The sequence below is a fragment of the Tursiops truncatus genome, chromosome 7, assembly GCF_011762595.2.
Source record: "Tursiops truncatus isolate mTurTru1 chromosome 7, mTurTru1.mat.Y, whole genome shotgun sequence".
NCBI classification, from domain to species: domain Eukaryota; kingdom Metazoa; phylum Chordata; class Mammalia; order Artiodactyla; family Delphinidae; genus Tursiops; species Tursiops truncatus.
In genome coordinates, this window is record NC_047040.1 from 70,011,440 (window position 1) to 70,129,713 (window position 118,274).

At 37.5% G+C, this 118,274-nt stretch overlaps 3 protein-coding genes across 3 annotated transcripts; 1 reads left to right on the forward strand and 2 right to left on the reverse strand.

The window, feature by feature from the left end:
- Nucleotides 1–2,464: 2,464 nt before the first annotated feature.
- Nucleotides 2,465–13,002, reverse strand: TBR1 (T-box brain transcription factor 1). Its single transcript, XM_019922285.3, has 6 exons — nucleotides 11,032–13,002; nucleotides 10,316–10,470; nucleotides 9,840–9,961; nucleotides 9,067–9,225; nucleotides 8,047–8,108; nucleotides 2,465–4,987 (listed from the first exon to the last, which is right to left on the reverse strand). The coding sequence occupies exons 1-6, from the start codon at nucleotides 11,721–11,723 to the stop codon at nucleotides 4,132–4,134; spliced, it is 2,046 nt and encodes a 681-aa protein (XP_019777844.1). The 5' UTR covers nucleotides 11,724–13,002; the 3' UTR covers nucleotides 2,465–4,131.
- Nucleotides 13,003–16,596: 3,594 nt separating this feature from the next.
- Nucleotides 16,597–112,264, reverse strand: PSMD14 (proteasome 26S subunit, non-ATPase 14). The gene is made up of 12 exons (XM_019922764.3): nucleotides 111,980–112,264; nucleotides 105,337–105,465; nucleotides 103,014–103,065; nucleotides 57,387–57,458; nucleotides 57,040–57,159; nucleotides 54,417–54,487; nucleotides 53,273–53,423; nucleotides 39,354–39,461; nucleotides 32,612–32,686; nucleotides 29,305–29,430; nucleotides 19,448–19,510; nucleotides 16,597–17,010 (listed from the first exon to the last, which is right to left on the reverse strand). The coding sequence occupies exons 3-12, from the start codon at nucleotides 103,059–103,061 to the stop codon at nucleotides 16,912–16,914; spliced, it is 933 nt and encodes a 310-aa protein (XP_019778323.1). The 5' UTR covers nucleotides 103,062–103,065; nucleotides 105,337–105,465; nucleotides 111,980–112,264; the 3' UTR covers nucleotides 16,597–16,911.
- LOC109547868 (AP-3 complex subunit sigma-1) lies at nucleotides 100,392–101,214 on the forward strand. Its single transcript, XM_033860094.2, has one exon. It carries the CDS (start codon nucleotides 100,445–100,447, stop codon nucleotides 101,024–101,026), a length of 582 nt encoding a protein of 193 aa, XP_033715985.1. The 5' UTR covers nucleotides 100,392–100,444; the 3' UTR covers nucleotides 101,027–101,214.
- Nucleotides 112,265–118,274: the final 6,010 nt, after the last annotated feature.

Genomic DNA, 118,274 nt, shown 5'->3' on the forward strand with positions numbered 1-118,274 from the left:
TCAAGGCCGCGAGCCACGCTGGACCGGACTCTTGAAGGGACAGGAGAACCGCCTGGACTCCAGGTCTGAACCTACGCTGGGCCCCCTGTCTAGACGCGCGGCCTGAATCCCTGCCTGCGTTCCTCGCCTGGACTCCCGGCCTGGATCCACGGCGGGGACAGCCAGGACGCAGCCGCCCCCCACCGCCACCCAACGGCGAAGCCAGAGAGCCTGGGCCCAGGCTCAGCGGCACAGACCAGGCCTTCGGAGCCGCCCCACTGCCGGCCGAACTCGTGCGGATGTCCGTCCCCGCCGGCCTGGGCTCCCGGACGCCCTCGACCGCAGCGCGCTCTGTGCCCGCCCGTCGGCCACCCTGACCCGCGGCACCAGCTCGAAGGTGAAGAACGCAGGGCGCAGCGTCTCTGGGCTCGAGCGGCGCCTGCCCGCCGCGCTCGGCCCCAAGCGGCTGGTGGGCAAGGAGCTAAGATGGCGAGGGATGCGAGTGGCGGGAAGGCTGGAGCCAGAATAGAATGCTAGCCGCACGCTCGCCTTTTTTTTCTTTCTTTCTCTTTTTGAAAAGACACTTTGGAAAACTGGGGAAATCTGCAGTTTACGGGGAGGATTCGTCATCCTTCTCCGTCCCTCCCCTGACTCCTACCCTCACGGAGGTAAAAAGGCAACTCGAAATCTAACCCGGGACGCGAACTCTGGTTCCCGCAGGCCCTCCCAAAACGAACTCTGATTTCCTTGGAATAGCAGCAGCTTCTCCGACACATTGACAGTGTCACTTCACTAGACACCCAAGACTCCTTGGAAGCCAGGAGAAATGATCATGCTTGCAAAGGACAGGAAAGCACACTGCCTCCGAGAGGAGCGCGGAGCTGCAAATTTACCTCACGCTGACTCAGTCCACACAGCAGATGGTGCAAAGCTGCAAGGGAAACGACCTCCCCAATTTTTTTAAGTACTTCCTAATAGCAGCTAAGTGCGTCTTTCAGTACCGGGCACTACGTTCCTGTGAAATCTATCCTCGGCTTCTAAGAGCTTCGTTTCCGCACATGACACCGACTCCTTTGTTCGCGGTGACTCTGACCCGAGGGCGGCAGGTCTGGCCGGGCGCCGCGCTCCGACCGCCAGGCTCACTCCCGGAAGCCCAGCGCGGCCCCCGCTACCCCTCGCCCTCGGCCTGGGCGTCCCCGGGCCTCCCGGCTGCACGTGCGCCTCCTGCTCGGCGGCAGCGAGGTCGCAAGAGCGCAGGGCCAGTGGGTGATTGCAGGAACACACTGCTCCACTTCACTCGCCACGCAGGCCCCCTGTTTTGTGCTTTTTGTCCTCTTGTTTAGTTCTTAGGTGTGGGAACGGAGAAACACAAAGGAAAATCAGTCTTCGCTGTTCTATGTGGCAGACAAAACTCCGCGGAACGCCGTCTAGTGGCGAAATCGCCCAGGGAAGGCAAATCGGTCTTGTTCCCCCCACCAATTTTCACTTTAATTGGAACTTTGAAGCCTCTTTGCATCTGTCAAATTGCAAAGGGGATACACGACCGTCTCTGGGTGGTGGTAAATTTCGTCCCATAACCTGAGACTGGCCCAGACTAAGCAAGAAAGTTGAACCATTCTCCACCTCTTTCTTGGATCTCGTTTCTCTGGACACAAAAGTACAAAAATCGCTTCTCCAGGAGGTAAAGGCAGAGCTCTGCGGACACCTTGACTAAGACGCAGCGACCCCCCAGCTGGAATATCCACATTTCTGTATTTTTTTTCTCAAGGGATGGGGATCTGGCTTGGGCAGGACTGGCACAGGAGTTCCGTTGTAGAAAAGACGGGAGTGGTGCCCCCCAGATACCTCCTAAAGCAAGTTTTAAGCTCAGTGGTTAAATACCGACCTTTCACGAGTTTGCTCTATGAGTCCTTCCCCCCCTCCAACCCCTCCCAAATCCCCCCAAAACAATCCACTCAAGAAATGTAGGCCATCCTGTGTATTCATTTACGGATTCACCACTCAACTCCAAGGCCTCGTATTTAAGGACCGGAATTTTCGACATCTGCCTAGAGCTGCGGTCAACAGCCTATTTTGACAAGCATTTAAATCACACCCTTTTCTTGCCCAAAGCCTCCCTCCTGACTTTGTGAAATTTAAAGAAATTCTAAATTTCGTATTAAAGACCCTCCTTTTCCTGCTCACGTTATTTCCTACTTAAAGATATAAGGAAGTGTCTACATTTTCCTGAAAAAAAGAAAAAGTGCAACAAAGTAAAACGACTCACAGGGAACTAAGTAGTTGTAAATAAGAGGAAAAAAAGTAATTACTGGTAGTGCTATAAAACAAATTTAAGAAGAAAACGGGAGGCAGTTTCCACTAAACAGACTGCCCCATATTGGAGTAGGGACAGGCTATTCTTCCTTAACCCTTAAAAATAATCATCTACAATTAAATTATTTTCAAACTGTAAACTGCTTTCAAACACCATAGCATTTTACCAGATTTATTTTACTTGTTATACACAGACGATACAAACGAGCAAAAAACAAAACGTTTCTCAATGGAGTGTGTACTTGTATAAATTATTCAGTTCACAGACAAAACGAAACAAATATAAAAATCACAACATTAGATTTACAGAAGAGCCAAAATATACACACGTTTAGACCCTGAATTCCTATCAGGAAAAAAAATCCCCCCAATGGACTGAATCTAGATTGAATATTGTGTATGATGCATATTTCACATTAATTTTAAAATACAAAAAAAAGTATAGGTTTGCTACACAACATTAGAAATCCTACTAATCTATTTTCAGGGGGATTAGTGCTCCTTATCAAATATAACAAGACTTAGTGGGAGGGGGAAAAACAGTCTTACTTGCATTAATGCTAGTGTTTTCCCAAGGAAGTCAAATTGCAGCTGTTTCTAGGTGTCGGGGAAATCATTTTCAAAACTAAAATGCAGTAAAATATACAACTCACACAATTCATCTTCACTAGACTACACTATAGTTACCAACAATTCAGTCATCTATATCATTAGTAGAATATTCATTACAAAGATTTACAGCATATAAAGGTGGAGGGGGGAACTGAAAAGATACTCAGAAACAGTTTGTCAGCATATGTGGCACCTGCACAGACCAGTAATGGATTTGGCACTTGGGGAAAAACAAATAAGGCAAAATAATATTGCTGATGTCGAGCTATTCTATTTAGAAGTAAGGGGTAAAAAACATATAATTCCAGTTAGCTTTGCTTTGCAGGCATCATGCCACTTAATCGACTTGCCTATGAAAAGACACCTATCCTTTACAGGTGTTTGGTCAGATTCTCCTTAGCTATTTGTGTGCAGTAGGGCAGAGTAATTATTTCATGCAAACGGATTGAGGAGAAGTGAGAAACCCATCATTATCTAGTTTTTCAAGTTTCAAGTTTTCAGAGCCTCTTAGAATATTGTTAATTATCCCACCAGAAAAAATGTTAAAGGGGAGGGGGGTGGAGAAAAAGGCAAAGAAAGGAAAAGAAATGAACGAGAAGGTTAAGCATGAACTGGTTTTGTGCCTTGACGATGAGAATAAAAACTAGCCATTCGTTACAGTAAATTAACACTATATACAGTCATTTCACAGGCTTTGCTCCACTAAAATTATTAACATCCCTACCATCCATCCATCCATCCACTCGGGGATAAGAAAGGACGCGCTGGGGGGTCCAGGTTCTAGAGTCAACATCCTACGGTTAATGGGGAGGCCGAGATTTGGCGGGTCGGAATAGCTGCTGCCTGACAGGACTGCCCAGGTCTCCTAAAGGTGAAGAGTTTCATTACCAGAAAGGGAAGGAGAGGGTGAGAAAAAGACGAGGGGAAGGGGAATTGTTGGGAGGATAACTTCACAGAAGGTTCGGAAGTAGGAAAACCAAAAGGTTTACAGCCAAGTTGAAGGTCGGTGCGCTAATTGCGGAAACTGCTGTGCAAAAAAAAAAAAAAGAAAAGGTTAAAATTACACTCGGAGACCTGTACTAATCCGCTGCAGACGGTGTTCGAGGGTCAAACAAACTGAGGGGGCGCGCGAGTGGGGCGTGGGCAGGAGGCGCAGGGGGAGAGGCGCGAGGGGCTGGCGGGGGCCCGGCCGCGGCGGGGCGCGGGGCCGAGGCGGGCAGGGGCGGCCTAGCTGTGCGAGTAGAAGCCGTAGTAGCCGCCTATGTCCTTGGCGCAGTTCTTCTCGCAGTCCCGCTGGGCCAGCACCTCGCTCTTGAGCGGGGACGAGCTCTCGGACACGGGCGTGTCAGCGGGCGAGATCCGCCTCCGTTTGGCCTGCTCGTAAATCCCCGAGTCGCTCGAGTCGATGGACTTGATGGAGGAGGGCGTCTCGATCCAGCTGGAGTCGGACAGGTCCTTGGGCTTGGCGTCCTCGGCGCCGGGCGGCAGCGGCGAGCGCTCGGCGGCCAAGCCCTCGGCCTCCTCGCCCAGGTAGGGGTTGGCGCCGGCCATACGCGCGGCGGCCGCGGCGCTGTTGGGCCAGCAGGGCAGCACCGAGCCCGACTTGGCGCCGCAGTACTGCGGGGGGCTGCGCGCGCCCCAGCCCGACGGGTCGGCGTAGTAGCCGAGCGGGCGGCCCGTGCAGCCGGCCGCCTGCAGCGGCAGCGCCTTCACGCCGGCCGCCGCGTACGAGAGCAGCGTGGCCGCGTTGCCCGCGAAGTCCGTGGCCGTGTCGTAGGCCGAGGCGGCGAAGTCCAGCCGGTTGTTGGCCGGCGTCACAAACCAGCGCTGCGGCGACGGCGCGCCCGGGTCCTCGGCCTGCTGCGGCGACAGCAGCCCGTTGGTGTGCGGCACGCTGCGGTCCGTGCCCGGCCCGGGGCCCGCGCCCGCGCCCGGGTGGAAGCGGGCCTTGGCGTAGTTGCTCACGAACTGGTCCTGCAGGAAAGAGCCGGCCATGGCGTAGCGGGCCCCGGGCACGATCTGCGAGCGCGGGGAGTCGTTGGGCGAGGGGGTCAGGCGGTCCATGTCGCAGCCAGTGTAGATCCTGCGAGGGAGGGAGAGAGAGAGAACCGAAGGGTGGCGCCAGGTCCCTTCGGGGGGCAAAAGGGAAGGCCACCCCTGGTTGCCCACCCACACCATCTCCACGTGTAACCTGCCGCCGTCCAGGATGGAGACAGACAAAAGGTCACAGACCTGCATCCTCTCCAAAATAAATCGTGAAATTATAAAGGAATCAATCTGTCTATTCAGGGACCTAAAAATGATACAGGTGAAGAAGAAGGCTTCCCTCCTCTCTTGCGTTCTCTCACCAGGTGCACAGGGGGCCCGAGAGAGGAGCACAGCAAGGGATTCTCATCCCCCTTCTCCACTGTATGTGTACACATTATGGCAGATTTACCCAGGAACTAAGGTGTTATTTGCCCAGTGGGCCTTTCTTCATCGGTGAGAGTTTCTGAGCGAAATTTCTAAACAAGTCACCCACTTCCACCCTTTTAAGACCGCTTTCCTCCATTTGACACACGCGCGGGCCCCCCAGGTACTGACAAGCATCGGACTGGTTTTCGCCAGTCTGCTGAGACCCGGGAGGGTTACTGCTGCAAGCCTCCGCAGGACTTACTGTCTTGTTTTCCCCGTGTGATCTTTCAACCCCCAGCTCCCGACCACTAATACAAACAAGAATTACTACTTGGAAACAAAGTCATCAATCAGTAAAATTCTTTTGCAGAGAAAAAGCATTCTTTACTCTGACCTTCTTTCCCCAGCTTTTGATCTGTTACTGGTTAAAAACAACAGCAACAACAACTTGGGGGGCAAACTCTTGAAGTACAGTTATCAACCTCCCCCAAGCAGTCTCCCACTAATAATAGCTCATCCTTATACAACTTGATTATGTGTACCAGGCACCCTTGTCTAGGACTGTACAGACAGTAATTTATTTAACCAGCACAACAATTTTCCAAGTTAGGTACCATTATTATCCCACTTTACAGGTGAAGAAACTGAGGCAAAGGGAAGTTAAATAACTTGCCCAACCCCATACAGTAATTGTGTTACTAAGAATTACCTTAAAGAAAATAGTCAAAGATTAGCTCTAGGCCCTGGGCCTAGAAAATCCCATTCGAATTGAGAAGGAACCAGAGATTGGATCAAGATTGGTCGAAGTATTTTCTCATACACATACACACATGCCTCCCTTTTTATTTAGCTCACACATAAATGTTTTAATCTTTAATCAACAGACTGTTTTGAAAGAGAGCCTCAGTCTTGTCAGACCTCAATCCTTTGGGGAGGAGATTCCCTGGTGAGTGGCCAAGCAAACCCCCTGGCCCCCCTGAACTCTTCATTGCTCTCCCTGTTTCTCCAAAAGTGAGCCAGGCCCAAATAACCGACATTAACAGTGGAAAGGGAGTGTCATAAACCATTCTACTCTTCTCTAACCCATAAATGTCTAAGATAACCACTTGTACAGTTAAAGAAGCTTTTTATGAGAAATATATAGTGATTTAAGAACCAAATGGAGTGTTTTTTTCCAACAGAAGTCAGCCAGAAGAGGGGCAAGTGAGTGTCATGCTGTGGCTGCTCAGGTGCAGTTTGCTTACTGCACAAAATTTCCCTCCTGAAATTTAAGTCCAGCCTCAAATAAGAACAAGTAGAGGGAGGCAGGAAGGGAACATAACCAGCAAGGTGCAAATACCTTCTCTGTTTACCACCACAATATTTTAAAAAGAAAAAAAAAAACAACAATCTGCAAAAGATACAGTTTATATGCCCATCCAGGTCCCAACCCACTTGGGATTACTGAATTGATTTGTGCAAAATAAATGCTTTGGAACAGATGTTCACAGCAGAATTAAAAGCTCAAAATCTACAAGACCCCCTAGTACAGAGACCAATATCTCTGGTCTCATGGGCCACACACTTTCCACTGTGCTGAGCCCACCTTTTTTAGATTGTGAGGAAGGACTAGAGTAGCCAAGTTTGTTTTCCTGGGGAATCATACTGATGAGGCTTGCTTCCTTTGGACCACTTTTGAGGGATGCACATGGCAGTTACAGGCAGTACCATCCATGACTGTCTTTTCAATTTGTTATAAAAATATCAGGAGGGAAGTTCGGTATCTGCCTGGAGATAGCCACTTGTCTCCTCCACAAATTTAATCTATTCCTAGTCAAAGACAGATTCAACTTTGTAGTTCTATCCCAAGCACTTAATGCAAGCCATGAAATTAAAATGTATGTATTCTTCCCTTCTATGGTAAGAAAAAAGTGAAGGGATCACCATAATCCAGATTTAGATTTTGCTATATAACTCTATCTGAACTCCTAGGCACTATACCTGGGCTCTGAGGAAGAACGCTAGAACAAGCCCAGGAAGTATTCAGTTTACACCTACTGTTGCCCCCAGAGGACAGCATTTTGATAGAAAAGACATGGAGTAGGTAAGTGATGCCTAGAGAAAAGGGAACCAACACATGTAATTAAAACGCACCTAGATAAAAACGATAACAGGAAATATTTTTCTTTCGAAGCATAAATAATACACAGCAACAGAACCTGGGTCCTTCCCAAAGCCTGAAGTGACTGCAATATCGGCTGTGCTCGTGAACTTGCCTGTAGTGGGTGCACATTTTTATTCAGTCCATAGTAAACTTGCACAGGAAAAGCTATTACACAAAACTTGGAAATGGGTAAATAAAAGTCACATATGCCAAGGAGACTGTAACAACTGCCAGAGCCACATGCACTTTCAGGCAGACTCGGGTGGTTTCAGACACAGACAATCTGAGCTGAGCATCTGCAGTGCCACATACAACTCGCGCACCCGGGAACCAGGGCGGCTTCCCCAGCCAGCCAGTCCCCGAGCCCCGCCAACAACTTTGTAATTCACGCAAAAGCTAAAAATAGGCAGAGGAAACCTTTCACCAAAACCACAGAAGTACTAAGCCAGGTCACCAGAGAGAAGGGGAGCCGACAAAAAGGAAAGGAAAACCTCGAAAACAACCCTGTCTTCACACTTTCTAGCTTCCAAAAGCCTTGTACAAAGCAATGCACCTTTGACCTAAAGCCCAATTCCACAAATTTGAGAAAGTGCAAAACTACTTACGTGTCATAATTATCCCGAAATCCTTTTGCAAAGGGGTTGTGATCTATTTTCAGTTGTGTAATCTGGAAAAGAGAAAAAAAGATTAATACGATTTTACATTCTATACAGAGGATTGGGTGTTTAAGGATATGTCATCTGCCGCTTTTTACAGGGGCTTACGGCCCACAATTTCATTAAATAGCAAAGTTTCCCTAATTGAAAAATTTGAGGGAATGGGTGGAAAGGAAAAAAAAGAAAGTATGATGAAAGTTATGAGGAACATGTTTAAATTAATGGTGACTAAAACTAAAGAATTGCTTTCAATTAGCTCTCCCATGTGTTCTAAATTGGTTCAAATGCTCATTTTTTTAAAATGCTTGTTACATAATGCCCTTACTCAGGCAAAAATCTTTAAGGGGCACTTGAATTCATCACTAAAAAATGTTGCGTATCTTAAATGTTTCATCATATTTTTTAAAATTGGTCGCTTTTGATACACAACTTGAAGAACCCACAAGCTGCATCTTAAAATCAGTTTTGATTTAAAATAAACGCATATTTTTAACTTCTAATATTTTCATTTAAGTTTTTAAAAAACACCATCAATTCTAGTAGTCAAATCAACAGTAGTAAAATAAGTTTCTGCAAACTTGCAAATGCTTAAGTTCAAACTGCTAGAAAACTCACTTCGTAGCCCCCAGTAATTTATTGTAGGTTTTAAATATATGAATGTGGGTTTCTTTTGATCACCCAGAAAGTGATACTTGAAAACTAAATAAAAATTCCCAAGAGGCCCGAGAAATTCTGGTCACCTTAAAGGTGGCCCGGGTGACCCGCGACGGAGACGAATAGGAAGCGTTTTCCCACCGGCTAGGTGTTTAGGGAAGGTGCCCAGCAGGCCCCTAGCCCTACGCCTAAAAGGCGCAGCAGAGCCAGCTGCGGCTGACGTTAGTGCCAGAGCGGGGGATGGCCGAGGGTAGCGGCGCGGGCCTGGAGAAGCCGGTGCCGACCGCCGCGCGCCCAGCCCCCAGGCCTCCTTACATCGGTGTTCTGGTAGGCGGTGACGGCGATGAACTGAGTCTCGGGAAAAGTGAATGTCTGCACGCGGCCGGGCTGGCTGGTGTCCTCCGTGCCGTCCTCGTTCACTTCCACCACATGCAGGCGGGGCTGGTACTTGTGCAAGGACTGCAAAACCACCATCTGTCCGGCGGAGAGAAAGGGGAGCGCCGGGCGGCGCGTTAACGCAGCCGGCGTGCGCGGGGCTCTGCGCCGCCCGCCGCGCGGAGGCTGCAAGGAGCCCGCCGCCCCTAGTAACTGATAGCGGGCCTCGCCCGGCTGGTGACTGGCTGGCGGGGGCAGACCAGCCCTCGCTGCCCGGGAGCACGGATCGCCCGAGCACGGGAGGAAAACCAAACCCGACCGCCCGATCCTCAGGGCCCTTCTCCCTGTCCTCCTTTAAGGAGAAACAAAGATTTTCACAACCTGCAGATCCTGCGCGTTTCCTTCTCAAAATCAACCAAGTATTTGTACTTGGGAAGGTTGGGAACTCGGGAATTGGGCGAGAGGCGGGGAGAAGAACAACTTTGTAGATTGTTTAATATAATTTCGGAGGATGGAAATAGAATTTTTTAGAAGTCTTTTTAATGAAGCAAAGAAACGTGTCCAGTTTCTCATGTTGGTTTAAAGTGATGAACTGGATCTTAGGGAGGGACGAGTATGTATAAGTGAGTGTGTGTGTGTGTGTGTGTGTGTGAGAGAGAGAGAGAGAGAGAGAAAGAGAGGGAGAGAGAGAAATGAGCGCTTGAGCCACTGACCTGCCCATTGTTGTTTGAAGCTCCTTTGTTGTTTGTAAGTTTTAATTTTCCAAAAGAGATTTCTTGACGCATCCAGTGAGCCCCCGTGTTGGGGGAATCCGGATGCATATAGACCCGATTTCCTAGAGAAAGAAACAAGTTGTTTACATGTGCCCCGGGCACTGCCCAGTCTTAACTCCTCACCACGTAGGACACACACACATATACACATACGCACACCCCTTATTCCACTGTGAGGCCCATTAGCTGGGGCTTTTTAGGCCGTGCTTTCTTCCTATTAACTGGGATGATTAAAATTGCTTTTGCATAATCCTCCCCCTTCTCGCGGCTCAGTCTGTCCCCCTATCCCCCTTGTTTGCTTTTAGAAGTCATTGGCCGATCGTTTTAAAAGTCGCTCGAGCCAGTCCACAAAGGCTTTAATTAATCATTCTCACCTAAATAAGTGTCAGGAAAACGTGTTAATTGGAAGGACTTGCCTTGCACATTGGTGTCCGCTTTGCCGCAAGGAACCCATTTGCCTCCTTGAAACCTCCAGTGATTGGGATCCGCCAAAATCACATCCACAAAAATATTGTAATGAGCCGTGGGATCGAGACCAGAAATGTTAAAACTTAAAAAAGGAAACATGCGCCTATTTAAATTAGGAAGGGGGGAGAAAACAAGGGGGAAAAACATAAATGTTAAAGATTAAATGCAAGAAGCGAGGCGCCAGATAGCAAAGCAAAACTTGTTCTCTCAGCGTCAATGAGCGAATGTTTGCTGGGTTGGAAAAGGGGTGGTGGCGGAGGAAAAGAAGTGGGGCTGAAGTCGGGGAGTCGGCAGGTAGCACTGCCCAGCTGAAAAGCGAGATTGGCGACCCGAATCTCCACCTGTCGGTGCATCGGGCGTTGATGCGTCCCTCCCATCTCCCGGCCACCGGCCAGGGCTCTCCCCCTCTCTCTCGCTCTCCTTTCTCCGGCCACTGACTGGCTCTCCGACCACCTTTCTAGAGCGGGACCCCCCTCCCCGACATCACCGCGGTGGCTAGACCTTCCACTTTCCGTTTTTCCAACACCAGCCAACTCTAGGACGCGCCAGAGCGCCTTCCACTCTGCTCCCGACCCCGAATCTTCGCTGCCGCGGCGGTCACAAGCCGGGTGCACTTGCCCCCGGACCGCGCCTGGAGCAGCGGCAGCCAAGAACGTAGCATTACCTGCCCTGTTTGGTGATGATCATCTCCGTTTGGTGCCGGTGAAATTTCAGCCAAAGGGGCCTGTTGCACAGGTACACCTGCGCTTTGCCGGGCACCAGCCCGGGCTGCGTGGAGGAGAACTGGTAGAACGGGGCTCCTTGGTAGGAGTGGCCGTACTGCTGTGGGTAGGGGTAGCCGGCGGTGGGGTAGCCCTGCGGTGAGGAGTTGGACAGGAGGCTGTTGTAGGCTCCGTTGGTGATGACCGGGTGGTGGGCCATGTAGCGGCTTGGGCTGCCGATGGAGAAGGCGGGGTGCGCAGGTCCGTGCTGCCCGGCGTACGGGAACATGGCACTGGGAGCAGTGGCCGCGGACTGTGGCTGGCTGGACTGAGAGAGGAGGTAGCGATCTGCAGCAGAGCCATCGAAACTGTGACGAAGCTCAGAGACCCCGTCCAAGACAGGAGAGAGTTTACTTCTCTGGACGTCCCCTGGTGAGTCCTTGGAGTCAGGAAAATTGTCTGTATCTGACTGATTCGTCATCCCCCTGGTAATTTTTTTCAGAGGTGAACTTCTCTCCAGGTTGTCAGTGGTCGAGATAATGGGATGATCGTGCAAGACGAGCTCAGATCCGCCTGAATGTGGGTAGCTGCTGCTCACATTGAGAAATTTCTTGGAGAGCATGATAGAAGGAGAAAGGCAGTGCTCCAGCTGCATAGCTCTGGAACCTGAACACTCACCCTCCTGTCCCTGGTTTTTAAAGTCCTATTTATCATAAACTAGAAATCCACAGACCCCCTCACTAGACAGAAAGCACTTCAACCAGCAAATGCTTCTCAAAGGTTTGATTTACTTTTTTTTTCCCTGGGAGAAGAGATTGGCCAATTGACACTATGCAGCAATCAGAAAAGGCTCACTTTTGATCTTGCTGCTTGTGCAGCCGATGAAACGGCTCCTGCCATTGGTTAACTGCTGACAGTAATTTAATTAGATAGACATTAATTAGGATAATCACCTGGCTCCTGGTCGCTGCGATCATGGCAAACTGAAGGGGATGATTTTATTGTTGGCTTGGGGGTGGGATGGGGAACGTGTGTTAGTTTTACGTGAGCACTGTTGTGTCACCTTTAAGCTTTGTGACCACTGCTTTAGGAAGATTCAAAGATGTGCAATTTACTAAACATTTTCCTACCTTCTCCCCCCACCTCCCTCCTTTGGAGCTGAGGGGCGGAGGAGGGAATTCAACGATGCTAGGAGATTTTTCGGATCTGAATGAGCCAAATATTCAGTTGAATGTAACGATTTCAAGTGCAAAGTATACAAAGCGCGAGCCGGTGGCCTCTTCTCGCCCTGTAAAAGTTCCAGAGTCTGTCTTTTCCAGTTAATACAGAAGCACAAGACACCTGACCCAGTCCTTTGTGAGCAGGTCCTGTGTGTCCTCCACGAACACCCCCACCAACGCACACCTTTTAAACTACATACATACATAAATAAATCACTGCTGCTGAGAGCCACCTCCATGAGAGAGAGCGGGAAGGGGGAGTAGTGGGGGAGAAAGGCAAGCAACTCAGCCCCCCCATCCACCCACCTCGGGAAGGTTCGGTTTCTTGGTTGAGCACAGAAACAGTGACAATCAATGATCTCCTTTTTAAGTTTTGAAATAATCATAAGCTGTCGGGCTGAAGTGCCTTAATGTAGTTGCTGTGATGTTTACGAGGTCTTCCCTAAATATTTTATCAGCGAGCTTGGTTGCAGATTATCTGAAGAGCATCTAACTGGGGGCAGGCGCCATGCATGCCTCGCATGCCACTGCACTTCCTTCTCTCTGAGGTACGGCCTTGGCGACAGGTTCAAAAGCCTCGCCAGGAAAAGAGAGGGCCGGGTCCTCGCGCAAATGGGTTCCCTAGAAGCGTTGATCTGGGGAGACAGAGTGGAAGTGGTGTCAACGCAGTGATCGTTACGGAAGACTGTGTGTGTGTGTGTGTGTGTGTGTGTGTGTGTGTGTGTGTGTGTGTGTGTGTGTGTGTGTGTTTAATGTTTTTATAATCTGGAGGGGAGAAAAAGAATCCATGCCAGTAATTTTAAAATGAGAAAGAATCTAAAGAGGAATAGAGAAAAGAACCAGTTTAAAAGGATGTTGGCACAAATCAATAGCACGAGGCCCAAAGCAGCACCGAGGTGTAGGAAGAAATCTCCCAGTACTGGGTCTACAGAGGAGCCCAGCCCTCCGCCCGAACCAGAGGGCCAAGAGGCTTCACCGCTCTACGCTGCTTCCCGTGGCCGGCACCCGCCAACCTGCCCTCCTGTGGCTTTCCCGGGACGCCGAGCCGCGCGGGAACTAGGGGGAGGAGCGCAGCGCCGGAGCTCAGCTCGGCCCCGCGAGCTGGCTGACTGGCGGGCCGGCTCCACGCGGGGCACTGCGGGGGCAGGCGGCGAGAGAAGCCACCCCCGCGCCCGGCGCTCGGCCCCAGGCCAGCCGCCCCGCTCTGGCTCCATTGTCTAAGGTGCCCGTAGGCTCCCCAGCACCCTGGCGGTCCCGAGAGGGAGCCGCCCACAGACCCGGGGAGCGCGGGGCGAGCGGCCGCTGGTGCGGACCCCGGGGGCACACACTCTTTCCCTGCCGGAGGCTCGGCCTGGGCGCCTCCGCCCGGTGGAGCTCGTACCTTCCTCCGAGAGAGTGCATCTGCCTTCCTCGGGCCCGGCCGCTCCCTGAGGGAGAGCGGCGCCGGGGACATTGGGTGGGTCTGGCGCTTTGCAGAGAGGGTCTAACCCGACTCGACCTGCGCCTAGGCGGGCGCATTTTGAGAGCGCCGCCTCTGGGGGCTGAGCGGCCAGCGCTGAGCCCGGACTGCGCCCCCGAGGCGGGCGGGCGCCTTGGCCGCAGAGGGCACCAGGCGTGGCAAGGCCCGGCGAGCGCGGCCCAGGGCCGGAAGGGTTGGTGCCCAGATGTCCCGGACTGGGAAAAAAAAAATACAGCCAGACCCCATTTTCCTTTCGAAAGCAAATCTCAGCTCGTGGCCAGGAAGCTTCACTAACAAGCAGGGCCTTAACTGTTGAGGCGTTGGGGTGTGGGGGGAGGGGACAGCAGCTATGACATTATTGGACGCTTGGTTTTCTTTGCCTTTTACCTTTCACCACCATTTCTCCCGAGAGCCTTTGGCCTGGTTTTGGCTACTCTCGCTTTCCCCTTTTTCGATCATTCACTTCTTTGTCCCCGAATGCCTCTCCACCCCCTCCTCGGTGGGACAGAGCCTTCAGTGTGTCGCAGAAAGGAGAGACTCTACCTGGACTCTTTTTCGGGTTTTGTTATTCCCGGTACCCTGAACTGGCTTTTTAAAAAATGAAGAATGCTAAAAATGACTGTTAAAGTAGAGGAAAGGGAGAGTGCCTCCTCCTCAGAGTTTCTAAGGAATTGGATTAGGAGATAAATGTGCATTCTCACTTAGATTACCAGTACTGAATTCAGTGATTCCTCACATACAGGCTACGTCTTTAACATATATGCTCAAGAAGGAAAACAGGCTTTTCTCAGAATCAGCACATCAGCTCTTGGATCATACTTCCATAGAGCTGGTCTTCTCAAACTTTAGAAGTGCTTATGCACCACACCAGGATTCTTGATTCGGATTCAGCAGGCCTGTATTTCTAATGAGCTCCCGGAAGACTCAGGTGCTCCTGGTACAGGCAGATGGCACTGAATAGTGAGGCTGGAGCTTTTGATGCCCCCATACTAGGCTAAGTGGAAAGCGGGAACATCTCTGTATTAGAGGCAAGAGTTTTGGTTCTAGTGCTGCTTTAGTGCTGCAGAGACCGGTAAAGATGCTCACATAAACACACACACACACACACACACACACACACACACACCCTGAAGTGGCTTATTGAGCTTGTGATTAAATAAGTTGTTTCAGTGCCTGCCTCGGCCTGGGTTATCAGGCTGCTGCTAAAATAGCTGTGCATTCCAAGAGAAAGGTGTTCACTGAGCCTTCTTAAGACATCCTCATTCTGATTGACTCCAAATCCACAAAACTGTAGGTTTTTGCTAGGAGGGATTCTGGTAAGGTTTTGAAATTGGGAACGTCTCCAACATGAACCAAGTGGGAGAACATGGTATGTGACTGTGGGAAGTCCCGGAAGATGAGGTGATCAAACAAGAAGAGCAAAAGGCAGGCCTTGTGTAAGCCTTCTCAGTCACTTTACTCACTCAGGAGCTATTTTTCAGGGGACTAAAGTGAAAGAAAGAAAAAAAAAAAAAGAAGTAGTTTCCAATGCAATGTTGAGAATAACCCTTGTATTACTGAGGCCTTCTTCTTTGGACATATTGTACAAAAATAATCCTGACTAGCTTTTCACACTATATGTGAAGAAGTCACAGAACCTGATTTATGTAAAGGGGAAAATCATGTATTAAAAAAACCCGGAACACTTGCACACAAGTTTAAATCAGGCAAAAGGAAAATTTCTACAAACTTCAACTCATATTTTAATTGTAAATGGTTAGCTGTTATAATCCCAACAATTAATACATATTACAAGTCCTATATAAAATATACCATCACTATATTTAAAAGAAGAAACCACAGGACAATCAAGAAATGCTCAGAATACCTTATTCCACCAAAAACAGAGACTGTGAAACATAGTGGGAATTTAAGCCACTTCCACTTTTAGTTTCTGGTAACTTTTCATTAGGCAACCAAGAACAGCCTAGAATTATTCAAATAGGAGAGTAATTTGGTTCACCACATTATTCATACTACTCTATCAGAGGCTGAAGCTCAATTCTAAATCCCCAAGTAAATTCCCTCTTTAATGAAGCCTTAGAAACATTCTTACCATTTTTCACAAAGAGAGAGACAATTAAATCTTTGTCTCCATGCGTTTTGCACATTCTTTGGTGTACCCAGTATGGTGCTGTACCATGTGTGAGTACTTATGTACATCAGGTTAGAAACAGGTTGAGGGACGAGGTCATCTATGAAAACTGCCATTAGTCAAATTTTTGTCTTTATCAGAAAACTGGGTACTTCTAAGTTAATTTAAGAAAGATGAGAGAAAACAGTAACAAAATTACTGCTTATGTGCTCATGATATTCAATTCACATTATGGCTACGTTTCTCGTTTTGCTTTGAGGACACTGCACACCTTCTATGGCTGTTTCAGCTGGAAGTCTAGTGAAGTTTTGCAGCAGGCAATTCCCAGACAATCGCAACACTGTTGGTGGAATGTACTCTTTAAAAAAAAAAAAAATCATCAAAGTCTAAATTTAAACTGCCTCCCTTTTCTCCTTATATGTACCCCTCTGAAATACTGAAAGTATAATCTGTTAACAAGATATTGAGTATTCAATATTAACTTGTGACAAATATTTTTAATAAAATATGTCAACATTTTTCTGGGTTACTCACTAATGAGGTAGCCACTCTTTAATGGCAGTCATTTTACATTTGTGAAGTTTTGTTATCACACTGATGTTTTATGTGTTATCTTAAATTACAAAGGAAAACATATCTTTGTGTGAGATTTCCAGTGCACTGTCAAATGTTATTCTGTCAATTCCACCCAGTGCCAAAAAGACCTCAGGAGACATAGACTGTAAATGTATTTTATTTTGTAAGCAACAATCAAAATATATTTGTGTTACTGATTTCTTCAAATATTAAATGGGATCTTAACAAAATTTGTCCACTTTGATGTATTCTTATACAACTTTGGAATCTGCAAAGACCCTGACTAAAGAAACAGAAGTAATTGCACAACGGAGACTGAAGGTGTTACAGTGCTGCAAATGATGCCAGATGTCTTACATTTAACCAAATACACCTTCAGAGGTCCCTTGATTTTGAGCATTAGGAACAAGAGGACTATACACTGAAAGTATCACTAAGAGCTTTTTGCATTGCTTTATTTAAATACAACAGTATCCAACATAGCTGCTAAACACTGGACAATATTTGAAGTCATAAGTACATCCACATGTTCCTCCAAATGACGTTTGGGGTCCTAAAAGAAAAAAGGAATAAGGAAAGAAAAAGAAAAAAGAACCATATTACTGGTAGATGAATTATTTAGATTTTTTTTCAGTAGCTGATGAAATTGGTAAAGAAAGCCAAAACTAAATTTATATATATTTTACAATTTAACTTTCCCTATATATTGTTACATTTTCAGGATTTCTAAATCTGTTAAAATGTTAAGGAGCTGATAAAATAAAGACCGATTTACACAATCGATGTTATGACTCTGCAGCAGAAATGATAGTCACAAGGAATTCTATACAAATCCGAAATCATCTGATTTTTTTAAAAAAGCATAAGCATTTTATCTGTGTGTATAAGCCTGATTATGTGTGTATACTTTCTGCCATTCATATATACTGAATGTCTGAGGGGGTACTTTACTCAAAGCAGACATACCAAAAGGAAAGAGTTCAATGTGAATTCTCATCACTTCCTCTGTAATTTTAATTTAATTCCTATGTAATTTTAATATTTCAGGAATAGTGCTTTAAATGATTCAGGAAATATTCTTGGATCAAAAGTCACTGTTAGTAATTTAAAAATTTAAATACAATTTGGATCAATTCTAAAATGTTAAGGATATTTCGTGTAGCTATTTTGAAAAAATGTATCACAGAAAAGAATATAGGTACAATCCATTAATTTAAACCTGATCAAATCTGTATTTGAAACATCTGAGTTAAAAACAAGACTTAAAATTGCATTGTAATAAAGGAGGTTAAGTTTAAATGCTTAATATACATTTATGTTTAAGGCTGAGCTGATTGAAATAGTTCAGCTAAATTTGAAAGCTTTGAAATAAAGGATAGATACTGCACACAATAAAAAACTTTCAACTAAACCATTATTTTCTTATATGTATTTTGCTAAAATACCAAGACTCCTAACTTTAAACAAATGTTCACCACTGAAATTACTTCTTGGCTGTTCTTTTCTAAACTACAATTTCAATACGCTTGATTTCTTTAAAATACCCAGAGATACAACACGCTACAAATAATTTCAAATAACTAGACCACAACACTAAATTTTCTTTATTTCAGAAATAAGCCTTAGGACATTTTAGGTGACAGAGACTAAGAAAGACCGGCAGGAGAAAAAGATATTGGTCTGATTCCATCATAGGCAGTTTTGCTTTTGCCACAAAGGAGGCCAAACTAGTGAAGTACTATATTTTTAAAAAATGATTCTGATGATTATTAAACTTTGCCAATTATATATATTTTCAGTTTCACTTTTAATTTCTTTGCTGCTAACTGTTAAATAGAATCTACATCAAGAAACTATAGCATCAGAGTCATTTATTCAAAAAATAGTTACTGAATGCTAGGCTCCAAGTTGGTGATCTAATATTACATATTAGACTAAAATAAGTAGTGGGAAAAGACAACAAGGGTGACTGTATCACACAGGATGAGAGAATAAGATGAATTATACCTCATTTTCGGTTTTGGAGGGTTCCTCTTGTTAATGAAACTGTAATATTCAGAATGCAGTGAGATTTGACTTCACCAATTATGATACTTAAGTCAGACCCTTGCCCCTACTGCTCTATTGGAATAACTGGTTTTGCGGTGAATTGGTAACACACTTCCCTCAGTTATCTACATTACTTCTTGTGGCAGCTGGGTGATTCTTAGAGATTTCCCATCCAAGAATGGTCCTGGCCCAAACCTACATAGCTTGTGAGATGTGATGGGATCAGAGCATATGGTAGGATGGCTGAAAGCAAAGACAGCTTAGTGTCTTGCATCTGAAATATCAAGATTCTGCCAACATCAGCAATATGATAACCATGTTCCATGAAATGAAAAAATGTAATCAACATTCTTTAAAAAACAGTCTAATTAATCTGTAGATTCTTTTAATTGGTTGCTGTGTTCCCCCAACCTTCAGAAAAATAGGAACTAAAATATATATTTCATCTTGGGAAAAGTGAAAGAGCAAATACTTAAAACCCTTTCCCTTCACTCAGTAGAATCCAACAGGGCTCTAAGCTTTCTCAGGAATATTACCTATATATTGAAGCCTACATATTGATAAACTATATCATTTTTAAAACTGTTACATATGAAATAAACCTATCATTCTATTATCTTCATGGACAATATTATTTCAAGTAAAAATAGTGCTTGGAAAATCAACTCAGGACACAAGTTTCCTACTTTATTTCTACAAAATTGTTTTCACTAAAGATAGTATCTCACAGGTATATTTGTGATTTACTTCTCTATAGATGGCAAAAAGAATCTGACATCAAATAATTCAGGGACCTTTAAAATTAGCATCACATTTACATGACAGAAGAAAAATGTACAGTGAACAGACAGGGAAAAAAAATCACACAGGCTCCAAAATACTTTTAACTCTACAAGAGCATGTTATTATGTGAATGCATAACCTATTACAGTACACCTCACCTGCTTGCCAACATTCTTTATTGCCAGCTGTTCAGGTGTCATCTTATCTTCTTCTTCTACAGCCTGTGAATGAAACACAAAGGACAGAGTTTCAAATTCTAAATGTACTTTTCCCACTGCTGAATAATCATCAGATAATGATGATCATAATTTTCATTCACAGAACCTTTTATTCAAGTAATTTATTGCACAAAAAAGTAATTCTGCTAATCTTCAGAACAGCCTTCAGGGTAATAAAAACTATAACCACCATCATTTTGAAAACAGACTTAAGAAATTTGTAAAAGACATTGAAAATATCCAATTGGACCACCAAATGGAAGTGGTAACCATTTGAAAACTGTTACGGAATTATCTGAGGGATGGCCAAACTGGAGGATGGAAGACCCTAAGGGAGCTGCTTGTGGCACTGGGGTACTAACTACTCCCATTCTGTCTCCTTTTTCTTTTCCTACTTTCACTATGGCTCTCCCCCAACTTCCTATTATCTTTGTCACCTTTTTCTTGTCAACCAAACTGTGCATACCCAGTATCTAACTATCAGTAACACTTAGGATCAAAGGACCTGCTACTGACTTTTGATCCACAGCTAACAAATCATATAGTGTAATCCCTTAATACCTTCACATATTTAAATCTGTAAAAGTAATAGATATACTCAGAAAAAATTCTCAGTTCTCCACATGAATGATCTTTAATAATCATGAAGAAATAGAGTAATCTGAAGTTTTCAACATCAAAAAAATTACTTGAAACAAATGCCAAATCAAATAAAAATTAATTCAACCAAACCATATACACAAACCACTTTCTACTATTTTCAAAGCCAGCTACAAACTTTTATGCGTATGACCATAAATTTTCTAGCAGAATAATTTTGAAGTAATTACAGCATTTAGATTAGCTACCAATATTGCCCTCTACCCTAATAATGCACCACTGTGTAACCTCTTTATTGAGAATTCTAAGTTTAAGCAACCTCCTTCGTAACAGTTTTGGGTATGGTACTGCCTGAAGCTAGGGCCCTGCATCAGGTGAACTCCTGGTCTATGATTTATCCACAGCATTTGATAAATGGAAAATGAAGAAAATTTAAGTATCACCAATCTTAAGAAGTAATACCATAGCACTTAATATGGTTACAAAGGGAGTGAGAAAACAGGGGCAGAAAGCAGGAAACCAAAATCCCAGTGAGGGTTAGATTTGGATACTCTAAACTTAATCATCTCGCAGCTGCCAAATTTCTTCATGTGTGAACAATGAACACGTAGGAAATGCAATCATCAGACATTTCCCATAAACTGGGAAGTTTGGCTACATTTCACACCTTCTTAATAGTTTTGTAAACAGAGAACTTGAAAATGAGCAAAGATGGCAAGTATCTAATTTTATAAACGGACAAACTATCTGGAGAATTTTCCGCAGTAGAATCTGCCTAAAGAGAAAAGACAGTGAATAAGTATTGCATCTACTGATTATTATAGGATACTTATTTACAACACATCATTAGGAAATACATTTATGACTCATAAAACTAAAAAGGGGAAAATAAGTTAATAACACTCCAAATCTAGAATTCCCTAGACAGAGAATATATTCATTTTCAGAGTCAGATGTCACTCCTATTATTCGCAGCTAGTTAAAAAAAGTATCTTCTAACTGGAAAATTGCTTCTCCTACTATCTCAGTGTTTTACATATACAGAAACACTGGCAACGCATAAAAAGTTTGTCTTTCTAAATTACTTTTACAAATCATGACACTATACCTTACCAACCTGAAAACATATTAGATAAATGGAACAATTCACGTTAAGTCTGTACTCTATATCCATTCAGTGTTAGTTCTATGCACACGCCAACAATAGTACTTTACGGTACTGGAAGGAGGTAAGGGTTTTGGAATTTGGCTCAAAATACCAATCCATGTACAAAATAGTTATTATGGAGTATTTTGGAGTGTTGCAAATATCAAAGATGGCAGACATGCAAAGATGAAAGTAAAAAAGCACTTAAAGCATTGATCTTATTTGAAAGGTTAAACAGAATATAAAAAGCTCTAACTCAATTTAAAAAATCTTTTATATCATTTAACCACTTTACCAATTAGTTTTTCCATTTCCTATAATTAAAAGAGAGAGTTCACAAACTCTTTGAGAAGTGCAGATGGTAAAAAGTACTCCCAGCCATAGATGCCATCTGGAAAATGAGGAGCAGCTGTAGATTTAGGCATATACTAAGGTTGCAAACCCCCATGACAAAAGAGTAAGCACATCTCTCACACTCTGAGATAGACCAGATCATCACATTAAACCCCTAAATATTTTCTCCAGCTACCTAAGTTACCTTTATCTCATCTATCATCTGAGCAAGACCAGTTTGCCTTCATTCATAGCTCTAATCTGGCTAGTCACCAGGAAAAATTAAGAAATGGTAGCAGCAGAAACAAATGAAATTCAGGCACAGGCAGTGTCCTTACTAGGGGAACTTCTGTGTTTATGGCAACTTCTGTGATTTGGCATCAAATTTTGCTTTTGCATTCGTGCTCTTCGGTTTACTCAACCAACAAAAAAGCACTGAAAATGTTTGTGGCTATTCACACTAGAAACGTTTTTAACAGTTTATCAACAAAGACCCCCAGATGGCTATCCCATCATGCACGGTCTGCACAGTTCTAAGAAATTCCTGGAATTTGGTCTGTTGTGTTATCATAATCCCCTCAGATGTACCCCCCATCTTAAAGAGGCTTTTACTAAAGCCATTAACCTCATTATCTTTTTCCTGGTAAGAGTCAAATTTCTCAAATGGAAAATCTGTGTTTCAAATTCTACCATTTTATTTACCTTCTAACAAACATGGATTGGACCCTTAGCACTTCATGAGTACTCTTTTAAGGATCTCCACCTGGCAAATTCCAATGGACTCAGTTTACTTGAACTTTCTGAACACCTTTTCCAATACCCCTTTTCTCTTCTAATCCTTTAACCTCTGCTTTCATGACACCATGTCTCTTATTTCACTTTATATGTCATATCTATTCCATTCCTTGGGCTTCTTTTTTTCCCTTTGATATGTCTGCAGTGTTCACTCTCAACATGCCATGCTTCCATTTAAGCACATGCTTTGTAAAATCACCTATATGGTATATTTTTTCACCATTAAACAATCTCTGCATAAACTGCTAGTGAACGTAATATAGGCATTTTAGTTCTTTCTTGATTTTCATAAAAAGTCAATGCATTGACTATATAACTGAAAATCACATTATGGGTTATGGGGATAGAGAATAAGTTTAAAGAAATGGCTTTTATAAAACATACTTGGGAAAGCAAAATTAACGAACATGAAACAATTAGAAAACTATATGAGAAAGTATTACAGGTGTGAATATGGAGAACAAAAAAGTGGGTTCCCTACAACCATTAGTAATTAAACATTAACATGTACATATTAATTTACTGAATCCTTAAAACATCCCAGTGAAGTAATCTACATTTTACATAAAGAAATTAGGCACTATCTCCTATATGTTAATTCCAGCAATACTTTTACTATAAATTTTTTTTCTAACTCTCCTTTTGAAAGTGCTTATAACGCTCTAGTACATTCTATGTATGTCCTCAACAGTAGAATTTTCCTCATTTTATACATTCAGTAAATAACTATTAAGTACTCACTATGAGTAAGACAGTTCTTGCTCTTCAAGAAGCTTGCATTTGGGTTTTACTTTACCTGCCTGTAAATCTCAAATTATAATGCAATATGAAATATACAAAAAAGGACTGTGCCCAACTGATGGGGACAATATAGCCACACAGCCAATAAGCAATGAAACTGTGACTTAAATACAGTCTTATCTATCTCCAAAGACCTCAAAGCAACATTCATGGCAATTCGGGAAATCATTACTTTTTAATGACACATCCTGAATAAAGCCAAACCCATGATTTATTAAGTGACCCAGAATACGTAAATTCCTTCTAAAAATATTATAAGGAATCCAATTTTAAAATATAATTATATAAAATAGAGATATAAAATAAACATCATGTGTGTGCCCATACAAGTGTGTGTATGTATAATAGAAACTGCAGTTTAGACTGTTGAAAAAACTTTCTATGGCAGAGTCTACTGCTAGTTGCCTACCTAATACACATCTTCTTTTATAATATAGCTCTAATTTTATTAAAGGCAGTAATGCTCACAGGTAAAAGACTATATAGCCTTTCTCAAAGCAAAGTATGTCCACGTGATTAAGTTCTGCCAATGAGATATAATCAGAAGTGCTGGGTGGGACTTATAGGAAGGATCCTGAACAGGAATTGATTTAGTTGAGAGGTCTCTCTCTTTTGCTCTTGCATTTCTTCCTGTTGCCTGGAACTCAGATGGGATGGCTAAAGCTTTAGCAATCACCATGAATCATGAGGAGATCTAAACGATGGAAGCCAATACAAGGAAAGTGGAGCAAAAGATGGAGATATCTGGGTATGTAAATGTAATAACTTCAAAGTTTCACATGGACTTGAACTGCAAGAGATGTACATTCCTATCCTCTTTAAGCCATTGCTACCTCAAGCTAACACAATAGATATAAATAACACCTGCTTAGTGCAAAAACTAAAAAGAATCCAGGATTTACATAAAGTATAAAATTCCCCTACCTTCCACCTGAGAGGTGACACTGTTAACAGCATAATACGTTGAGATATATGTGAGACAGAGAGGTATCATTGAAAAATGGAGGGAAGGTAACATAGTAGGGACTTTTCATATTGTTACACAATTTCATTTTATACACATAACATCAAGTTTTAAATATTTCTCTAAGTTGGTACTTGTAGAATTTCATTCTTCATAATAAATCCTTAAAAGAGAACACGTTGGCTTAAAGAGTTATATGCACTTAAAATTTAAAGATAAAATGGGAGATGGCCTTCAAAAATGTCATATATCACTTTTTTATTTTCCTACTAGTGGCGCATTCTCCCAAACCATTTTTTTTTAATTTGAAAAGAAAAAAAAAAATCTTATACTTTTAACTTTTTTCTTTGAATACTTAATAAGATTGAATTCTTTTTCATGTTTATATGCCATTCATCTTCAGTGAATTTTCCAGCTCTGTTGTCCAATTTATTATCCTTTCTTTATATTTTATAGGAATTCTTTGTCTGTTATGTACTTTTTGGATACTAGCCTTTTCTGTGTTATAGGTACAAATATTTTCTGCCAGTCTGACTCCTAATAAGCATTTAATAAATGTTATTTTTATTGCAGGTAAACTTTACTGTCAAGTTATCAAAATTTAAAAGCTCACTGATATTCTTACTAGCACTAAAGTAACCTTTGGGAAGCTTGACCACAGCTTTACAAATACTAAGTCTTACTTTTGGAAATGGGAATTTATTCACAATGTTTTTAGCATTTTTCAAAGAAGTCATATATACATATTTATGCATTTACATTTTTTATGGTAGTTATTCCTAAATACTTTGTAATTTTGGATGCTTCTGTAAACTGATTTGCCTTTTATATATATATATATATATATATATATATATACACACACATATATATATATATATATATATATACATATATATTTTTTTTTTTGTGGTACGCGGGCCTCTCACTGTTGTGGCCTCTCCTGTCGTGGAGCACAGGCTCCGGACGCGCAGGCTCAGCGGCCATGGCTCGTGGGCCCAGCCGCTCCACGGCATGTGGGATCTTCCAGGACTGGGGCATGAACCCGCGTCCCCTGCATCGGCAGGCGGACTCTCAACCACTGTGCCACCAGGGAAGCCCTGCCTTTTATATTTTTCAACTGGTTTCAGCCTATGTAACTGCATGGCTACATAATTCTCAATCATAATAGTTCTAATAGTATTCTAGTTTAGTTTCATGTATTTCTATGCTTGATTGCAAACATACCCTATCATACTTAAATAATGATAATCTGGCCTGGTTTCCCAATATTTATATCTTATTTTGTTTTTCTTATCTTATTGCACTAGCACAAAACAAGACCTTCTTATTTAATACAGCTACTTTGATAAACCAAATGTAATCATATAATTACATATTTTGTATGTAATTACATAAAAGTTGCATCCAAACCTTCTTTCAGGTTCCTAAGTAGGCAGTTTTTCTACCTGAAAAGTAAACTGTCAGATCTCTGAATTTATAGGGCTACATGCTTGAAAACAAAGCAAACTTTTATGTGTCTATGCTATTCTTAAAAAAGTCTTTTACAATTCATTTTTTCACTGGCAGATTCATTTACAAATATCCAATCAAATGTTATCAATATTAAAATACTGATACATCTTGGCACGAATAAACTAGGAGATTTGGAATAAAAGAGTTGTGGGTGCTAAAGTTCAGTAACTAGAGAAATCAATGACTAATAATCAAGCAGAACGTCTGCGTGGACTTCAGACTTGAAATCAAAAAGTTGGTACAAAGGAATTTAATTATTTTCTAACCTTCTTTCACTTTAGGAGCTAACTGGCACGTAACAGTAATTACCTTAGTTTAAAACACCAACCAATTAAAAAGAATACTATGAAGAACTGGTTGTATGGGCCTTTCTTTTTATATTTTAAGTGTTACTAAAAACTCCACCACATTCTCTTTCAATCACAGAGGGAATTACAGCCCCAAATTTGGACTCCTTCATATCACAGCTTATACATTGTTTTCACTTTATAACCAAACCTTACAAATTTTTGAGTACTTCAGAGATTTTTTAAAACTGTAAAATAGCAAAAACTTCTGTGGATGGGCAGCAGTAACCATAAATAGGTTATTTCCTGGCAGTAGTACCAATAAGAATTTACTTAAACTTGTAATGTTACAGAGAAATGAAAACCATTCCTACAGTCCACTGAATAATAACTTAAATTTCTTTAAAGGTTAATTTATAAAAGGTTAACTGTTTTAAATAGGATGAACTATTGTTTTCTCTTTAATCTCCACAGCATGAAAACATACACTAGAAAGATTAAATATATATATATATTTTCCCTACAATCTAGAAGCAATGGGAATTTCCAGCTGGAACACTACATATAAATCAGGGCATGCTCTTCAAAGCCAAACCTAATTCTGCTGGAATTTAGCTTGTATGGGCCCATCAACATTTTTTCAAAGCTCAATTCTCTCAAAAGGCTTGTTGTTAACACTTGGCAAATCTTATACACCGTCCCTTGGTTAATATTTATTTTGTAAGATGTGTTTAATTTAAAAAGTAAAATATTACTTTTTTGGTGTGTGCCAACCAATATCAACTTTAACCGTCTCCAAAAGCTCTAGCCCCCACCATTAATTTTTAGTCCCACATAGTAAACTGCTTGTTTAAACTTTTTTTTTTTTTTTTTTGGTCGAGCCATGATTTGTGGGATCTTAGTACCCTGACCAGGGGTTGAACCTGCACCCTCGGCAGTGCAAGTGCAGAGTCCTAACCACTGGACCGCCAGGGAATTCCCTGCTTGTTTAATCTCTTTATCTTCTTTCTCAATCTTTCTACTTCTACTTAAATTGGAAATGTTAATGGTACCAACATACTTCTGGTCACCTAGGCAGGAGACATTTAACTCATCTTTGATTCCTTCTTCTTTTACTTTATCTATCCAACTGGCACCATGTTTTATTTTATTAGTCTATTGATACCTCCCTTCCCACTGCCACTACAGTAATTCACACACTTAGTACCTTTTGTTTGGGTAATAGCAAGCTCCTCCTAAATATAGAATCTCCATTTCAAATCTCCTCTTACAACACTCTTTCTTCTATAGCCTTGTCAAATTATGTTTCTAAAGTCAGGTTCTGGGTATACCATGCCCCTGATCAAAAATAACTCTATCATGATTCTCCAAACTCTGTTACTTGACTTCAGTAACTTTAAAAATCTTTATTCCCCACTATTCACCCTTTTATGTACACCCTTCTCATGTACTCTAGCCAAACACAGTTTCCTAAAGATGCCCTTGCTTTTCTGTCTCCTAGTCTTGCTCATGATGTTCAGTTGGCCTAGGGTAACATTCCTTTGTACGTCCAAATCTTATTCATGCTTTAAGGTCCAGTTCAAATGTTATTCTCTAAAGACATCATCCTGGGTCTGTACCAGCTGAAAGCAAAAGCCTTTGAACTTCTACAGGACTTCACATGGACTTCTCTATGGCAGTGTTCTCTAACTTCTAACTTGAATGAGTATACAAATCTCTTGGAAATCTTGTTAAAATGTTGATTCTGATTTAGCAGGTCAAACACCTGCATTTCTAACAAGATCCCAAGTGATACTGATGCAGCTGGTCTGTGGACAATCTGAATACTAAGGTGTTATCAAACACACGAATTTTGGTCAAGTACTCTGGTTATGAACTTTTCTTAATGCCCCTGTTTTCCTAAAACTGAAGGAAGGATCCCTGTTTTCCACTGCAAATTGTACAGAAGATATTTGATAAGTATCTGTAAGCATAACACTGTATAGTATGTATATGTTTTACAAATTGCAGGTTTTCAACCCATTAATAGGTTGCAAACTATATGTCGATGTATATAATATGTATGTATATAACTGAAACAGTATGAAATTGAGTCAAATGAGAAAGAAAATAGAATATAACCACTTGTAATAAGGGTAAATATTGCTTCATAAAACTTTTGTTGCAATATATATACACACATACATATACATTTGCAGGTACTGGGTCAAATGTAAAATCTATTCTTTATATGGGTTTTGGTCAAAAAAGTTGAAAAATACATGTTATGAGTTGAATCATGTCCCCCCTAAAAGGATACATTGAAGTCATAACCCTGGTTAGAGATTAGAGTTATGCTGCCACAAGCCAAGGAATGCCTGGGGACCAAGAGAAGCTAGAAAAAAAAAGAAGGATGCTCCCCACTAGAAGCTTCACAGGGGGCATGGCCCTATCAGTACCTTGACTTTGGACTTCTAGCTTCAGAATTGTGAGGGAATAAATTTGTTGTTTTAAGTCACCCATTATATGGTAGTTTGTGATTGCAATGCTAGGAAACTGATACAATACAGAAGATACATTTTAGTCTTGGTCAAGTATTCTCTTAATTTCAGAATTGTAAAAGAACATAAATCTATAAACAAAATGTTATCATGGCCACATATACTTTAGCATACAATAAATATTTTCAGGAGATTGTGAAAAATGTAACTTTTTTACATCCTCAATATGAAGTGGTCTCTCTTTGCTACTCTTTACATCATCCTGTTTATTGTCTTCACAGCACTAATTACAATGTATTATGTTGTGTTTATTTGTTTACTTTCTGTTTCCCCTACCAGAAAATAAATTCCATGAGGATAGGTCTTATTTTTTTACCATATCGCCAGCACCTGGCACATAGCAGGTTTTCAATAAATACGTATTAAATGAAAAACAGAGAAGTTCATAAAATAAGTTATATGTTATCAAGTATTAAATGCTGTTGTTGTTCACATCTCCTTGTTCCTCCTTCCCTTCCAAGAAAAAGTCCTCTGAATAATGAAGAGATTTCAATTGTAAAGCTATTTACAACAGGGGTTGGCAAACTATAAGCCACGGGTCAAATCTAGCCAACTGCCTGTTTTAGTAAATAATGTTTTACTAGGACATAGCCTCACTCATCCCTTTACGTAGTGTCTGTGGCTACTTTTACACTGTAACAGCAGGGTTGAGTAGTTGCAACAGACTGGATGGCTTATAAAGCCTAAAATATTTACTATCTGGTCTACAAAATAGGCCATTCTACTCTTAACTATTTATATTTATACAATGCCTGATATCTAATCATATATATTCTAAAGATTACAAGAAATAAATGTTGAAAGTAAGTTTTTACCTTATTGTAATTTTTGGCTAATTCCAACATCTCTTTTACCACTGATTCATTGTGTTTACAGTGTTCACTGTAGTCCTGAAGTGTCAAACCTTCCATCCAACTCTTCTTATGCAAATTTAACAACATCTAAAAAATATAAAGAAAAATTAATTATTTTCCTGTATTGAGAAAATTTCCTTTATTTGTCTTGAGAAACAACTTTACAAACAACTTTTGGAATTAGTGAATTTAAGTTTAATTTTATTAATTTAAATAAACTCTAATAAGTATCCTTCTAAATTTATATTAATAAAATCTAAGGAATACTCCAACTCATGGCCTTTGCATTTGCTGTCCCTTTGCCTCAAAGGCTATTTTTCTTATCTTTCTATGGCTTACACTTCTCACTTCCTTAGATATAGCTGCCATTCCTCACCACTATATAATAAAGCCACCCCATACCATCTAAACATCTTTCTTTCCTTAACTTGCTTTATTATTTTTATAACACTATAAACAGCTGAAATTTTTGTTTTCTTGTTTAGTGCATTTCTCTCCCATTAAAGAGAAATCAAGGCAAGGACTCTGCTCTGTTTATTTCAAGATTACCAAGGTCTAGATTCTAGAATCTAGATCATAATCTAATCATAGCAAATACTAAATAAGCATATGTTGAATGAATGAAACTACTATGTTACACACAGGATTTCTAATAGTTTATATAGCCCTGCTCTCAAATGCCGAGATAAGGAGGTAAATGCCTCCATTTACTGAATGACTGTGTCAATCTTTCTGAGTCCCTGTTTACATATCTATGAACTGAAGGCTTGTATTAGATAATCTTTAAATTTTCTTCAAATTCTAATATTCCATCTATAATTTAAAATTTTTGAACTTCTTTATACCAGAATGAAAAGTCGTAAAACTGGGAAGGAAATCACAGATCCATCCACTTTGCAATCACATCAGCAAACTGGGATCAGACCCTATTAGTAGTGATCATGGAACTAAACACTTTAGTTCATTATTTCTCAAACTGGACTCCTAATTCTGAATACGTATTCTTCGAAGTTCGTAAGTTTTCAAGTTCAGAGTCTTAAGACAGTTTTTCTTAAAAGTCCTACTCTATAATGTCCTTCAGTTGAGGATAATCATTGAATAAGAAGAGTTTTCTAAACAATTGATAAAATTATGCAATGTGAAAAAAAAAACGGTACCTACAGAATGACTATTGTTCTTTTGCTATGAGAACCAGTATACTTTAAGTAAGATCCACAAGCTATGAGGATCTAAAGACATAGTCGGAAGTGTATGAGTTTAGTTTAGAACAATTATTTGTTTAGAGGTTTGCAGCTAAAAGTGGTACAAAGTTTTCCTTATGCTGGAGAATAAGCTGCATGTCAAAATCACCTATGAGAATTTTCAAGACACAAAAGATCCGTATTCCTCCATGCCCCTCCTAGGGCCCATGGAAGCAAGAGTAGTTTGGAAAAAAACTGGAAAATTCCTGCACATGTAACCCGAATTTCTTGGATTGCTTCCCATCTTCGCCAGTGACAGTGTTTTAGAAAATACATCCTCAAGAAATTTTGGTGCAGCTGCAACTACCTATGCTATAAAACTACCTATAATTAAGTGTTGAGAATTCGATTTTTCTACACTTCAGAAGCAAACAAAGAAAGTTCCCACAGAGCAGGAGAATAATTCTACCATGCCTGGACAAAGATTGGATTGGGCCCCTCAGGTAACACTTGGAGTTAAGTATACAGGTTGGTGAGATAAGAGTAAAGGCAGGGCTTTGAGTATCAAGAAAGCACCTGAACTGAGCTATACTAGGAACATAAACAAAATATTAATTAATTTATGTAAGTATTTATATGTGTGTTTTTTATACCAAGGATGGTGGCTAAGTTTATGGGGTACCATAAAGGAAAAAAAGAAAAAGAAAATTTGATGTAATTAGATGGATATTTCCAAATAGCTGGGTGTCGGACTGATAAAATATTTATATATCTGAATGAATTTTTCAGTTTATGTCTGAGTGGTACCCTTTTATCCCACAGCCTGTACCTATTCTACATAAAATTAAAATAAGTGTTGAAAATGTACTTCAAGCTATCAACTAAATCTACCACAGGTGATATGAACTTTGGGACAAAAGCAAGCAGAAGGAAGAACTATGGCTCTGTGTCTCCCCTCAGGTCAAGGAAGAACTGGTCCCCTGCAGCCCCTCACTCAAAGTCATGCTCAAGCACCTAGGACCTTTGAGTGAGTTTACTGGTGGCTTTGAACTTTTAAAACAATTGTTTATCAAACTTCAGAAAATCTTATACAGCACATTCTGCCCACAATATATAAATAAGACCGAAAAGGGAGATGATCTGGTTGAAAGAGGGAGTAGTATGGAGAGCCCTCTAACTCCACTCCCATACACCATCACTAGAATCCCTTCTAGGGTGACTTTGTGGGGAACACTTTCAACTAGTAAGAAAGGTCTTGTTTACTACTGATTACTTATGTTTGGACTTCAGCGTGCATGTAGAAATCAAAACTTAGGGGCTGTCAACAGTACTCATGTTCTTTCAAATTTTTTAAGTCTTTCTCAGAGAGAAATACAAGAAGCTTATTTGGAGGATGACTAATTGTAATAATAAAGAAAAAAAGCAGTTCAGATTGTAATTTCAAAAAGCAGTAGGCAGACTTAAATATTTCCAATTAGTTGAGAGAAAAACTGTTCTTGAGGTAATCCTAAAACAGTAGAAATTAAAGAATGCTAATCTACCAAGACGCTAGGTAATTTTTAAAGTCATCAAATTTGATTACTATAAAAAGGTATAAAAATTTAGATCTAAATATCTGAAAACCCTTAAAATGCATTTCCCTTTTGACTCACCTTTAGTTTATCCTAAGTAACCATGGTACTTTTTTAAAAAGCACTACACAATTACAATCTAATTTATTCCTTTCAAATCTGGAAAGCTATTTATTTAGCAATTTAGTAACAAAAGGCCATTTTATTGGAGAAGATAAATTAATCAGAAAAATCGCAGAACTAGAAGAAAGATTTTTATAATTCATCATAAAACCAAACTGGAATGTTTGTTTCCTACTTCCTCTCCTGTTTTAGCGCCTACCAATAAGGTAAAATGTCTCTCAATTTGTCCAATAAAATATTCCTTTATTTTATGCTACAGTTCATCAGGAATGAAAAAATATTTGAACGCATCAATGAAAGAGGTCAACAATTTAAATTCAAATATACCAGGTAATAGTTTAAATTGTTTGAAATAGATTTTTTTCCGCCTCTAAGATAAAAATTTAAGCTTACCTTCTGTTCCAGTTCATTTTTCCGATAGTTAATAGTAATGGAGTAATAATGTCTGTTTAGTCCATGAATTAACGCCTATATAGATAAATGATTAGAAGGACAAATTAGTATTTTTCATCTAATAAAATAAATACAACTGTTTGAAACTGTTGACATATCCTGTAGACAATACCTTTACCATCTTCTAAAAATAGCTTTTTATCCTAAGTAAATATTAAACTTTTTCTCTCAGCTACGAGTTTAGAAGTGAGGTTTAGAGGTACAGGGCACACATTCTTTAAAACATGACATAGAGCCGCACAAATTCAACAGTTTTAGTAGCCTTGCTCAGAGTCAGAGATATGATTTGACCTCATCATAATCTAACCTATAATTATTCATAATTTATAAATAATACATAATTTATTAAGTCTGATTTTATGATTATCTACATAGGGGGATCTTTCTTATTTCAAAAGAAAAGCCTAAAGAGACATAATAATATAATTATTCCTTCACCCACAACATTAATCTGGAGTTTCCATTTTTCTTAATTCAGTTCTAACATATTAAAAATAACTGTGTCTGGGCTTCCCCAGTGGCGCAGTGGTTGAGGGTCCGCCTGCCGATGCAGGGGACACGGGTTTGTGCCCTGGTCTGGGAGGATCCCACATGCCGCAGAGCGGCTGGGCCCGTGGGCCATGGCCGCTGAGCCTGCGCATCCGGAGCCTGTGCTCCGCAACCGGAGAGGCCACAACAGTGAGAGGTCTGCATACCGCAAAAAAAAAATAAAATAAAAAAATAACTGTGTCTGCATATGTCTCCAAATTAACGAAATGGAGTTTGTTTTTTAGTGGGTCCAGTCTCAGGCAACCTCACTAAGCAGAAATTTTTCCACTGTACTTGATCACCAAGACAAACACTCAAATCATCATAAAAACTGAAGCTAATGGCATGGCTTTATTAAGAAACAATAATCCTGCATGTGCTGTAATCCATTCACAGCTGCACAAATGTCTAACTCTAGCTACATAGGTTCAAATGAGGTCCAAAACAGTTTCTGTGGACCCCTCTGTCAGCCTTCTAAGACATTAAAGTACAGAAATACACCCTGGACATATCTTCAAGTACAAAAACAAAAAGGGCTTTGGGGTTAACTCTCAGGAATCTAAAGATAAAGCTAACTAAAACAACCACCACACTAATAACTGGATTTTTACAATGTAGTCTTAAGGTGTTGAGGTAGAAGAAGGGGTGGAAAGGAAACATTTGATGAGCACCTGCACCTGCTTTACACAATAAGTCTTCTAATCTTCACAACAACCCAGTAAGGTAGGCTGGTTCCATTTGTATTTTGACAGATGAGGAAATAAGACACAAATCTCAATTTGTCCTAGTTTATACCTAATAAAATGCAAAGCTGGGATTTGAACCCAAGTTTTTCTGACTCCAAAGCCCATGTTTTTTTCTATCATACTATGCTACAATGTATCTTAGGAAATTCTTAAATTAAGTCTTTGTACTTCAGGGATCAGAATGAAAACAAAGCATAGTCTTATTTTTAAACTTTGCTAGCAAAAATCGCCCTACCAAATACTAACCCGTTTTAGGTATGTACTATAACAATCCATTCTTTTTAGTTTAGTTTTGTTTTTGGTTTTTTTGGTGTGGTACACGGGCCTCTCACTGCTGTTGCCTCTCCTGTTGCGGAGCACAGGCCCCACGGCCATGGCTCACGGGCCTAGCTGCTCCGCGGCATGTGGGATCTTCCCGGATTGGGGAACGAACCCGTGTCCCCTGCATCGGCAGGCGGACTCTCAACCACTGCGCCACCAGGGAAGCCCAACAATCCATTCTTATATTCCTAACATCTGCTATAATAAAATGGTTGCTATATGAAATTAAAGTACTAGGAGTATCTATTAAATCCTTATTCATTTCAATAATAATCAGGAATAGTGAATTCAATTTCAGTGCCTAGATATGCTGTACTGTGTGAATCAAAAAGTGGAGCTAATCAGTGCCTCCCTTAATCTGTACTCACCTTTATGCAAATTAGGAAGTGCATCCTCTGGGTGGAAGAATTAGAAAAAGGTGCCCAGTGCTCCAAGCAAACTCAGCCTGGCTGGAGAGCAAAGTTTAGGCTAGATTTCAGGTGCCAACTGCCCTCTCATCCAATCACCTTTATGCAGTGCTTCAACTATATAATTCTATATAGTGGCCATAAAGCTAATAACAGGTATGGCCAAGAGATGCAGAAGTCAGACAAATGGGCACACAGATAGGTCCACATTTTGGAGATTAACTGTACTGCTGAAATATACAGTTTGGAACTTGAAGGCACTACCTACTTGATTTTCAATTACATTATTTAGATGGAAGTAGTACAACTAACAGGCAGCATGAAAGATTAGCAGGGACAATAATAAAACAAATATAAATTTAAATCAAATGATATCCTCAAGCCATTTCCCAATTTCACTTACTCACTTGCTGTGTGCCCCCAAGTACATTCATCCCAAATCACAGGTAAACTGGCCATGTACAGTCCTCCTTCCATATAAACCCAAAGGCACAGGCTCTTTTATTTAGCTCAGTGAAAAACAAATTCTCTCAAATTCCCCATTCTAGTTGACATTGAATTACAAGTTGTGACAGCATACACCAAATATAAGATTAGCTTTACCAAGGGGGAGACTAGCCTTTTGACAGGGTCAAATTGCAAATTAAACATAACATACTAGCAAATGCCATAGTATGTCAGGCAGACAAAGAAGTTACATAATCAGGAAATTTCTCAAAACATCAATACTTAACTTTTAAATTTACACCTAACAAACATATGATGAATTTAGGAAAATTTAGGCAATTCTTCATTAAAACAGGATATTGTCCTGAAGCTCATTCATTAATTATTTGAAATCTGCAACAGTTTCTCATAGAAGCACTGTTAAAAAGCATGGTTCTATTCTATAGTGTTTATATTGTGGGCTAAATAATATTTCAGTGACTGACCTGGAAAGCTAGCCACCTTTTAGAGCACTGTTTCTGGGACAATACTTTTTGGAATTACTAACAGGACTTAGCTTATTTGCTTCTTGGATATCCTGACCCTTGTTTTCTTTGCTCAAAGGCTGCCAACCTTTCAAAGTAGGAAGTTCTTCCTAGGTTGGTACTATCAGTCTAAGATGCTATTTATTCTAGACAAAGAGTGGCTTGGAGGAGGAACTAGACAAAGCAGAGTTTTGAGATCCCACTGATTAACTTCCAGGTTATTTCTATGTTTCTTTAAGCTAATCTTTAGAGTAGAGCTTTATAATTTTGTTGGTATGACAAATTCAAAGAAAAGCACACAAATAATCATTACGGTGAAATAATACTTCACTGGCATTGTCCAGACTACTGAGAAGAGGTTAGAAGTTATAACTCCATTTGCTCACTGCTGTGGAAAAGCAGGCATATTATAAAATACACAGCTTATGAACTATGTAATAACCTATTTATAGGTTCTTGATAGGTTAAAAAAGTTTCATGCTCTTAAAAAAGGCATATTTACTTAGATCTAAAGATATATGTTTGCCTTAAATTATTTTACATTGATAAACTGAAAATGTGGTACTAAATATAATCCAGTAAATCATACTTTAAAATGAATCTTTCTTTATATAAATATAATAGCTCTGGAAAGAAACAAAACATGTGCTTTGTTCCCTTTAGGGTGGAGAACTGGGTCACAAATGGCAAAAGAAGACAAGAATTTTTGCTAAATACCTTTTCATACCCTTTGAATTTTGAGCTGTATATATACATTATCTATGCCAAAATTAATGAATTAATGAAACTTCCAAATATAGTATAAAAGAATGAGGAGCTCTGGTTATGTACTAGTTCCTACAGTAACTCAGTGGATAAGCTAGGCAAATCACAAACTTGCTGGGCCTCAGTTTCCTCACCTACAAAATCATCACAATGGTTCCTTCTAGTACAACTATTTTATAGCTGTTTAACAACTACCGAAAACAATGTTTTTCAAATAGTTTAACTGTGTTAGACAATGCAGTTGTACTCAGGGCTACACTTAGAGGTTCATAACCCTAGTATAATGCATCTATGCATCAACAGCTACTAAATTTCCATTCAGTTGACAACCTGTCTTCATATACACTGTGGCCCTTAAGCATCTGAAATGTTGTTGAACAATTTTTAGTGGAATAGTTTTACATTTTTAGTTACTAAAATAAATGCTTGCTAACTCTCAATTCTATAAATTTGACAATAATGGTCAAATGTTCCAAGAACAAAATAATACAAAGTCACATATATTAATAGAAAAGTCTACAGTACAGGCATTATACTCTTCCCTCTCTATCAGGATTATTAATGACCTCTCATTTAAAACATGAAAGTTCACATAAACGTTGTCTATTAGCTTTGTCTTGTGGCAGATACTTCAATATTGCTATTAGTGCTTTAAAAATAACATTTTCTAAAAGCAGTATTTGTTTCATTGTAGAAAGTTTAAGAAATATAGAGAAGGAAAAACAAGAAAAAAAATTCAATAACCCTACAACCTAAAGGTAATCAATACTAATATCATATTGTAAATATATAGGCACAGTTTATAAAATATATATTTTCAAAAAGGAGAACTTGCATATGTGATTTTATAATCTTTTTCTTAACATATTTTGAACTTTCCTCAATATATTAAATAGTAGTCTACAGTATAACCCTAATATTCCCCCCCCTACTTTAAGTATGATAGTAAAAAAAAATCAGTGTTAGAAAAGCATTAGTAACCACCCACATGAGTGCTGATGGTACCTGTTAGGTTCCTATTCCTACCAGTAATAAGCTGGTTTAGGAATAAGATCCCTCTAAATACAAACTAACTTTCCTTCAAAATAAAAGGCACGGCCTTTCTGAAAGGCTTCTGATCCCTGAGGTAAAGATTCTGCTAACACATCTTAAAACTCTATTATGAATATCACCATTCACTTCCAGTTCTTCTGGGATGCTTTCTTTCTAGCTTGTCTTAGAAAACTAAGAAATTGTTTTAAGGTGTGCCTTTGTTCCGTCACTTTTTGGCTTGATCCCATTTGAGTGTTTCAGTATTGGAATTGTCTCAAAACTGTAAAGCACCCAGATAGATGTTTTCCTGATGGACGCTATAAAAACTGTGAAATAAATATATATACATTTTAATTGGAAGCCAAAACAAACTAAAATGAAATGGAAAACAATGACGCTGTAGCTGTTATATACACAGGTCCTTTTAACTTTGGTTTGGAACCTGCTTCATAAGGTTCACCTTAAATTACAGACTATAAGGTAAAAATACAAACTGGACTGATGTAGAAAGAAACAGATTTTAATTATTTAATTAACTCAAATTTTAAGGTTAAAAACCAGTGTTTAAATTTAAAAGATGAAATCTGCAACAGGTGGCTGTTGACTTGCAATTAGTAAAAACTTCTGGCAGAAACACACCATGCAGTAATCACAATGATCTTAGACTGTGAGATGCTACTTAACAAAAAAAATAATATTTGCAAAAAAATAATGAAGCAGTATGATGCTATGGGGGTTATAAGAAAGGTCATTATCACAGGCTAAACAGGTCCAATAATATATTCTCTTGGAACATGCAAGTATGGGCTTGTCTGTACCCAATCAAAAACACTAGTAGCTTATTTCATCGTACTCACTATACTTTGCAGTTTTCCCTGGCTTCTAAGTAATTTTTTCAAAAGGAACACACCTCAATCCTTTGAAAGAACTTTTTCACTTTGATGAAGATTTCAGATGAGTGACTGCTGAAAAAGTAAGCATCTAAAAGTATAAAGTTATCAAAGTATAACCAAGCTTAGTTTAACTGTCAAAGCCACAACTCCCCAGAGACAATCATATGACAGAGCAAGGTTTCAGAAGGGGAGCAGCAATAGCTACTATAATGTCTCTGTCCTATGTGTTCTATTTAACCAAACACGGTATTTCTGTCCTTTTAATTAATCTTCAGAGAAGCAATTAACTATATAGACACAGGTTGTGGTGCATTTAAAAACACATTTAAAATAATTTTTGCAGACAATAAAGATCTGTGTAAAAACAATGAAGCATGTGGATGATACAAAGAAAACATTAATCACTCAGGAGGATATTAAGTGTCTGAATAACTGTAATAATGGTGGTTGACATCACTAGAAAGAACAAGATATAAACTCTAATCAAAAGAAATATGTAGTTGTGTTTTATATGATTTGTTTTAAAAGTAGGGATTAAGGCAAAAAAAGAAAAAAGAAAAAGGTAAAAATATTTAAGTACTATTTAGGAACTGCTTCTGGGGACCTCTTAAAGTATACAAGAATTTACCATTATTTACTACTATAAGAAATGTCTACTAACCAAACCAATAATGATACCATGATACCTAACGCACTCCACCTAAAACCCCTATCAGTCCTTTACTACAGTGTTAACCGTGCAAAGCTGTAAGGTACTCTCAAGATTAAGGCTCTACTATGCCCCCCAAAAGGGTGTCCTCAAACTATGTTAGGAAAGTTTAAAGACTTCACTGAAAGCAGACTCATATGTGAGCAAATCTAACTTTTGCAACACTATTTCCATAATCTCCTTTTAAAGCACAAGAAAAATTAATTGCAAAACAAATTAAAATGCTAAGTACTGGATCTTAAAATGGTCATTTATAACAGGCTTTTAAAATGTAAAACAGTTTTAACACATTATCAAATACAGGTATTACCTGGATAGATGGCTTGTTTAGGTGACCCAGATTTGAGGTTGTTTGTCTTGGTTCATGTCCTAAGACCATCATATTAGCATTGATCAATCTGAAGGCATCAATAACAACCTGTAAAAACAAGGTGTCAGGTCATCTCTTTTTTAAAAAGCAAGTGATGGTGCCAAGCAACACTGGACAAGGCATGATCAACTTGCATCTGTTTCTGGCCTATTTCCAGAAAATCATTTAATTATAATATTAATAAAAAAGAACCTCCTGCTGACTGCACCATCAGCACACCACCCTCTATCTTGTAATGTAAGGTGACACCAATTATTGCAATTTTCATGAAGCAGTAAAGGAAAATATTAACTTTGCATCTTTATTATTGAAATACGTCATTACTAAACTTACACTAAACAGCCTTCATTGGTGCGCATATGTCTGTCACCTAAATTTTACCTAATCAAAATGAATGGCAAAGAGAAACTAAAACTGAAAGTGAGCACAAGCTAAGGGACCACATCTAAAGCCCAGCCCTGTCACATCAATTATACTACCACAGTACTTGAAATGACAACAAAATTACAACCAGCAAGGCACTTGCTCCACGTATTCTCTTCTAGTCAGATACCTTTTACTTCTTGTGACTATAAAAGACTTTGTACCTTGTCTGATGGCCTTAAATGTCCAAGCCACTGTCAAGAATACGAGGCACAATACAAGAAAACCAAGGTCATCCGTGCTTTAAGCCAGGAACATGGTATAGAATGATACAGCCCTAAGTTCATAGTAAAGAAATAACAATAGGTATCCTCTTTTTCCTAGGTGTACTCAATATTTCTGTAGAGAAACACTTCAAATTCTTACATGATACAAATCATCTTTTAGCTCATATATTAAGAGATTGAACAAGAACCACATACTATCCGAATGCTTTTCTCTGTTCATTATCATGGATTTGAAAGAACTTGTTAAAGCTTTTAAATGTTGTTAAGTTTTATGTAAAGAACTGGGGATCTTAAGACAGATGCCTCTTCCAGGGAATGTAAATCAATTACCTAGAGAATAAACTCAATACATTCTTCACATAAAAATATCTTAAAGCAGGGTAATACAGTTATTTCTAGATTTGCCTTTAAAAGTGCTAAACAACTGAGATTTATCAAAGTTTTAAAATCTATTGTCTACTAGACTGTTTCTCATTTGTATAATTATAGTTTGAGGATACTAAGGGATTAAAAAAATTTATTTCCAAAATAAACCAACTGGAATCTAATCAAGTCTGAAAAATCTGTAGTAAGTATTACTAAATGCTATATGCTAAAGAATAAGATTTAAAGAAAGAAAGAAAGGAAAAATCACCCTTTCTAAAAAGCTGCCATGAAGGGTCAACGGTACTAATGAATACAAACTTACACCAAAGCACTATGACAAGTGACTCAATCTAAGGCCTCCATCTACTCCGGCAATTCCCCGCCCCCCCCCGCCGCCCCAAAACTTTGAATTTTGCTTTTATTTCTAACAGTTTGAATTTCCCCAAAGATTCCTCTTGCCTTAAAATAAAACCAAGTATCCCCAGAACATGCATGATTTAATAGTTTGTGAAAACTTTTTTCTTTTTGTACAGTAACTATAATCCAGACTTAACTTTCACAATTATGTATAAATAAATATGGCCTAGGTTTATACCTCTTGCTTATACTTAAACTTTTTTCTAATCATTTTCATAAAGTAATAAGTACTACTATCAAACATGCTTTAATCAGATATTATCATAAATAATTTCAAACAACTGTTTAAAAACATATAGAAGTAAAATTTTCTACTAAAAAGCACATAAAAATAAGATAAAATGTAGGCTAAAGAAGGGAAAAGAGACCATTTTGATAGACAGATGTACAACTTAAATAAATACAAAATTAAGAATTGCTTCCCTAACCAATAGCAGTAAATATTTAAGAGCAAAGCATCATTTTGGTCCAGTTGTTTTTAGAATACTTGGATTCCATTTAAAGATTTCTGTATCATTTGTAGAAAAAGAACACTTCTACAAAACTATGAAAATTCCACAATATATCACAAAATATCTTTTTTATACTGAATGCTTCCAAACTAGAACAGGAGACCAGCTATTTTACACAAGAAAAAAATCTCTGTAATATTTCTCTGGAATATTATAAACAGGTGTGAAACTTCATAAAAGGGAAATAAAAATACCAGCTAAAGAGATATCATGATCAATTAAAAACAGTCTGAAATTTAGAAATTTTAATTCTATTTAAAATTAAGAGAAAAATTCAAGAATTTAATATACTGTTCAACTAGTAAATGATGGCCTAAATGAAATGAAATGTTTAGAATGACGATTTCTGAGTAGCAATATGAAAGCCAATAGAAAATGAACACTTTACACCAAGATTAAAGGAATTTGCTGCCATCACTATAGCAACTGTCTTAAGGAAACTAACATGTTCAACAACCTGCAGACCAAAATTAGATTTAGTACACAATAAAAATATAAATATGGCAATACAGTCTACATTTTAATTTCTATACGATTTTATAATTGCTTTTTGTGCTGTGAGAATAAGTGGGTTTCTCCTTTAGAGCAACCTATCAAAATAGACTCCTTAATGTCCAGTGCACTAATGAGCAATGGGTGAAGAAGGTGTTAATTATGCCATAGTAAGATTCAAGAAAAAGCCTTGGTGAGCACTTGGAGGTGTGTATAGGCTGATGGCGTTTCTCCATGTTTATGTATTTACAGCACGATGCAACAGAATGACAGCAAAGTGGTCACTCCATGGATGAGAACAGAAATCTTAGGTACAATAGACTGAACAAAGAACCCCCAAGGATTAATTAAGTTATGGGAGGGGGGCAGGGGAAAAATTCATTTTTGGGGGCTATATGAATTTTCTAAATGGTTTGTTTTAAAGTATATATACATTAAACCAGTTCAGCTTATGTCTTATAAGGTTATAAATCCAAAAAGTAATTTAGCCAAAAAACTTTGCACAAAAACTACCCCTTAATATGTACTAACAAAAACTTCCAAGCTAAAGTATGACAAACATTTTCAGGAATATGAAGCTAGACTTTTATAATTCCTTTCCATGCTGCAGTCCTACGCACCACATTGAATCTCCATTCACCGGTCTGACCATTTAATTTTTTCTGGTACAAGTGCCTTGAGACTTTTCAGAGGTCACTGCAACAGTAGACAGCTTATAACAAAACCATTAGCAGTTTGGCTAGCTTAGGGAAACCTCTTACTTTCCTTTTTTGTTTATTATCACTGCATGAATCTGCAGCATATGATAGTTTATAATTTCTCAGGCTTGTTAAATTCATGTTAAAGGTCTGTTTTCTTGTTGAATAAATTTTGTTCATATAATGCTGCCTATTTCATACACTCAGTCTTTAATAGCACCTTTGGTCTATGCGCAACTCACAGATCAAAACAGAGGACTAAAATAGGGGTTGATGATGCTATTTACATGTGTGATTCCTGCTGTCTTCTTGTTAGTAGCTTTAATATAATAGAAGACCTTGTCTGTTTTGTAATTAACACATCTTTACTGGAGAGATATTTGGAAGTGATTGCTGTGAATATACTGGTTAGTAAAATAAACACAATCACACACCACTTTCTGTTATCAGACAAATTTGTGAATTGTACACATTATACCCCAGATCAACAAACTGTGATATAACAGCCAAGTAGAAGACACATATTTATATAACCCTTTATTTTTCTGAAAATATGTATTCACTCTGACCTTGCAAATATAATTAGCTTGTGGGATGTGCAGATTTCAGTACCATGGTTGCTTTACTAATTGCAATTCTTGGAAATAGATACTAAATATTTGGAAGCTGCCAATACAAAATAAAAACTGCATCTTTTTTGTACATCTGTCTTAGCTTATAAAAGCAAAATAGTTTTAAAAACAATACTGTGTTCCACATTTATTCCAAGCACACCCAAGGGTCAAAGACCTATCATTTCATTTTAACAACGAATCTGGTTTAGGACACAAAACTGTAATTATTTTCAAATTCAGTTTAATCCATAATTTTTTGGCTTCTTTCATGAGTATGGTACAGTTTATCCAATATGCTATTTATTTTTAAATTCATGTTTTCATATCAACTGCTAGGTCACTGAAAGACTAGACTAAATTTCTAAAGCACCAATGTATGGTTCCCAATTTTTACATTCAAAGGAGACTAATTTTTAAGTAAAGCTTGTAAAATTAATTTAATTCAAAGGTGTTTGAAAGAAAAATACACAAGCACTTCTGGCAGTAGATACTGTACTTCATAATTTATCTCCCTCCCCACCCCCCTCTCCTTTTTTGTTTAACAGTAGCTGCCTTTGGCATTCCCAGCTGCCCTTATATTGAAGTCAATGACTATGGGAAGTGTTTATATATAAAATGAGCTGGAAGAAAAAAAGCTTGAAAAAAAAAAATTCAGACCTCAAAATCAATGTCAAACATCAAGAAAAGAAAAGAGTTACAATTCAGTGACCAGTTAGGTTACATATTTAAACACATATAAACCCACCACCATAAATAAGTCTCTAAATGACTATAAAAATGCTAGGTGTGGAAATCAAATACCCTTTATCACCCAGAAATGACCTGTTATCAACTGCTTAGGTTGTTTCTAGATTCTTTAAAAATTAAGGGTGCATGTGACCTGGGAAGTACTGCTGGGGTTTGTGACCAGTTCGTTACTTCTGCTGCCGTGCACTGCCAGGCATCTATAAGAGAAAAACATCTTATGTCTCTTGTAAGCCCACGGCATAAAAAATTCAAAGAAATCTTACTTTTTATGCCATTTCCAATGAAAAGCACTAAGAACTAAAACTGACTCATGCCAAATGCATATCACTGAATTGCTGTGATTTCTTAGTCTCAACTTTGCAACATGGAAATTATTTATAAAATGTCAATTTTAGCTCTGGAAAAGAAATTCCTATGTGTATGTACATTTTCTTTCTTCATCCTTGGAGAATTGCTTATTGTAGCTAGAGATCTGTAGTACAACTTCAATATATTGGGAGAAAAGGGGATGGAGTATAACTAGCATAACGTACTTCTTTTGACAAGTGAAGACATGCATCAAAATGCAAACAGTAAAGCCACCGTTTTGGATATATATACTTTAATAAAAACAAATCGATCTCTAAAAACTAGTATGGTGAAAGGTAATTAAACATTTTTAGATTCATGAAACTTTCTAAAAAGAATATAGTTATGTCATAAAATAAATTTAGCAAAATTTTTACAGTGTATGCATGTACTCAGTATGGTATAGGTATTTAAATGCTTAAGACACTCTGCAGTCAGAAGCCTGCCTAAGTTAGAATTCTGGTTCTAACACTTGCTAGTTATTGAGCTAAGATAACTGTTATTTAACTTCTCAATGTCTCCATTTGCTCATGAATGACACCATTTAATGATAAGATTAAATGAAATAATATGTGTGTACCTACCACTATAGTTCTCAGTGTTTTTAACTATGGTGCTCATGGACTTGCCTAGCTCAGATCTCCTTTCAATAGAATCTACTGTAGAGAGCATAGCTGACTCACAAACTCCAGATGGTACACTTTTGGATCCTCTGGGGGTTCACCCCAGGTCAAACCTCCCTTGGGCTACTCCCAGCCAATGTCTGAGCACAGCAGGGGTACTACAAACCTAGCCATTCCTGCCAAATAAGGGCTTCTTCTAAAGGACAACTGTCTCAAGGACTCCCCAACAGCCTGGCTGAAACTTTCTTAGGAACACGCTGCAGTCTGACGCTCTTCCTACCCAATCCTACTTTCTCTTTCTCCTTCCACACGGTCAGACAGATTGAATCCCATTTTGGCGTTTGCTTCTTGTAGCACTCAACCTGACCAGTAAACTAAGCAGAATACTGCTACTGCAATACAATGTTAAAGTTAGAAAAAAGCCACCCTCAAAATCAAATCAGAATTATAAATTTGGTATCCACAGACATTTGGCATATGAAAATACCAACAGGAAATTAGGGAGAGACGTTTAAAGACATATTTCCCTAGGAAAATTCCTAAATAAAATAAAGAAAAAATGTAACAGCTATACTGAATATTATCTCTTTAAAAAAATGACAATATGCCTAGAATTTTGATACTCCTCTATGATAGGTATTTCTAGAATTATAGGTGATGAATAAACAGTGAACTTAAAAGCTGAACTCTTCAGGGACTATTAATGAGCTACAAGATACTAGCATCTCTGGGTCACTGGTCAGATAACCAACTCAGAGTACCAATCCTATCTGGTGGCTACTCTGTCAAGCCAACATAAAATGAGCAAGTGACTTCAGATTCCCCTCTAGTAGACAAATGAAAGCAACACAATTGGTATGCTTATTGACAGTCCCACATAAAGTAAAGGAATAAAAGGCTCTAGAGATTAAGGGCGAGGGCTCACCCATGTTAGAAAGGCAGTAAGGAGGGGATAAGGGAAATAAAAGACTTAACATACATTTCTTGTGCTTTAACATCACCTTCAAAGAAAAATACAAATATATCCTTCAGACTGCCATCTCTCAAAAAATATAGTCCTTTTTGTAGGAAAAATATGCAAAGGTCAATTACTTTGCTATGTTATCACTTTTACATATTTTTATTGGGCTTGTTAAAATATCATATAGAAATTATATTGTCTAATACTTAACAATCAAGAGGTAGGTATTAATATTCTCAATTTATGGATAAGGAAACTGAGGTTCCGAGGACTTGAATACATTAAATGAGATGACAACCAGGTAAGTGATACCACTATCATTTGTACATACACAGCATGCCAAAGCCAGTACTCTTCATCACCAAGCTATTTGATGTAACAGTTATCCTAACACAAATGCAAGAAAAGATCACTCTTAGATTCAGTTACTTCGCTGCAAGGTTTGTGTCTTATTCACCACTGAATATCCATTCCCCAGCAGAGTACCTGGGGCACCTAATATGGTGCAGAATAAATATCTATTAAAATGAAAAGCTCCAAGAAAGCATTTTTGGTTACGTTTTTTGGGGGGTTTTTTGGGCCACACTGCGCTGCATATGGGATCTTAGTTCCCTGACCAGGGATCTAACCCACACCCCCTGCAGTGGAAGCACGGAGTCTTAACCTCTAGGCAGCCAGTGAAGTCCCTTTGGTTACCGTTTTATATAAAGTTTTACCACTGAATGCCCCCACAAATTCATTATCTATAAAAATCTAATCACTAGCTTTACAAAATATATACTTCCCATTTCCTTACCACCGCTCAGTTTTGAATTCATGAAACACTCAAACATCACAAAGCACTGACTTGTGTTTAATTAGGAATAAAAACTGTATACAGAAAAGCTATTTGGCATGTAAAAAGTGGCTGTGGGCATCTACTGAAAAGCTTACTACTAGTCTAAGAATAATTACTGATCATTAGAATAATAATCAACTATGACTTAGAAGAAAATTCACCACCATAATCAATTTCTACCCTCTTCAGGAAATTAGTGATAACAACAGACTAAATCCGCCAAAACTAAGTCCCAGGCCCAGAAACATCCTCACAATTAACAAGGGTTAATGTCAAATCATTTGAATATGATCTTAAACAATTAATATACATGGGCTACGCAAAGGCCTTTTATACAAAGTCATAGTTTCCATTTTCCGGTACAACACTGGCATTAAGGACAGGGAGTAGATCTTACTCTCCTGTGTGTCCACTGTATGCCTGGCACACAGTAATGATCAATAAATGTCTGTTGAATGAATGACCAGGGATCGTAAGATTGGGGAAAGAAAAGCATTCAAGAGGCAAAAGAGTCAATAAATAATATTCTTATAGATAATGGGACATTGTTTTAAAGGTTTTCCTATATCTTTACAGAAACAGCTGAATTCAAACTAATTTGAAGCAGATGTCTATCACTCAAATGCATAGCAATTACTAAACAATAATAAATTAGCTCAGAAATTATATTACTAATACAGAAGCTCTAAATTAAAAGAACAAAACTAAGAACTGTTAGTTCTATATCAGATTTATGCTTCTTAGAATTTTAAACATAAAATTGCTTTAAAATTCTTAGCTGACAATTTCTGATTTATCAGCTAAATTAATGTTATAATTTAAGACTATTAAGTCTATCAGGAATAGTACATGCACATTAGCACCTAAAATATTTTCTTAGACATCCTCACAGATTGTCTAAGAGTGTTATAAAACTTCAAATTGATACTAGGAGTAAAAAACAGGACACAAACAAAAGATAATATAGTAACTAACCTTGTTCCAAGAGTTGGATGAGTATGCTCACAGAGCTATATTAGGAATGGAAATAGAATTTTTATGTGTCCTATTTTCTATTTTTCTCTTTCAGTCTGAAAAACTAGGCAAAGGAAAGGTATGTGTATATATACAATTTGAGATAAGAATTATTCAGCCCTAATTAACCTTTATGGGATACTGATCAACAGAAAATCTTATGAATGACAGCTATTCTAAATATCTTTCACTACCTTTGGAAGACAAATGACATGATAAACTTGAACTCTAACTCTGATTACACAAGGCTCGGATTCATCAAGGTTAATGTCTATGAACAAACTGGCTCACTGACCTTGTCAATCTCATGTTTCACTCATTTAATAAGTGATCACCGCTAATGTATACAAATTACTTAACCTCACAAAATTAGTTGCAGTTTTCTTATATGCTAAAAGTCTGAATTGGTAACAGCTAGCTGACCACTGAAACATTCATTCCTGATTTTACCTTATATACATTTATTTTAAAAAAACTACTTTTTGCAGACACTGCATCAATTCCAAGATATGGAAACATTTCTCCCTTAAAAGAAGCTCCAATCTTGTGAGAGAGACAACATACAGACAGGTGAATGAAACACAAAATGGTTTTAATCACATCAATCATTTCAAAGGCCAGAATTTTAAAGTAATATATTCATTTTCTTTTTCATCAGCATGCCCCAGAGAAATATGTTGGAAAAACAGTAAGTGCTCAATAAAAAAATCAGCTGAATCAGAAGAGTGTTCCTAAATTAGTCTGAACATACAAAATATAAACGGGAAAGTTTTCATTTCTTTTGTAATTATTACCTTCATCTTCCTAAAGTGAGCAAGTTAGTAATTAATTTATAGACTTGTTCTTAACAACATTTTCAGAAATGCTCACGTTCTATTTTTTTAAATATGCTAGTTGTTTTTCCTGTTAAGTATCAATTATTTTAATCTTCAGAATAATAAAGTGATATTTATTGCACACCTTCTATATGCATGTGCACTGTAATGATTACATATATCACTTTATAATATTCATAATATAATACTATGAGATAGTTACTAAAATCCCTGTTTAATAGATGAGAAAGCTCAAGATTAGGTAAGTTGCTCAAGGTCATGCTATAAAGAAGAGATAAAAATTGGATTCTAATACAGGCCTGATCCCAAAGCCTGTGCTCTTTACTTTATGCCCAGCCTTTATGGTATATAATTTTTAATAGCAATAAGAAAATGCTAAAACAAAACTATTAGTGGAGTAGTTTAAAATTGTCACCATCTTAAAACTTTTGAATACAAAATTTCTTGGATAAGTAAAATATTTTCCCCCTTACCTTGAAAAAGACATGACCTTCTAGATATCTGAAAATAAAAGGTAAGCTCCTATAACATACATTCCCTAATTCTTTCCTCCTATATTTTGTAGTTACTCTTCAGAGCCCTACCTTTTCTGTAAAACGCTGATTAAAAGACAACAATAACAGAGTGATGTCCTTAAAATTCAGTCCAAACTTCATTTACTTTATGCAGTCTACACTGATTTCTGCCTACTTTTAATCTGCATTTACTATGTTTGCTATACAAGTACTATTTTATTGCATATTGACACATAAAAGGTTCTAAATAAGTATTTGTTGAATCATTTGTCACTAGCAACCAATTTAATACTTAGTTACAGAAACAAAGCAGTACCAGTATAATTTGTATTATATCAGTATGCAGTGTAGGATTACCAGCACATAACTAGCAGAATGTTATCTGGCTCACTAGTGACACTAAATGTATATGACTTATCTTCTCAAAAAGACTAAGACCATTTTTTATTTAATTTGTATCCCCATTACCATACAGGCATATCAGCTGCACTTAAGAAATACCTGATGATGAGTTGATCTGAAACTAAACACCACATTTTCAGAAGCCCATTGAGTATTTCCAATCAAAGTAAATAAAAAATCTTCAAGAAAGTCCAGCCAGTGTGAAGATTTATTTGAGATAAAGGGGTTTTAGCGATTGTATTTTCAAAATAGAGAACAGACACAAAGGTTGTTTGGAGTTAGCAGGTAACATGTGAACATTTTACTGACAGGAATCCTGACAAGAAAATTAGTTCTCAAAAGTAGTCATGGTTGTAGGCTAGTTTTATGACTTTGCACAAAGTGACTGTTCTTTTTGCCTTAATGAAGAAGTATAGTCATATTACAAGTTGAATTTACTTCTAAATTTGTTGCTGGATTAAGTCCAGCTGTAGGTTGAATATACAAGATAACAAAACATTAAGCAAGAGGTTGCCACCATACCACTTGAGAACTGAAGTTTAAAATATTTTAATATGTGTTTTCTTTACAAGTAAACTAAAACAGAATCTTAAAAACTATTTCACTGGTAAGTTTTGAGTGGAGCTCGCTGGTAATTTCTATAAGCTTACACTCCATTTAAATTACAAATGTTATTATCATTGATTTTTCGCCTGTAACATTTTTAAACATTTCCAAGATTATGTGATATACAGAGTGATATGGATTCTTTATCATATAGTACATTTTATTTTTTATGTTGGTCTCAATGTTTGGTCCTAGGGATGTCACAAAAGCTGACAGACATGAGTCTGTCTAAACTGTTTTTAATTAATAGAAAAATACTATATGAGAAAATCAATTAATATATAATACCTACTAAAAATAGTACACAGAACTCTCGAGAACTCTGAGAAACTGCAGCTCCTTCCTCTTGACTTATGTTGAAGGGAATGATATCTAAACACGTAAATTAAGAGAAGGCCCTGCAATAACTATGGTACTCATTTTCCATTCCTGAGTTATTCTAATTACATTGTTCATAACTGTCTAATATTAAAGAGCCAGTAAACAGCTTGAGTTCTGAAATTTTATAGACCTAGATTTGTATCCTTGTTCTGCTGCTTAATACACAATAGTATGATTTTGGGCAAAGTAATCTTTTGACCCTAAATTTTTATACCCTTTCATTGACAAATGGAATAATAGAACCTATTTTCAGAATTATCAAAAAGAATAAATGAGACAAGTTCAAATGATTATTGCCGTAATACCTGGCACATAGCAATAATTCCATAAAGATAAAGTCAAGTCACTATAAAAGGAAATCAACCAGTTTGAATCAATTGAGATTACAAAGAAAGAATCCATTTTTACCTAATCACTCAAAAAAACAGAGATAATACTGGGACTTACAAAAATGAAAATACAAAAATATACAGGAAAGAGGTATTAAAAGAACAGACACCCACTTAAATCCTTTATATATAGTCATTTAACTCTTGATCTAATCATTGCCTTGCTAAATATTTTGACAGCTTTGATAAATCATGTGCAGGGAAGGGGAAGGGAGAGTCCTATGTTATTCTTCATTTTCTTGTAAGTTTATATTCTTAAGTATAATGATTTAACTAGAACACTCTGGCCATGGACTTACTAACATCTAATTTAATTCAGTTTTGAGACACTGAGAGAACTATAAATTATAACCAAACTCAGACACCTTATAAATGAAGTTACATTATTGACAAAAAAATGGATCCTTATTTGAGGTGATATAATTGTATGAATCTCGTTAGGTACAACAAGTGATGCGAATCATCAGTGATAGATGCTTATACTAAATTTTTTCCAAATAATTTTTTTCATGACATATAAAACTAGACAGCAATACATGTAATTTCCTAAAGTAATTTTTGATATATATTTTTAAATACTACACTTTACCACATGACAACAGAGTCATGTGATACAAGTATATTTTTTAATGAAATGCATTCTTTGAATCATGGTTAATTAGAAACAAACAATGCAAACTCCACAGTTATATAATACCTAAACTAGGTTTGGAAACTAAAACTGCCATTTAAAATACTATAAACAAGATAACCAAAACACATATTCATTTATTTACATTCTATTTTGAAAATGCTTTCTTTCACTGTATTTAAGTTTATATTTTCCTTTTCAAAGCAGCCACCATCACATGAGTTAAGTATCCTAAAAATCACACTGAAACTACAAAACAGAATTCTAATTATGTTTAAAACTAAGCTTCAATTATTAGTAGTATATATTGTGGCATGGGAATTTAATCAGATAATTCTATTATATTTCTAAAATAATAATTATTACTTAAATGAGTTACTTATGGGTTACTTTTTTATAAGGTATCTTAATTATCAGAGAATTAAACTTAAATATTATACTGTACTTTAATTCATAAAACTAACAAATGTCAAAGATTTTCAACTCCTTTTATCTATATCAGTTAAATAACAATACACTTAGTAAAAAAGAAAGTAAATAAATTGAAGTATAGTTATATAGCAAGCCTCAGAAGTTATCCATTCAGAACTGCCTAGTATTATCAGTTTCTATTATTATTGTTTTTGTGGCTAGTTTCTACCTCTAAAAAGATAAATCACATCTAATAGGATCATGATTTAGAAAAGACCTCAATTTTTATTCATCACAATTATATAATGTCAGAAAGTGTTCAAATTCATGACAGATAAAAACTCCATGTTTAAACAGCCATATTTAGTTTGTCTGAGCTGGTGAGCAGATGTAAATGTAATCTGCAATACTATCAAACTCCAGGTCTGATAAGCTAATATTTATTTTTAAGTGCTCCAAAAATTATTTGTAAAAGCTTCATAAAAAGGATTCCATAAATGTATTGTGATTGTATTTTAGCAATTATTCTACACTACAATGGACGTACATGCTCAAACAAGACACCTCAGCAGTATTTTAAAGCAGTAACCACCTAGCCAATTTCTGTATGTTCTGTAGTTTTTCTAATCCACTCTCCCTGTGGTTGAGCAAAATCGAATTGCCTCTCACATTTGCAGACAGCTCTGTGAAGGTGATAATAGAGCTGCTCCCTGCTGTCATGAGGCAGGAAATAGGAAAATGGCATATGGGGCTAGAAAGAAAGAAAGAAAAAAAAAAAAAAGAAAGAAAAAAAGAAAAAAAAGAAGGAAAAAAGAACTAAACATGAACAAAAGATTTCAACAAAGAACAACTATAACCCAATATGCTTTGCAAGTTAATCTCTTTTCAGAATCATTTAGCATATCTAATCATTCATCTGTGTCCTCACTCCAAAAATGCAAACGGTTGATACCAAATGTTTGGGTCAAGTTTTCACTGTCTAAAATATTTGGAACCTACAACTGCAGAATATGTCCTGCACAATGTCTGCAAACAGAGCTCTTTAGATTTTTTAAATGTGCCAATCCCAAATTCACCATTTTAAAATAAAAGAAGGTACAGCAATGTTTATTAAAATATTTATAAAATGTGTATAGAAGGCTTTCAGTATGATTAACATTCTTAAATCTATGAAATAAAAATTAAAGATAAACATTTATAATTAGACTAATTAAAGTAGAAACAAATCTCTAAATAGGTAAATTGCTAATGATAATACCAAGACACATTTATTAACTGGTACAGTTTTTTGTTTGGTTGGTACTTTTGTGTAATTAAGAATCATGCTTTAAACAAAATAGATTTTTATGTGATGTATCTGTAAATAGAATGTGGCAGGAGATGCTAATAAAGATAGAATCCACTCTACCTTTCCTTTTACACTCTGAATGGGATCCACAACCACTGCCACAGCTCTTTCCGACAAGGCTTCAAAGCTCTGCTGAGTGTTGATATCCACACCAGAAAGCCAACAACCAAAGCCAGGGTGACTGTGATACCAACCAACAACCATCTCAGGCCTGAAACAAAGAGGGCATTCAGCCGTTCAGAACAGAATAAGTAATACATTTACGATAGAAAAGAAACAACAAACTAACAGGGTATAAATTAAGAAGACATGAAAAACACACAGGTGTGAAAAAGCACCATTAGAAACACTGAAATCATACACCATATTATCCAGAAAACATGGAAATGAAAAAGTGTGACAAAGGAGTGCTATCATTAAGAGATGCACATTAGCAGTGGTAGATAAGGCTTTCAGTTTTTCACCTTGTTACCACACTTTCTCAGAGCCAGTTTTTACCCTTTCAGCATTCAAGTAAATATCTACTCTTTAACTCCTTAGCTCTGGGAGTTGGATTTTCCAGGCAGAGTACATTTTTAACAATGGACACCAGGATCCACTGTTGTGAAAGGATTAAATATCAATTAAACCAGCAGTAGAACTAGGAACTCAGTCAAAAACCAATTTGCACTGTTCTGCTCAGCTGCTGAGCCTTTTGCTAACATTAATTTTGAAGTTTTTTCCACAGTAGAAGAATTTGAGCAAGAGAATGACAACTATTGAGAGATTTAATCTGGGGTAAAAAACTTGAACAATATTTGGATTGTACTTTCCCTGTCTTTAAAACTCAATATGACTACAAATATAATTAAATATTCAGAATTTTATTTAGCTGCAACTCTCAAATTTTGGAACATACAAGCTCTTTCAATTATAAGTGACTAGAGAGTAACTCCATATGCTAAACGGTGGGAAGCTACAGTCCAAATTTACTATGTAACAGTTGAGAATTTTAACATGAGGCAGTTTCCTAACTGGCAAATTTCTATGATTCTAGAGGAAAGAGATACTAGATAGGTGGTGCAGAGCACTGACAGTGATACTTTTACATTAATTACGTGGCTTTTTTTCCCTAAGAATGATATTCACAAACATGTAAAATTCTGAGATACATTTCTGAAAATATTTCCCATAATTCCATTATATGATCATTTGAAATACTTACCTTCCTGTCTGCTTCAACATATCCAACATCTTGGCTTGGAACACTGGATCGACTGCCTCCACACTGACACCCTGATTTAGAAAGAAAGCAAAACGATTAGCTTCTATAACAATGAGAAAAAAAATTATATTATAAGATAAATGAACAAAAAGCTACTGCCTAAAAACCTGTGTATATTATTTTGGGATACCAAAATAAGTTAATAGGTTTTGATACCCATATTTGATACCCACTCATGTCATTCAATTATAAACCATACATCAATAAAACTTTTTAAATTGCCAAGTACCAAAAAATTGCCAAGTACCATACTGCTGTTAGCTAATGAGTTAAGATAGTTTTTTTTTTTTTTTTTTTGAGTTAAGATAGTTTTTAGGCTCCTTTAAAAGCATTTATGGGGGCTTCCCTGGTGGCGCAGTGGTTGAGAGTCCACCTGCCAATGCAGGGGACACGGGTTCGTGCCCCGGCCCGGGAAGATCCCATATGCCGTGGAGCGGCGGGGCCCGTGAACCATGGCCGCTGAGCCTGCGTGTCCGGAACCTGTGCTCCGCAACGGGAGAGGCCACAACAGTGAGAGGCCCACGTACCAAAACAAACAAACAAACAACAAACAAACAAAAAAAAGAGTTTATGGCCATGACTAATGTGTGTGTGTATATATACACACACCAGAAATACCAAATAAGTGAACCAACTATTTTTTGGTTAGATCAGTCTAGGCAAGCATACTTCCTAACGTCATCCTCTGATAACTGATAAGCACTAGGCCTCTTCCATCTCATCTGAAGTTCTACAAATATTGTGCTATTATAATAATCAACAGTTCAAGTTGGTTTTTTTTTCTTCAGTAATATAAACACCTTGAGGAAGGAAAATAATTTAATAGTTTCCCAGAGTTGTTTTTATTTGTTTTTTGGTTGGCTGAGTTGGGAGGGGAGGATGTTCAGTGCTTTAGTTAGGACTACTTGGTAGATTAGGCAATTGGAGGGAAATATATACATTTGAATATTACCGCAAATATAACAGCATTCTCAAAATATTCCCCACAAGAGGCAATCTGCAACCAAGTCTTTTAAATGCTGCATTATTTTGCTAGTTCAACCAAAAGAAAATTTTAGGACATGGAAGTTAATTAAAGGCATTCATATTATCTCTCCAGTGATAGATCACTGCCATTATAGCTCCCTCAAGGTTTTCCTCTAACATCAGGAATTTAAGTCTAATCTACCTAAACAAACCAGTTAACATAAGCACTTCTTCCCACCAAAATAAACAGTATTTTGAATTCTAATTGAGAGTGCATCCTCAAAAACAGGGGTATGCAATCTACTGCCTACAGCCTAAGAATGTTTTTTAACATTTTTAAAGGGTGGTTTAAAAAAAAAACAAAACAAGAATATGAGACAGAGATATATGTCTTTACAGAAAAAGTCTGCTAATTCTTGGGCTAGAAGAAAAACTTTCCAACTCTACTACAGAGAATGAACATGGGGATCAAATATTCTATTTTATATTGTCAAACAAGCACTTGTAGTACAAGGAAATAAAGGATATTAAAACTTAAGAACCCTTTACTACAATGGATATCCACATAAGGACATTCATCAGACGAATATACATATTATATTTTCTTAGGCAAGTAGATGAGAAGGATATATGTGTTATTTTTCAGAAGGTAAGTAAATGGTTATTGTTTTTTGGCTATTAAAAAAAAATCTAAATACACACCTATCTACAAGCCCAATGCATTAAACAAAACAGCAAAACAAAACAAAAAACTCCCACAAAGAACAATGCATTCTAAATGCATTAAAGTAGAGGACTTTCAAAATGTGTATGCAGTATGGTTCGTCTATTAACAAATTACCATGTGAAAAAGGCAAAAAGAACTAAAGTTTGTCATGGTTTTTTGTTTTTTTTTTTTTAAACTTAACATTTTGAATAGGAAAAGCTTAAGAGTCATTTATCACCATACACAGAACATTTTAAAAAGGGTGATATTTCAAAACAATAAAAACAAAACATGAGGACTAGATAATGTAGGTGAGTTGAAACTCTAATTAAGAGTGTCTCTGGGGGCTTCCCTGGTGGCGCAGTGGTTGAGAGTCCGCCTGCCGACGCAGGGGACGCCGGTTCATGCCCCGGTCCGGGAAGATCCCACATGCCACAGAGCGGCTGGGCCCGTGAGCCATGGCCGCTGAGCCTGCGCATCCGGAGCCTGTGCTCCGCAACGGGAGAGGCCACAACAGTGGGAGGCCCGCGTAAAAAAAGAGTGTCTTTGAAATCTTTTGAACCAAGTGTTCAAACTAATCAAACTAGTATCCTACTATTTTAAGGTAACTAACTTATAAATCCAGTACACTGTGCTAGTTAAAGCTAAAAGAACAAGTAAAGGGATTAAATGTTAGCATCACTCAATTTGTGGATCTACAGGGAATTCATAATGCATTTAAAAGATCAATGATTTGATTCAATACAGTCTAAAAATTTCTATCATTAATCTTATAATGAATTTTTCTATCAGAAAGAGAAAATTACAATATGATGAGAGTTATTTTACACAGGAAAAGAAAAGAGAAAAGAAACACGTTTACTTGCATCAGGCAACCAAAAAAGTACTCACGGTTCCTGACTGTGGCATAGCAAACACGTCAATCACTCTGACAGTGTAATCATCAACAAATTCTCCAAGCATCAGACCCATAACTTCCATTGGAACCCCAGCACGACCATGTTTTAACATCTGTAAAGAGGAAGATATATAGACACAAAGCTTTGAGATCTTTGGACCCACCCCCCTTTTTAAAATTAATAACTTAACTGTGTTTCAGTGGAAATAAAACACTCTATTTTATACATGCACCTAAAACAACAGCTTATGTGTGAGAGGGTTAACGTGAAAAATATTCCGAAGTAAAAGAGAGAAAGCAGCTGAACTCTCTGAAGCAAGTAACTCCATTCAACACTTACTTTTAACAGTGCCAGGGAAGAGATATAGACTTGTTCTGCTGTGTCCACTGCAGGAGCATCTGTAGGTGGGCCCTAGAAACAAGCATACAAATCATTATAAATACAAAGAACTTATGAGTTTAAAATTAAAGTTACAAGTTATTTAAACATGATTGTTTTAAAAGAGTTTAGGGGAAACATGGTAACTATTCAGCTACAACACAATCAAAACAAGCTTGTAAATATCAAACCTGTAGAAAACATCAAACTTAGTACTCAGGTAAGTGTCCAATGGACAGAATGCTTGAATCTTTCAGTGATGCTAATTTACCTCCACTACAAAATAACTATAATGCACCAATTAGCTATGTTTCTTACCCCAACGTGAATGTAAACTGATTAACTGAAGGACCAACACGAACAGTAAATTCTCTGAGCCTGATTTTCAGCTAAAGACAGCATGTAGATTAGGGCTATGGGATCTCTGCAGAAACTTAGGTATGGGGGGGGGGGTGAGGGGCGGAGAAGACTTCTAATCCCTAGGTGAAAGAGCTGTGAACAACATGCTCTTCACTTCACCTGATGAAGTTGTTCCCCTCCCCTATACAACATCAAATTTAACACAACTGCCCCAGATGTGAACAAACTGGTTGAGACTGGTATAGCTAACATGAAAATACTTCCAAATCCTGACAACTACCTTTAAAACAAATATTACTATTAATCTTATTACAGCCTAAGAAGATACTATGTTTCCCCCTAAGGATTCTATCTTCTTCATCAAAATCACCAAACCACTATTTAGTGTAACATTCTGCCACACGAAGTAATTTAGATATAGCCCTTACCCTCAAGATGACTACAATCTTATAAATTTAATTCTGCCCCAATCAGTGCACATGGAAAGCTTCTTGTTTTTTAATACTGAGCAGTCCTGGGAAACTAAAATGAGATGTGACTTTTTTTTTTTTTTTCCGGTACGCGGGCCTCTCACTGCTGTGGCCTCTCCCGTTGCGGAGCACAGGCTCCGGACGCTGCAGGCTCAGCGGCCATGGCTCACGGGCCCAGCAGCTCCGCGGCATGCGGGATCCTCCCGGACCGGGGGACAAATCCGCGTCCGCTGCATCGGCAGGCGGACTCTCAGCCACTGCACCACCAGGGAAGCCCGAGAGATGTGACTTTTAATTGCCAGGTCCTGTTTTGCTTAAAGTTCCCTTTCCTCAACAATAACTCTATTACAATTACATAATGAACACGTTAGCTATCTAAATTGTAAGTCAATATTCTATCTTGCTTTCATGGATTTGCTTATTACTAAAATTAAAAAATTGCTTTACTCATTACATTTCACACTTATAGGTCTGTGTGTACTTTGTGCTTCTTGTCTATTTATATGCCAAATTCTGTGATGTTTTGTTTTGTTTTGTTTAAAAGCTCATAATACTTACTGGAAGCACTGAGTATGAAAAGTTCTAGAATAAGTTTTCTCTAAATATAAGCATCACATACAAAAACTACCTCTATTTCCTTATATACAAAGTGGTGAGAAAAATAAAATCCTTCAATCCTTCAAATTTTATGTTTAAAAATACATGTCAGATAACAAATTTAAAAAGGAACGAATTCTTCATTGTTATCACCTAATGCAGCTTTGCTGCTTGCCTTTCAAATAGATAGGAAAATTCTAAGGTAAGCTAAAGTGCTATCATGCCAAAACATTTGTTGAGGTCACCACATAAAACAAGATAATTTTGTTGATATTACAATTTTATTCATCTAATTAAGAAAGTTTAAAAAGTTTAAGAAAAAAGAGAAGAAATAGTAAATTAGTTGTCACAAGATGTTTTTGGGGAAATAATACCCTAAGGTCAGGATAATGAACACTGTATTCATAAAAGTTATTTCCTAATTCAGAACAACTTAAAAAATGCCCATGACAAAAGTTAAAACTGATATCTAGGCTAGAGTTATTAATACAGCCTTTCTCAATGTGCCAGGAAATACTTATTAAGAAAAAAAAAGAATAGGGAAATAAAACATCACATCATCACCAAAATGCATTACTGACAAAGTTCAAAAACTATTTCTGCCAAAATGCATTACTGACAAAGTTCAAAAACTATTTCTGCCATCAATGAAAGAAGAAACACTGTTTTGTTCAGCATTATATATATCTAGTACCTAGCAAAGTGCCTGGCACACAGAACTCACTAGGTATTGGTTGGAAAAAAAGAATGAACAAGTTAAGGTAGTGCAAGCCAATGGAACAGGAAGGGAAAATACCCACCAGTTACCCTGGGAGAGAGAACAAGCCATATGCAAGCAAGTACAAAGATCGCTAGCTCCTCTCTCACTATGTTCTTCTGGTTCAGAAACATACTAACAGAAAACCATGTAGCTGGCTTCTCTATTGTTGTTTCTTGAGACAGCAGCCAGTGATATTTCCTGTTACCCTTCTCACTCTATTACTACTGTTTCTTGATCTAGTTAGAATAAATTTCCCAGAAAACAACTTGACAAGAAGTAGAGAAGGGTTTGTAGCAGTGAACTGCAACCTAAAGAAAAAAAAAAAAAGTAACCCATGTAAAACACCGTCTATGGAACATGTGTTAAGGATCTCTGGAGCAGATGCTATCATTTTTCTATCATCATGCTCACCTGTTCAGAATAGCACACAACCAGGCAATGAAGAAAACCCCATTAAATATCCTGGAAACTGAGCTAAAACAGTTATGTAAGAGCCAGTACAGCTGTAGATCAAAGATGACCTGAGTTGAGAAAACTGTGGAGCAATGTACAATTTACATACATTGCCTTTCAGCAAACACTCCTGAGGAATAGCATTCAGATAATTCAAAGAGAGGAAAGTCATTTAAAAATAGGAATCATATACAAAATTCTGGAAAACTATTTGGCACCAGCAGAATACAAGACGATTTCTTATCTTTGAAATAGAACACTGGAGGATAGACCAAGATGAAAAGATGAAAAACAGTTAAGAATTAAAGTTACACTGGAGTAAACAAGGGTAAAAATAACACTATGACAAGTTTAATTCAGTGATACAGAACATAAACTTTTGAAGATGTCTTAGAATGTAGAGTAAAAAAGTTACAGATGAAAACTATTAAAAATATAATACTAGCGGAGAAAGGAAGGAGATGTAAGCTAAGAAATACAGCTGATCCTAAGAATAAAATAAGAAATGGAAAGCATCAATAAGACAAAGCTGAAGAAAACTTTCTTGAATGAAAAACAATTCAACTTTTGCATCACTAAATGTCAGGCAATAATCAATGAAGAGAAGTGTTATATACATTGTAAAGTCTTGGGTAAATCTTAACTACATGAATAAAGTAAAATTTCTAAAACCATACAAATAGAAAAACTACATAACCTGAAGAAAAAAATGCACCTCAGCTGACTTTGAATTTCTTTGCAACATTAAATGGCAGAAAACAATGAAACAAAGTTTCAGACTTTTAAGAGAGATACCCTCTGGAGTCAAAAACATTACACTCTATGAAAAAAAAAATGTCTGAAGGCCCACAAATATATTACTATATACACAAGGGCTCAGAAAATATGATTCCATGTATCTTCCTTCAAAGAACTTTTTGAATAAATGATCCAGTTGAGACCCCACAAATGAAAAATAGAAAATTAAAAATGGAAAAGCCATTATACAAAACAATTTGTTAAGACCACTGAAAGCAGTTAAAAACAGAGAGAGCTAAATAACACAAATAACCAGGGTTCAAAACCACAGATCTCACCCAATAACTATATAGGGCAATGGAGAGAAATGAAGTATACAAAACTCTCTGTTTGACATATAGGAGGGGAAAAAAGAGATCTGTTTAAGTGTTGACTTAGACTATTACAGAAATATGGATTTGAGAGTCTTTTGAACAAATTTAAAGTAACCACAATAAACATTAAAACTGAATATACACCTTACCAAATCTCTGAAGAAGAAAAAGCTAACACAACACTGACAATAAAAAATATGAAATGAAAATGAAATGAAAAAATATGAATGAGGTATAAATGAGGTAAAGTCCCCTGTTAAAGGCCTTCTATAATGGGTTTAAAATGGAAATTCATGTATATGCTGCTTACAAATAAGAATTAAAACAAAACAAAAGGATTGGTGAGATTTGTCAGTGACATAGCTATTTCTTTTTGCAAAAGAAGCCACAATGGCCACTATATTTTACTTACCTTGCCTTTCTTCAGTGATGTGTTACATTAATAGATTTCCTAGTATTAAACCACCTTTCCAGGATTAATTGTTCAAGTTTAATTTACTATTTTTATACTAAAATTTAAAATGTATTTATACATAATTTTTATTTATATTACTATATATATTATTATGAGTGAGACTGACCTGACATTTTCTTTTTTTCTGTTAAATTTGTCAGGTTTTGATATCATTATGCTAGATGTATAAAATGAATTGGAAAGTTTTACAACTTCCCATTTTCTATGTTGTAATACAATGTATATATACTAAATTATCTATGTCTTCAGATTTAAATTTGGACAAGTTCACTAATGAAACATTTGGCTCTGACGCTGATTTTGGAGCTAATTTTTATAACATCTGCAGTGGTTTTAATAAATTCAGGTTACCTGTCTTGAAACTAGATGGAATATTATATTGTTCCAGAAAGTTTCATTTCATTTAGATTCAAAGTTATTACCATAGAATCGAACATATTCTACTTTATCTTTTCTAACTGTTCAGTATGGAAAACATTTAAAACTAAATTTGTTTCTCCATGTCACATTATCACTACCCAGATAGATCAATGATTTACATTAAAAAAAAATCAAATCATAACCAAAACCATGAAAAAAATATTGGTGAAGGGAACACCTCCTAATTCATTCTATGAGGCCAGCCAGCATTACCCTGATACCCAAACCAAAGACACTACAAGAAAAGAAAACTACAGACAGACCAGTATCTCTTATGAACATCGATGCAAAAATCCTTACAAAATACTAACAAACAGAACTCAGCAGCATATTCAACGGACTATCTATACACATGACTGAGTGGGATTAAAACTTGCAATGCAAGGATGGTTCAACAAACAAAAACTGGCCAATGTAATACACCACATCAACAGAATGAAGGGGGAAAAAAAAACCCACATGATCATCTCAATTGATGCAGAAGAAGCATTTGACAAAATTCAACACTCTTTCATGAAAAAAACACTCAACAAACTAGGTATAGAAGAAAACTACCTCAACATAATAAAAGCCATAGATGAAACATCCACAGTGAACATAATGTCCCATGTTGGTGAAAGACTGAAAGCATTTCCTCTAAGATGGGGAACAAGGCAAGGATGCCTGCTTTCACCACATCTATCCAAGATAGTACCGGAAGTTCTAGCCAGAGCAATTAGGCAAGAAAGAGAAATAAAAGGCACTCAAGTTAGAAAGGAAAATTTCTCTGTTTGCAGATGATATGATCTTATACAAAGAAAAGCCTAGGGCTTCCCTGGTGGCGCAGTGGTTGAGAGTCCGCCTGCCGATGCAGGGGACACAGGTTCGTGCCCCAGTCCGGGAAGATCCCACATGCTGCGGAGCGGCTGGGCCCGTGAGCCATGGCCACTGAGCCTGCGTGTCTGGAGCCTGTGCTCCGCAACGGGAGAGGCCACAACAGTGAGAGGCCTGCGTACCGCAAAAAAAAAAAAGAAAAGCCTAAAGAATCCACAAAAAGGACATTAGATCTAATAAGTGAATTCAGTAAAGTAGCAGGATACAAAGACAACATTCAAAAAACCATGCAATTCTACATACAAATAATGAACAATCTGAAATATTACAAAAATAATTTCATTTACAATAGCATCAAAAAGAATAAAATACTTGGAATTAACCAAGAAGATGAAAGTCTTATACAATGAAAACCACAAAATAATGCTGCAAGAAATTAAAGAAGACATAAATAAATGGAAACACATCTCATGCTCATGGACTGGAAGACTTAATATTGTTCAAATGTCAAAACTACTCAAAGTGATCTACGGATTCAAAGCAATCTCTGTCAAAATTTCAATGACAACTTTTGCAAAAATAGAAAACCCATCCTAAAATTCATATGGAATCTCAAGGGACCCTGAACAGCCAAACAATCTTGAAAAAGAACAAAACTGGAGGACTCAGACTTCCTGATTTCAAAATTACTACAAAGCTACAGTAATCAAAACAATGTGGTATTGGCATAAAAACAGGCACATAGACCAATGGAACTGAACAGAGAGCTCAGAATTAAACCCTTGCATATATGGGTCAAATGATTTTTTAATAAGAGTGTCAAGGGTGCCAAGACAATATTTGCAAATTATATATCCAAAATACATAGCGAACTCCTAAAACAACCAAAAACCTGATTTAAAAATGGGCAAAGGATTTGAATAGACGTTTCTCCAAAGAAGATATATAAATGGGCAGTAAGCACATGAAAAGATGCTCAACATCACTAATCATTAGAGATATGCAAATCAAAACTACAAGGAGATACCACCTTACACCTATTAGTATGGCTACTAATAAAAAACAAAACAAAACAGAAAACAAGTATTGGCAAGGATGTGAAGAAATGGAAAACCTCATGCACTGCCAGTGGGAATATAAAATGGTACAGCCACTGTGAAAAACAGTATGGTGGTTTCTCAAAAAGTTAAAAATTGAATACTGTAAGATCTGGCAATTCAACTTCTGGGTATATAACCCCCCGAAATGAAAGCAGGTTCTCAAAGAGATGTCTGTACACCAATGTTCACAGCAACGTTACTCACAATAGCTAAAAAGTAGAAGCAACCCAAGTGTCCACCAATGGATGAATGGATAAGCAAAATGTGGTATACACATACACAATGGAATATTATTCAGTCTTAAAAAGGGAGGAAATTCTGCAATATGCTACAACATGGATGAACCTTGAGGACACTATGCTAAGTCAAACAGCCAATCAAAAAAGACAATACTGGGCTTCCCTGGTGGCGCAGTGGTTGAGAATCCGCCTGCCGATGCAGGGGACGCGGGTTCATGCCCCGGTCCAGGAGGATCCCGCATGCCATGGAGCGGCTGGGCCCATGGGCCGTGGCCACTGGGCCTGCACATCCGGAGCCTGTGCTCCGCGGCGGGAGAGGCTACAGCAGTGAGAGGCCCGTGTACCGCAAAAAAAACAAAACAAAACAAACAAAAATCATAAAGACAGAAAAATATAATGATGGCTGCTAGGGGCTGCATGGAGGGGAGTATGGAAAGTTACTGTTTACTAATGGATAATATTTCAGTATAACTAACTAAATAAATAAATAAATTTGACCTGGGCGAGGAAATACATTCTAGTTACAAATCCAACTGAACAAAAAAAATATATAAAACTGACAATATAATCTAAAATTTCTGAATACAGGCATACCTTGGAGATACTATGAGTTCAATTCCAGACCGCTCCAATATAGTGAATATTACAATAATGAAAGTCACATGAATTTTTTGGTTTCTCAGTGCATATAAAAGTTATGTTTACACTATACTGTTGTCTACTAACTGTGCAATAGCATTGTGTTTAAAAAAACAATGTACATACCTTAATTTAAAAATACTTTAGTGCTAAAAAAAATGCTAACCATCATCTGAGCCTTCAGTGAGTCATAATTTTTTGCTGGTGGAGGGTTTGAAATATTGAGAATTACCAAAACATGACACAGAGACACGAAGTGAGCAAATGCTGTTAGAAAAATGGCACCAACAGATTTGCTGGATGCAGGGTTGCCACAAACCTTCAATTTGTAAAACACAATTATCTGCAAAGCACAATAAAGTGAAGCTCAATAAAATGAGGTATACCTGTACTAAAAAAGTTAAAAGGAAAAAAAAAAAACCTGAAAAAATAGTTGCCCCATTTATGACAAAAAGTCAATACCCAAGTTAACGAAATACTAAAATCTTAATGGAAACATGGGCAAAGAATATAAAGCAACTAATTACATAAGAAATAATGAAATAAATATGAAAAATATTCAACCTCACTAGTTGACCTCCTTTAATTAAGAAATGCCAATTAACACATTAAGACATTGTTGTTGCTGTTGTTTTCCTATCAAACAAGCTTTACAATGCCCAATTTTGGAGCGGGTGTGATAAAAGAGACACTCTCAGCACTACTGGTGGAAACGTGAATTAGTACAAACTATCAGAAAAGCAACTGAGCAATGTATATCAAGAGCATTACAACTGTACAAACTTTTTAACCCGCTTTTGCACTCCTAGAAATTATTTAAGTAAATAAACAGTGATGTTTGCTTGAACCAGAATATTCATGATACTTCTTTTAATAATGCAGATAAACCTAAGAACAAATAACAACCAATAATTTAAAAATACTGTTGAAAGCTCCTTTCTCTGAGATCTCAGATGACTCTAGCCATCTTAATCAGCAATATTACCTTAAGTTAAAAGTACCCTAGCTTGGGCTTCCCTAGTGGCGCAGTGGTTGAGAGTCCACCTGCCGATGCAGGCGACACGGGTTCGTGCCCTGGTCTGGGAGAATCCCACATGCCGCAGAGCGACTGGGCCCGTGAGCCATGGCCGCTGAGCCTGTGTCCGGAGCCTGTGCTCCGCAATGGGAGAGGACACAACAGTGAGAGGCCCACGTACCGCAAAAAAAAAAAAAAAAAAGTACCCTAGCCTGCTGCTATATTGAATATTTTTAACTTACAATATGGAAGGAAACTTCCCTTAATTTAAAAAGAAAGCTAATAAAAAGGAGTATGGCTGTGAAGTACATTCACATGGAGGCAGATTCCTCTCCCATCCTGAAGGCCATGATAACAAACAGAGGTAAATTAGGAACTAACCTATAAGACACCACACAAGTTTCAACATTTACCAGTGCAAAGTATTTTAGAGCACTGAACCATGAGGTCTTTTTATGGTTGGCTCCTGACTGTATGTAAAGGATTCTACTCCAGAGTTCTTCACTCTCAGAATCTGAGCTACCAAGTACGGAAAAGTGACTTAAAGTCATGATATATAGGAAATATTCCAAAGAACTTAATAAAGCTTGGAAAAGACAAGATACAAAACAACTGTCTTCAAATATATGAAAAGCTGTCAGACAAAGTTCAGACTAATAGCTCTCAAAGTGCAGTCCCTAAACCAGATGCACCAGCACCACCTGGGATTTGTTATAAACACACATTCCTACTGAATCAGAAATTCTGGGGGCAGAGTCCAGAAATCTTGGTTTTTAGAAAGCCCTCCAGGTGATTCTGATGCTTGCTAAAATTTGAGAACCACTGATTTAGACTATATAATTTGTAGAACTATGGACTAATGGAATGAAGCTATGGGGAGATTGAATTTGGCTTCAATGTAAGAAAAATCTTGTATTGGTCCAAGCTATCTAAAGAAGAGCTCCAGTTAATGAGTCCCCTGTAACTGGAGTTATGCAAACATAAGTGGTTCATATTGGGGTAAATGTTACAGAGGGGTTCAAATATTTGATGACTAATTAAATCAGATGATTTTTTTTTAAGGGTTCCCTCCTCACTTAGTAATACTACCAATCATCATATTATTTCCTAAGGGAGACATCTCAAATTAAACATCTTCAAAAATCAAACTCACCATGTTTCTCTACAAACTAACCTTCCCAACTTATAATTATCTTGAGTCTCAAACTAGAAACCTAGGCGAAATTTTCATTTACTCTCCTTCAGTCCTTATAGTCAATATATCACCAAGTTTTATCAATTCTTTGTTATTCTGCAGTGTGACAGAGATTTTTAAAATACTCATTTTTGGGGAAAGAGTTTCAAGAAAATACCATCCATAGAGTTCACTCCTAGTTAAGTAAGTTTGGGATATAATGAATATCCACCCTACCCCCCAAATTTATGTTGTATGTTAGAATATTAGAGGCTCTAAGAAAAATTCTGGAGTGGAAAAAATGTTTGTCTTTGTTTAACCTGAAGTTTTCCAATTCATTCCATGGTCCACATGGTCTTCTCAGAGAAAATCTGGACTTTCTTTTTCAGGCTCTGAAAAAATTTATCATTTTTCAAATGTGAGGCAGAGATCAAGCCCAGGCTCCAAATAATATTTAAGTATTTACCATGTGCCTAGTACTACAGCTGTATGGTTAAATGAAGGCTTCAAGAAGCTTATAATGTAAATGGAAAGGCAGACAAAACACACATTGGCACAGATCATCACGACTGAAATGCAGTCTCTGACTTCTAGCCATGTGGCCTTTCCACTACAGCATACCATCCCTTTTTCATATGCCCAAATATACTTTTATTCTGGAAGCTTAGTTCCTTTCCATTGTTTACAATTTTAGAATCCTCTTCCACCTGGAGCCATTTCCTACTAAAGAAAATGGAAATAAGTCTTGGGATGCTCTTCCTACCTAAAAGCAGTTAGTATGCCCACTAAGAACGGGGAACACTTCTGGGCCTCCCTTTATTTTCTGAAGTCTAGATGGGCACAGGGGGCTTGGCTGACCAAAAGGCACTACTGAATTTACTTATAACATAGTATGTACACTACTGTGAAAACAAAAATATGCCTTTTTATTAAAATATACTGTAGGGGGCTTCCCTGGTGGCGCAGTGGTTGAGAGTCCGCCTGCCGATGCAGGGGACACAGGTTCGTGCCCTGGTCTGGGAAGATCCCACATGCCGCGGAGCGGCTGGGCCCGTGAGCCATGGCCGCTGAGCCTGCGCGTCCGGAGCCTGTGCTCCGCAACGGGAGAGGCCACAACAGTGAGAGGCCCGCGTAACGAAAAAAAAAAAAAAAAAAAAAAAAAAAGAAAAAAGAAAAAAAAAATATACTGTAGGAAACAAGTTACACAACATTTGGGGCTTTTTTTTTTTTAATCACAGCATACAAATGATAGAAAAATAATAAGGCAAGCACAGTTCACAAACATATCACCTTATTCAAACAATTAAATCATGGTTGTACATATGTCAGCACACCAAATTATTTGAGTATCACTTTAATGTATTTTAAAGAACTGAGTAAATATGCACAACAACAAAAGTAGGACACTAGTTCATTACAGAAGCAGAGATATCAAGTAAGAATTTTCAAGATACTTGAGGTGCAAGATGGCTATACCCTAGGCAAATAAAGATATCGAGGTATAGCTCTATATCAAATGTTAAATAACTTAAGAAAAAACACGTGTGAGTCAGGGGATTCAAGGAGGAGAAATGTACAGAGTAGGAGCAGTCAGGGTAATGAAGTGGTAATGGGCACAGAAAGCGACTTCCAGGATTGGGAGGTGCCACCCAGGAAAAGAGATATAGGATGGTTTTTATTCCTCACCCACAGAAAGTTTCCACGTCCCTTTACCCCTGCCCTCATGTCTCATATTTATAATCCTATGACTTTAATGAGAAACAAAAGATTTCACAAGTAGAAAGTGATACAAACTTTAATGTTAGATTTAAATCAACTACTGTTAGTCTATGTTTACATTCAACTAAAATGGACATATGGTGATCACTTACAATGACAAATTACATGTGTTCCATTCACAGGATGAAAAAAATTTGAATAAATGTACAGAATTTGAATTACTTTCAAATACCTTTCATTTATTGAGAATTTATTATGTTTAAGAAACTAAAGAAAAAAGAAACTAAGCTAAATGCTTAGTTTAGCTGGGTAAACTAAAGTAAAAAACTATACAGTGGGGGCTTCCCTGGTGGCGCAGTGGTTGAGAGTCCGCCTGCCGATGCAGGGGACACGGGTTCGTGCCCCGGTCCGGGAAGATCCCACATGCCGCGGAGCGGCTGGGCCCGTGAGCCATGGCCGCTGGGCCTGTGCGTCCGGAGCCTGTGCTCCACAATGGGAGAGGCCACAACAGTGAGAGGCCCATGTACAGCAAAAAAAAAAAAAAAAAAAAAAAACTATACAGTGATATAAATCAAATGAAAACCTGGGCCCAAATATTTTTTGAATTTCAAAAATTGGTTTAGGCTGTTATTATTCTAAAAAATAAACAATGAAGAAAATGTTTCTGATGTTTAATCAACAGCATAACTCTAAAATTACCAACTTACATGGTGTTTGAACTATTCAAGTTAACTCTATTGACCTTATAACAACTATCTAACCACCATAATAAACAAGTACAGAAAGTCATTTTTTTTTAAAGATTGAACATGATGTAACTTAAACTCCAAGGTTCTTTAAAAACAACTATGAGAATAACTGAAGGTACTTTTATAACTAAAGTGGTATTACGCAAAAGAAAAAATAAAATAAAAAACTAAAGAAAACTGGTCTGTATTTCACAAAAAGCACACACACACATCACTGACAACAAATAAGTAAAATAAGAAATACATGAATGTTCTACAACTTTATAGTCTACTCTTAAAACTTAAATGAATGTAACAATTTGAAAATTAGAATATGATTTAGTTATATATTTCTGTAAAAAAACATGGAACTAAAATGCACATACCCCTCATACAAATAAGAAACTGAAATAATTACTTTTGCTATATAAATCCACAATGCTCAAATCCTACAGGCACAACTTTGAAATCACTTAAGTAAGTGCCTAACTCTTTAAAATAAGTTTGTTTAAAATGAGGTAGGGGGGAATCCATACCTTTAAACTGACTAAGAGTATATAAGTTAGCTATCTAACAGAACTGCAGGGTAAAATAGGTGAGCCATAGGCACAAGCAGTGTGACTGACCTTTATACATACATGAAAATCTACCTAACCAGTGATATAATACCTATTAGGGACCCCACAAGGCCATCAAACTTACCTCTGTACAATGAGTTTTATCCGTCATTTAGTAAAACAGAAATTATCATCCAGGTCCACAAATTTTAAATGTGGTAAAATTAAATGAGACATGAGTTGTTTTTTTGTGTTTTTGTGGGTTTTTCCCCCCCCATTTAGAAGGTTAAAATTTGATCCAGCATAAAAGGCTGTGACTTTTACTTGGGCAGCCCTTGTTGACTAAGTGTTAAAAAAAAAAAGGCATTTGCCATTATAACAGGATAAAAACTAATGCCTCAAAGTGTTACCTACTCAGGCCTTTTAACAAATATGTTAACACTATTAGTTATATTACTCCACCTTTCTCTTAGTGTGAACTGGTATCAATTATTTAGCCAATTTTATAATGTTATTAAAGTACCTGCTGATTAAACATGAACCAAAGTGTCACTTAGAAAGAAATGTAAAATAAGTAGTATCACTGAACTGCAACACTCCAAAAAAACCCAAAAATATAAAGTTACCTTAGGAAATGACATAAAGCATTTGAAAATTTATTAAAAAGTTGTTCTAGGATTAAAATATTACCTGGACTTATTTATTTTTATAATGGCTGTTTTAAGGTATTTGGTCCTGCATTATAGAATTATTTTTAGAGGTCTGTTAAAATATTTTTCAACAAACAGAAAGCAAGTTTTATTAACAAATGAAGGTGACTATATTTTTAAGAACAAAATAAAACCTAAACATATATTGGAAAGCTGACAGAAAATAATTCTTAATTTATGGTATGCAACATAACCCTCGACAAATTCTGTCAAAAAATTTTAAATCTGATGAAACCACCACCTTCAGTTTCCTCAGTTAATAACCCCTGAAGGGGAAAAAAAACCTGAACAGAAAATAAGCAAATTCAAACATTCACAAATAACTATCACTGTATTGTTTATCTCTTACCCAGCAAGGTAAGAAACAACCTTTTAATACTTTAATTTTGTGAGTATTAAACAACTAGTGTGAAAAACAAGCTGCATGTAAACTATTTCTACTGTCTGAGCTTCAATGACTAGCTGAGGCAACCTGTTATAGGAGGTGTTAATTGGCAATAGGAGTACAAGTCAGAAGCATGTTCCCCATAGTCCTAACCCAGCAAGGCTAGGTCATTAAAGTGGAAATGAATTCTTTCATGTCGACTTAACCCTTTCAATGCATGCTTTCAGCTGTTTTCTCTCAGTTAATTTTAAAAACTTGTTACTTTTTAGAGTTAAAAAAAAAAAGTTCCAAAAAAAGATCCTTTGGCTGACAGTTCCAATGACTACATTATTCCAGAAGAGAAGAACAGAGCAAGCTAATTGCATGGTAATACTGCAACTCTCCCCTCTGAAAAACATATAAACTAAATGTATTCTTACTTTAACACTGAAAAAAGAAATAGGATATAGTGTTTAAAAATAGCTCAGAACCATTTAGCCACATAGGTTTTGATTTACATTTCTGTTTAAGATCCAAGGACTATCTCATGATGATAACTTAACCACCTTAACCTTGGGATAGAGTAGTAATAATTTTTTTATTTCCACAATGTCCATACAAGAATCCCCATTATGAAAATGTTTTGGAACATATATGAGATAAACACCTTTCTAATTAAGTTTCATTATTCTGATAAGGTGCAGTCACAGCATATCCTGATGACTGGTTGCCAAAAAGCCAAAATTCCTTTTATAGCATGATTTCAGAGGTTTCCAGATGGCACATTAATTCTTAAAAAAAAAAAAGAGAGACAAAAAGAAGGAAAGAAGAATAAGAATAGATGCATTACTTTTGAAATGATGCATTACTTTTGAAATACCTTATTTATAAATACTAATATTCTCATATAATAAGCATTATAGATATTTAAAACTCAACTATATAAATAACATTCTAAATATTACAATTTAAAAAATTAACATACATATGCTACATCTTTCATCACTAAGTAATCTTGGAAGTATTTCCTTTAATAAAAATATTATCAGAGGACTTCCCTGGTGGCGCAGTGGTTAAGAATCCGCCTGCTAATGCAGGGGACACGGGTTTGAGCCCTGGTCCAGGAAGATCCCACATGTCACGGAGCAACTAAGCCCGTGCGCCACAACTACTGAGTCTGCGCTCTAGAGCCACGAGCCACAACTTCTGAAGCCTGCGCGCCTAGAGCCCGTGCTCCGCAATACGAGAAGCCACTGCAATAAGAAGCCCGCGCACCGCAACGAAGAGCAGCCCCCTCTTGCCACAACTAGAGAAAGCCCACGCACAGCAACAAAGACCCAATGCAGTCAAAAAAAAAAAAAATCAGAGTAAGAACTAAACATTAGAAAATCTATAATGCTTAAAATTATGCCTTGTGATAAATCAATAAAAAAATTACCAGCATGACAACAGAGACATAATTTCATCCACTGTTGTAACATAGCTGAGCTCTCAAGTAACTATAACCAACAATACGCTTATTAAAAACTTGATCAGCAAGGGCTTAGATAATGGGAAATTTAATGGTTGAGGATGTCAAAAAATGGAAATCATACATGCTATATTCCTACATCCTATTCTTTATTCTTTTCCTCCTTCTTTTCATTCGTCTCCTTCTTTCAAGCATTCCAATTATGACAAACTCAGTTCCTCCTCTCTGAAAACTGACTTTTTTCCCTAGGCTTACTCAGCTCCTCCAATACAGCAAACCTAAGTGGCCACCCTGGAGCCAATATTTTGAGAATATAAAAATTTCAGTGGGGAACAGGCAGTGGGGTAAGGCAAGGTAACAGTTGGGGAGAAGGGGCGATGACACCATTACTTGGTTAAAAAGACACCTGATCAAAATAACATAGGGGCTGGCGGCCTAGTGAACAATGCTGTGATATTTCTTTCTCTTTAAGACCACCCTTGATATTCACTTTGAAACATTTTCACCTACTTGAAAATGTGTGTGTATGTGTGTGTGTAAAAAATGCCATAAGCACCAACCACTTCAGACATTCTTGTGAAATCTGTCTTACCAGAACAAGGACCTACTGTCTCCCACTCTGGGTGACTTTCACTCTGCCCCACAGCAATGAGAGAGGAACAAGCAGTGTTTAACTACCTCTGTTATAAAGAAGCATCATCCACAGAGGTTCGATTAGTCAAACTTCAGAAGCTGTAACTACAAACATTTAGGAGTGGCTAAAACATGCTATCTTTTATACTGGAAATAGGGTCCCGGAATCAAGCAGAACCTCTAAAGTCCTACAACAGAACATTAAGGCATCAGAACTGTTCCACAACAGACCCTACAATTGGCTTTGACTTTAAAGTTCTTACAGTCACCGGTGGCCCTTTCTCCTTTTATACTGTTCAACTATTTATGTATTTAAATTATAAAACATGTAAAATATAGTCAGCCACAAATAAACTGGTTATTTTGGGAAGCATTCATAATTCACTAAGTAGCTCATCTTTTAAAGTATAGTATGCAAAGTCATGTATGGAATGTTACACACACATATACAAAGAATGCATGCTTTTATTTATTCACTCAACAACCACAGACCTGAGAGCCCACTGCCACGTACTGGTTATACAAAGGTAAACAGGCCCCTGTCCTCAAAATGTTTACAAACCAGAAGGCAGGCAAGAAAAACTATAAAAGCACCACAAAAGCATGTATAGGGGGCAAAGAAGTCAGAGCTATGTATTTGATACAATTATCCCTTATACTAAGAATTGAAAAATATGTATAACTTTTCCAAGCAAAAAAAAAAAAAAAAGAGGAGAGTGGCAAGGAAAGAAACTGACATTTAAAGGCACAAAGACATGAAACAGCAATCATCCTGTACATTACCATTCAAAGCTTTTTAAAAAATAAAATGGGCTGACTGAAGCATGGATTCTTAAGAAGCCAAACATGAGTCAATACTGCTTCCATTTCAATGGGTGTTTTACTGAGGATGTGACTTTTTTTAAAGGTCATTTTTTTTCTTATCCACACTTTGCCTTTTATGAAAAATATCCAGCACTTCAGAATATAAATCAAACAGTTTGGAGTTCTCTGACATGCTTAAAAGAAATACACAGTTATAAGACAAGAGAGAAGATGGTGTGTTTTCCATACAAAATGCTTATAGTAATATGTAGTATATCTTTGGTTTATAGAAGTTCTACAAATATTATATCTGACTTATAGTCTTGAGGCCAAGGGCTATTTCTCTTTAACATATAGTTCTCAAAATAAAATATTTTTTCAACAAATATTTGTAAAAAGCTGATTACCTGACATCCAAGCAATGGGTATCCCTGGAAGAGAAGACAGAGTTCAAGACTAGTTGGATCACTGATCAGAGGAGCTTAGGGTTAAGTGGATGCTACTGTGACCAGCTTATTAGAGCCACTAAGCAGCCATAAAAGCCAGGCCCTAGAGGTATTAACACAGAACACTAATAACCTTGCCTGTTTGGGTGCATCTTGCTTTATATTTTTTCAAATATGATATTTATCTCATCTAATGAAAGAAGAGAAAGACCAAGGAACCATGTATTATATAAGAAAAAGTACCATATAGAGTAGAGGGAATCCAAAAATTGTGGGCATGGCTAGGAGAGAAAAAGGAAAAGGACTTGGGGAAACTGTATGTGCTACATACTGCGACATGAACTAGGTATATGATGAACCAATTACACGTGGTGCTAGTCCTTAAAATGTATGTAGGAGACAGATAATTATACAAGTAAATATAAAATATATATATATATATAATTGTAATAGGGGTTTGGTACCAAAAAAATAGGAAAGAGAATAAACTTTGGGGATATAATAAAAATAAAGCCTTATTTTCAAAGAGCCTCCCCAAAAAGCAAACAAGCAATGAACATGGAAGCCAGTGGTTCTTAAACCCTGTTTATTCCTCAGAATCACCTGGCGAGCTTAAAAAATTCTGATGCCTGGACCCACCATCCGAGACTCTGATTTAAACTGCTCTGGGGCGAGTGATTCTAAAGTACAGCCAAGGTTGAGAACCCCTGTTGTAAACTTATAAAGCAAAGATTTCCTTATTGCAAGGTTAATGAAATGACTGAGGTAAGTCTGCCCAGCTACCTGGCTAGGAATTTCAGAGGTCTACAGCCAACTGCCAAACATATCACATTCAATATTACTATAGGGTTTTATTATCATTTCAACTCAGTGAAATACAGAGGTTTTACAGTGTCACAGAAATATGAAATAAGGAGAGATTAATCAGGTTTGGAGACATCATGGGTGACAATTACTGCTATAGCCCTTCTCTCTCGAACATAATAGAACTACATCTCCTTGATTGAAGTTAGATGTGAACATGTGACTTGCTTTAGCCCATGAGATGTAAGCAGAGGTGACCTGTCATTCCCGGTCAAAGCTTTTTAAGAGCCAGTGCTCAGTGATGATGTTCTATCAGCTTGAGTCCCAGAGTAAGGATGATACCACAGAATAGTACCCAGCTGACACAGCGTGAACAAAAAAGAAAGCTTTGTAGTTTTAAGCGGTTGAAGTTTAAGGGTTGTTGCTAAAGCATAACCCAGCCTTCCTCACTGACATAGTAATTAGTAATTAGTAATTAGTAATTCATCAGACAAACAATGGAGGCAAAGGACATTCGTTTAGAGAGAATTACTTATACAAAGTCATGAATGAATGAGAAGAATGACATGGGACACTCGAGGAATTACAAAAAGATGCTCAATAAATAACTCTTCAATTTCTTCATAAATAAATGCAGTTTTGGCTTTTATTTTTTGATCACTATCTCACCCACTAACATGCCAAGCAAGGCATTCTGATGCCTCTCTGAGCCAAGCACACATGAAAATGCCAAAGGCAATCCTATGCTTATGTGGTCTCCGTTAAGAACTTTAGATCCCTTCTCCAGGAGGATAAGTATATCCAAAAGGCTGAATAAATGAGAGGCTAGAGAAAAGGAAACTAATATGCCTGAAGTATACTTAGAGAACAAGAGACTGAGATAGTAAACCAACTAGGCAGCATGGACACAAGGGTTATTGTTCAGGGAACTAATCTGTTTTAGGCCTAAGAGTAGAAAGTTGCCTTCCTGGGTGTCAGAGAGGCCAATGAGGCAGGTATGTGAGCAGTTGGGAGAAAAAGAGAGCCAAGTGACAACTATCCACAGAGCAAACAACAAATGTTTTTTTCAAACTAACCACTGTTAATTTCTTTTAAACTTTGTTTCTTTTAAACTTCATTATAAAATATTTAAGAGACACAAAAGACCTAATAAATAATACTCTCACTAAACAGCTTATGAAATAAAACATCACCAAAAGTTAGGCTGAAGCTCCTGTGTCATCCTCCCTGATTGACTGCATCTTCTCCATACCCCCTGTTGTACCCACTATTCTAATTTTTGGTGATATCATGCATTTCCTCATACTTTCACTATGTAAGTACATGTAGGTAATATATTTTATAGTATTTGTATGTTTTTAAATTGTATATTAAAACTTAGAATGTATTATTCCTCCACTTGCTTTTTTCCTCCAGTATGTTAGTACGGATTAATCACGCTGATATATGTAGATCACCTACTTTACAAAAGTCCACTGTTAAGCAAAGTTATGTACACATTCTCCTACTGATGGACAATTAGGTTGTTTTCAATTTTTTGATATTATAAACTAGAGATCAGCAAACTAGGGCCTGTGGGAGAACCAGCTGACTGTTTTTGAAAAATGAAGTTTTATTGGAACACAGCCAGGCACATTCATTTTGTATTATGTATGTATGGCTGCTTTAACACTACAATGGCAGAGTGAAATTGAGTGGTTGCAACAGAAACCATTTGGTCCACAAGTCTAAAATATTTACTATCCAGCCCTTTAAGAAAGGAGTACCGAAGGGTTATAAACAATGCTGTTGTGAATGTTCTTGCATCCACGTGGGAGACTTTCCCTAGGGAATATAATTAGGAAAAGATCTCCTAGGGTGTAGGATAAGCAAATTTTTTTTTTTTTTTTTTTTTGCGATACGCGGGCCTCTCACTGTTGTGGCCTCTCCCGTTGCGGAGCACAGGCTCCGGACGCGCAGGCTCAGTGGCCATGGCTCACGGGCCCAGCCACTCCATGGCATGTGGGATCTTCCCGGACCGGGGCACGAACCCGTGTCCTCTGCAACAGCAGGCGGACTCTCAAACCACTGTGCCATCAGGGAAGCCCAGGATAAGCAAATCTTCATCGTTACTAGATTTTACCAAAATGTACAAGGTGGCTGTATACTACCACTAGCTTATACATGTTTATAAACCATTTGTGTTTCTTCTTCTAATGTTCCTATCTTTTGCCCATTTAAAAATGTATGCCTTTTTCTTATTGATTTGTAGAAGCAAAATACATATACTGATGACTAGTGCTTTGTCCATTATATGTTAGATATATCTTTCCCGATCTGCGGCTCCCCACTTTGCTTTTTACATTTCTTCATGCCTCAGTTTTATGTGAAAAAATGAGGACTCTTAGCAATAACACAACTTCATATAGTTGTTCAAAGACTGCATGAGTTAATATATTTAAAGTACTTAGAACAGTGCCTGGCACATCTAAGTGTTCCACAAATATTAACTATTTATTTTATAATCACGTTTATAAAGGAAAACGAATTTTAAATTTCAATGTAAATTTATCAATCTATCCCGTTAGTATTTGTGCTATCTATCCTGTTTAAGAAATCCTGCCTTACACATTAAATTTTATGTGTCCATAAAGCAATAACCTATCTTGTTTATTTACTACCTCTGAATGCTAAGAAAGAACAGCACTTTCTGTTAATTTGGTTTCAATTAACTGTTCAATGTCAGCATATTTTCTTAAAATCTAAGTACAGGGGCTTCCCTGGTGGTGCAGTGGTTAAGAATCTGCCTGCTAATGCAGGGGACGCGGGTTCATGCCCCGGTCCGGGAAGATCCCACATGCCGCGGAGCGGCTGGTCCCGTGAGCCATGGCCGCTGGGCCTGCGCGTCCGGAGCCTGTGCTTCGCAACGGGAGAGGCCACAACAGTGAGAGGCCCGCATACTGCAAAAAAAAAAAAAAAAAAATCTAAGTACAATTTTAATACTGATCTCTCTAAAGTTCCACTAGAAAAGAGAATCCATCTACAATATCTAGTCCCACACAAATTTTTCTTATTAAAAAGTAAGTAAAAAAGACATCTGCTTATGTCCAAGACAGAGTAACAGGGACTAAGTTTACGTTCTCACCAGAAAATAAAAAAGATAAAACTATATAAAACAATAGCTTGCAAGACACTGATCAGGCAACAAAAGACAGTGATCTCTGAGAACCTGGAAACAAAGGAGGTGAACCCTGCTACTACCTTGGCTTATTGCCTTGAGACAGTTTCCAGGCTGCAGTGCAGGGGGAAGGAAACCAGGCAAAGACTACTGGACTCTCTAAATTGAGATGTTAAGAGCTGAGATTACTGGGAGACCAAAGCAGCTACAGTTATCAGGACAGACTACCAGAGAGAAAATAGCTGCAAAGGGAAAAAAACCTTGGGATCTTCTGAGAGTCCTCCTTGAATATTCAACTGAGTACTAATCAGTGCAGGTATATGAGGAAACTACTTAAGGCCGTGTTAAGAACACCCAAAAAGATTAGAGGGAGGAGTACCTCTCACATAGCACTGGTAATAATGCTTTTCCCATCAGCCAAACTTTAAAATGCACGAGGCGTTGATTAGACAGAAAGGTCTTGCCTCAGTAGTGTAAAATAATAAGCCCAAGACTAAGCACTATTCCAGTCTCACCTAACAAATTTTAAAAGCAAAATAGAAAGATTCAAACAGGTTCCAAGTCATTTAACTGCACCCCATAACAAGTATCTAGAATATTCTATAAAAATAAAAAACAGCCAACATACAAAGTAAAACTCACAATGTCAGGCACTAGTAAAAAAAATTACCAGGCATGCAAAAGAGTAAGAAAATATGACCCACAATGAGGAGATAAATCAATTAATTGAAACCAATCTGGAACCAACATAGATGTTAAAATTAACAGACAAGGACATTAAAATCTTATTATAACTGTCAAAAAGTTAAGACATGAAACACATAAAAATGACCCAAATGAAACTTCTTATGATGAATGTCACAATACATCAGTGGCAACAGGATAAAATATGCGGTGAATTTAGAGGGGCTTGGGGGAGCTCTATCTCTAGGGTGTCCACGGGTGGCCAAAAGATAGAAAAAAATGCTGTAAGATGAAAAATATATTGGATAGGTTTAATGAACGATCAAACACTGCACAAGAAAAAATTGAGTGAACTTGAAGACACAGCAAAAGGAAATGAAACACAGAGACCAAAGATACTGGAAAAAAATTAACAGAGCCATCAGCAGTGACAACTACTGTAAGAAAAATATACATGTCATTGGGATCCTTGAAAGGGTGGGAAAGGTGGTAGGAGGACAGAAAAAATATTTTAAAAAATAATTTCTAAATCTGTTGAAACTTGATGAAAATAATAAATCTACAGATATGGGAAGGTCAACAAACCACAAGCACAAGAAATACGAAGAAAACTATGTCACTGCATAGCATAACTAAAAACCAGTGATAAAGAGAAAAAATTTTAAAGTATTACAGAACAATAAGGAGAGATACTGAGATCAATGAAACAGATTTGAAAGTTCAGAAATAAATCCCAACATTTATGGTCAATAAATCTTTGATAAAGGAGCCAAGACAATTCAATGGGGAAAGAAGAGTCTTTTCAACAGAAGTGCGAGACAACTAGATATCTACATGCAAAAGCATGACCTCACACCATGCACAAAGTGGATCACAGAACTAAATGCAAGAGTTAAAATCATAAAACTCCTGAAAGAAAACAAAGGAGTAAATCTTCATGAACTCTGGCTAAACAATGATTTCTTAGTACAACATCAAAAGCACAAGTTATAGGACTTCTCTGGAGGTCCAGTGGTTAAAACCCTGTGCTTCCACTGCAGAGGATGCAGGTTCGATCCCTGGTCAGGGAACTAAGATCCCGCATGCCGCACTGTGCGGCCAAAGGGGAAAAAAACAAACACACATCATAAAAGAGAAGGCTGATCACCATCAAGAAAGTGAAAAGAGAGCTCACAGACTGGAAGAAAATATTTGCAAATCATATAAGGAGGCTTGAGTCCACAGTATATAAAGAACTTCTACAGCTCAATATTAAAAGAAAAATAGTCCAATTTTTTTAATGGGCAGCAGACCTGCATTACAAAAAATGTTATGTCCTTCAGGCAAAGGGAAAATAATACGAGATAAAAATATAGATCCACACAAAAGAAAGAACACAGGAAATGATAACTACATAGGTAAATATATGATTTTTTCTTATTATTTAAATCTCTAAAAGATAATGCACTGCTATGAAAAATAGTATGGCAGTTCCTTAAAAACTTAAAAATAGAGTTAACATATGATCCAGCAAATCCACTTCTGGGTATATACCCAAAAGAATTTAACACAGTGATTAGAACAGATATTTGTATACCAATGTTCACAGAAGCATTATTCACAATAGTCAAAAGGTTGAAACAACCCAAATGTCCATCATCAGATGAATAAACAAAACGTGGTATATCGTACATGGAGTATTATTCAGCCTTAAAAAGGAAGGAGGGACTTCCCTGGTGGTGCAGTGGTTAAGAATCCGCCTGCCAATGCAGGGGACACGGGTTCAAGCCCTGGTCTGGGAAGATCCCACATGCCACGGAACAACTAAGCCCGTGCGCCACAACTACTGAGCCTGAGCTCTAGAGCCCGTGAGCCAGAACTACTGAGCCCGCATGCCCTAGAGCCCGTGCTCCGCAACAAGAGAAGCCACCACAATGAGAAGCCCACCCACCGCAATGAAGAGTAGCCCCTGCTCGCCACACCTAGAGAAAGCCTGGCAACAACAAAGACCCAACACAACCATAAATGAAGGAAGGAAGGAAGGAAGGAAGGGAGGGAGTGAGGGAGGGAGGGAGTGAGGGAGGGAGGGAGGGTGGAAGGGAGAGAGGGAGGGTGGGAGGGAGAGAGGGAAGAAGGAAGGAAATTTTGACACATGATACCACATGGATGAACCCTGAAGACATTATGCTAAGTAAAATAAGACAGTCACAAATCAGCAAATATTGTATAATTCCACTTATATGAGGTACCTAGAGTAGTTAGATTCATAGAAACAGAAAGTATAATGGTGGTTGCCAGGGGCTGGAGGAGAGGGGAATGAGGAATTATTGTTTAATAATAGGTACAGGGAAGATGAAAAACTTTTGGAGATGAATGGTGGTGTTAAGTGCACACCAATGTGAATGTACCTAAAGCCACTGAACTGTACACTTAAGAATGGTTAAACTGGCAAATTTTGTTATGTATATTTTACCACCACCACCAAAAAAAAAAGACTACTCAGACAAAAATAATAAAAACATACTACAAATTTTGTAACAGGTGAGACTAAAAATTATAGCAACACTACCATACCAGAGGAGATAGAAAATATACTATTTTAACATTCAAGTGAAGTAATATAATATTACATGTGAAGTAATATAATATTACATGAAAGAGGTAGAAAAGGAAAAAGCAACAAAAGAACAAATGAGAAAAATACTAAGTAAACAGCAATATAATAGATTGAAACTTAATCATATCAATAATTGCATTAAATGTAAATAATCTTAAAATTTCAATTAAAAAGCCAAGATTATCAGAGTGGATTAAAAACAAACAAGACCTAACTATATAGTGCCTACAAGAAAGTTACTTCAAATAGGAAGTAATAAAGACCCAAATATATTAACATGAAAAAGATAGGAAAAGATACACCACATTAATAGTAATCAAAAGAAAGCTAGGATGCTATCAATTTCATAGCAAAAAACATTACAAGGGCTAAAGAAGGTCACTATATAATGATAAAGGGTCAAAACACGATCATCTCAAAAGATGCAGAAAAGAGACTTGACAAAATCCAACATCCATTCCTGATGAAAACTCTGACAAAGTAAAAATAGTAGAGAACTTCTGTAACCTGATAAAGAACATCTATTAAAAAACATACAGCTAATATCATATTTGATAGTGAAATAAATGCTTTCCCCCTAAGATCAGGAACAGGATAGGAATGACTTTTACCACTTCTATTCAACATTTTACTGACATTTACAGTCAATTTAATAAAGCAAAAGATAAAAGGCATCCAGATTAGAAAGGAAAAAGTATAACTGTCCTTTTTTTATATATACTAATTCACTCACATTGAGTCTAAATTTCAATAAAAAAAATAATTTTTGGCTGCATTGGGTCTTTGTTGCTGAGCGTGGGCTTTCTCTAGCTGCAGACAGCGGGGGCTACTCTTCGTTGCAGTGTGTGAGCTTCTCCTTGCGGTGGCTTCTCTAGTTGCAGAGCATGGGCTCTAGGCTCATGGGCTTCAGTAGTTGTGGCTCGCAGGCTCTAGAGCGCAGGCTCAGTAGTTGTGGTGCATGGGCTTAGTTGCTCCACAGCACGTGGGATCTTCCTAGACCAGAGCTCGAACCCGTGTCCCCTGCACTGGTAGACGGATTCTTAACCACTGTGCCACCAGAGAAGTCCCCTAAAACTGTCTTTTTCACAGACAAGATAATCAATGAAATAAAAATACTGCTTATAATAGCATCAAAAATATGAAATACTTAGACATAAACATGACAGGATATAAAAATTCTGTACACTGAAAACTACAAAAAATTACTTAGAAAAATTAAAGAAAATCTAAATAAATAGAGAGATATACTATGTTCATGGGTTGGAAGACACAATATAGTTAAGATGTCAATACTCTTCAAATTGATGTGTAGGTCTGATATACCAACAGCCAAAACCCCAGCAGATTTTTATTTACTGAAATTGACATACCTAATTTTTAACCATATATGAAGATGCAAAGGACCTAGAATGGCCAAAACAGTGCTGTTAAACAACAACTGGAGGACTAACACAACCTGATTTCAACACGTGTTATAGAGCTGCAGTATTCAAGACAGTGCAGTACTGGCTTAAAAAGATAAATAAATAGATAATGGGACAGAATAGAGACTCCAGAAATAAAGCCATACATTTAGGGACAACTGATTTCCAACAAAGGTACAAATGCAAAGGTAGAGAAAAAAATAATCAACAACTGATGCTGTAACAATTTGATATTCACATGCAAAAAGTTTTAAAAACTGAACATGATCCATATCTTGCATCATATATAAAAATTAATCCAAAATGGATCACAGAACTAAATATAAAATGTTAAACTATAAAACTTCTAGAAGAAAACAAGTGAATATCTTTGTGACCTTGGGTTGGCATAAATCTCTTTGATATAACACCAAAGTATAATTTGTAACAGAAAAATCTTATAAACTAGACTCCAAAATTAAGAACACCACTCTTCTTTTTTTTTTTTTTTGCAGTACGCAGGCCTCTCACTGTTGTGGCCTCTCCCGTTGCGGAGCACAGGCTCTGCATGCGCAGGCTCAGCGGCCATGGCTCACGGGCCCAGCTGCTCTGCGGCATGTGGGATCCTCCCGGACCAGGGCACGAACTCGTGTCCCCTGCATCGGCAGGCGGACGCTCAACCACTGCGCCACCAGGGAAGCCCAGAACACCACTCTTTGAAAAACACTAACAGAATAAAAAAATAAGCCATAGACTGGGAGAAGATATCTGCAATCACGTATTCGATAAACGACTTATATCTAGAATAGATAAAGAACTCACAAAACTCATTAATAAAACAGCCCAGTAAAAACTGGGCAGCAGACTTTAATAAAGACCTCACTAAAAAAGATATATAAATGTCAAATTACCACATGAAAAAATGTTCAGCATCATAAGTCATTAAGAAAATGCAAACTAAAAGTATAATCAGATACCACTACCTTTTAGAATGGCTAAAATTTTAAAAATTAACCATACCATGCACCAAATGTTAGCCAGGATGTGCAGGAACTGGAACTCTCACACTGCTAGTGGGAATGTAGAACAGTAAATCATTTTTGAGAAGTTTGGCAGTTTTTTATTTTAGTAAGTTAAACACACACCTACCATATAATCCAGCCATTCCACTTCTAGGTATTTACCCAAGAGAAATAAAACACGTACAGAGTGTTCACAGCAGCTTTATTTGTAATAGCCCCAAACCAGAAAACACTAAAATATTTATGAATAGGTGAATGGATAAACTAAGTGTGGTATATCCAGCCAATGAAATACTACTTAGTAATAAAAGGGAACGAGCTACTGATAAACACTCAGAGAAGAATCTTGAAATATAGTAATGAAAGCCAGACGAAAAAGAAAATCTACTGTAAATTCCATTTGTTTAACAGTCTAGAAAATGAAAACTAATGTATAAAGGCAGATGAGGTGTTGCCTGAGGAATGAGGAAGAGTGAAAGGAGAGGGCCTACGAAATGGCATAAATAAATCTGGGGGAGAGGGGGAGATGGATGTTCACCATGATGATTGTAGTGACAGTTTCATAGGTGTATGTATACATGTCAAAACTTATCAAATTATGTACTTTAAGTATGTATAGTTTAGTGGCTGCCAATTATATCTCAATAAAGCTATTAAAAATAAAACAAAAATAAAAGGCTTATAAATATTTCTATCCTAACTTCTTATAACTCAAGAATATTGTAAAGTTATTTAATGCCCAAGTACCTCCTCTTGTGATCTTTCTCAAAAATAGTGACTACAAAATAAATCTCTTTTGTAAGCATAAAATTGAAAAAAGGCCTACAAATAGGGTAGATAATACGATCTTTCATAGCAATTCAGCAAATTCCGGCATCATGGCAAAAATAGCATTCATTCAAAGATGCCCAATTAAAACTTTTTAAGAGCAGTTTTCCTATCTTTCAAAAAAAAAAATCAACTCCTGATTCCACCTACAATGTAATTGGTTTACAGCACCTGTGTTTACTTACACACACACACACACACACACACACACACACACACACACACTCCCCCTCTCTCTCCCTCTCTGACTCCCCTTTCCCTCTGCAGTTTCCAAACCTCCTATCTCATAATTTGTAGTTCCAAAGACAGCTCCAAAAGTTAAGAGAAATTATGGTCTTAGGAGACAATCTAGTTTAGGGATGCTTCATCAAGGCTTGACAACTCACCACAACGTTATGTGCTTGGAGACAGCCAATATTTTAAAGTATTCGTTGAGTGCTGTATGACTTTGCAAAACATTTTTAAATCCTCTCATCGTTTTTTTATTGATCCATAAAACAACGAAGTGGTCAAAGAAGTATAATCACACTTTTATTGAACATACAGATAGGAACAGACAGGAAAATAAACACAGATAATTTAAACAACTGTGCAATCTACACGTCAGAACCAAATCTCCTGACCCACAGTCTAATCCCTTTGATTCAGTGCATCATTTCAATTAACACAAATGTACCTTACTGTTTACACACTGAAAAATATTATTACTTACTGCTCAAAATCATCTGCACAGGCAGCCCTGAGACCATCACCATGAACAAAGAATAACCATTTGAACTGGGCAATTCCTATAAAGTCAGTATATAAGGAAGATGATGATGCTTATCAACAATTTGATAAAACTCCCTCCCAAACTAAAATATTGTAAACAGCATAGATATTTCGGAATCAGAAAAATTAAACGTGAGGCTGAATCCTCACTACACAGCTTAAAGCTAAGGCTCACTTTCCGTTGTGAAATGGGGCTAATCATACCCACAGTACTGGTTACTATGAGGATTAAGTGGTATCAACATATGTACTGCAAATAATACAGTGCCTGGCACACAGCTGCTATCATTCCACCTACTACTTTTAACGATAAACTTTTAATACTTAAATTACTGATGTCTATCAAAAACTAGCAATTCTGGGCTTCCCTGATGGCGCAGTGGTTGAGAGTCCGCCTGCCAATGCAGGGGACACAGGTTCGTGCCCTGGTCTGGGAAGATCCCACATGCCGCGGAGCGGCTGGGCCCGTGAGCCATGGCCGCTGAGCCTGCGCATCTGGAGCCTGTGCTCCGCAACAGGAGAGGCCAAAACAGTGAGAGGCCCGCGTACCGCAAAAAAACAAACAAACAAACTAGCCATTCTAATTTCAATATAATATATATATGCTTTAGAAATAAATACTAAATTTAGATAGAAAAAGGCTAATACTTTGTTTTTCCTTTAACTGAGTTTCACTCACAAACATGCCATTTAGGTACTCAGATTAAAAACAACAAAAACCCGCCAGCACATTTCCTTCGTAGTATACACAGACACAGAACATGCTTGAAATTGGTTCTTAATCTGTATACTTGTGAAAATTTTGATTACTGCCTTTAAAAAATTAATCTAACTTTTCTTTAAATAACTTTGAATAAGAAAACCATTCACATGAAGTGCAAAGGTGTTGTTAACAGATCTTAATGTTTATGAAGAGTGAAGTCAAGGAAAACTTAAAACAAGTTTATTAATAGTTGCCAGAGTATTAAGAATGAAAAAATCACCTGTGGTCAAGGAATCACAATGCAAAAAGTTTACTTTTTCAATAAAATTCTAAGGGTTTTATTTATAAGCAACATCACTGAAAATACTAAAGAAAAAACTGATATCTAAACTCATAATATACTTCCATAATCCATATAATTTTATGGCTGCTTCTAAATAGTATAAGCATCTTTAATTTCCTGTTTTCCATCAATATTCAAATATACCATAAAATATCCAAACACAAGCAATGTTGTATTAAGACAGTGATCTTGCTTAAATTTAACCATTGGCTGACAGGCAAGGCACCATGTAAGAGCTTTAAATGTACAATTTTGCCAGTTGATATACAAAAGTTCTAAATTAGCATATGAAGAGTAATCTACAGATGGCTATGTACAATTCAGAGAAGTCAAGTGAATAAAAGGTAGAGACTGTCTATACTTACAAACCTAAAATGGGCTAAGCAAAGCTTTCTCAATTTTCTGCCACAATTCAACACTAAACATCAGCCAATGGGGTTGTTATGGTCTCATTATTAAAATAATAAGTAACAGTAAAGCTATTATCTACTACACCTAATTTGAGCTCCTAGACCATTCTTGAGTCTTTTACATAAATTACTTCTAATAATCACATAATCCCATGAAGTGGATACTACTGCGCCTACTGTATAAATGAGCAAGCTGAAGCTCAAAATCAACTAATGTGTCCAAGGTGATCAAGGTAAGTGGTGAAGCCTAAATTCAAAGCTGCCAATGTTGTAGTAAATATCCTTGTGAAAACATTAAGATAGAAAACAACCTAAGCATTACTGACAGAGGACTGGTTAAGTAAATCATGGTTCACCCATAAAAAGGAATAGCAAACAATCATTTAAAGAAAATGAGGCAGCTTTATATGTATAAGTATGCAATAGGACAATCTCCAGAATATACTATTAAGTATGTATACTGCACTGTCTAATATAGTAGCATTGGCCACATGCAGCTACTTAAACTATTTAAAATTAAATTTAAACATTTAGTTCTTCAGTCATACCACCCACACTTTAAGGGCTTGATAGCTACATGGCTAGTGGCTACCATATTAGGCACCTAGCTATAATACATTTCTACCCTCACGGAATGTTCTATCAGACAGCATTGATATAGAATATCTTTGGAAGAACAGAAAGAAACTGATAACAGGTGTTTCTAGGGAAGGGGACAGAAACAGCAAGGACACATTCAACATACGCACAGTTAATTTCTTAACTCTGTAACATGTCATATACCACCTATTTTAAAACAACTATTTACCTTTTTTAAAAACTGTCTTGTTTGGTTCTCAGAAAAACTCCTTGATTTATGCTCTTAGAAGCATAAAAGGCTCAGAAGTTCTAAAGCATAACAGCTAGAGGGTAAGGGACAGAAATCACCTCTCCAAGACTTCTTAGAAATACTCTTGCCCACTACCCTAACTTCATTAAGCATTTATCTATTCACAATATTATTTGGGATACCATGCAAAAGATTACCAAGTTGCTATTTCTGAGGAATTATGGAACAGGGACAGAAAAAACATCAGGAAAAAAATGCTTACAAGGTATGAAAGAGTAACTGTGGTCAAAAGGCACAGGGGAAAGTTCTATTCTTTTGGGAAGAAAGGCACAGGTCACACTGTCACATCTCTCTTCTTATACTTCCATTTACTGCTCTACAGAGGAGCACTTAAAAGCAACAGCCTTTCAGTTCTGCTTTGAAGTCACTTTTTTTTGCCAAATGTCATATTTCTTCAAACGATATAGTACACTGAACAAGTGAATTGCTATATGCCTCAATTTCCTCACCTGTAAAACAGAAACCTGTTGCCTAATCAATGTTATTCACTAACTACCGGACATTTTTGCCTAGGAGAGGGAACAGCCAAACCTTTGAGAACAAAAAAGGCACAGTGGTCAGATACTCCCAAATAACAAACAACAAAACATTTGAATTGATACTTTTCTCTCATTGGGGGATAGATGGTCCACTCCGGGAGGCTGAAGGACCTGAGGATGGTTCAAATTTATGAAAATCTACCCTGGAAGAAAAATGAATAGGAACAAGATCACAAACCACTCACTTTCCTTCATGCTGACACAGCATTCTCATTCTCTTCCTCTTCCATGGAGCTCAGCCACCGTTTACATCTGGTCTAGCTCCAGAGCGTGCCTTTCTTTCAGCATTGCCCAAAACATACTGCCTTTCACAATGAGTTTAGGCAGGTCAGAGATCTGTGCCAGGGCAGACAGAAGGGCAAGCTGGTGTCCACAAAGTGACAAGGATGTGAATTTGTCCCCACACAGACTGGTGACCAGGAAGCCTGCCCAAATTTCAGGAATCTGGGTTTATGGGAAAAGAAAAGCATGATACAGGCCTAACAGACAGGAATGTCATTCAGGTACTCCAATAGCTAATCATATCCACAAGCATTCAAGGAAGTCAACTTACTAAAGAAATCATCCTATAAAATATAAGACCAAGCAAGAAAGATATAGTATTGTGAAGAAGGACATATGACAATTATTTCCAGAAATTTATATTTCCAAGTTGTTATTAAATTTTTTAATGTAATAATTACCAATATGTAACTTAAATCCTTAAAAATGTATAGTGCAGATGTTAAATTCACTTTATACAATTGCTACATAGAAACCTCAACACTTACATAGCTTACACTATTATCCATTTACTTAAGGGAGTAAGACACTTGAAACTGAGTTTATATTAATGGGAAAGTGCAAAGAAACTTGCCAACATGTGCCAGTTCCATGGCCCACAGGTAATGAGCATTGCCTGCCTGTGCCAGTCAGATCATCAACCAACATTACTGTGAAGGCCATGAAAGAAGCTGTTAATACTCTGGTTTAATCTCAGCACAGACCAGAGCAGCAGATTAGGCAGAACTTTACATCAGTGGCAGGTCTCCCAAGTTCTCTTGATGCCACAGAATTCGTAAGTGGGATCAGTATGTTCTAAAAAGACATGGTACTGCAAAAGGAAAAAAAGGTTCCACAGCATCAAGCAGTGTAATACTTGAAACCTCATCATCAAAGTGACAGTTTTCAAGTGCCATTTATGATGCCCTAGTCTGGAAACATCCCAGCTAACCCATCTGATCAACAATTTCACAGATGGAAGCACTTGATGGCTAATTGGCAAGTCTATTATTCAAATAAAACAGCTCTCTGTACCTCTTCTTTCATTATTACAAGTCAAGGTACAACAAGATTGGTCATTCAAATTAGCTTAATAATAGAAGCCTCTTTCCAGAAATAATTTTTTTAATGAAACCACACATTTTGACAATTAGTTTAGAGCACTAATCAGTTTATGAACAGTAATGAAAATGCTTTATAAACTAGAAGGAGTAAGAAATATAAACCTTCTTTAAAAAGTTGTACTATTTGTTTCCTCTGTCTTCATCAATATGTCAAGATATACATTGTCACAGGGAATAAAATGAATGAAATATTTACTCATTCCTTAAATATTTTAAAAACATTGGCCAAGTATTACACGTCATAATGAAGAAAAATCCTCTCAAATATTTTAGGTTTCCTAAAGAATTGTAAAGCAAGAATCTTCTCTTCACCTACATTTTGCAGTAAAAATTCCAGACTGTTTAAGGTTTTTTAATTTATGAAGCAAGTAGCCAGTGACAACATTATTATAGATATTATCTACCTGAGGACATGTTGATGTAGATAGGCTTTGGCATCAGGACTTGTGTTCCAACTCTAGCTCCACTTCTTGTTAGTTCCGTGACTTGACCCTATAATATGGAAATAATTATCCCTACCCATATAGGATTGTTGTGAGGATTAAACGAGGAGATTATATACATAGAACATCTCACATTAAAACATGGGAGCCCTCAGCATTCGTCCATTTGGCTCTCATCCCTTTCTCCACACCACTGCTATAAATTCTAGAGGGGAATCCTGATACAACTGTCAAAATATGTGAGTTCTGGGCTTCCCTGGTGGCGCAGTGGTTGAGAGTCCGCCTGCCGATGCAGGGGACACGGGTTCGTGCCCCGGTCCGGGAAGATCCCACATGCTGCGGAGCGGCTGGGCCCGTGAGCCATGGCCGCTGAGCCTGCGCGTCCGGAGCCTGTGCTCCACAACGGGAAAGGCCACGGCAGTGAGAGGCCCGCGTACCGCAGAAAAAAAAAAGTGAGTTCTCTTTACAGATCCATACATTTGCTCCAGATCCCACTGAAACTTACATTCCCTATTTAGAGTATCTGGCTATCTCCCTATATTGCTACAATTTTCATAGATGCCAAGGAAATCCCCAGGAAGATCCTTGTAGAAAGACTGAGCTATAAAATATTTGAAGACCTCAGTTAGCCTATAAAATAGAAACTAGGAAATGCATATAGTAACCAGAACCTGCAAGTGGGAAGGAAACAGTAGCCAGAAACTGTGGAACTAGTTATAAGCTAAAGTAAAATCAAAATTAACTCCCTATAGTGATACAGCAATATAATGGTAACAAAAATGTATTTTACTAGGTAATAAAATAAGTAGTTTCCCATGATGTAAAAGATTACCTTTTCTATATAACAGAAAGGGGTGCTTTTCCAAAACTAGGTTTTGTCATTCTACTATTACTTTTGATAAGCATTTTGCTTCTAATTACTCAGGCTCTTGTGTTTACAACACTAGGTAACAAAGAACTAATAGTTAACAGAGAGATACCACAGGCAGGTAAGAATATGTAATCAAGTAAAAACAGAGGAAATGAATATACAATGAATGGGAGAAAAGTATAACTATCATAGTCATTACTTAACTCTTTATTGTCCCTAAGCCTTCCCATTGTACCCAACACAGGCATTCATTCAGTCTCCTGGAAGGAAGAGCCTGTGAAATCACTGGCAACAGTTTGAAAAGCAGCACTGGGAGGCTGCCCACTAGAGACCATTGCCCTGCTCTCGTGGCATGCTTCCAGGATGCTCAACCCAGAAAATATTCCACAAAGAACCACCTTGAATGTATGTTGTGGGAGAGAACACTGGAACACTGGCCATGTCTGTCCACATTTCAAGTGAGTACGATAACCTAAAGAACTGTCCAAATGATCATATGAACTGAAAAATTAGAAACTATGTAACACAAGTTTAAGATAGGAAACCCAAAGATCAGTGTACCAAATGAGAATGGTTACCAGTAAATCAAACAAGTAAAACAATGTTGAGGGTAGGGAAGGAAAAGACATAAATTCGATTTTTATGACCATAACATCCCATACATTTGGAATATTAAGATTATGCTGTAACATCTCAGTTTCCTATATTAGACAGAGGTATCTTTTCTTGTTTCTCACCCCATATACCCTTTCTACCAAAAGCAGTATCAGTTTTCATGGATCCATCATATCCTTGACTTTAATTTTAAAATCTTAACATTTCATTTTTCCTCATGATTTTGATTTTCTATTTCATCAGAATGTGATTAATTCTGGAAGACAATTTCACTATGATTGAAAACACGTCACTGCTCCCCTTATGTTCTAAAGAATTCAAGCAAAGTCATTTACGGTAATTTCATATCAAGACAGAATTTAACATTCACAAGTGTCAAACACCTTTTCCCTTGAAAGCCCAGTCACAACTAGAATGTTCAAACAAAAGAACACAGATTAACTATAGTGCACCCACCAGATATCTGTTTTGTTTCCCTTTTACTTGAGAACTCTCAAGAACAGATTTGAGACTCCTCAGGAGCACATTTTTCATGGGGTTTAATAACTATTCAGAAGAATTATACTACAATGACACCTAGAAAGAATATGCTCTAATTAGCATGTTTTTGACCTGACCTCTTTCTGATTTTCTACAGTAGAAACATCAGCTCAAGTATATGAATAGAATAATTAGGAACTATACTTTTTTAAATAATAAAATTATTACATGACAAGAGCAGCAAATGAAAAAAAATTAAAAGCATTTCGTATTTTTCCTTTGTTTCTAAAGCAAAATCACTATTTACTTGTAGTTAAGCAAAGAAATAAAAGAATTAAAATTTCTTGACCCTTCCCTATTTCTCAATAGGAACAAAAATGGCCAAATTAATCTAACAGTGTTTAGAAAGGCTCTTTGTAAATGTTCAGAGGATCACATCAGGATACTCAAAGAATCAAAGGGGGGAAAAAGGTAACCAGAAGCACCCATCAGTATATAAAAACTGTCAATACAGACAGGTTAAAGAGCTCAGGAACATAAAGAGAACTCATAAAAAGCCTTTTGTAAACACCTGCTCATTTTCATGCTACTGCACCAGCAGTAAATAAAGGTTTTATTTCAAATGTGGCTGAAGCCACACCAGAATCTCTCCAGTAGATAAATACACAATAAAAATAAGTCATAATCTGTAATTTATTTTAAAACAGTACCGTAGTAGCTTCATGTCTCCGCTTCCATTCCTAAGTCTCATCTCCAGAGTATCCAGGTTCTTTAAAAATGGAAGTATGATGAGCATAACTCCTTTCCTCAAAAATCTCTAACAACCTCCCAACTCACTTGGAAGAGAATTTTCTACAAGGCCCTCTATGATCTAGTCTCTGGCAACTGCTATAGTGTTACCCTCTTCAACTCCAAGGAGAATATGGAATGTCTAAGTAAGGCATGAAAAAAAGTACTGAAAAATAAAATGAATTTCTGATTATGTTTTACTTGGCAGCTTTTTAAAAAAAGTTTTTACCAAAGGAAAATGTTATTTAATGCTATTCACTGACTTGTTCTTTTGCTTTAATTTTTGTGTTTATTAAAAAGAGAGAACATTATTTATGAAGTGGAAATTCCTTTTGTCTCCCTCCCTTCTCATGCATTTGGTATGAGTTATCTGGGCATGTGTTATACAATATGGTAGCCACTATCTACATGTGACTATTTAAGTTTAAGTAAAATTAAAAATTCAGTTCTTCAGTCACACTAGGCACATTATCATGGACTCAACAGCTACATGTGGCTATAAAATTTAAGTTAATTAAAATTAAATAAAATTTAAAATTCAGTTTTTCACTTGTTCTAGTCACATTTCAAAGGCTTAATAGCCACATGTGGCTAATAGCTATTGTATTAGCAGAGATATAGAACATTTCCTTCACAGCATAAAGTTCTATTGGACAGTGCTGCTATAGAACTTGTAATACTTTTACTAAAGTTACATGCCCTTAAAAAAAAGTTATTCTATGTTTTTAAAATTAGCATTAATGCTTTCATACTGTATGTATATATCTACAACCTGAAATTTTCTCTTAATATGTTTGTAAGGTCTATTACGCATATTGAGATATAGAATCTAGTTCATTTTAACTGCTGCATAATATTCCATCATAATGCATCTTGGCACAGACAGACACTTAAGTACTTTGCAATTTTTCAATAATCCAAACTGCCACACCCACACCAACCCTAAGGAAAAAGGCTTCCATGAGAATTCTTGCTTCCCCAAGTCTTCATTAACACTTAAAACAACATACTTTTGTTTAAAAAAACAATCTAATACTTGTTTTACTTTTCATTTCCCTGATATACGGTGAGGTTGACCATCTTTTCATGTTCATTGGCAAATCTTGTTCTACAGATTATCATTTCATGATCTTTTTTTCCCATGGGTCTTTTTTGTGTTACTGATTTATGGTTCCACTAAATGTGTTGTGGATGGACGTGTCACAAATATCTCCTCTTGCTCTACTACTTGTCTTTTAAGTTTGTTTATATTGTCTTTGTTAGGACAAGAGTTAGTAATGAATTGAGGCAGTCAAATTACTAATCTTCTCTTTTGAGTTCTGCTTTCCTATTTTGAGGTCATAAAGGACGAAATTTTCTTCCAAAAAACATTTTTTGGAGCTATGTACTGTATGTCTGACATGGTCACGGGTTAGTTTATTTAATCCTTATAAGAACTATCTGAAGTAGATATTGTTACTCTCATTACAAAGATATGGTAATTGAATTTCTTAATGTGGTAAAATATACATAACATAAAATTTACCATTTTAACCATATTTAAGTGTACAATTCTGTGGCATTAAGTACATTCACATTGTTGTGCAATCATCAGCACTAACTGTCTACAGAACTTTCATCTTCCCGAAGTGAAACTCTGTACCATTAAACACCAACTCCCCATTCCACTACAACCCCCAACTCCTGGCAACCACCATTCTACTTTTTGTCTCTCTGAATCAGACTACTCTAGTAACTCATTTAAGTGGAATCATAAAATATTTGTCCTTTTCTGACTGGCTAATTTCATTCAGTATAATGTCTTCAAGGTTCATCAATGTCATAGCATGTGTCAGAACTTCCTTTTTAAGGCTGAATAATATTCCACAGTATTAATACACCACATTTTGTTTATCCACTCAACCATTAATAAATACAAGTTGCTTCCACTTTTTGGCTATTGCAAATAATGCTGCTATGAAATGTCTGTACAAATACCTGACTCCCTAATTTCAGTTCTTTGGGGTATATACCTAGACACGGAATCGCTGGATCATATGGCAATTGTGTAACTTTTTGAGGAACCGCCACACCATTTTCCACAGAGATCACACAATTTTACATTCCTACCAACAATGCACAAGGATTTCTCTACACGCTCACCAACAGTTGTTTATTTGCTACATATTTTTGGATAATAGGCATCCTAATAGGTGTGTCTTCCAAAATTATAAAGTTTAATCTTCACAGGTAGGTCTTCAATACATCTGATATACACTTTTGTGTACAGAATAATGTAAGAATCTAATATTATTTTTCCCCCCATATAGAAAGCCACTTGCTTCAGCATCATTTAATGAACAGGCCTCTCCTTCCCCACTAATTTTTAATACCACCTCTATTATAAATCAAGCTCCCATATATGCATGAGTCTGTTTCTGGACTTTGTATCTGATTATGCTGATCTACCTGACTATTTCTATACCAATATAACACTATTTGAGTCACACAGCATTAAAATATATTTTGATATTTGGTAGAGCAGTTTCTTTTTCCTTTCTAAGAATTTATTTGCTATTCTTGGATTTTTTTTCTCCTATATGAATTTTAGAATCAGTTTTCTAATTCCATGAAAATTCTGGTTGATATTTTTATTGGAACTGTATTGAATTTATGATTAACTGAAGATAACTGGCATGTGATATTGAGACTCATCATTCATGAAAGTTTATTATTTCTTCATTTATTCCAGGCATTTCCCCCCATTACTATGTTAAATTAATTCTTTCTATAAAATGTTAGACCAAAATCTGAAAGACAGATAACTGAAAGAACATTTCTATTCCAAGACACATAACAAAAACCAAAAAAACAGTTATTGGTTATAAATATAAAATCTGTATACTGTGTGAATTTGGGAGTTATAACAAATAAAATAGATCATATCCAATTCATGAAGTTATTTTTTTTAAGTCTAGCGACCTGAAATAATCCTTCAAAATGTAGCTTACATCTCACCACTTTCAGAAAGCCTTCTCTGACCACTCACCTACAGTATTTTCCCTTATTTTTGCATCTGAAATTTACTGAGGTCTGCGTTAGAAAGGTACAATCTGATAACTTATAGGCAACAAATATGTTTTTGGTTTGTGCTTAGTTTGGCCTATATCATGTTTCTTAAAAACTAGAGACTAAAAAAATTAGGGAATTTCACACAAAAATCATAGGATTTCTGACTTGCAGGTTGTATGTCACTCTCTCTCAGTTAAGAGAGATTCCATTTCCATGCTTCCTTGATTACCAGGGCAGGCAAATCACACACTGATTCTTAAAGCTCCCACCTAAAAGTGACCTGTTAATTTCCAACTCACGCTCCATTGGCCAAAGCAAAATCATGAGCAGGCTAAGTTCAAAAATGATGGAAAAGGGCTTCCCTGGTGGCGCAGTGGTTGAGAGTCTGCCTGCCGATGCAGGGGACACGGGTTCATGCCCCGGTCCGGGAGGATCCCACATGCCGCAGAGCGGCTGGGCCTGTGGGCCATGGCCGCTGAGCCTGCGCGTCCGGAGCCTGTTCTCCGCAACAGGAGAGGCCACAGCAGTGAGAGGCCCGCGTACCATACACACCCACAAAAAAAGATGGAAAAGTGTAACCCTACTATGTACCTAGAAGATTAAAAGACAAAAATATTCATATAACTGATGACTTTACCTTCAAACTCTTTCCTCCTACCTATTCTTCAAACTACCACTAGAATTACTTTTCAAAAACACAGATTCAGTTATCCCACAGCTTTGCTTAAAAAGTCTTCATTAAAGTACATCTACTAGGGAAAAAGTAAAAATCACTAAAAATGGCATTCAGTACCTTTTATAATCTACTCCAAACTCCCTTACCAGATTCTTTTCCCATTTTTCCCCTCACATCACCTGTTCTCCAGGCCTTTCTCAATATATGTTGGCTACATTCCAAAATTTAGCTCAAGCATCATTTCCTCAACTCAGTCTCACTTTCTTTTTTGGGGAAAAAAAATTAAGTACCACATCCTCTACAAATCACATTATTTACAATAAGCACTGGTATTCGCTAATTCGAAGAGTTAATATGTGCCAGGCACTTGAAACATAACTGCTGTATGTCTACTAGAATGTTAGGTCCCTAGATTAAGTAACAATGTTCTTGTTTACCTTGGTATTCCCTATAGCATAACACCCAACACATGAAAACTCAAAATACTGGCCTAAAGAATGTAAATACAAGACGAGATAATAAATGTCATTGACATTTTACTTAAGTTTCATTTACTTTTTTTTTTTTTTTTTTTGCAGTACGTGGGCCTCTCACTGTTGTGGCCTCTCCCGTTGCGGAGCACAGGCTCCGGACGCGCAGGCCCAGTGGCCATGGCTCATGGGCCCAGCCGCTCTGCGGCATGTGGGATCTTCCCGGACTGGGGCACAAACCCGTGTCCCCTGCATCGGCAGGCAGACTCTCAACCACTGCGCCACCAGGGAAGCCCTCATTTACTTTTAAGCTTATCTTGACTCTTTCTAAAGCTAAAATGGACCAAGAGACTTAAACAAAAACTTTTAGATGGAATTCCCTAGCGGTCCATTGGTCAGGACTCCAAGCTTCCACTTCAGGGAACACGGGTTGGAATCCTGGTTGGGGAACTAAGATCCCCCAAGTCATGTGGCATGGCCAAAATATAAATAAATAAAATAACTATCATTAAACTATTTAAAAAAACACTTTTAGATGCTGCAGACTATGCTTTGGTTAGGCCCATCTGTTGGGCTTAGTCTTGACTACTTTTGGAAATAGTTTAGTTGCCAAGACCTAAGTTGGGATAGTTATGAAGACAACTGAGCAGTCAAATTACAGCAGTAAATACTTTTAATACAATCATCTCACATCTTTCAGTAATTTCAAGTTCATAAGCACTTTAGCAAAGTAAATAAAAACACACATTTGAAATAAAAGCTATTTGTTTACAAATTTTAATAGTTCTAATAAAACATCTGTTTCTGCTTCACTACTGATAAGTTATATTGAAGTAGGGGATTGTAGACAGATTTAATGATTTTAGCCTGCTACTGTTCACGTATTAACATTTAAAAGTGTAATATTTAAGAAAAACTTTAAGTTGTTTTATAGGTATGCATACCATAATGAAGAACTAGGAAAAAGTACCATGATAAAGCTAAAGGAAGAAAAATTCTTAAAAAAGACATTGTGAACAGTGTGATATATTAAAGTCTCGTGAAAAAAGAACTAAAAGTAAGCCAATAGACTTGGCAATTTGAACAATTCCAGTACAGTAATGAAGAAGGAGGCCAGAATATAATCTCATGAGAGTCAATGGAGGTAAGGAGGTAGAATATGTGAGTATAGGCTATTATTTCAGGAATTCTTGAAATAAATGGAAGAAAAGGTTTAATGGCAGAATGCAGTGAAGTTTTGTTGTTTTGGGGATACAGGACACTTAAACATCTTTGTAGGCAGAGGAAGGGGTCAGTGGAGATGAGCAAGGTTTCAAGAGAGGATGGGATCAGAGAATAAGTCAAAGCATTAGCCATGGAAAAGAGAAAGGTCATTTCTAGTCAAAGAAAGTTGAGTCAGTAGAATGGATGGAAAACCCTGTTCTGCTACTATTCCCATGTTTTAAAAGAGACATCTGCAAAGTTAACAGCAAGTAACCTGCCCCTATTTATGAGGAAATTCTGACTTTTATATTATATGGTAAGATAGTAACATTTCCCATTGATTTTTGGAGGGGTAAAACAACTTCTATCTCCTTTCTACTTTTTTTTTTTTTTTTTTTTTTTTTTTGCGGTACGCGGGCCTCTCACTGTTGTGGACTCTCCCACTGCGGAGCACAGGGTCCGGACGCACAGGCTCAGCGGCCATGGTTCACAGGTCCAGTCGCTCCGCGGCATGTGGGATCCTCCCGGACCGGGGCACGAACCTGCGTCCCCTGCATCGGCAGGCGGACTCTCAACCACTGCGCCACCAGGGAAGCCCATCCTTTCTACTTTTATTGGCTGCTACGCATTATCTAATGGAAAGAGTAGCTATTATCAATCCAAAGGTCTTTGACTTTTTATTAAAAATAAATACACTCGGGACTTCCCTGGTGGTCCAGTGGTTAAGACTCCCCACTTCCACCACAGGGGTGCAGGTTCGATCCCTGGTTGGGGAACTAAGATCCCGCATGCCGTGCGACGCAGCCAAAAAAAATTAAAAAATAAACAATACACTTAACTTTTTTCCTGTTTATTAAAAAATAATACACTTAATATTTCATGTTTTAGAAGTAACATCATATCCGTTTGTCATATTAGTCTAGAACAAGAGTAAATTAACTTTTAAGAAAAAATGTAATCATTGAACACCTAGTATTTGATAAAGGAGGTAACACAGAAATAAGAACCCCATAAATCATTCTCTTGAGAGTCTGTCATCTAATCAGGAAGATGAAACACATGAAATATCAGATTCTCAGGCACCACATTTTTAAGTTCAAATAGAATACAAACTGAGGGGGGGATACGTGTTGATTAAATTATCCAAAACCAAGGACAGGTTATTGAACCAACACTTAGTTTTCCACTCAATGCAAAGGTTTGCAGCGGTCATTGAGATATGATGTAACTCAATTGGTGGTCAGTCAACCCATTATTTCATGTCCAACAATTTCCCAGCATGGATTTCTGGCATGGATATATAATTTATTGCATCTACTACTTAAGGAAAAAGTTATTTTGGTATTTAAATTTGATGCAACTCCCCTTAAGAATTCTACTAAGGCAACATCTTTACCTGTAATTTGCAGGTAAATGTGCAGTATCTACATACCACCTCAGTTCACTTCTGACACTTTTATATGCCTACACATTGTTATTGCTAATTTCAGAATGAATTAGGGAAATTGTAGACGCTACCTAGAATGTTTGTAAATGTATGGAAGCAGCTTTAGAAGGGTCAAGTTCAGAGAGGCTTAGGCCTCTTAAGAGAATGTATTACACAGATCTTACAAAAATGAAGAATCATGAAGAAACACGCTTACAGTAAAGGAACATGAGAAATATTCAAAACTAACAAAAGTAGGGGCTTCCCTGGTGGCACAGTGGTTAAGAATCTGCCTGCCGAGGGGGCGGGTGGGGAAGGATTACCAGCGAGATCCCGAGGCGAGTCTCGCGCGCCCGCCCCCGCCCTGGCCCCCAGCTCCCACCCGGTCGGCCCGGCTCAGCCATGATCAAGGCGATCCTCATCTTTAACAACCACGGGAAGCCGCAGCTCTCCAAGGTCTACCAGCCCTACAGTGAAGATACACAACAGCAAATCATCAGGGAGACATTCCATTTGGTATTTAAGAGAGATGAAAATGTTTGTAATTTCCTAGAAGGAGGATTATTAATTGGAGGATCTGACAACAAACTGATTTATAGACATTATGCAACATTATATTTTGTCTTCTGTGTGGATTCTTCAGAAAGTGAACTTGGCATTTTAGATCTAATTCAAGTATTTGTGGAAACATTAGACAAGTGTTTTGAAAACGTCTGTGAACTGGATTTAATTTTCCATGTAGACAAGGTTCACAATATTCTTGCAGAAATGGTGATGGGGGGAATGGTATTGGAGACCAACATGAATGAGATTGTTACACAAATTGATGCACAAAATAAACTGGAGAAATCTGAGGCTGGCTTAGCGGGAGCTCCAGCCCGTGCTGTATCAGCTGTAAAGAATATGAATCTTCCTGAGATCCCAAGAAATATTAACATTGGTGACATCAGTATAAAAGTGCCAAACCTGCCCTCTTTTAAATAAAAAATTTAAAAGGCCACTCTCAGGTAAAATCCGGGGGAAATGTCATCTAAGTTTACCATGCAGTTGTTTACCAAAAATAGAGGAGGAGAGGCTTAACTTTTGCTCTTGGATTTAAGTCAAGGTACTGTATAGAAGTTATGTAAAATCAGTATGGAAGTTCATTGTTGCTTTTCTTGTTCAGTGATTTTGAAGAATTGAGTAGTTACAGTGTGATTTTTTTCTTTGTTTTTCTAAACTGCATTCCTATGGCCACCTAAGGCATGCCTCTATGTATTGGCTACTACAGTATTTTGAAAAGTGTTTGGGACATTTCTTTAAATTATGTATAACCCAAAATGTTGGTGTTTTGTATGGATCACAAATACAGCATTCCTTAATTCTTTCTGTTATTTGTCAGAATTGTTATTTAAAGAACGAAGTATGTATTGCATGAAAACATTATGACCTTTTTCTCTTAGTTTAAATAAACTCCAAGGTAAATGGACTTCTAAAGCACCATTCTGTTTGCCTGGTATCTACTTTAGCAATAATTTTTTATGACCCTCTGACTCAACGAAGTAAATAAAAATATATTTTATCACTGTTAAAAAAAAAAAAAAAAAGAATCTGCCTGCCAGTGCAGGGGACATGGGTTCAATCCCTGGTCAGGGAAGATCCCACATGCCGCGGAGCAACTAAGCCTGTGCGCCACAACTACTGAGCCTGCGCGCCAAACTACTGAGCCCGCGCGCCGCAACTACTGGGCCCACACGGCACAACTACTGAAGCCCGCACACCTAGAACCCATGCTCTGCAACAAGAGAAGCCACCGCAATGAGAAGCCCACGTGTCGCAATGAAGACTAGCCCTCGCTCACCATAACTAGGGAAAGCCCACGTGCAGCAACGAAGACCCAACGCAGCCAATAAATAAATAAATAAATGAACCTCACTGTTTTAAAAAAAAAACTAACAAAAGCAAACGAAAAATAACTGAAGTCTGTGCAATGATGCAATATAGGATCACATGATTTCAACTTTCTAAAAGGAAAAGGTTTATTAGTCATAAACCATGATAGACCCTTGTAAAAGAACCTACAAAACATTGAAAATTTCATGAAATCTCAAACAAAACTATTTCTTAATAGTCAAAATATTAGACTACTTTGAATAAAGGAAGACAAAGTCATTGACAGTGATATGGAAATAGGAAACAGCTGACAACTAAAAGGGTTCTTAAGGAGGGTTATAAAAATAGTCCCAAAATTTGGACATAAAATACATTCAAGTCTAACATAGTCATCTCTTTTGTAAATGTTGGACTGGAAAGATAATCAGTGTAGAATTCAAAAGAGGCAGAAATTTCTTCTTCAGCTGAAAGCAGATAGAATATCCTGAGATAGAAATCTATCTGGAGGCCATTTGCCCCAACAGTATGGAACAAGACAGATGATAATATTAAAACAACTGAAAATTCACTTAATTTTAATAAGAATGTAAAAAGGAACCATATATGCCAAATTTAAAGAAAAGAGAGGTATTACTTATTAATTCATCCATGTATCATAATTACTAGGAGGAATTTATCAGTGTTAAGACTGTACATACAAACATTCTATGGGTTTTCTGGATCTTGCCAAGAGTATGCCATGTTTACTTTTTCATGTGTTACTTTTAAAGTCTACATTGTAAACCCAGAAATAAGATACTTTGAGTCTTTTTTTTTTTTTAACCAATAGGCAAGTTTGATAATCTCGCATATCCCAAAACTTTAAATCAAAGCAAATAGAGAAAATTCTTATTCCTGGGAGAAAATTAAATTAAGAAAATAGAACATTTTCTCCACAAGTTATTTAGTGTTGGAATACAGTAACCAGCAGTAAGGGAAGCTTCTTACCATAAGGTTATCTGTGAGGCGATTTTCTTGGGACTGACTTTTTTCTCTTTGGATAACTAGTGAAAGGCTTATAGTTTACACACAAAGAAACACGTAGAGTCTATATACTAACCTGGCCCAGTCCAGGCATACCTCCTCCAAGTCTAAGCAGTCTGTCCATATTTCTAGAAAACAGAAACAAAGAAAAACGTTCCTAAGCACAAAAGTGTTTACTCAATTGCTATCTACATAATTCACCTTCAGTCACTCAGTATGTCAAAAATATTGGTGGTAATTACAACACAACATCAGACTTCCTGTTAATTAACACCACATATTAATTCAAGAAGCTGTCTTCCATGCTAATTAACAGACCTTATTTTACTGCTTTGGTTTTGGGTTATCCCCAGTTTTAAAGACAAGCAATCTTAGCATACTTTCAAAACTTTGCTATCATTAAGTTAATTATATTTTCTTATTGTTACCCAATAAAGTACCTGAATGAGGAAAAAGTGCCTGAAATGCTTATCATATGTATGATTGAATTTCCTTCAATTTGTCCAGAGTGTACAAATAAAAGTCCTCACTTTTAAATTAAATTTTAACATCCTCATTAGTAAGTTCTGTGCTAATTAACTTACAGCTTGTCAGTTATCATCAAAACTACATGTGAAAGACATTGTGAGCAGATTATGGATCTCTGAATTAGCATCAAAGGCTTTTTAAAAACGAACTCATTATACTAAAAGAAATATAAAGTAATATTGCATTAAATGCATTAAGATAGTGTTCTAGAATCCACACAGATAGTTTGCCTTATTTCAGATACTGTAAAGATATACACCTTTTTCACTAAGGAAATTTGGCTGCTGTTCTCAATTACAATTTTAGAGTTAATCAGTACCAAGAGAATTAACTTTGAAATATCAATCTGATTTGTTTTTTATGTCTGGAATAACTACAGAAGATATTCTTATAAGCTTGAAAAATTCACAGAAGAAATCAAAGGAAAAAACAACAAGGGTACTAGTATGGCCACAAATACACAAAAAGGAGTAATCAAATTATAAAAATTAATATTAGTATAACTAAATACTCTAAACAATGAAGCATTTTTTTCTACTTAAAAATTGCTACTATGCCTTAAAATTCCTCTTCTTCCTATGTGTATGCTTTAGAAAATGGTATTACCACAAATTATATTCTAAATTAAATGCTAACAGATTACTTTAGTCATTTGTCCATGTTGTTTTACTAGTTAGAATAGATATACAAACTTTCCAATAATGTACTTATGATCATTACTGCCTAATTATATTTGTTGAATCCTGCAAACAATTTAATCCTGTGAATATTTAACACTGTTGGTACAGCAAACTTCATTCAAGTCCATATTTAGAAAAGTGCACAAATGATACAGCCATGGAACCTGTACAAAGTGAACACACCACCATAACCACCACCAAGATGAAGAAAGAGAACCCTGTCAGCACCTAAGAACCTCTCGTATCCCCTTCCTAGTCTCTACCACCCTGCAAAGGTAGAATTCCAACTTCCAACAGCACAGATCACTTCTGTTGCTTTTGAATTTTATGTAAACAAAATAATATATGTTGTCTGGCTTGTTTCACTCCACAAGTTTGTGAGACTGACAACAGATAAACTCATTTTAAAAAATGAAAAGGCATATAAGAAAACTGGATAGTCTAAACAAAATTTCCACTTTATAACCTTAACTCACCTTCCTAATAGCAATATTTACAAATAAAATCTCCATCAAATTCTCATTAAAATTCCTCAACTCAAATATGGCATTGATACATATCACTTTTTAAAGGCTGTAGACTGAAAACAAAACAAAACCCTGTGTATTTTAAAATATAAAATACGTTTATTCCTCTACAATATATTACCCCCTTCAAAAAAATTCTTTTGGCCTAGTTCAAGCTTACAAACATAAAGAACAAATGGGAAAAAAAAACTTTAGACATTCTATATATTCCAGGCCAAAGTCAATTCCCAGCTGTGTTCAGTTTATCTATTCCCCCTGTGTTGTTTCTGATGACTTTACACAGACTCCAGATGCTGTGAATATACATGAGCAATGTGAGGAGCAGAGGGAAAGAAAATCTGGCAGGTCAAATTTGTGTTTTTAACAAAATTAGATGTCTCAGCAAACAGGAAAAAATTTAACAAACTAAATATTTTAAGATAATAAGGTTTAATAAAAATACTAACATTTGGAATGAAATACATCGATAAATGTTCTAAGTCATACTACTTTAAAAAAAGTTTCTAGAAAGCAGACAAGGACAAAACTGCTAGTTATCTAAATGATTTTCATGAGCCCCTCAATCTGGGCTTTTCATGTGTGCTAAAACTGATACATTTTCATAACATCTTTATGACATATCCTGTAAGGATAGATAAAAGTAAAATATATTCTTAATGCTCACCTGGTCAGTAACTACAACTCTTGTGATGTTAAGCTTCAATTTGTTGAGTTTGACAAATTTCTTCTTAACTCAAGCTCTTGCTAATGCTGGCAGGTACAGTTTTTCCCAAGTTTTTATTTTTTTTCTCTCCTAAAAAAAAGTAAATAAAATAAGATGTAATTATTTTGAGAACTAAGGAGGGAAATATACCAAGAGCTTTAAAAGAAGCAAAATTCCTAAAAACAAAATAGAAATCAAAATTGATTTTTAATTACCATTTCCTGAGAGTACGGAATGAAATACCATCCAAGGGAGCTACAGAGCATAGTGATTGCCCCTGTATCCAAATTTTGTTTCTAAAGTTTCTTTTTTGAGCTGTTCTAATTATATGTAGACTGACATTTCATGACTTTCAGTCTTTCTAGAGGTGTTTTAAAGAACAAAGAAGATTTATTCATTTTTTAAATAGAACAAAATTCATTCTATTGAGTAATTACCATATAGGTTCATTGTACATTGTTAGAAATCTATAACATATTATGGAATCTAAGTGGTTAATTTTCCTATATCTTTAAGGTTTGTTATTTCATTATCCTAGGAATTACTCTGTCATGTCTTAATCAGTCATTCCCAACTATGCCAAAAAAGACTAAAATAATAAGAAAATGGAAGAATGGTAACAATCATCCTAAATGATGCAATAGTGAAATACATTACAGCCATTGCATCATCCTTCAGTTTTTATTGTGCTGCCCAAAGCACTGCTTCATCTTTCAAAAAGATATAAAAGACTGGAGACATCATCTTTGTAGTCTTTTTTTTAGCTTTCATTGAACACAGTTGAGAATTCAGAATTCTTCATTTTCCTCCCATAATGGCAAAGAGAAAACTGACAGAGAAAAAAAGTTTCACAATTATTAGAGAATCACAAGGTGAATGTAAAGAAACAAGTAACAGCACTCTAATGATAACAAAATTGACATAAGCCAAGGTTTCTTTGGCACTACTGACATTCAGAACCAAATAATTTCTTATTGTAGGGGGTTGTCTTGGGCATTATAGGATGTTTAGCAGCATCCCTGGCCTCTACGCACTGGATGCCACCAGCTGTGATAATCAAAACTGTCTCCGAAGAGGGAACCCTCCTACCCTGTTGGTGGGAATGTAAACTGGTACAGCTGTTATGGAAAACGATATGGAGGTTTCTTAAAAAACTAAAAATAAAACTACCATATGATCCAGCAATCCCACTCCTGGGCATATATCCGGAAAAGATGAAAACGCTTAATTAGAAAAGGTACATGTACCACAATGTTCACAGCAGCACTATTTACAATAGCCAAGACATGGAAGCAACCCAAGTATCCATCAACAGACGACTGGTTCAAGAACATGTGGTACATATACACAATGGAATATTATTCAGCTATAAAAAAGAATGAAACATTGCCATTTGCAGCAACATAGATGGACCCAGAGATTATCATACTAAATGAAGTCAGACAGAGAAAGATAAAAATTATATAATACCACTTATATGTGGAATCTAAAAAATAATACAAATAAATCTATGTACAAAACAGAAACAGACTCACATAGAAAATGAACACGGTTACCAAAAGGGAAAGGCTGTGGGGGAGGGATAAATTAGGAGTATGGGATTAACAGTATAAACTACTATACATAAAATAGATAAGCAATAAGGATTTGCTGTATAACACAGAGAACAATAGTCAATACCTTGTAATAACCTATAATGGAAAATAATCTGAAAAAATATACTTATATAACTGAATCACTTTGCCCTACACCTGAAACTAACACAATATTGTAAATCAACTATACTTCAATTTTAAAAAAATGTCTCCAGACATTGCCAAATGTCCCCTAGAAGGGCAAAATCATCCCAGTTCAGAACCACTAATATAAACAAAATCTCAGACCACTGACAATATCCTGTATCAATTTTCTCAAACTTAAAAATTAATGACTGTTGGAAACAGTTTGAGAGCTCTTCACAAAGCTCAACACAGAATTACCACATGACCCAGAAATTCTACTCCTAGGTATATAGCCAAAAGAACTGAAACAGGTATTCAAAACAAGAACATGTACATGCATATTTATAGCATAACTATTCACAACAGCCAAAACGTGGAAACAGCCCAAATGTCCATCAAAGGGGGTAAGGATAAACAAATTCTATATATACATACAATGGAACATATGGAATATTATTCAACTATAAAAAGGAATGAAATACTGATAACTGTTACAACATGGATGAACGTCAAAACATTATGCTAGGGCTTCCCTGGTGGCGCAGTGGTTGGGAGTTCGCCTGCCGATGCAGGGGACTTGGGTTCGTGCCCCGGTGCGGGAAGATCCCACATGCCACGGAGCGGCTGGGCCCATGAGCCATGGCTGCTGCGCCTGCACGTCTGGAGCCTGTGCTCCCCCCAAAAAAACAAAACAAAAAACCAAAAACATTATGCTATGTGAAAGAAGCCATGCACACAAAGTCACATAGTGTATGATTCCATTTACATGAAATATCCAAAATATATAAATCCACAAAGACAAAATGCAGGTTGGTGATTGCCAGGGGCTGAGGGAGGGAATAAAATGGAGAAACTGCTTAATGGGTAAGGGATTTTACTTTAGAAGAATGGAAAATGTTTTGGAACTACATAGAGGGGGTAGTTGCACAACATTATGAATGTACTAAATGGTACTGAACTGTTCACTTTAAAATGGTTAATTTTGTGTTATGTGAATTTTACCTCGAAAAATTACTTTTTAAAGGATCAATGAGTTGAACAATATATTTCTAAGACCAGAAAGGAAATATGACATTCTCATCCAGTTAGTATTCGACAAGGACTTCATTATACACTATTTTACAACAAGAACCTGTTTTGATAAAGAGATGACATATTCTGTTATCTTTTATGATGTTGATACAGTTGATAAGTGGACAAATGCTGAAGTGTACACAAAGGTGAGTAAAAATGTAGAAATTTTAAAAAATCATTGGATTAACTCTAATTGGTGTTTATAAATCTAAAAATAAGACTGTTTTATAAGCAAAGATGATGGACATCTCCACTTCAACAAAATTCTAAGCTTGTTTTAAAAAGTACTGCATCAGGGAAGATGAAAAAGGTCTGGAGATGGATGGTAGTGATGATTGCACAACACTGTGAATGAACTTAATGCCACTGAACTGTATGTCTAAAAATGGTTAAAATGGTAAATTTTATGATAGGCATATTTTAACACACATACAAAGTATTGCGAGTGCAAGTAGAACCAAAAGAAAAGATAAGCTGGGGCCTATTAGAGACATATTTAAAATGTGGAACTGATCTTTATAAGATGGGTATGTTCCAGGTTCATGCATGATGGATGACGAGCAGTTAATTACATTCCAACAATGTTGTCCATTTCAGGTACATACACCTTCAAATGACTTAAAGGTGTAAGAAATTTTAAAAGGTCTACTGGCCCAGATGGTAAATGGTGATGACTGTTTTTCTTGCTATATGAGGTTAAGAGCTATGAGTCTGCAATCTAAGTGCCAGGATTCAAATACTGGCTCTAACACGTTTTAGCTCTGTATCCTTGGGTCAGTTTCCTCTCTCAGGCTCAGTTTCCTCATCTGCAAAATAGGGATAATGATAGTATCCACCTCATAGAGGTGTTTAGATAATTAAATAAGATAATGAACATAAACAACATTTAACACAAGGCTTGGCACATAGCAAGTAAACAATGATGGCACATAGCAAGTAAACAATGAATGCTAGCTGCTGTCATCAGCACCACCATCCTGAGCATAGCTACAGTTCATCCAGCATGGGTTCTTCTTCCCATAGAGTTTGCCATTTAGTGAATTTCAAAACATGGCATATTTCACAGTACTAAATGAATCACACTGGAGAAGAGGGACTTGCATTTTGCAGAACTTCGCAAAGGGGTTCATAAAAATTAAAAGTGTTACACTAGAACATAAAAGAATACTTCCAGTGCTTAGAAATAAAAGCAATGCAAAAGGTCCATGGATCTAAACCAAGTTTTTACACCTATCAAAAAGCAGAGGACTCAACAGCTTATTCATGATATGATTAACTAAAACATTATGAGATAATATGAATAAAGTGTTTATGCCTAATATGTCATACATAATGTTTAGAATCCTAATTGGTAAAAAAAAAAAGGGCTGATGATTTTCCACTTCTTCATCTCACAACTGAGCTAACAAAATCATGAAGCCCTTATCTGTTCAGGTTTTTCTACTGTTTCCTAGCTCATTTTTCATTTTTTACTCCTCAACCCATGCTGCAGTTATATACTATTACTTCTCAGATTGATGCTAAATCCTTTAACTACTCCATATTTGTGATCTCACTGTATTTCTAATTCCTCTACTGTCTGATTTGTGGAAAGTAATTAGGAACTTCTTTCTCTCACTTTCTTAAGGGCTTTCTTCAGTGGAAAAAATGGAAAGAGTCAACGTTAAACTTAATTATATAAATAAGGTTTTGAAAGTAAGATTCCCCCTGTTTAGAACAGTGAGGATGGAATTATCATGAATATCTTCTTGTGCTAGCTCTTAATTACAGCACTGAAGCAAAATATTTATTAAATACTATCTTGTTTATAAGGTGATACGGAAACAGAGCCACTAAGGAATTTAGTGACTTTCACTGAAAGAATTTACAATCTACCTGGGGAGGCATGATATAATCCCATAGAAAAAACATAAAGTGAAAGAATAGTAGTATTGAGCCAGAAAGGCTCTGGAGGCAATCAGACCTAGATTTGAATCCTGGCTTCATCACCTACCCTCTATATGATGTGAACAAGTTACCTTCTCTTAGCCTCTAGACTTCATCTATAAAATGAGAATAATATCTTCCTTGCAAGTCTGTTGTAAGAAAAAAATGCAAAGCACCTAATATAGTGCCTGAAACATTCATAGGTACTCAGTAACTGTTGTTATTGTTATTTATCTTAGAGCCAGGAAAGATTATTTAATCCAATTCTCACTTTACAGATGGGGACACCAAAATACCAGAAAACAGAATGAGTGTCAAATGAGTGCAACAAACCGGGTATATGACAAGTTCATGAGTACTAAATCACAAGTATTCAGGTAAGGCTTTCACAGGTAGACAATGACTTATGAAACAAACATTGCTATAAAATTTAAAACAATTAAATAGAAGCACAATTGCTCCTTGTTATTGATTTTCAAACATGGGTCCTGAAATTAGATATTAAACACAAGGGTTACAGACAAGTATAAAAATAGAATAAACCCATGTCAAACAGGTTAAAAATCCAGCTTTTCAATTAAAACAGCAATATAATATTTATCAAGACCCTTGGGGGAAAAAAAAAAAATCTCCCAAACTCAACAGGTGAGGCTTCATTGAAAGATCATGACTTCAAAACTTTCTTCTGTTGGCCAGATGCAATTCTGTCCTGGGACGAATTCAAGACAATATTCAGGCTTCTCACTAAATACCACTTCACTAAACACATCTTGTAGTTAATTCTGAGCCACCATGTATCTTAATCTCTTCAAATGCACAATAACCCATTTAAATTTATATGTTTAAAAGAAACATAATTTAAACTTCAAATGAGCCAGTTGCTAGCTTTATAGGACAAGACTAGAAGGCCACCATTATATTAATCATCTCCACTATAACTGTATTCAGTTCTTTTTTATTGCAACATTATCAGTGGCTATCGTCTTGCTTACTCACAAACATTAAGTCTGCTCACTAAATACTTTTGTGAGCAATGAAAAAAATGATTTTCACTCTAGAAGTACATTTCTTGCTAATTTTTAAAGCCTCTTCCTTGCCTTTCCCAACTTTTGGATACCATTTTAATTTCAAGAATTTTTCCTTAGGTCACTAGGTTTATATTCAAACTCTTTTGAGAAATTTACATTTTTCTTCTTTGCCTGACACAAAGTAGTGCCCCCAGGAAAATTAAGTTCCAAGATGTAACACACAGTAGCAGATTTCTACTTTACTGAAAACAGGAAATGTAATCAATTCATCAACAACTACTCAAGTGGGACAAACTGAAAGTTAAGTTAAAAGGCAGAGCAGGAATAACCATACTTTGTTTTAAAGAGTTTCAAGGTTAAAAAACAATGCACCTCTGGGGTTTTGTTTGGTTTTGAAGGCAGTTGAAAACCTAACACTATGAGAAAAGGGGTCAAGGCCTAAGGTTAACACAAGTGATAAAGCAAACATACATTCAACGGGAAAGTTAATTTTATTCTCTCGCCCTTGTTTCCTGTCTGGCGGGAAGTTTTTCAACACAGGGGTAAGTTTCAACAGAACACAGACAAACAGAAGCCAAAACTAAGGGTCCTCTCTGAATAGAGAGGAGAGGCTCCCAAGATGTGGTGAATTCAGCGGAGCAGAAACGCTTGGAGGAAGGAGACCACATCCAGACCTAACTTACTCAGAGACCCAGGGAGACAGCGTGTAGGACGAAGGGAGCTGGACTCCACCCTCACCGCCCGGGACCCCAGTGGAAACTAGGCTGAGCAACGTGACTCAGGAAAGCAAGGCGCTGGCAGCGGCCTAGCGCGGCTGCCTCCGCGGACCTCTGGGGCCTGCGTTCCCCGTCTTACCTGAAGGCGGGCGGAGCAGGAGGCCGCGGTCTGGACCCTTGTCTTCCAGCAGCGGTGACGCAGCGGCGGCGGCGAGACCGACAGCAACACCAGCAAGCTCCGACTCGGCCGAGCTCTGGCTCCGCGAACCTGCGATGAATCAGCCCGATTCCATTCAAAAGAGTCGCCCAGGCCTCCGCCGCGAAGCACTTCCGGGTTCACTGCGCCGCTTCGGCTTCCGTTTCCCCGACGGCCAATTGAAGACGACTCGGGAGTCGAGCGGGCGTCCCAGGAGGAGCGCCCGGGACAGACAACGCGGGCCGCCTGCTTCAGGCGTCCCGGCTTGGAGGGTGGGGCGGAAGTTAGCGCTAGGGCCGCTCCCGCCTCTCCGACATCCTCCCTTCTCTGCCCGCACCTCTCCCTCCCCAGTTCTGTGCGCCCGGCTGGCGCCGAGATGAAACTGCAGGAACGCGAAGACCGGAACCCCTTTCTTCGTTTTAGTGTTCACCGCGGCCCTACGTCAAAACTAAAAGGTTCACTTGGACTAAGATTAACTTGGTCATCTGAGAAGCAAAAGAAAAAAAGGGAGAGGTGTGAAAAGAGTGGAAATCGGTCGGATGTTCTTTTCCATAGTGCAGTCTACCCACCTTCTTGTCTTTACCAATTTGCAAAGGTTGAATTTCAAGGAAAACAACCATTTCCCTAGTGGTAAAACCATCTATTTTAAGCCCAATTTAATTTACAAGGTTTAAGAAATCATATACTCACGTTTCTCCAGGTAATTATCATCACCAATAACGTTTCACCCATTATCTGCTAGGTTTTCAGAGAGCAAAACCGCCCAAGAAATAACTATTGACAAGTTTATATCACATTTCTGTTTAGGGCAGCACGTTTACCAAGTCCCTCTCACTTTGTCAGATACGTTCCAAATGACTAGCATCTTTAAAGCATTCCTAAATGAAGAATGGTGATGAATCTACTGGATGGAGGGAAAGGAAGGATTGTGGCATCTGAATCCAAAACTGTTTGAGTGGCACAATTACACAGAATTTCCCACTCAAAGATCTTTATCTAAAAAATACATAAATTATTTCAATCACAGGTAATGTTAATTATATTTGGATCCCTGTCTTTATGTTTTCTCTCAAACCTGTGCCTCCTCCCTTTTTTTTTTTTTTTTTTTTTGGTAGATGACCCCATCCTCCATTTAATTTCCCTCATCAGATCTGAGAATAGACAGACCTTACCTCTGATTTACCTGTTCGCACTGGCCTCCCAATGAAACACCCTGGAAATCACGAAGGGTCTAATCTGTAAATAGATTTTCCAATCCACCACTCCTCTTTCTCCTTTCTCTGTATTCCAACCTTAACTCAAGCCTTCATTACTCTTTTCCTAAAATACTGCATTAGTCTCCTTGATCTCTCTGCCTCCAGTCTGTCTGCCCATAATTCATTCTCCGCTTCATTGGCAAAGGTTCTTTCTGCTATACAAATACAGTTGTGCTCCTTCTTTGCTTAAAATTTCACCAGTGGCTCCTCATCCAATACAGAGGATGATCTCATCTTTGAGATCATCTTTGAGCTTCCCTGGTGGCGCAATGGTTGAGAGTCCGCCTGCCGATGCAGGAGACACGGGTTCGTGCCCCGGTCCGGGAAGATCCCACATGCCGCGGAGCGGCTGGGCCCGTGAGCCATGGCCGCTGAACCTGCGCGTCCGGAGCCTGTGCTCCGCAACGGGAGAGACCACAACAGTGAGAGGCTCGCGTACCAAAAAAAAAAAACCTCTCATCTTTGTTTGAAGCACCGTTGCTCCAGCCATACTATTTAGCTGGGGAATGTGATGTCCATAGGGACTTTGAAAAACTCTGACATATTTCAGGGAATCCAAGTAATATGCATGCTTAGGATTGTGTGAATGGCTAGGGCTGTGTGAATGCTCAGGAAAGACCTGAGAAGGCTCTAAGCTCTCACCTCTGGCTAACCTTGAGGCTCTACACAAGCAAGAAATGAATACAAAAATAGAGTTGTATACTCCCTGGCTGATTGTTGAAGTCACACCCCAACACACATACTAAGCCCCTCCACAAAGACTAGGAAACGTATTGGTTGAAGACATTTAAGGAAATCCCTGTCCAGTCATCAGATGACCACTAAGCTAACTGAGCAAAGACATCAGTGGTTATGCACAACAAAGAACACAGACTTTAAGGAATGAATTCAGAAAATTCACTAAATCAACAATAACTACAACAAAGAAAAACAGCAAAAACCCTGGGGAGAGGGTAGAATATGATTTCCAGAGTGGCCACACTGTATTATTCAAAATGTCCAGTTTTCAAAATACAAAAGTTTAAAAGGATGATACATGCAAAGAAATAAGAATGTATGTATGGCCTGTACACAGGAGAAAAAGCAATCAATAGAAAATATTTCTGAGGAAGCACATATTACATAAAGACTTTAAGATATTTTAAATATGTTCACAAAGCTAAAGGAAACCATGTCTAAAGAACTAAAGGAAAGTATGATGAGAATGTTTCACCAAATAAGTAACATTAATAAAGAAATTGTTTTGAAAAAAAAAGAAACAAAAATTCTGGAGTTGAAAAGTATAATAACTGAAGTGAAAAATAAGAAGGGCTCAACACCTTGAGGAAACTGAGGATATGAAAACACAGGATACTGACCCCAGATAACTGAGGTACATATCAAAGGAATGATTTCAGTGAACCTAGACTCCTGCATCTTCCCATACATAGAAAAGTGCTAAATTCCTTAACTTGGAATACCTGGGTTTATTTAATTAACAGTAATCTTTTGATGTTCCAACTACCTGCCCTTTGTTCCAAAACTCCTATATATCCTAGCTCCCTCCTCGCCTCCTCAGAGCAGTTCTCTCAGGCGTACTTGAGATGCTACCTCCTGGGCTGGAAGCCTTAAAAATTCCTGCCAAATAAAACATAACTCTCAAAAAAAAAAAAAAAGGGCTCAACAGCAGACTTGAGCCAACAGAAGAAAGAACCAGCAAATTTGAATATATGTCACTTGAGATTATCCAGTCTGGGTACCAGAAAAAAAGAAAAAGAATAAATATGCATGAACAGAGCCCCAGAGGGCTGTCACACACAATCAAGCATACCATGTATAATTGGAGTTCTAGAGAGGAGAAATATAAAAGGAAAGGAATAATATTTGAAGGAATAATGGTCAAAAACTTCCCAAATTTGATGAAAAACATTAATCCACACATCTAAGAAGCTTAATAAATTCCAAGTGGTATAAACTCAAAGAAATACACACCTGGACACATTATAATTAACCTGTTGAAAGCCAAAGTCAAGAAGAGAATCTTAAAAGTGTCAAGAGGGCTTCCCTGGTGCCACAGTGGTTGAGAGTCCGCCTGCCGATGCAGGGGACATGGGTTCGTGCCCCGGTCCGGGAAAATCCCACATGCTGCGGAGCGGCTGGGCCTGTGAGCCATGGCCGTTGAGCCTGCGCATCCGGAGCCTGTGCTCCGCAACAGGAGAGGCCACAACAGTGAGAGGCTCACATACCGCAAAAAAAAAAAAAAAAAAAAAAGTGTCAAGAGAGAAGCTACTCATCATATAATCCTAAATAAGATTCACAACCAAAGCTATGGAAGCAGAAAACAGTAAGATGACATATTCAAAATGCTGAAAGAAAAACACTGTCAACCAAGAATTCTATACCTAGGAAAGCTGTCCTTCAAAAATGAAGGAGAAATTAGTACATTCCAAAATATATGCATAAACAAAAATAAAGAGAATTTGTCACTGGGAAACTTGCCATACAAGAAATTCTAAAGGGAGTCCTTCAGGCTGAAATGAAAAGAAACTAGAAAATAACTCAAATCCACATGAAGGAATAAAGGAAACTTGTAAAGGTAACTATATAAGTAATTATAAAAGACAGTATAAATATATTTTTTGTTCATAATCCTTCTTTCTCCTATTTGACTTAAAATACAGCTGCATAAAGCAATAATTATAAGTCTGTGTTGATAGACATATTATATATACAGATCTAATTTGTATCACAACTGTAGCATAAAGGTGGGGGAGGGAATAAAGCTATATAGTAGCAAAGTTTTGTATACTATTGAAATCAAATTAGTATTAATCCAAGCTATGTTGTTCTACATTGGTAATTGTAATCCCCAGAGCAACCACTAAGAAAATAATCAAAATATATATAATAAAAGAAATAACAAGGTAATTAAAATGGTACACTAGAAAATATAATAGATATTTAACACAAAAGGCAGCAGTAATAGAGAAATAGAAGAACAGAAAAACATACAACATTTAGAAAGCAAATAGCAAAATGGCAGGTTTAAATACTACCTTATCAGTAATTACATTAAAGGTAAATGGATTAGGGAATTCCCTGGCAGTCCAGTGGTTAGGACCCCGTGTGCCATCACTGCCAAGGGCCCAGTTTCAATCCCTGGTAGGGAAACTAAAATTACACAAGTCAAGCAGTGTGGCAAATAAATAAATAAATAAATAAATGTAAATGAATTAAATATTCCAATTAAAAGGCAGAGATTGGGCTTCCCTGGTGGCGCAGTGGTTGAGAGTCTGCCTGACGATGCAGGGGACATGGGTTCGTGCCCTGGTCTGGGAAGATCCCACATGCCACGGAGCGGCTGGGCCCGTGAGCCATGGCCGCTGAGCCCGTGCGTCTGGAGCCTGTGCTCCACAACGGGAGAGGCCACAGCAGTGAGAGGCCCGCGTACCCAAAAAAAAAAAAAAAAAAAAAAAAGCCAGAGATTCACAGAATGGGTTAAAAAAAAACCCAACTATATGCAATCTACAAGAGACACATTTTAGATTTAAAGACACAAATATTTTGAAACTATAAGGATGAAAAATATATATACCATGCAAACAGTAACTAAAATGGTATGACCACTTTGAAAATTGTTCTGGCATTTTTAAATAATAAAGTTAAAAATACAATTACCAGGGACATTGGTTCAAGATGGTGGAGCAGAAGGACATGCGCTCACTCCCTCTTGCAAGACCACCAGAATCACAACTAACTGCTGAACAGTCATTGACAGGAAGACACTGGAACTCACCAAAAAGATACCCCACATCCAAAGACAAAGGAGAAGCTGCAATGAGACAGTAGGAGGGGCACAATCACAATAAAATCAAATCCCATGACTGCTGGGTGGGTGACTCACAAACTGGAGAACACTTGTACCACAGAAATCCACCCACTGGAATGAAGGTTCTGAGCCCCACATCAGGCTTCCCAACCTGGAGGTCTGGCAACGGGAGGAGAAATTCCTAGAGAATCAGACTTTGAAGGCTAGCAGGATTTGATTGCAGGACTTCAATAGGACTGGGGGAAACAGAGACTCCACTCTTGGAGAGCACACACAAAGTACTGTCTGCATCAGCACCGAGGGAAAGGAGCAGTGACCCCATAAGAGACTGAACCAAACCTACCTGCTGGTGTTGGAGGGTCTCCTGCAGAGGCGGGGGGTGGCTGGGGCCCACCGTGGGGACAAGGACACTCGCAGCAGAAGTTCTGGGAAGTACTCCTTGGTGTGAGCCCTCCCGGAGTCTGCTATTCGCCCCACCAGGCAGCCAGATAGGCTCCAGTGCTGGGCCACCTCAGGCCAAACAATCAACAGGGAGGGAATCCAGCCCCACCAATCAGCAGACAAGCGGATTAAAGTATTAGTGAGCTCTGTTCACCAGAGCAACACCCAACTCTACCCACCACCACTCTCTCCCATCAGGAAGCTTGCACAAGCCTCTTAGATAGCCTCATCCACCAGAAGGCAGACAGCAGAAGCAAGAAGAACTACAATCCTGCAGGATGTGGTAGGGAAACCACATTCACCGAAAGACAGACAAAATGAACAGGCAGAGGACTATGTACCAGAGGAAGGAACATGATAAAACCCCAGAAAAAAAACTAAACGAAGTGGACATAGACAACCTTCCAGAAAAAGAATTCAGAATAATGATAGTGAAGATGATCTAGGACCTTGGAAAAAGAATGGAGGCAAAGATTGAGAAGATGCAAGAAGTGTTTAACAAGGACCTAGAAGAATTAAAGAACAAACACCTAGAAGAATTAAAAAACAAACAAACAGAGATTAACAATACAAAAACTGAAATAAAAAATACACTAGAAGGAATCAATAGCAGAAAAACTGAGGCAAAAGAACAGGAAAGTGACCTGGAAGACAGAATGGTGGAATTCACTGCTGCTGAACAAAATTAAGAAAAAAGAATAAAAAGAAATGAAGACAGCCTAAGAGACCTCTG

Bases quoted from the DNA above. Each gene is read 5' to 3' on its own strand.
- TBR1 (XM_019922285.3), bottom strand. From the start codon at position 11,723: ATGCAGCTGGAGCACTGCCTTTCTCCTTCTATCATGCTCTCCAAGAAA. The intron at 10,471-11,031 runs GTAATGCTACGT...TAATTTAAATAG, and splicing joins ATCATCACCAAACAGGGCAG to GCGCATGTTTCCTTTTTTAA. The intron at 8,109-9,066 runs GTAAGGAGGCCT...TCTCTTTTCCAG, and splicing joins CCGCCTACCAGAACACCGAT to ATTACACAACTGAAAATAGA.
- LOC109547868 (XM_033860094.2), top strand. From the start codon at position 100,445: ATGATCAAGGCGATCCTCATCTTTAACAACCACGGGAAGCCGCAGCTC.
- PSMD14 (XM_019922764.3), bottom strand. From the start codon at position 103,061: ATGGACAGACTGCTTAGACTTGGAGGAGGTATGCCTGGACTGGGCCAG. The intron at 19,511-29,304 runs GTAAAAACTTAC...TTTCATTCACAG, and splicing joins TAGCCAAAAATTACAATAAG to GCTGTAGAAGAAGAAGATAA. The intron at 17,011-19,447 runs GTGAGGTGTACT...TTTTTCTTTTAG, and splicing joins TAAAGAATGTTGGCAAGCAG to GACCCCAAACGTCATTTGGA.